At 53.6% G+C, this 142,073-nt stretch overlaps 1 protein-coding gene across 1 annotated transcript; it reads right to left on the reverse strand.

The window, feature by feature from the left end:
* Positions 1–3,106: 3,106 nt before the first annotated feature.
* On the reverse strand, positions 3,107–80,473 carry LOC137467513 (transcription factor 4-like). The gene is made up of 10 exons (XM_068178989.1): positions 79,790–80,473; positions 78,236–78,327; positions 76,553–76,625; positions 42,489–42,550; positions 40,524–40,620; positions 17,956–18,020; positions 13,317–13,364; positions 9,093–9,219; positions 7,769–7,819; positions 3,107–3,117 (listed from the first exon to the last, which is right to left on the reverse strand). Exons 2-10 carry the CDS (start codon positions 78,305–78,307, stop codon positions 3,107–3,109), a joined length of 606 nt encoding a protein of 201 aa, XP_068035090.1. The 5' UTR covers positions 78,308–78,327; positions 79,790–80,473.
* Between the last annotated feature and the right edge of the window lie 61,600 nt (positions 80,474–142,073).

Consider the following 142,073-nt stretch of genomic DNA (forward strand, 5'->3'; position numbering starts at 1 on the left):
CATTTCCCTGGGATATTTTTGGGATCCCATTTTTCCTGGAATATTTTTGGGATCCCATTTCCCTGGAATGTTTTAGGGATCCCATTTTTCCCCTGGGATATTTTTGGGATCCCATTTCCCCTGGAATATTTTAGGGATCCCATTTTTCCCCTGGGATATTTTTGGGATCCCATTTCCCCTGGGAATGTTTTAGGGATCCCATTTCCCCTGGAATATTTTTGGGATCCCATTTTCCCTGGAATATTTTTGGGATCCCATTTTTCCCCTGGGATGTTTTCGGGATCCCGTTTTCCCCCCTGGAATATTTTTGGGATCCCATTTCCCTGGAATATTTTTGGGATCCCATTTCCCCTGGAATATTTTAGGGATCCCATTTCCCTGGAATGTTTTAGGGATCCCATTTTTCCCCTGGGATGTTTTTGGGATCTCATTTCCCTGGGATATTTTTGGGATCCCATTTTTCCTGGAATATTTTTGGGATCCCATTTCCCTGGGATATTTTTGGGATCCCATTTTTCCTGGAATATTTTTGGGATCCCATTTCCCTGGAATGTTTTAGGGATCCCATTTTTCCCCTGGGATATTTTTGGGATCCCATTTCCCCTGGAATATTTTAGGGATCCCATTTTTCCCCTGGGATATTTTTGGGATCCCATTTCCCCTGGGAATGTTTTAGGGATCCCATTTCCCCTGGAATATTTTTGGGATCCCATTTTCCCTGGAATATTTTTGGGATCCCATTTTTCCCCTAGGATGTTTTCGGGATCCCGTTTTCCCCCCTGGAATATTTTTGGGATCCCATTTCCCTGGAATATTTTTGGGATCCCATTTCCCCTGGAATATTTTAGGGATCCCATTTCCCTGGAATGTTTTAGGGATCCCATTTTTCCCCTGGGATGTTTTTGGGATCTCATTTCCCTGGGATATTTTTGGGATCCCATTTTTCCTGGAATATTTTTGGGATCCCATTTCCCTGGAATATTTTTGGGATCCCATTTCCCCTGGAATATTTTAGGGATCCCATTTCCCTGGAATGTTTTAGGGATCCCATTTTTCCTGGAATATTTTAGGGATCCCATTTCCCTGGGATATTTTTGGGATCCCATTTTTCCTGGAATATTTTTGGGATCCCATTTCCCTGGGATATTTTTGGGATCCCATTTTTCCTGGAATATTTTTGGGATCCCATTTCCCTGGAATGTTTTAGGGATCCCATTTTTCCCCTGGGATATTTTTGGGATCCCATTTCCCCTGGAATATTTTAGGGATCCCATTTTTCCCCTGGGATATTTTTGGGATCCCATTTCCCCTGGGAATGTTTTAGGGATCCCATTTCCCCTGGAATATTTTTGGGATCCCATTTTCCCTGGAATATTTTTGGGATCCCATTTTTCCCCTAGGATGTTTTCGGGATCCCGTTTTCCCCCCTGGAATATTTTTGGGATCCCATTTCCCTGGAATATTTTTGGGATCCCATTTCCCCTGGAATATTTTAGGGATCCCATTTCCCTGGAATGTTTTAGGGATCCCATTTTTCCCCTGGGATGTTTTTGGGATCTCATTTCCCTGGGATATTTTTGGGATCCCATTTTTCCTGGAATATTTTTGGGATCCCATTTCCCTGGAATATTTTTGGGATCCCATTTCCCCTGGAATATTTTAGGGATCCCATTTCCCTGGAATGTTTTAGGGATCCCATTTTTCCCCTGGGATATTTTTGGGATCCCATTTCCCCTGGGAATGTTTTAGGGATCCCATTTCCCCTGGAATATTTTTGGGATCCCATTTTCCCTGGAATATTTTTGGGATCCCATTTTTCCCCTAGGATGTTTTCGGGATCCCGTTTTCCCCCCTGGAATATTTTTGGGATCCCATTTCCCTGGAATATTTTTGGGATCCCATTTCCCCTGGAATATTTTAGGGATCCCATTTCCCTGGAATGTTTTAGGGATCCCATTTTTCCCCTGGGATGTTTTTGGGATCTCATTTCCCTGGGATATTTTTGGGATCCCATTTTTCCTGGAATATTTTTGGGATCCCATTTCCCTGGAATATTTTTGGGATCCCATTTCCCCTGGAATATTTTAGGGATCCCATTTCCCTGGAATGTTTTAGGGATCCCATTTTTCCCCTGGGATGTTTTTGGGATCCCATTTCCCCTGGAATATTTTAGGGATCCCATTTTTCCTGGAATATTTTTGGGATCCCATTTCCCTGGAATATTTTAGGGATCCCATTTCCCTGGAATATTTTAGGGATCCCATTTCCCTGGAATATTTTAGGGATCCCATTTTCCCTGGAATATTTTAGGAATCCCATTTCCCCTGGAATGTTTTAGGGATCCCATTTTTCCTGGAATATTTTAGGGATCCCATTTCCCTGGGATATTTTTGGGATCCCATTTTTCCTGGAATATTTTAGGGATCCCATTTCCCTGGAATGTTTTAGGGATCCCATTTTTCCCCTGGGATGTTTTTGGGATCCCATTTTTCCTGGAATATTTTAGGGATCCCATTTTTCCCCTGGGATGTTTTCGGGATCCCGTTTTCCCCCCTGGAACGTTTTTGGGATCGTTTCCGTCAGGGCCCAGAGCCCCGGGTCCCCAGCGGGGGGAGGAGGAGCGCGGGCCGAGCGGGCAGGAAGGGGTTAACAGCCATATGCCGCCTAATTAGCAGCTCCGTTAATGAACCCGGGGAGGGAGAGGGGCAGGAACCCCAGGAAAAAAGGGAATTCGGGGTTTTTTTTGGGGGGGGATTGGGGAGAATTCCCGCTCCGAGGATCCCTGGACCTGGGATTCTTCCTCCTCCATCCATCAAAGGAGGTTCTGACAAACGCCAGGCACGGTGAGGAGGCAATTATGGATGCATGATTTCATCTGCAACTCATTAATATGCAAATGCATTCATATGTTAGTTACTAAATTAAAAATGCAAAGCAGCCCTTCTGGTGAGTCTCCAAATTTCTGGGTTTTTTTTTTGTTTTTTTTCCACGAACGTTTGGGAACGGGGGGGAAAAAAAGGGGGAAGTTTTGGGGGAAAACCTTTTTTGGGGAACCTGTTGCACGGGGAAAACCCCAAAGGAATCCCCTAAAATTCCCCCAGATCCCCTAAAATTCCCCTAAAAACGGGGAAAGGGAGCAGAAGGGGGAGGGAGGGAGGGAGGGAATCTCGGGAATTCTGATTATCCGGCCCAGCCTGGGCGGGGTTTTTATGGGATCGGGATCCTTTTGGGATCGGGCCTTGCCAGGCGTGGGGAGCCCTCGGGGATGAGGGGCTGGGATTCCCACCCCAAACAGTTCCAGGGTTCTGGGATCCCAAAATTCCAGGGTTCTGGGATTCCAAAAATTCCAGGATTCTGGGATTCCCATCCCTATAATTCCAGGGTTCTGGGATCCCAAAATTCCAGGGTTCTGGGATCCCAAAATTCCAGGGTTCTGGGATTCCCATCCCTATAATTCCAGGGTTCTGGGATCCCAAAATTCCAGGGTACTGGGATCCCAAAAATTCCAGGGTTCTGGGATTCCCATCCCTATAATTCCAGGGTTCTGGGATCCCAAAATTCCAGGGTTCTGGGATCCCAAAATTCCAGGGTACTGGGATTCCCATCCCTATAATTCCAGGGTTCTGGGATCCCAAAATTCCAGGGTACTGGGATCCCAAAAATTCCAGGCTTCTGGGATTCCCATCCCTATAATTCCAGGACTCTGTGATCCTAATAATTCAAGGAATTTGGGATTCCAACCCCAGTAATTCCAGGTTCTGGGATTCCAACCCCAAGGATGCCGTACCTCGCCGGTGCCCAGGCGGGGCTGAGAGAAATCCCCTGAAGGGAGGCTGCGGGGTCAGCGAGGGACGGGCGTGCTTCCCAAAAACACGCCTCTGCGGGATCCCAAAGGACGAGCCGGGATCCCAAAGGACGAACCGGGATCCCAAAGGACAAACCAGGATCCCAAATAATGAACCGGGATCCCAAATAACAAACTGGGATCCCAAAGAATGAACCGGGATCCCAAAGGACGAACCAGGATCCCAAATAACAAACCGGGATCCCAAAGGACAAACCAGGATCCCAAATAATGAACCGGGATCCCAAATAACAAACCGGGATCCCAAAGGACAAACCAGGATCCCAAATAAGGAACCGGAATCCCAAATAACGAACCAAGATCCCAAATAAAAAACCGGGATCCCAAATAAGGAACTGGGATCCCAAAGGAACCGGAATCCCATAGGAACCAGGTTCTGATCCTAATCCTGCTCCTATTCCCAGTCCTGATCCTAATCCTGCTCCTAGTCCTGGGTCAAATCCCGGTTTTGCTCCTAATCCTGCTTCAAATCCCACTTCTGCTCCTGCTCCTAATCCTGATTCTGCTCCTGTTCTTTCTCCTGTTCCTAATCCTGGTCCTGTTCCTAATCCTGGTCCTGCTCCTAATCCTGGTCCTGTTCCTAATCCTGGTTCTGTTCCTAATCCTGGTCCTGTTCCTAATCCTGATTCTATTCCTGGTCCTGTTCCTAATCCTGCTCCTGTTCCTAATCCTGCTCCTGCTCCTAATCCTGGTTCTATTCCTGGTCCTGCTCCTAATCCTGGTTCTATTCCTGGTCCTGTTCCTAATCCTGCTCCTGCTCCTAATCCCGGTTCTATTCCTGGTCCTGCTCCTAATCCTGATTCTATTCCTGGTCCTGCTCCTAATCCTGCTCCTGCTCCTGTTCCTGCTCCTGCTCCTAATCCTGATTCTATTCCTGCTCCTGCTCCTGCTCCTAATCCTGCTCCTGTTCCTAATCCTGCTCCTGCTCCTGTTCCTGCTCCTGCTCCTAATCCTGATTCTATTCCTGCTCCTAATCCTGCTCCTGCTCCTGCCCCTGTTCCTGCTCCTGCTCCTAATCCTGATTCAATCCCTGCTCCTGCTCCTGCTCCTGTTCCTGCTCCTAATCCTGATTCAATCCCTGCTCCTGCTCCTGCTCCTGCTCCTGCTCCTGCCCCAGAAGTGGAGGCAAACCCCGCGGGATGAAGGCCGGGCTCCGGCACCGGGCATTCATTGCTGCATTCATTCCCGAAGAATTCCTCGGCGCGGAATTCCCTTCCCGAGGCGGGAGTTCCCCGTCTCGGCGGGCGGGGCCCGTGCACTTCCCGCAGCGCGCTCAAGAGGGAGCCCCGGCCCGGCCCGGCCCGGCCCGGCCCGAGCGCAGAGCCCCGCCGGTCGCGGCAGAGCCCGGCGGCGGGGCGCGGCTCGCCCGGGCAGCCCCGGCACGCCGCGCTCCCGGCGCTGCGGGACTCTGCCAGCCCTGGAGCGCCCCGGGCGCTTCCCGGGGGCCCTTCCGCCCGTCGAGTCCCAGACTGCCTTGGAATGCGGATTTCCCGGCCTTTGGGTCATCACTGGCAGCGGCCTGCCCACAGCTCCCTCCCGACATTTCATTCCGAAACCGCCCCTCCGAAATTCCCATCCCGAAATTCCCATCCCGAAATTCCCATCCCGAATTTCCCCTCTGAAATTCCCATCCCGAATTTCCCATCCCGAATTTCCCCTCTGAAATCTCCCCTCTGAAATTTCCATCCCGAAATTCCCATCCCGAATTTCCCCTCTGAAATTTCCATCCCGAAATTCCCATCCCGAATTTCCCATCCCGAATTTCCCCTCTGAAATTTCCATCCCGAAATTCCCATCCCGAATTTCCCATCCCAAATTTCCCATCCCGAATTTCCCGTCCCGAATTTCCCCTCCAAATTTTCCATCCCAAAATTTCCATCCCGAAATTTCCATCCCAAATTTCCCATCCCGAATTTTCCATCCCAAATTTCCCATCCCGAATTTCCTGTCCCGAATTTCCCGTCCTGAATTTCCCATCCCGAATTTCCCATCCCGAAATTTCCCATCCCGAATTTCCCATCCCGAAATTTCCATCCCGAATTTCCCATCCCGAATTTTCCATCCCGAATTTCCCGTCCCGAATTTCCCGTCCCGAAATTCCCATCCCAAATTTCCCGTCCCAAATTTCCCGTCCCGCCTTGGAATGCAGAATTTCCCAGGGAGCGATGGGATACCCACAGCAGAACCATATGCAAATGAGGCACTATCGATACAATAATGATATGCAGATGAGGCTCTATCAATACCAGAATGATATGCAAATGAGGCGCTGTCGATGTCAGAATGATATGGAAATGAGAACGTATCAATACCACAATGATATTCAAATGAGGCTGAACCAATAGCAGAATGTTATGCAAATGCGGCTGTATCAATACTGGAGTGATATGCAAATGAGGTGCATCGACATCACAATTATATGCAAACAAGGCTGTATCAATACTAGAGTGATATGCAAATGAGGCTCTGTCGATATCAGAATGATATGCAAATTAGGCTGTATCAATACCTGAATTCTATGCAAATGAGGTGCACCAACACCAGAATTATATGCAAATGAGGCTATCTCGATATCAGAGTGATATGCAAATGAGACCATATCAATATCAGAGTGATATGCAAATGAGGATATATCGATATCAGAATGATATGCAAATGAGACTGTATCAATACCTGAATTGTATGCAAACGAGGTGCACCAACATCAGAATTATATGCAAATGAGGCTATCTCGATATCAGAATGATATGCAAATGAGACCATATCAATATCGGAGTTATATGCAAATGAGGTTCTGTCGATATCAGAGTGATATGCAAATGAGACTGTATCAATACCAGAGTGATATGCAAATGAGGCTGTATCGATATCAGAATGATATGCAAATGAGGTGTACCAACATCAGAATTATATTCAAATGAGGCTGTGTCTATATCAGAATGATATGCAAATGAGACCGTATCAATACCAGAGTGATAAGTAAATTAGGCTCTATCAAAATCAGAATGATATGCAAATTAGGCTGTATCAATACCTGAGTGTTATGCAAATGAGGTGTACCAACATCAGAATTATATTCAAATGAGGCTGCGTCAATATCAGAATGATATGCAAATGAGACCGTATCAATACCAGAGTTGTATGCAAATGAGGCTCTATCGATATCAGAATTCTATGCAAAGGAGACTATCGATATTAGAATTATATGCAAATGAGACAGTATCCATACCAGAATGCTATGCAAATGAGGCTGTATCCATACCAGAGTGATAAGCAAATGAAGCACAATCGATAAGTGAATGATATGCAAATGAGACTGTATCAATATCAGAATTATATGCACATGAGGCATTATCGATATCAAGGCGATATGCAAATGAGGCAGTATTGATATCAATGTGATATGCAAATGAGGCTGTATCCATACCAGAGTGATAAGCAAATGAAGCACAATCGATAAGTGAATGATATGCAAACGTGGCATTGTCGATATCAATGCGATATGCACATGAGGCATTATCGATATCAATGCGATATGCACATGAGGCATTATCGATATCAATGCGATATGCAAATGAGGCAGTATCGATATCAATGCGATATGCAAATGAGGCAGTATTGATATCAATGCGATATGCAAATGAGGCAGTATTGATATCAACGTGATATGCAAATGAGGCTGAATCCATTCCCAGTCCCTTTGTGCCCCTGTGGGGTTTATAGGATTTCCCCCAGGCCCCGCTGATCCGCAGTCGGGGAATCCACGGGCTCACGGGAGCGAAGCGAAGCAGCGATTCCTGACGGGACCGAAACCCCACCAAAACCCCAAAAATGTGGGGAAATTCCCCAAATGTGCCGAGCTTTCCCCCAAAAATCCCAAAATCCCGAAGAGCAGAGCGGGACTTACGGAGGACGGCAAACCCGGAGGCACCTTCCGAACTTTCTTTGTCTGAACTTCTGGAAAAAAGGGATGAAAAGGGGGATTAGGAACGGGGTTTTGGGATTTTGGGTTTTTGGGGATTTATGGGGTTTTTGGGATTTGGGGATTTTAGGGATTTTGGGGTTTTCGGGCGCTGCAGAAAAAGAATGGGAGGGAAGGAGGGGGAATTGTGAGGATAAAGGTTTGGGATGGGATTTTTGGGGGGAAAATGTGGGGGATTTTGGGATGGGATTTATGGGATCACTCACTCATGGAGGGGCTCTGGGTTACTGGGATCACTGGGATCAGGGTGTGATTTCTGGGGTCTCTGGGATTTTGGGGTCACTCAGCCATGGAGGAGCCGTGCAGGGGTCTCTGGGTTACTGGGATCACTGGGATCAGTGGGATCAGGGTGTGATTTCTGGGGTCTCTGGGATTTTGGGGTCACTCAGCCATGGAGGAGCCGTGCAGGGGTCTCTGGGATCACTGGGATCAGTGGGATCAGGGTGTGATTTCTGGGGTCTCTGGGATTTTGGGGTCACTCACCCATGGAGGAGCCGTGCAGGGGTCTCTGGGTTACTGGGATCAGTGGGATCACTGGGATCAGGGTGTGATTTCTGGGGTCTCTGGGATTTTGGGGTCACTCACCCATGGAGGAGCCGTGCAGGGGTCTCTGGGTTACTGGGATCAGTGGGATCAGGGTGTGATTTCTGGGGTCTCTGGGATTTTGGGGTCACTCAGCCATGGAGGAGCCGTGCAGGGGTCTCTGGGTTACTGGGATCACTGGGATCAGTGGGATCAGGGTGTGATTTCTGGGGTCTCTGGGATTTTGGGGTCACTCAGCCATGGAGGAGCCGTGCAGGGGTCTCTGGGTTACTGGGATCACTGGGATCAGGGTGTGATTTCTGGGGTCTCTGGGATTTTGGGGTCACTCAGCCATGGAGGAGCTGTGCAGGGGTCTCTGGGTTACTGGGATCACTGGGATCAGGGTGTGATTTCTGGGGTCTCTGGGATTTTGGGGTCACTCAGCCATGGAGGAGCCGTGCAGGGGTCTCTGGGTTACTGGGATCAGTGGGATCAGGGTGTGATTTCTGGGGTCTCTGGGATTTTGGGGTCACTCAGCCATGGAGGAGCCGTGCAGGGGTCTCTGGGTTACTGGGATCACTGGGATCAGGGTGTGATTTCTGGGGTCTCTGGGATTTTGGGGTCACTCACCCATGGAGGAGCCGTGCAGGGGTCTCTGGGTTACTGGGATCAGTGGGATCAGGGTGTGATTTCTGGGGTCTCTGGGATTTTGGGGTCACTCACCCATGGAGGAGCCATGCAGGGGTCTCCGGCGCGCGCTGCCCCCGTACTGGTAGAACTGGGAGCCCGGCTTGCTGGGGGACAGCGCCCCGGGCGTGGCCAGCTCCATGTCCCCTCCGAGCAGGCTCTGCTGCGGGGACACACAGCTCTGGGACCTGACCCCGACCCCGATCCCAATCCCAATCCCGACCCCGATCCCAATCCCAACCCCGATCCCAACCCCAACCCTGATCCCAACCCCAACCTTGATCCCAACCCCGATCCTGACTATGACCCCGATCCCAACCCCGATCCCGACCCCGATGCCGACCCCGATGCCGACCCCGGTGCCGACCCCAATGCCGACCCTTTTGTTGGGATTTGGGGAGGGTAGAATTCGGATTATCCCATTAAACCCTCTCAGGGACGAGGCGGCTCCGTTGTTGGGGGAAAACATTTGGGGTGAAATGTCCTGGGATTTGTATAGGGTAAAACGACTGAAATGTACAGGATAGAACACGTCCTGGGGTCTGTATAGGGTAAAACGACTGAAATGTACAGGATAGAACACGTCCTGGGATTTGTATAGGGTAAAACGACTGAAATGTACAGGATAGAACACGTCCTGGGGTCTGTATAGGGTAAAACGACTGAAATGTACAGGATAGAACACGTCCTGGGGTTTGTATAGGGTAAAACGACTGAAATGTACAGGATAGAACACGTCCTGGGGTTTGTATAGGGTAAAACGACTGAAATGTACAGGATAGAACACGTCCTGGGGTTTGTATAGGGTAAAACGACTGAAATGTACAGGATATAACACATCCTGGGGATTGTATAGGGTAAAACGACTGAAATGTACAGGATAGAACACGTCCTGGGGTTTGTATAGGGTAAAACGACTGAAATGTACAGGATAGAACACGTCCTGGGGTTTGTATAGGGTAAAACGACTGAAATGTACAGGATAGAACACGTCCTGGGGTTTGTATAGGGTAAAACGACTGAAATGTACAGGACAGAACACGTCCTGGGGTTTGTATAGGGTAAAACGACTGAAATGTACAGGATAGAACACGTCCTGGGGTTTGTATAGGGTAAAACGACTGAAATGTACAGGATAGAACACGTCCTGGGGTCTGTATAGGGTAAAACGACTGAAATGTACAGGATAGAACACGTCCTGGGGTTTGTATAGGGTAAAACGACTGAAATGTACAGGATATAACACGTCCTGGGGTTTGTATAGGGTAAAACAACGTGGAACGGTGGGGATCTGTATTTTATATAGCGTGTATCAAATATAGAATGTGTTCATATATGCACTCATACATCACACCTTGTGCAGATAATGTATTTTATAGGTGTGAAATCTATAGGGTTCACTCGGTATCTAAAGTGTGTTCAGTATGATTTATGATATATTCCATGAATTATTACATCACCTATAGGTGAATAAAGGCTCCGAGTGACCCGTTCCATTGATCACCTATAGGTGAATAAAGGCTCCGAGTGACCCGTTCCATACATCACCTATAGGTGAATAAAGGCTCCGAGTGACCCGTTCCATTGATCACCTATAGGTGAATAAAGGCTCCGAGTGACCCGTTCCATTGATCACCTATAGGTGAATAAAGGCTCTGAGTGACCCGTTCCATTGATCACCTATAGGTGAATAAAGGCTCTGAGTGACCCGTTCCATTGATCACCTATAGGTGAATAAAGGCTCCGAGTGACCCGTTCCATTGATCACCTATAGGTGAATAAAGGCTCTGAGTGACCCGTTCCATTGATCACCTATAGGTGAATAAAGGCTCTGAGTGACCCGTTCCATTGATCACCTATAGGTGAATAAAGGCTCCGAGTGACCCGTTCCATTGATCACCTATAGGTGAATAAAGGCTCTGAGTGACCCGTTCCATTGATCACCTATAGGTGAATAAAGGCTCCGAGTGACCCGTTCCATTGATCACCTATAGGTGAATAAAGGCTCTGAGTGACCCGTTCCATACATCACCTATAGGTGAAGCCCAGCAGCCCCGGGGGATATTCCCGACACCCCAGGCAGTCCCGGCCCCGGAGCTCCGCGGGAAGGGCGCCCCGAGTCCCGGCCCCGGAGCTCCGCGGGAAGGGCGCCCCGAGTCCCGGCCCCGGAGCTCCGCGGGAAGGGCGCCCCGAGTCCCGGCCCCGGAGCTCCGCGGGAAGGGCGCCCCGAGTCCCGGCCCCGGAGCTCCGCGGGAAGGGCGCCCCGAGTCCCGGCCCAACTTGGATCCCCCAAACTCCGGTTTCGGGGCGCCGCTAATCAAGCGGCGGCGGGCAATTAGCGCCGCGGCGAAGTGGGGAATGTGTTTGCCCTAATCGAAATTCTAATCACCGTGTCACTCACAACAGACTTAGCGCTGCTTCGCTAGCGCGCCATTCACATGCAAATGAGCCCTAAATAGGCCAATTATGGCTGGGCCCCGCTCGGCTTAACCCGCTGAGCACCGGCCTCAGCACCTGCACAAAGCGCTGCTCGGGCGGCCGCGAGCCGGGAAATGCCCGCTGCGAGCGCGGCAGCGGGCTGGACGCGGCTCGGGGATCCGTCCGTCCGTCCGTCCGTCCGTCCGTCCGTCCGCCCGGCATCCCTTCCCCGCCCGGGCAGCCCCCGCTCGGCACCCGCGCCGGCTCGGCCCCGCTCGCTCGGGCCGCCTCGGTTCGCTCACTCGCGGCTCGGACATCCCCGCTCCAGTGGCTGAATCCCGTCCCGTGGAAGAATTCCCGCTGGCCCGCCCCGACCTCTCCATCCTCCCGAAAATCCTCTCTCCACACCCCCAAAAATCCTCTCTCCGTTCTGACATAAATCCCCTCTCCAGCCTCTCTATCCTCCAAAAATTCCCTCTCTATCATCCCAAAAATCCTCTCGACATTCTGAAAAAAATTCCCTCTCCAACCCCCCAAAAACCCCTTCTCCATCCTCCCGATAAATCCCTCTCTATCCTCCAAAAATTCCCTATCATCCCGAAATTCCTCTCTCCATTCTGACGAAGATTCCTTCTCCATCCTCCCAAAAATCCTCTCTCCATCCTCCCAAAAATCCTCTCTCCACCCTCCCAAAATCCCCTCTCCATCCTCCTAAAACTTCCTTCTTGTCCTCCCAAAAATCCCCTCTCCATCCTCCCAGAAAATTCCTTCTCGTCCTCCCAAAAATCCTCTCTCCATCCTCCCAAAAAATTCCTTCTCATCCTCCCAAAAATCCTCTCTCCATTCTCCCAGAAAATTCCTTCTCGTCCTCCCAAAAATCCTCTCTCCATTCTCCCAAAAAATTCCTTCTCATCCTCCCAAAAATTCCCTTTCCATCCTCCCAAAAATTCCCTTTCCATCCTCTCAAAATTCCTTCTCCATCCTCCCAAAAATCCTCTCTCCATCCTCCCAAAAATTCCCTTTCCATCCTCCCAAAATTCCTTCTCGTCCTCCCAAAAATCCTTCCTCCATCCTCCCAAAATCCCCTCTCCATCCTCCCAAACTCCCAGCCGCCGTTTTCCCGGGATCTGAGGTTCCAGGGATAAAATCCCGTGGAAAATTCCCGCTCCCAAACATCCTCCCAGGAATCCCATCCCGCCCTTCCCCCGTGTCTGACTTTTTTGGGATCATTTCCACCTGGCAAAGCGGGAGAAACCTTGGGAATTCTGGGGGTAATGGAACGAGGGAGGGACGGAGGCCGCAGCTCCAGGGCTGTTGGGGATATCTCGGAGCAAAGCAGAATCTTAGGGAATATCTCCGAGCATTTCCCAGCTAAGAGCGGTGAGAAGCCCTGGGAAACCCGGGGGGTTTCTGCATTTCCCAAGGGAATTTTTGCCAAGGTTTAATATCCTGGGAAAGAAATGGGATTTTAGGGAAGAATACAGGGGGACAGAAAGAAGGGGGATTTAGGCAGCTTGGGAATATTGGTGCCTGGGAATCCCGGGAACACATGGAATTTAGGGAATTCTTTGCATGCTTCCAGAAGGAATGCCCCTCTGTGGTGACCAGGATTTGGGGAATGTCTGCAAGCTTTTCCAGAGGGAACATTCAGGGAACGCCGGAGCTCGGGAATGCTCCGCAGCCACAGCCGTGGGTTTTTCTCCCGTAAAGCCAGACCTAAATCCGGGCCAGGCTTTTCCGTCTCAGGATGAATCCCTAAATCCAGCGCCTGCCTCATCCCCCTCCGAGCACCCAAAACTCCGCATTTTGAGGCTTCCCAGAAAAAGGAAAACATCCACGTACCCTATGGAGCTTTGGCTTCCTCATCCCAACTTTTTCCTCTGGAAAAAGCTACGGGGAAAAAAAAAAACCCCAAATTCCGATTATTACACGAGAAGGGATCGGGGGCGGGGGTTATTTCAGAAATTCCGCACCCGGGGAAGTGGGATAAAAATGCATCCGTGGAAAATTTACCCCAGATTTTCCCAGAGCGGCCTCCCAGCTCAGCGAGGATCGGGAAAAGGAGGAGGATCCCAAATTTTCCGGGCCACGGAGAGGAAAATGGTTTGGAATCGGAGCTAAAACCCAATCCCAAAATGTAACACCCAAGCCCTAAAATGTCGGCGCTTTCACGCCGCTGGAATTTTTGGCGGTGCCAATCTTTTGGGCTTTTTTCCTCCTGTTTTCCTGCAGCCTCCGGAAGGGGAATAACGGGACAAAGAATGAGAGCTGGAGAGGGAGCAGATCCACAGCATCCATCCAGATGGGAACGAAACCATCCCTCCCCGAAAAACCCAAATGTTGTTTCTGCCGCTTTGTGGCTTTTTCCAGGAAGATGACGGGCACCGCACTTCCGGATTTGTCTGGCTGGAAAGGAGCCCTACAAAAAGCGGAATATTTTCCCTTTCTGATGGCAACAGGTGGTGGCAACGTGTTGGATTTTCCTGCTGAAAGCTGGGATGAAAGGGCCCGGGAGCTGAAATCCAGAGGCGCGCATCAGGGGCAATTCCCCGGGGAAATTGGGGTTTTTCTGGGGATGAGCTGGGAAGGGACGGAGCTCTTTCCCGAAGGAGCTTTGGGGTCGGAGCATCCCTGGGATGTGGGACCGGGGATGTCCCAAAGCCCGGGCAAGGAGCACCTGGTTTTCCTTCTCCTGCCCAATCCTGGTTTTCCCTCACCTGCCCAATCCTGGTTTTCCTTCTCCTCAATCCTGGTTTTCCTTCTCCTGCCCAATCCCGGTTTTCCTTCTCCTGCCCAATCCTGGTTTTCCTTCTCCTGCCCAATCCTGGTTTTCCTCCTCCTCAATCCCGGTTTTCCTTCTTCTGCCCAATCCTGGTTTTCCCTCACCTGCCCAATCCTGGTTTTCCTTCTTCTGCCCAATCCTGGTTTTCCTTCTCCTGCCCAATCCTGGTTTTCCTTCTTCTGCCCAATCCTGGTTTTCCCTCACCTGCCCAATCCTGGTTTTCCTTCTCCTGCCCAATCCTGGTTTTCCTTCTCCTGCCCAATCCTGGTTTTCCTTCTCCTGTCCAATCCTGGTTTTCCTTCTCCTGCCCAATCCCGATTTTCCTTCTCCTGCCCAATCCTGGTTTTCCTCCTCACTCAATCCTGGTTTTCCTTCTCCTCAGTCCCACTTTTCCCTTACCTCAATCCCATTTTTCCCCCACCTCAATCCCACTTTTCCCCCACCTCAATCCCATTTTTCCTCCACCTGCTCAACTCCTCCACCTCAATCCCTGGTTTTCCTTTACCTGCTCAATTCCTCCGCTTCAATCCCATTTTTCCTCCACCTCAATCCCAGTTTCCCCCCACCTCAATCCCAATTTTCCTCCACCTGCTCAACTGCCCCGCCTCAACCCCATTTTCCCCGCTTTTGGGGACTCCTCGGGAGCTCACCCCAAAGGAAGCCGTTCCCCCAGGCGTTCCCTTATTTCTCCTGCTCTGGGATCTGCCCCTTTCCCGCTGGTCCCCAATTAAAATTCCTGCCATTCGGCGGGATCAAAGCTCCGGTTGCCGGGATGATTGCCGGTGCTTCCCAGCTTTGTGGCACCCTTGGGATCCCACTGACCCGGCTGCTCCCGCTCTCCCTAATTGGGGCTTTTCCCAGGAAAAAAAAGCCCCTGCAGGTGCCCACCTGAATGAGGGAGCAGCTCCAGCCTCCCATTCCCTGCTCCCAGTGCTCCCGAGCAAATTCCCAAATTACAGTGGAATCGCAGCTAAAAAACCCCAAATAATTAAAAAAAACCCTAATAATTTTAATTAATGTTCTAATAAACCCCACACGAATGAGAGGGACTTCTAACTCCAATTCCCTTTTTTCCTCTGTCCTGTTTCCCGCTCCTTCAGGATCCGGGATTTTCCCTCCTCACCCAAATTCACCTCGATTTGGGAATTTTCCGCACAAAATCCATTCCTTGGATATTTCCCTCTGCTTTAAAATTCTCACCCCAGATTTCCAGCTCTTCCCAACACGTGCATTCCTACGACTCCTTTGCATTTTTGGGAATTCGGCAGTTCCCTCTTCAAACCTCCCGTGTCATTTCCAAGATTTGTCCCTACATTCCAACCCAGGAATTCTTTTCCTATTTTCCATGTGGATTTCCTTTTCCAGCATTCTTAAAATCATTGCAGAAAAACAGGAGCTTTTGAGGAAAAATGGAATTTCCTCCCTGAGATTGAATTTGCCATTGAAATTGCTATTTTTGGGAATGATTCCACGGAGGAAAAGGGACAAATCATGCCCTGGCCCTAGCCCAGATTATTCAGGGATAATTCCCAAATATCCTCCCGAAAACCCCAGCCTGCCGTTTCCCTGATGTCTGAGTTTTTAGGGATCATTTCCACCTGGATTAGGGATAATTTTAGGGATCATTTCCACCTCATTTCCGCTGCAGCACCTGGGAATTGCCGGATTGGGAATTACTGGGTACTGCGGGATAATGGGAATGAGGAGCAGCTCCGGGGCTGTTGGCAATATCTTGGAGAAAAGCAGAATTTTAGGGAATATCTCCCAGCATTTCCCAGCTAAGAGCCGGTTAACCCCCTGGAAAATCCGATTTCAGCATTTCCCAAGGTTTTCTGGGAACATCCTGGGAAATAAATGGCATTTCTGAGGGATGGGGCAGGCCCAGCTCCTCGGTGCCAGGAATTCCTGGAGGGTCCCTGTCCCTGTCCCGTCCCATCGCAGCCTGGGATGTGGGACGTGCCCGTAAAACCCGGCAGGAGGAGAAATCCCATCTGCGCTCCGGGACGCGGCTGCGGCGGCTCCGTCTGCACGCGGCGTTTGTGACAACTTTTCCCCAAAGCTGGGCTGGGAATCAATCATTTCTCAGAGCCCGGCCAAGAGCGGTCGGCGAGGAACCGGCTCCCACCAGTGATTGATTTCCACTGGCCGTGGGCAACGGCTGGGATTCAGGGAAAATTCCCACTTTTCCAGCCCTTCCAAGCTTTTCAAAGCGGCAGCAGGGAGCCAGGATGGGACAGGAGCCGCTTGAGCAGCCCGGGCTGCTCCAGCCCTGCTTGGGAGACACCTAAATCCCCTTCTTTGGTCCCTTCTGGGGGGTTTTCGGGGGGATGGCGGGGAAACGGAGCAGGAACGATGATCCCTACAGGAATTTTGCCAAAAAAGGGGAAGGGAAGGGAAGGGAAGGGAAGGGAAGGGAAGGGAAGGGAAGGGAAGGGAAGGGAAGGGAAGGGAAGGGAAGGGAAGGGAAGGGAAGGGAAGGGAAGGGAAGGGAAGGGAAGGGAAGGGAAGGGAAGGGAAGGGAAGGGAAGGGTTTGTGGGATCACAGGAGGGGTTTGTGGGATCACAGGAGGGGTTTGTGGGATCACGGACAGGGAATGAATAACTCTCTCTGGCCAATCCCAAGGACACGGATCCCTTGTCCTGGTGCTGCTGCCAGCATTCTCTCCATCCCTGAAGTGCTCCAGGCCAGGCTGCACCGGCTGGGATTGTGGGAGGTGGCGCTGCCCATGGGGGACTCTTGCAGAGTTCCAGGGCTGGGAAGAAGATGGCCCAGAAATGGCCTCCCCTTGCCCAGGAGCAGCTTTTCCCCCAGGGAATGCCAGCTGTGGAATCATGGAGTGCTTCCACTTGGAAAAGCTCCCCCGTGTCCCCAGGTGCCACTTGCACAGGTCTGGGGAGCAGTTCTGGGATTCTGCCCAGCCTGCTCCGGAGGGAAGGGTCACACCCACAGCGCCACTGCCACCTGCAACTCCCGACAAACTGCCCTGGTTCTCCACGGGATGGTTCAAATCCCTGCACCACACACGCTCCCAATTCCAGCCTTTCCCTTTCCTGGGGGAATCAGCTGCACTCTGCCTCTGCTTTGGAATTTCTCCTGGACATTTGGAAGAGGAAGGAAGCCATGAGGTTCCTGGGAAAGGCTCGGGAAGAACAGGAGGAATTAAGGGCCGTGATTAACATTGTTCTTGGAATGAGAAAGGAAAAGTGTCTCTCTAAAAACTCAATTGTCTGCGAACAAAGCGTGGAATTTGGCCACGGATGGTGCTTTTAGGCTCCCAATTCCTCCGGAGACTTCCCAAGATGCAAATTCCGAGTGCGAGGCAGAGGCACAAGCGCTCCACCTTTGTATTCCGTTGGCATTTTATTATTTAATTCAAGTCCTCCTCTCCTCCGAGCCGCCGCGCTCCCCTCGGGAAGGCTTTGCCGTTAGCCTGCTGGCCTTGACTTCCAGCCAAAACCAATTCCCAAACAAAAAGGGACAACAAATCATATTTCCACAGACATTCTTATCCCTCAATGCAACCTTCCTTTCACACCACAGCCCGTGAAAAGTCGCGTTTGGGCCGGGAGAGCCCCGTGCTCGGGTCGTCCCCCGGGCCGGGATTGTGGGCCACGACGGGCAGCACCCCCAGCGTGGGATGAGGCACCGGGAGCGTCCAGGAGCAGGACAAGCTCTGAGTTCCGCGGGGTTTCACTCACCTGGTGGCAGCCCTGGAGGTTGGAATCTCGGCCATATGATGAGTACGAGCCTCGTTCTGTTTTACCTGGCAAGAGAGGAAAAATCCCAGTAAACACACGGAAAGCGGGCACGGAGCTGATCCAAGCCTGCTCCACCCCACGTTCCCGGCGGCGACTCCACGCACGAGCCTGGGACACAGAAAGGGGTTAACGGGGGAATAAACCTCCTCATGCTGCCTGTGCCGCTGGAAAAACGGGAATTTCCCCATGGAATTCTGCGGTGGCAGCTCCACGTCCCACCTTCAGCCTCAGCAGGACTGCTGGCAGCGGCCTCCCTGACCGGGGCCGGGAGCCCAGTGCCAGCCTGCAGCCCTGCCCTGCCCCTCTCCCGTTCCCAGCCCAGAGCCGGGCTGGCAGCACGGGCAGCGGGCGGCTTTGGGCACGGAAGGGCCCGGATCCAGGAGGGAAGAGGAGGTTTGAGCCGAGCATGAAGTCATGGCTGAGCAGCACCGCCCCACGTGCTCCCAGACAAAGAGCAGCGCAGAGGGCTGCTCCCAAACCTCTTCCAGGGGCAGAGCATCCTTCTGGAGAGGGCAGAAAACATCCCGGGGCACGGCGGCGGCGCCGAAATTCCCGGCTCTCCGCGGGCTGAGGCGCAGCTGCTGCCCGAGCCGGGCAGTGCCAGGGCGCTCCGCAGCCGCTGCCAGCTCGGTGTGCCCGGTGCCATCCCCATGCCACGGTGAGGCGGCTCCTCAGACAAAGGATGCGGAGCTGCTTTCATCGCCCCCGAGTACCCATCTCCCAGCTTGGAGCTGGCTCATTCCCAGTGGTTCGGAACTGAAAATTCCTTCCCCCCGTCCCGATTTAAGCCCCCTCATTTAAGCTTTTGTGTCTCGATTGTTTTCCACGTGAACCTGCACAATTCGTGGGCTGCTACGATAACGTCGGATCCGCTGATCCAAAACCCATGGACGAGCCTCGGGTTGGGACCGCTGGAAATAATTCCAGCTCGAAACCGCAGTGACGTTTTCATTGGGAACCGACGACTCCCAGGGCCTGGAAGCCCATGTGCTGCTCCCATCACCCCAGGAGGGTTGGGAAGAAGGAGCGGGGAGATGGGGGGAACAAATCCCCCAGGAAAAGCGGGATGAGGGCAGGCACCGGGTGCCCCGAGCAGCCCCGCGTTCCCGCCCGCGCTCCGGAAGCTCCTTTGCCATCGGCTCAGGCTCGGCTTAATTTCAGTTGTGAAAAAATATTTATCCCGATACAAAAATAAACCCCCTGCAAATTACAAGTTGTCAGGGATCAGATCCACTCCTATTTGTGTGGGGGAGGAATCGGGAACAGCGGAGACATGAATCATTCCCAGTAATTTGAGTGTTTCCATGACATCAATGGGCACTCGGCCAGCACTCTGTCGAAGTCTGTGAGGTACCAAAGCGGCTCCGCAGCCAGCGGGAGATTGACTTTTTTTTTTAGGATTATGCTCCTTGGAAAAGATTGCATCTCCAGCATCCACTTTTCCCACCGAGCCCGTGGCTCCGTGGCTCCCGAGCGAGTTTCGCCTCGGCCGCTTCGTGTGCCCCGGAGTCCCTTTGGGGACAAAGCCCCGAATTTGGGGAGAACTCAAGGAAGCGTTCGACCCCAGTCCCGGGGAGAGTGTCGCTGATAAAATCATGACCCTCGTTCCCAGCCGGCCAGGAGGGGGGAACCCTTTCTCCCCAAATGATCTTTCCCTAAATTTGGGATGAGCGGTGGCCAGCCTCCCGTTCCCTGGCACGTGCCGAGCGTCGGATCCGCAGGATCTCTGTGCTGCCAAAGAAAAGCTTCTCCCCCATTGCCCTGGATTCGGCGGCTTAACAATGCCATGCCTGGCATTTTCCAGGGCTAGGGAAAGCTCAAGATTCTCCCTCCTTGAGATTTTGATTTGGAAGGGTTCAAAAAAAAAAAAAAAAAAAACAAAACAAACCCAAGGAGAGAGCGAGCACGGCTCCGGCGCCGTCGCTTCCCGCCGCATCCACTGCGGAATTTTCGAGCCAAGCCTCCGGTCGGAGAATGCGGCAGCCGCTGCGGATATTTTTTGGCACAAAGACAACGGTGCCAGTGCCAAGCCCCATGGCTACAACTCCTCAAAAGAGGCAGGAGGAGAGTGTTGGGCGCTCTTCCCGCGTGGCCGTGGCTTCCAGGAGAAAAGTCCCCGCTGGAATATCGCGCTGGGGGAAGCGGGGAGACGGGAGGGGGAAATAAGGGGACCAGAGGATGAGCTGGAGGGCTGGGGAAAGGTTCTGCTCCCTCCCGGCCCCGGGCAGGTTTCGGGGACAAAGCCGGAGGTGCCCGGCACCGGGGCTCTGCGTAGGGCAGGGAAAGCTCGGCGAGAGCACGCGGGGAAATGTCGGGATGCTCAAGGAGCGGCCACAATGCCAGTCACGGCAGAGACAAAGGAACTCTTGTTTTCCTGGCAAACGTGGGATTCCAGCTCCCTGCTCCCTGCACACCTCCAGGAAAAAATGCCCCTCTCTCCCAAAACATCCCCTCTGTGTTCTGTTGAAGGGGCAGAAATCCTCCCGGAAAGAAGCCATGGAGGAGTTGGGAAAATTAATTAGGAAATCGCGGCGACTTCCGAAGGATAAATGCGACTCGTGCCATCCTCCCCTGCCCTGGAGAAAGGGCACCCTGGTGCTTTTGGGGAGCAGAGGAGAGGAAGTGAAATTATTTCTGCAAATTCTTTGAACTCAGTATTTCCTTGCAGTTCATATTGAAACATTTTTCTGAAGGGATTCATCCGACCGGAATATTTGAATTCCTGATATTTGGGTTTGCTTAGACTGAGGAAAACTTGGCTGGGGAGAGCAGAAATTCTTGGGAATTGGAATTTTAATAGCTCCACATTTCCAGCTGTAATTTTGCTTCCATCTATTATTTTATTCCTGGATTTTTATTTTTTTTTAGGAATTAAGGAGCCCGATGCACTCCCCTTTAAGGACAAATGAAATGGCAAAATAAATGACAAAAAAAAGATAAATTTCATGCCAAATTAAAGGAGAATTCCCAAATCACACCAGGAATGGGGAACACGAAGCCGGAGCATATTTGGGATCAGCTTCTGAGCGAGGGAACGGGCTGAAATTCCCAAATCCCAATTAATGAGCACGCAGGAATTTCTGCTGCTGGGGGATGCACCAGCCACCTGAACTCGGCCCCAGTCCTGAATTTCGGCATCCCAAATTCTCTTCCACTTGGGCTGCAGGAGAAAGGGAGGATGGAAGGGAGTGAACGGCCCCGAACGCGGATCGATTATCCTTTAAAAAATGGGCCTTTTTTCCCCTTAGAGATCCCAAATTGCCTCGTTTCAGCTGAGAAATCCAGCTACAATTTGTGGGGAATTCTCAATTATCTAAGGAAAACCTCATGGACATAAATGAGGATTTTCTCCTGTCTATGCAATGCCTGCGAGCACCTCACCGGTGCAAAAAGAAATCTATAAAAATATAAAATATTTATTTATGTCTGTCCTGTTTTCGCTGTGGACACCTTCCCGAGGTTTTCCTAGAAAAAATGGGATTAAAAATCTCCTGCCCACCTAATTATCAGAGGAGCCAGCAGAGCACTCCTGAATTTTTGCAGAACTTTGGAATAATCTGTTCTTTAGAGGAGGAATTTTTAAAAAGGAGGGGAAATTTACAACAAGAGGGAACAAAAAACGGGGGCTGAAGGGGAATTTTCCTGGTTGCAGGAGCAGATCCCTGGCACCAGGAACAGCTGGCGGGAGCTCATCCCTTTGTGCTGCGCTCGCCGTTGCCGGCGCTCCGGCTGCTCCGGGCGCTCCCGCGGGCACGGAGCTGGCACGGGCACAAGGAGCCGCGGGCATTGTCCCCGCGGAGCCCAGGTGCGCCTGCCGCGCCAGCTCCGCCTGAGCCGGGCTCAGGCAAGCCGGGCTCAAGCCCTGCCGCTCTGGAGGCACCCCGACATCCCAGTTTCTCTCCGTGAGCTTGGGAACATTTGCCAGCACAAAGGAGCTCGTCCCTGGAAATGGAAGGCTGTTTTGTGCTCCGTGGCAAGGCCAGACAACAAAAGCAGGAGAAATCGGGGGTTTTAGGTCGGGGAAAATATCAATCCCAATAATTGGAAGGGAAAGCGAGGCCAACAGGAAATGTTTTAGCCAGGAGTGAGGCAGGCAACGGGGACGGGAACAGAAGGATCGGGAGGGACCGGCTCCCAGCAAATCCAGGAACCATCGGAAACAAAGCTCCGGAGCTCGACCGGCGGAGCCGGGGAAATTTGGGGTGCAAATTCCTGGGGCTTCCAGGGGCTGAAATTCCCAAACGTCCCCAAAAGTCCCTGCTGGTACCCGCGGCAGCCCGCGGCAAGGGGACCCCAGGCGGGGCTGGCCCCACATCCCCGTCGGGTCGGGGGATCCATGGGTGACCCCATCCCGAGCCCGTGCGGGCACATTCCCCGCTCGGCTCCGGGGAAAGGCCCCGGGGATGTCTGACACCCCAAGCGGAGGATCCAAAGGGAAGGATGAAGGGAAGCTGCCCCGTGTGTCACCGCTCCGTAGGCAGCAGCACAATCCCTAACGTCGCAGGGATTAATAAGCTGGATATCGAATCCACGCGCTAATTGCGAGCGGAATAATAAACTTCCCTAATTAAATTAGGGATTTATTGAAACAAAACGCCCGTTTCTTCCCAGGCTGGCGGGAGAATATGGATATTTAACGAGGAGAGGAAGCTGAAAATTCCTTGGAGCCGTGGGATGCTCCCGGGGCCCGAGGCCACACGGAGACGCCGCGATGGGGAGAACAATTCTGGGAGACAATCCCTGGTTTGGGATTTTTCCATCAGCACCTTTTCCTCTGGGATGTTGTGGAATTTCAGGCTCGGGGAGATAATGAGTGAACAAGCTGAACACCTGGAAATATTGGGAGAGCAGCAAAGACTCCAAGGAAAAACGTCGCTCGTGTGTCACCCGTGCTGTCCTTGGAATGTAACAGGGAAAAGGGGCTGGGGAGGGGAAAGGGGCATTGGGAAGCGGAATCCAAGGAAAACCCGAGGCGTTAGTGACAAAACAAAACACGGGAACGGGATTCCCACGAATATCTGAGCTAGGGAGACGCGGCAATCGCGCTCCAGCCCGAAGGAACAGTGAGGGATCGACCGCAGGGATACGGGTTTATCGGAGGGGGATTGGGACGGGATCACCCCACAGCGGTCCCTCCTCGTTCGTGCAGATTTTACCCCGCCAATTCACCGGGATCGCTCCGAAGAGAGGGAGAGGAGGATCCAAAGGCAGGAGGAAGCTCCAGACAGTGCCCAAACCCCATGCTGGACACGCACAAAGAGATTCGGGATCAACGGAGACCCGGAATGCTCTTTCCTGAAGGGACGCCCACGGGGCACTCGGAGGAATTAGGGATGGGAAAAAGGAGCAGAGAGCTCAGGGACCCTTTCTCATGGAAGGTTCCGAGCCCAAGGCAGGAGGGTGGAATGAGGGGTCCTTAGGGTCCCTTCCCACCCGACCATCCCCAGATTCCAGGATTCTGGGGCACCTGGAATGGCCACCGCTCCTTGGAATGCCCAGCACCATCCATATGCTGAATATCTGTTATATCCCTGGTGTTAATTAATGGCCACCGCTCCTTGGAATGCACAGCATCATTCCTATAATATCCCTAAATATATATATAATATCCCTATTATTAATTAATGGCCACCAATCCTTGGAATGCACAGCACCATCCATATCCTGAATATCTATAATATCTCTATTATTTATTAATGCCATCAGTTCCTTGGAATGCGCAGGATAACCCATATTATATCCCTCAATATATTGATGTATAATATCTACATTATTAATTAATGGCCACCACACCTTGGAATGCACAGGATAACCCATATTATATCCCTCAATATACTGATGTATAATATCTACATTATTAATTAATGCCATCAATTCCTTGGAATGCACAGGATAACCCATATTATATCCCTCAATATACTGATGTATAATATCTACATTATTAATTAATGCCATCAATTCCTTGGAATGCACAGGATAACCCATATTATATCCCTCAATATATCGATGTATAATATCTACATTATTAATTAATGCCATCAATTCCTTGGAATGCGCAGGATAACCCATATTATATCCCTCAATATATTGATGTATAATATCTACATTATTAATTAATGCCATCAGTTCCTTGGAATGCACAGGATAACCCATATTATATCCCTCAATATATTTATATATAATATCTACATTATTAATTAATGGCCACCACGCCTTGGAATGCGCAGGATAACCCATATTATATCCCTCAATATATCGATGTATAATATCTACATTATTAATTAATGGCCACCACGCCTTGGAATGCGCAGGATAACCCATATTATATCCCTCAATATATTGATGTATAATATCTACATTATTAATTAATGCCACCAATTCCTTGGAATGCACAGGATAACCCATATTATATCCCTCAATATACTGATGTATAATATCTACATTATTAATTAATGCCATCAGTTCCTTGGAATGCACAGGATAACCCATATTATATCCCTCAATATATCGATGTATAATATCTACATTATTAATTAATGCCATCAATTCCTTGGAATGCGCAGGATAACCCATATTATATCCCTCAATATATTGATGTATAATATCTACATTATTAATTAATGCCACCAATTCCTTGGAATGCGCAGGATAACCCATATTATATCCCTCAATATATTGATGTATAATATCTACATTATTAATTAATGCCATCAGTTCCTTGGAATGCACAGGATAACCCATATTATATCCCTCAATATATTTATATATAATATCTACATTATTAATTAATGGCCACCACGCCTTGGAATGCACAGGATAACCCATATTATATCCCTCAATATATCGATGTATAATATCTACATTATTAATTAATGCCATCAATTCCTTGGAATGCGCAGGATAACCCATATTATATCCCTCAATATATCGATGTATAATATCTACATTATTAATTAATGCCATCAATTCCTTGGAATGCGCAGGATAACCCATATTATATCCCTCAATATATTGATGTATAATATCTACATTATTAATTAATGGCCACCACACCTTGGAATGCACAGGATAACCCATATTATATCCCTCAATATATTGATGTATAATATCTACATTATTAATTAATGCCACCAATTCCTTGGAATGCGCAGGATAACCCATATTATATCCCTCAATATATTGATGTATAATATCTACATTATTAATTAATGCCATCAGTTCCTTGGAATGCACAGGATAACCCATATTATATCCCTCAATATATTTATATATAATATCTACATTATTAATTAATGGCCACCACGCCTTGGAATGCGCAGGATAACCCATATTATATCCCTCAATATATCGATGTATAATATCTACATTATTAATTAATGCCATCAATTCCTTGGAATGCGCAGGATAACCCATATTATATCCCTCAATATATCGATGTATAATATCTACATTATTAATTAATGCCATCAATTCCTTGGAATGCGCAGGATAACCCATATTATATCCCTCAATATATCGATGTATAATATCTACATTATTAATTAATGCCATCAATTCCTTGGAATGCGCAGGATAACCCATATTATATCCCTCAATATATTGATGTATAATATCTACATTATTAATTAATGGCCACCACGCCTTGGAATGCACGGCGCCATCCCTGAGGTATTCCTATAAAACCACAGCCCCTCCTTCCGTGGAGATTCGGGGCTCCGCTCCTAATTCCTACCCAAGTTCTGTCCATCCCACGTATTCCCCTTCCCGACATGGCTTGTGCTTCTCACTTTGTTAAAAACCCCGCTGGGATTTCTGGATCTTCTAAGGGGACACAACAAACCCCGAGGTTCCCAGAGGACGGGCAACCAGCAGCTGCCCCAAAAGAGGGAATTCCCTCTTACCCCATCAGCAATTCCCTAACACGGGGAGAACCGACACGTCCCAGATCGTCGGGGGTTTTCTGGGCTCAGGATCCACACAAACTCCCAGCGGCGGCACACGCGGTCTCCAGTGGAACCAGGAGAGGGACGGGGGACACGGCATGGAGGGACAGCACCCAGGCGTGGGATGGATGGGATACCGGGAATTAGGAATTCCCAGAGAAGCTGTGGCTGCCCCAGATCCCTGGGAGTGTCCAGCGCCAGGCTGGAATAAGCTGGGACAGTGGGAGGTGTCCTGGCCATGGCACGGGGTGGCACTGGGTGATCCTTCCAGCCCAAAGCATTCCACGATCTCCTGAGGGGCAGACACATCCAGTGCCGCTCCCAACAACCCCACAGCGACGGGAGCTCCTCATGCTGCCCCATCCATGGAAACTTCTCCCTGCACAGTGCCAGCTCCAGAACATCCAGACTTTTGGAAGTTCTGCTGTCCCTGAGTTCCCAAAATGCTCCATGCCCAAAGCATTCCATGGTTCCCTGAAGCCCCAAGGAACTGGAGTGTCTCTCCCAACAACCCCACACCGATGGGAGTTCCTCATCCATGGAAACTTCTCCCTCACATCCCATTCCTACTGCACAGCTCCAGAACATCCCCAATTTTGAAGCTCTGTACCCCTGAGTTCCCAAAATGCTGACTGCCCAAAGATCCCGATTTTGAAGCTCTGTACCCCTGAGTTCCCAAAATGCTGACTGCCCAAAGATCCCGATTTTGAAGCTCCCTATCCCTGAGTTCCCAAAATGCTGACTGCCCAAAGATCCCGATTTTGAAGCTCTGTACCCCTGAGTTCCCGCTCCCCATCCCTCAGCCGGAGCGGGAAGGCCGAGCCGCTCTTCTTCCCTGGCACAATCTGTTGGGAGCGGGCCGATTTAAACGGATCTGACGTGCAGCCTGCCGGGGTCAGTGCCAGGGATAATGCCCGGGAAAATTCCGTGCCATATAGGTCACTCTCTCCGGGGGAAGCGCCTGTGCCTCCTCTCGCCGTCTCCGCCGCGATCCCTCATGCCGCAGCCCGCGGCTCGGAGCGCGACGCGAGCGCGGAGCCGAGCGCTCGGAGCACAAATCTGCTTCCAGGCCGATCCATTATATCTGACAAGTTAAATGTTCCATGGGAGACCATATGGCACCGGAGCAGGGCCGGCGCTGCGGCGGCAACTCGGCAAATGCATCACAATTAAGGGCTCTGACTGCACGCCGCACTTCCAGCCGCAGCCCTGCCGCGCCTTCCGCGGCCTCGTCCTGCTCCGCCAGGTGGGCGGCTGGCTCCTGGATGGCTGGCCCCAAAACTGGGGGTCCCGTGGCCAGAAATCCGCCGAAGATGGGGCATCCCTGGTGCTAACGAGCAGAAAAACAAGGAAACGAGGCTAACGGGATCCTGGAGCGACCTGGGATGGTGGAACGTGTGTCCCTTGGCGTGGCGTGGGATCGGAACGGGATGTTCCTCAGGAGACCTTCCGACCCAAACCATTCCGTGGCTCCACTCTTAGAGAGCACAGAGAAAGGCAAGGCGATGGAAAATACGGGAACGGCTCCAAATCCCCATTCCCAAATCCCCATTCCCAAAGCCACCAAGAACGCCCCATTCCCAAATCTGCATTCCCAAAGCCACCAGGAACACACCATTCCCAAAGCCACTAGGAATGTCACCAAATGCCCATTCCCAAAGCCACCAGGAATGTCACCAAATGCCCATTCCCAAAGCCACCAGGAACGTCACCCCATTCCCAAATCCCAAATTCCCAAATTCTGTAGGTTTCACCAGACAATTCCCACACGGAAACAGAGCGGCGCTGCCGATCCCAAAGATCTCCCAAACAATTCCCACATGGAATGAGAGCGGCGCTGCCGATCCCAAAGATCTCCCAAACAATTCCCACATGGAATGAGAGCGGCGCTGCCGATTCCAAAGATCTCCCAAACAATTCCCACATGGAATGAGAGCGGCGCTGCCGATCCCAAAGATCTCCCAAACAATTCCCACACGGAATGAGAGCGGCGCTGCCGATCCCAAAGATCTCCCAAACAATTCCCACATGGAATGAGAGCGGCGCTGCCGATCCCAAAGATCTCCCAAACAATTCCCACATGGAATGAGAACGGCGCTGCCGATTCCAAAGATCTCCCAAACAATTCCCACACGGAAACAGAGCAGCGCTGCCGATCCCAAAGATCTCCCAAACAATTCCCACACGGAAACAGAGCGGCGCTGCCGATCCCAAAGACCTCCCAAACAATTCCTACATGGAAATAGGATTTTTTCCTCGTGGTCATCCGTGGTTCTCCCACGGGAAAACCTCATGGAAAACCTTCCTTGGGATGGTGCAAATGGAAGTCTATTTTCTTTTTTACCCCTCCCTACTCCCAGTTTTGGGGTTTTTTAGAATAAAACCCTCCCGACGTTTCAGTTGACGCTGTTTCCACACTTTTTGCATCCCAGATTTTCAGGCTGAGCCCAAACCCAGGGATTTCGGGGGAAAAGCCCCAGTCCCAGTTGTTGTGTGGAGAAGGGAATCGCAAAGCTCCCAGAAGCGCCGGGATGAGCGGATCCATTCCGATTGCTTACAGGTGCCATTCCACCATCTGCCTGGGCATCCTGCCCACCCCAAAGGAAATGATCCCAAAAACCAAACCCCATCAACGCTTTTCCACCAAAACAGAAATTCCCTTTGGAAGTGCGAGCTACTGAACGCCCCAGCTCCTTGGGAAGAACCGTTCTGCTGGGCAGGGAAAAGAGGGAAAGACTGTGGAATTGTGGAGTCGCCCCGGATCAGCCCCATCCCTCCCCATTCCTGGGGCTCCTCGCATTCAGAACTCAGGAGTCAAGGCTGGGAGAGAGCTCAGCTCGGGATCAAAGGGAATGGAAACAGGAGGAAAAGTTTTCCCCAAATTCCTGCGGCCCTACGGAAATCAGGCTTGTTTTTCTTGCCTGCTTTTTTTTTTTTTTTTTTTTTTTTGGGAGGGGGCCAGGGCTGGAAGGAGTTAACGGCTCCCTCCCCTTCATTTGCATCTGGTGCTTTTAGTGTGTGTGTGTGTTTTTTTCTTCCCTGAAAAAGTTGGCAGAGCCGCCGATTTTCCATAATGCAAGCATTTGGGAATTGTGAGCGGAATGAAACCGATCCAATCTCCTGACTGCGACATGAATTTTCATTAATTACAACCTTGTCAGCAAAAGCATTATCAAAGCTGAATATGAAAATGCTAATGAGTTCTCATTTGCATATTTTTCTTTGTTGGAATGTCATTAATTATTACATTTTATGATGATGAATGCAGCTGTCGAAGCTCTCCGATGCATAATTAGCCATCAGAATGCCAGGAGCCGATCAGCAGTTTTGGGGGAAAAGGAAAAAAAACAGGGAAAAGGGAAATAATCCCCCAAATTTCCCGACGGCTGGCGCCCAATCCCCCTCAACTTTCCGCGGCCGACGCTCCTCCCGTTCCCAGTTCCCAGCCCGCTCCGGGAGCGGGAGCACGGGGATGCATTTCTCCCGGGTTCATCTCCAATTATTTGGGATTTTTTTTTTTTTTTTTTTTTGCCGCTTCCACAATCGGAGCAGCTCTTAATAAAAAAAAAAATCGTTATTCCAGCTTAATTAATGCCACGCTTAATTATAACACCATGATGTCAGCGGTTTTAATTAAGTATTGGCTCGGGTACAAGAAAACTCCTCGCCGCAGTAAGAGTCGCTCCCCGCGGGTTCCGCGGGCGGCGGCGGCACCGGCACCGAACCCGGGCGGGCCCGCGGCTCCGGAGCGGCCGCCGCCCGCTGCCCTCGGCCCGCGCCGCTCTCCGCGGGCTCCGGGCGCGGCCGCGGCCGCGAGCGGGCGGACCCGTGCCGCGGCAGCCGCTGGGAAGGAAGGCAGGCAGGCAGGAAGGAAGGAAGGGCTGCGGCTGGAACAAACAGGAGGAGCGGGAGCAGATGGGCCCATTCCACATGACCAAGCCAATCAATCACAGCTGAAGGGCCCAGGTGCGGCGCAGCCGCGCAGCAACGCCCCATTTCACAGTCTGTCACACACAGCCCTCGGCCGCCAGCGCTGACCCCGCTGCCAGCCCGGCCCGGCCCGGCCCGGCCCGTCCCGCCGGACCCCGCTGCACGCAGCTGCCTTCCCTTCCCTGTCCGTGATCCCACAGACCCTGTCCTCCCTGGGGAGCACGTCCCTTCCCTGTCCGTGATCCCACAGACCCTGTCCGTGAGCCCACAGACCCTGTCCACCCTGGGGAGCACGTCCCTTCCCTGTCCGTGATCCCACAAACCCTGTCCGTGAGCCCACAAACCCTGTCCGTGATCCCACAAACCCTGTCCACCCTGGGGAGCACGTCCCTTCCCTGTCCGTGATCCCACAGACCCTGTCCGTGAGCTCACAGACCCTGTCCACCCTAGGGAGCACGTCCCTTCCCTGTCCGTGATCCCACAAACCCTGTCCACCCTGGGGAGCACGTCCCTTCCCTGTCCGTGATCCCACAGACCCTGTCCACCCTGGGGAGCACGTCCCTTCCCTGTCCGTGATCCCACAGACCCTGTCCGTGAGCCCACAGACCCTGTCCGTGAGCCCACAGACCCTGTCCACCCTGGGGAGCACGTCCCTTCCCTGTCCGTGAGCCCACAGACCCTGTCCACCCTGGGGAGCACGTCCCTTCCCTGTCCGTGAGCCCACAGACCCTGTCCGTGAGCCCACAGACCCTGTCCACCCTGGGGAGCACGTCCCTTCCCTGTCCGTGAGCCCACAAACCCTGTCCGTGAGCCCACAGACCCTGTCCACCCTGGGGAGCACGTCCCTTCCCTGTCCGTGAGCCCACAAACCCTGTCCGTGAGCCCACAAACCCTGTCCGTGAGCTCACAGACCCTGTCCACCCTGGGGAGCACGTCCCTTCCCTGTCCGTGAGCCCACAAACCCTGTCCACCCTTCCCTTCCCTTCCCTTCCCTTCCCTTCCCTTCCCTTCCCTTCCCTTCCCTTCCCTTCCCTTCCCTTCCCTCCCCAGGGCACAGGCACCTTTTCCCTGTGCCAGGCTCCTGCCAGCCTGGCCCTGGGCAGTGCCAGGGGTGTCCCGTGGAATCCCACACAGAGCTTTGGGGTGGCTTTTAGGGATTTCATCTCACTCCAAGCCCTGCCGCGGCAGGGCCGCTTTTCCGTATCCCAGGTTATTCCGACCCAGCCCCAGCTGCTCTGTGCCGCCGGTGCCAGGGCCTGCCCACCCTGCCAGGCAGCAATTCCATCCCCAAGTCCCCTCTGGCAGTGGCAGCCGTTGCCTGTGTGCTGTCCCCAGTCCCTCTGCAGCTCTGCCAGGATATTCCCCAGCACTGCAGAGGGCAGGAGGTCAGGAGGGAGCCCCAGGAGCAGGGACGAGGAGTTTGGATATGATGGATAAACGAGGAATGATGGATAAACCTGCCCGTTCTCACCTGGAGGAACGGCAATGGACCCAGCACGGGCTGAGTGTCACCTGCCACCCGCCCCACTGCCCCCCCTAAAAACCCCGGGAAGAGCCGCAGGAACGCCAGCCACATCATCCAGGTGCCATCCTCCAGGAGAGGGGAGAGCCAGGAGAAAGGCTTTTGGGACTTCAGGAATCCAGAGACGAGGGATCAGATCCCCTACGGAGCCTCGGGAACGCCCCCACATCCCAGAATATTCCGGGGGTACCTGCTCCCCGTGCAGCTGCTGCAGAGAGCAGAACTGAAGCTTCCCAAGTTGAAAGAAGTCCCCGTTTCCCCCCCGAATTTGCCGGTCCTTTGGAAGCTGCCTGAACTGCAACAGCTGCTGCATTAATAATATAAAGAAAAAATGGAATTTCTGAGAGGATGCAAGGAAGACATACAGGCGCTGAGATGAGAATTCCAGCTCTTCCAGGCAGGCTCATTATGAACCACCTGGTTTTCCCGGGAATGGCTGGGAGTTGGTTTTGTCCCCCTCACCTGGCCAGAGGTGTTGCCCCGGATTGATTTTCCACACGTTTGCGTGGATAAACTCCCCCCTTTTTTTTGCCTCCAAAGGAATGGCGGCACAAAAAGCAGATGTGAGCGCCGGGTCCTTTCAAAGGAAATTTCCCAAAGCCCGGCCGATTCCAGCTCCAGATCAAAGGCACTGAAACATCCATCTCCTCCCCCTTCCCGGGCAATTACCGGGATTTCAAGTCCTTTGTACGAGGTTGGAAATGGGATAAATAAGGCTGCTGGGTGCTGTGCTCACCTTCCCAGGGGTGGGAATGATCTCCCTGCCAAAGCTGCCGAGGAGCAGCCGAGGGGTTTGGCCAGGGCTGGAGGAGCCGGGCAGGGAGAAGCCCGGTGAATGCCACGGCCAGAGGAGGGCCGGGGAGGCCACAGGCGGTCCTCAAGTTGGGAAAACTCCACGGGCCTCCAAAAGGAGAAGCTCAAAACCACGTGGGAGAGATCCAAAGGAGCCAGGCTGGGAGTCCAACCCTGGGACAGTGGGAGGTGTCCCTGCCCGTGGCACGGGTGGCACTGGGACGATCCTTAAGGTCCTTCCCAGGCAGAGCGTTCCACGGTGCCGTGGCTCGTCTCTCAGGAGGAAGGAGTTCTCCAAGCCCGTATTGGTGTGTGATCCCACAGGAGCCACGCTCAAAGCTCCCCGAGTTAACGAGCAGTGAATCACCAGAGCAGCCGGGAGCCCAGTTTTGGAGCTGCCATTTCCAGCTCCACCCATCCCACACATCCGTGAGGAGCACCAACGGAGCCCTGGCCAGTTCTGCCCTGGTTCTCCTGCTGACCTTGACGAGTCACAGCTTTACAATCATCCCTCTAGGAAAATGCCACTGCGGGGATCCCATGGAGACAGTGCCGGGATTTCCTTTGAAAAGGACCCAAAGCATGAAAGGAAACGAAAGGAAACGAAAGGATATGTCCTGGAAGGAGGAAGCAGGAGCGGAGGAATGTGCTCCATATTCCTTTGTCTTTTCTGCCTAGCTCCCGCCATCCCGAGTTTTCTCCTTTCCTGACTCCTCTGTCCTTCATTATCCTCTTTCCTGGTGTTGTGCTCCGAACTGGCAAAAATTCCCGACTGCACAGGCGTGAAAACTGGCCCGAATTCCAAATATAAGCCCCGATGTAGGCCAGGGTATATTTGGCAAACACAAATCCTTGCCAGATTTACACAGCTCTAATAATAAGGTGACAAGGACCGCGGCAGGATTACGGATGCGGCCTCCCTCATCCCCACCAAGTGCCAAAAGACTTTGCTTTGACTTTGACTCAACCTTTCCGCACGGATCTCACCTCGTTAACTCCGGGGGGTGGCAAGGGCAGGAACAGGAAAGCCCCAAAAGAGCAAGCAAAGCTGTTCCAGGCTTGGGGCGTGCTGGTTCCCATCAGCCCCCGGATCCGGCCTCTCCCTGCAGCAGGAGCAGAGCTCCGGCGCACGGGAGGCGCTTCCAGGATTCCCTGGGGGTTTGCAGCCCCAGCAGAGTCCGGGTTCCCGTCCTTCCTGCCGCCTTCTTTCCCTCCCTATCCACGGGAGAAGTCCTTTGGACGTGCTGAAAGCTTCCCAAGTGCCACATCCGCCTGACTCCCACCTCGATGCGTGTCTGGCTCTGCTGCTGCAGGCAGGAGCAGAGGGGCATCCTCTGCGCTGCTGCGCCACGGCCGTGGGTGTCCCATCCCTGCCAGTGCTGGAGCAGCCTGGCATAGTGGAAGGTGTCCCTGCTCACTGAATGGCATGATCCTTAAAATCCCTTCCAATCCAGGCCGTTTTAGGATTCTGCAATTCACCTGGCATGATCTCCTGGCCTCTCCCTGAACCAGCAGCTCTCCACTGCAGCAGTTCTTTCACTCTGCACCCGAACACGCAGTGGATGGTTGCGACCTTAAAGCCCTTTGCCAATCTCAACGATTGCACGATTCCATTTTGAAAGCACTACCAACAATCTCGTGGGAGTGAAACTGATGATCTTTAGGATCCCTTCCATCCCACATTCTACAAAAATTAAAATGTAGCAGTAGCAGATTTTTAGAGCTGGACAGAGCCATGGCCAAGGCAAGTCCCGTGTCAAGGGCATCTCTTGCCCAGCTCCACCAAAGCTGGATTTGATATTCCCTCTTTTTTTGTTCCCCTCATTCTGTCTCCTCAGCAAATCCCATGACACGATGGAGGAAGAATGTGGCCCCGAGGAGGGAGGGAGGGAAGGCGGCGTTTCAAAGGCCGCTCCTTGCCGGGCCTCTCCAGGTGCGCGCCACATGAGCCGGCCCCGGCACCGCAAGGGCCGCGGGGCGATGACAGCTCTGCGCGGCCGATCCAAACCATCCCACATGGGGCACGATATCAAAGGCAGCCCAGGCAGCCTCTGCCAGGCGAGGAGGGGGAGCAAACCCAGCCGTCCCAGTGGGAAGGGCGGGATGCTGAAGTGGGAGAGGCAGCTGGGGCCGCCGCGCACCGCTAACGTTGGTGGGGCTGCAGAGCGCGCCCCAAAGCCCGGCTTCCCTCCAGGATGAGGGCACCGAGGAGCTCCCGGCCTGACCCAAACCCAGCCACGCTCGGGGCTGGAAGCCGGGAGCTCGGCACAAAGCACTCCACGCTCAGTTCCAGGGGCATTTGAAAGCCCCCAGATCCAGTCTCCCACCCACGAGACTGAATTCCCTGTTTCTGGAAAACAGATTTGACATGAGTCACCAGCCAAGCCCGTGAAATCCTTCAGGAACAAAAGCTGCCCACGGGGTTATCCCTGTGGAAGCTGAGGGCACTGAGGTGGATGCTTGGATGTTTTTCCCTGTAAACATGACATAGACCTTTCTTTCTTTATTTAACGATTCTGGGATGGCTCCTCTCTGCTTTAATCCATCCACTGATGTTCTCACCCACTGTGTGATCACCCAGTCTGGAATAATCCCTATTTCCTTCAATATTTCTTGCCTCTCTCCTGGGAAATTTAGAGCCGATTCTGGCATCTGTTCCCCGTCCTCTTTTGTGAACACTGAGGCGAAAAATCCATTTATTTTTTAGCAGTGTCTACATCATCTGTCAATAAATTCCCCTTTCCAGCTCTAAGAGGTCCTAAAATTCCCTGTCCTGGCCTCCTCCTCTTTCCGCGTCGCGATAAATCCGTCGTGATTGTTTAGCTTCGCCTCGGGCCCGCTGCAGCTTTTGCCTTTGCTTTCCTTCCCAAATCCAGCGGTTTACATCTTTTATTCCCCATTTCCTTCCTTGCTTTTCATTTTCAACCCAACCCCTTTTTCCCGGGTAATTCCCACAAATACAGTGAGAAATACAAACACGCACAATCGGGATATTCTGTCAGCCTCGTTTCTTTCTCCCCGCATTTAATCACCACGGTTCCTTCCCAGACTGTCCCTCTTTTTCAGGACTAGGGAACGTTCAGCCCGCAGCTGCACAGGAAAAGTTTGCAGGATAAATGGGAATACTCTGATTTCAGTTAGAAAGGAATATAATCTAATTAAAGTCCCGCTGGTTCCTGTTAACTCCGTGCTCCGGAGCTTTTTATTTCACATGGTCCCGGGATCAAAGCCCGGCCCCAGTCCCGGCTGCCTCGTCTGGTGTGAGAACTGGTGCTGCCCTTAATTCCGACCATATGGCCGGAGGGATCTGTTGGCACGAGGCTGGGGAGAATTCCCGTGCCCTCACCCTCCGAGCCGGAGGATCCCAGCTCCTCGGAGCCGACGCGCCGCAGCCGCTTCCCGAGAAACTCAAACCTGGCCTCCAAAAGCCAAAGGATTTTCTGCGTCTTCCTAGGGAAGGGAAGGCTCACCTTTTGTCCTGGCTGGAGAGGGAAAAGCCTGGAGGGAATGCAGCGAGTTTGAAGCAGGCCTAAAGCGTGAGGCTCAGCCCCCACCCGGCCTGACACCGGCAGCTCCGGCTCTTTTTGCAGCACAATCCAGCCAAAGCTCCCCCAAAAAGTTGATTTTATTTATCTAACTCCTCCTTTAATTCCCCATCTCTCCACGCTGGGAAGTTCAGACTTCAGGGCCGGGCTGCGAATGCTTATTAATTAAACTCGGCTTTGTTGGACACTCTGGGCTTTAACTAAGAGCATAACAAACCCTTTGTTTTTCCCTGCTTAACGGAGCGTGACTGCCTATGGAAATGACCCACTAATTCACCAAATTTGTTTTGTTTCCCAGATTTTCCCACATGTCCATTTTCCAGCTGTAATGCAAATCTCCGCCCGCAGCCGGTCGTGTCCCCCCGAAGAGCGTCGGGACCTTGGGGTGATGCAGTCGTTAAGGGGCTGCAGCCACTTCAGCCAGACAACTTCAGCCAGAAAGCCCCAAAAAGCAGCAATTCATTCTTAAACCCTTTTTTTGGGAGTGGTTTCAATTTGATTTGCATTTCTTTGTGTTGTTGGGGGTTTTTTAACAATTATTTTGAAGCATGGAATGGCTTTCTGTTGGAAGGGGTTTTAAAATTCATCTTATTCCAATTCCTCATTCCACCTCCCACTTCCCAAATCCAATATATCTACAAACTGAGCTCTCCCCTCTCCATGAATATTTTCAGCAAGTCACTTCCAGGTTTCTCTAAACACCCAAACAGCTGGGAGCTCAAAATTCCCTCTGCCCCCAACCTGAGCTCAGCTGGAGAACAGCAACAAAAGCTGCTTGGAATGCCAGGCTCCAAGAGTCCGTGGAAGGGGCAGGAGTTTTCAGCCACTGGATTTTACTGGCAAAGCTGCTTCTCTGTGCAGGAGGTAGAAACTGGAGACTGGAGAGAGCACTGGAGCCTGGAAATGGGAGCCTGGATTGCTGAGAAGGGACTGCAGGCAGGAGCGTGGGACTGCAGGCAGGAGCCTGGGACTGCAGGCAGGAGCCTGGGATTACGGGCAGGAGCCTGGGATTACGGGCAAGAATCTGGGATTAAAGACAGGAGCCCAGAATTATGGACAGGAGCCCAGAATTGCGGACAGGAGTCTGGAATTACAGGCAGGAGGCTGACATTATGGGCAAGAATCTGGGATTGAAGACAGGAGCCCAGAATTATGGACAGGAGCCCAGAATTGCGGACAGGAGTCTGGGATTAGGGACAGGAGGTGCTCCTCTGCCTCCAGAGATGACGACTCCAGGTTGTCACACAAAATAACTCCTTCAAAATGCTCGGGGCTGTTTAAGTACAAATGGCAAGGAATGTAAACTTCCCTGCAAAGTCTGTAGGACAAACTCATATTTCAAGGCTCCGCTCCTGCACATGAATTGCCACAGTCGACAGTTTCTATTTATACATCTGCTGCTGCTTCCCAAAGAAATGGAGATGTCCTTGTCATTTCTTTTCTCCGGGACTGCAGTTGAATGCTGAGCTCGGAATCCTGACTGGCAGCACTTACAAATCCATTAACTCTTGATTGGGAACGGGAATTTTTACATCTCTGCCTTTGTGGCTGTTTTCAAGCACCTTTCAAGGCTCTGCTTGACAGGAAGCCATGCGGGCTTTGGGTTTGGGATATCTCCGAGGATGGAGAGTCCCTGCAAGGGTCCACAGCCAGCTTGGGTGGGGCTCGGAGCAGCCTGGGATAGAGGGAGGTGTCCCTGCCTGTGGCAGGAATGGGATGATCCTTAAAATCCCCCCCATCCCAAACCATTCCCTGACTCCATGACTCGGAAGGCAGCACAAGGTTGCTCCAAGCCCCATCCCTGAAATTCCTGGACAGTTTTGGCCGTTTCCCTCCCGGTTCCCCGTGTTGTCCCTTTCGCAGCTGCCATAACAGAGGTGGTGTGAAAAGGAATTAATGTTCCCACCGTGCCAGACACTGAGGGAGAAAATCCCAAATCTGCCAGGCTGAAATGTAATCCCATTTGAGGAAATGTTGAAATCATTCCTGCAGAAGGTTAAAAAAATACGGAGCGGGCTGAGTCAGATGCACAGCATGGAAAATTTCATCCCAAATGTTTACAGTTTAGCAATTGAAAGCGAGGCCTTTTAATGCTGTGTTGGGTAAACTTCACTAATCTGCAAAAAATTCCAGTTCTCCTCATAATAACAGGAACGGAATCAAAGCTGCCGGGATGAAAAGCATCGGCCCTGGCGATGTTCCGCCCGAGACGGGGAAAATCCCATTAAAAACGGGCACGGGCACCCAGCAGCCAAGGAACACCGGGTGAAACTCGGGGTCTTTGGAGCACCGGGAAGCACGAACCGAAATATTCCTGCTTGGCAAAGCGAGGGAGGGATGGAATTGTGAAGAACTGGCACAAGAGGATATTCCCAGAGGAGCTCCAGAGGTCAGCACATGGATCAGTGGCACCCAGAAGCGGCATGGCATCACAGATCCATGGAATCTGCGGCCTTGGAAGGGATCCACAGGGGTGGATCATCCAGGGCAACCCCTGGTCCTGCACAGGCCGATCCCCACAATCCCAGCCCGTTGTCCCAAAGCTCCTGGAGCTCTTCCTGGCAGGAAAAGGCTCCACCAAGTTCCACAGGGTTATAAAGCGAGTTTCTCCGTGTTGGAAGGGGATTAACCGGGATAAAATCGTTCCCCGAGAGGACACCTGGGAGCGGGAGTGGCAGGGACAAGCACCGCATGCTGGACCTGGGGACAGCATTAGTGGTGGCCTTGGCTGGAGTCAGCGTTCTCTTTTCCAGCCTTAACAGTCCCATGACCCTGAATCCATCCCGTTGTCACTGCCACTGCCACTGCCACTGCCATTAACATTCCATTGCCATTGCCATTCCATTGCCACTGCCATTCCATTGCCATTGTCACTGCCATTGCCATTAACATTCCATTGTCATTGTCACTGCCCTTGTCACTGCCATTGTCACTGCCATTGCCATTCCATTGGCATTGTCACTGCCATTGCCATTCCCATTGCCATTGCCATGCCCATTCCCATTGCCATTGTCACTGCCATTGCCATTCCCATTGCCACTGCCATTCCATTACCATTGCCATTAACATTCCATTCCCACTGTTATTGCCATCGCCATTGCCATTGTCATTGCCATTGCCATTGCCATTCCATTGCCATTGCCATTCCATTGCCATTGCCATTCCATTGCCATTGCCATTCCCATTGCCATTGCCATTGCCATTGCCATTCCCATTGCCATTGCCACTGTTATTGCCATTGTCACTGCCATTGCCATTGCCATGGCCATTCCCATGGCAATTGCCATTGCCATTCCCATTGCCATTCCCATTGCCATTGCTATTGCCACTGCCATTCCCACTGTTATTTCCATCCCCATCCCCATCCCCATTGCCATCGCCATTGCCATTGCCATTGCCATTGCCATTGCCATTGCCATTTCCATGCCCATTGCCGTTGTCACTGCCATTGCCATTGCCACCGCCATTCCCATTGCCGTTCCCATTGCCATTCCCACACGGCCCCACGTGTCATCTCCCAGCCCAGGCCCTGGGTGGTGTTGCACCCATTCCGCTTCCACAGGGAGCCACAGCTGGGACGAGCCCTCCGAGGGCATGCAGTGGGACCTTGGAGAAACATCAGGGGCTTCCCAAATTCCTTCTCAGGAACTTTGGAATCCTGGTTTCTTACTGCCTTGCCCAGGTGCCTCCAGCTGTGTTTTTACAAAGCAATTATTTCTCAAAGCTAGGGAGAAGAGTGTTTTCCTCCAAAGAGATTTTCCTGGAGCGCAGCGGCAGGCAGAGATGCCGGCAGGGCCCCCAGGCTGACCCGGGGAGCAGCCGTGGTGTTCCCTGGCTCCCCGTGCGCCCGCTCAGCCCCGTGGCGTGAGTGCAGGAGGGAGTGTTGAAATTCCCCTGCTTTCCTTGGCTTCTCCCGAGCTTTCCCAAACTGTGGTAACCACGCTTTGGCCAGGAACCCGGACGGACGGCTACAAGCTCCAACAGTGTCCAACAGCTCCCAGCTATTTCCCAACACCCAGGGATGAGGGATGTACATGAGAGCTGTGGAATGATATATGGCAGCCACAGCTCCGTGTTTTGCTTGGAGCGGGCTCAAGGCTTTAAAGGGAGGCGTTTGCTCCGCTCGTGGATGGAGCACGGGCGGGATCCTGGCCCAGCCCGAGCCAGACCAATATTCTGACATCATTTATTTGCTTTAATCAAACTCATTAATCAGCCTTAATTAAAGAACAGAGCAATGGCTCCCTCATAAACCTCTAGCACAGAATCCCAGGATCATTCCAGTTGGAAAAGATCTCCAGGACCATCGATGTGGCCGCCGGCTGACCGCCAGCGTGTCACCCAGCCCTGAGTTCCTGGGACACCTCCCTCCCACTCCAAACAACGTTCCCAGTGTCCCCCACCTTCTATTTCTCCGCTCCCTTCGGAATTTATTTATTAGGATTTCAAAAAGCTTGTCCTGCTTTAAAAATCCCATTCCAAGTGTGTCCAAGGAAAGAGCCAAACCGAATTTTGCATCACAAATCCAGCGTGAAAACACAGTTATAGATACAAAACATAGGTAAAATATGGGTAAAATGGATGTAAAATGCTAAATATCATCACAGCGCATTTTTCACACCGTAAAAAAAATGGAGAATTTAAACAAATCCCTGTTCCCACCCTCATGCCAAGCCCAGAAAATGAGGATGAGGGCTTGAAGGCCCCTGGATTTTATTTCTAGTCCACTGATCCCACTTCCCCACCCCAATCAGGGAGGAAATTCCATGTTCTTACTTTGTATTCTGGAATTGACAAAGGGAGGAGAGAGATTGTCATGTGAGCCGAGGTCTCTGCTCGCCATGTGGTCATAGTGAGTCCCATCTCCATAGTTCTGGCAAGAAATCGGGAAAAAACACAATTTTACACCTCGGAACAGCCTGGTCCCATCCAAAAGTCCAGAATTCCCTACTCAGTTTGAAGGCTGCCCTAAGCAACATCGTTCCCTTGTTTTTTTTCCCCTGCTGACTGGCTGGAACGACACATTCCAGAGTCTTTAGTGCCGTTTCCAACGCTCAGTTCATTAGAAAGAGAATCCTGACTGGAGGCCTGGGATGATGTTCCTGAAATTCTGTGTGGGGCACAGCAGCACAAAACCCTCTCCGAAGAGTCCTCCTGCTTAAAGCATGGCAGAAAGGCTCTGGAGGAACCAGGTCTCCCGCTGTGGAAATTCCATTCCAGCAGGGAAAAGCGAGGTCAGGCTGTTTGCGGAATAATTCCGCGACTTAATGCCCAGCCTCGATTCAAATTCCCGAATCCTTCCCAGGCTCGTGCTCCTTTTCTTTCTATCTCCCCACTTCATTCAGGGGTTTGGAGGCAGAAATAATCGGTGTGTGCCAATTCCCAATTTCCTTTTCAAAACATTTTTCCCTCGGAAGCAATACAAGTGTCAAGGGGAAAAAAAAGGGCAGGAAAATCAAACTGACAGATGGAAGCGGGAATGACGTCAGGGATGCAAAGCAGGACGCAAGAAGAAAAGGTGCTGGGATTCCTTCCTCGCAGGCAGGCATGGGGAAATGAGGGCTCCCCTTGGGCTGCCCCGAGGGAAAGGACATGGATTGAGGGTGAGGAGGGGATGAAGAGCCTGCTCTTCCTCGCTGTTCCAGGGCCTGGAGCTGCCAGAGTCCCGATCCTTCAAGTTAATTGGGAAACAATTAAGAAGCAATTGAAACAAATTTAAATAAGGGCACGAGGAAGGCACTTCTTGCTCCGTGTGTTTGTAGGGAATAAAAACCGGGGAATAACCAGTGGTGCTGCTGCACGAGCCATGCCCAGCCTGGAGGGAGGGCAGAGCTGGGATGCTCCAGTTGGGAACGGGGCTGCTCCAGGCTGCCAGCGGCTCGGGAGGATCCAGCTGTGCTGCTGGAAAAGCTGCTCTTCCCACCAAGGCATCCCCATCCCGAGGTGTCAGAAAAATGTGGATAACTGTCCACAGGCACAATTGAACTGACTGGGCCCAGCTGTCTCCCAAATCCCAGCGAACGCCGAGCCAGAGAGCGGCTCCGGAGCCGCATTCCCCCAGGGAATTCTGCTCCTGTGCGGGAGGAGCGTGGGACACGGCCCTGCCCCATTCCAGCCTGGAGCAGAGGTGGGCTGGCCTGGATGCTCCAGCGCTCGGGACATGTGCCAAAATTCCCCAGGTTCCAGCCACGGGCAAGGAGAAGGGCTTGAACCCCACGCTGCAGTGGATGAGGTGGGAAGGGCAGGGTGGCTGCTCCGGTGACAATCTTGGTGTCCCCTCTCCAGCTTGGTCATGGAATGGCATGGGGTGGGCAGGGAATGCAAGCCCCAGCACAGGGATGGGTGCCGGCCCTCACCTCCAATCCCCAAAAATCCCTGAAAATCCAACGGCAGAGAGTGAAACACTGGGAAGCAGCCTCTGCTCCACCTGTGCTTTGGGCTGGGGGGCTGACAGACCCCATCAGTAACTGGTTAATTAATATTCACAGAAATCATGGAATGCTTTGGGTTGGAAGGGACCTCATGGATCATGTCATTCCACCCCCCTCGCTCAGCTTCTCACGGAGCCAAACCGTCGCAGGCCCAGGTTTGAAAATGAAAACATTCAAAGGAGCCATTTTAATGAGAATCCGAGTTCCCAGGCCGGCTTTTCCGCACGCTCCGAGGCCGCCTCAGCCCGAGGATTGCACATCTCCATCTGCAGGAAGCGTGGCTGGGGGATAAAGATTAGATTCTACTTACCCGGGATGGACTCGGATGTCCTGCATTCCCCCAGGACCCTGAGCTAGTTCTGTCTTCTACATCTGGGGACAAAAAAGTTCTTTAGGCTTCGTGGAAATCATTCCCGCCTTTTGTGAGGGCACTGGGAAATTAACGCTTCAAATTAATCTCCCGGTGCCTTTAATTAAGCAGCAGGCACGAGGAGCCGAGGCCAGGAAGTGGCTCCTGACCCCCGGCTCAAAGGGACTCATTGAAATTCACGGCGGGAAGGAGCCGGACCCTCAGCAAGGCTGAGCTCTGAGCAGCAGAATTCCTGCCTGCCTGCCTCCAGAGTGACTGGGGTGCAGCAGCTCCCATCCTTCCCCGGTGCCCGGCAGGGAGCAGGGACCCACAGACACTGAGGCAGGACAGAGCTGCCGGTGAAGTACACCATGCGGTTGTTACCCGAGGAATGCAGCTGGGCTGGGCCACTCCCAGAACGTCTCCTCCAGTTTTCACTGGCTGCTTTGGGATGGAAGGGATTTTAAGGGTCAAGCCATGGCCAGGGACACCGTCAACTGTCCCAGGTCACTTCAAGCCCTGTCCCACCTGACCCTGCTTAAATCCATTCGCTATTTAGGTTAAGCCCATCCAGGTTCTAGGATCAGAGGGAATCTCAGCTGGAGGAACGGAGAAGGTCGTGAGCAGGTGCTGAGACTGAATCCGGGGCATTCCCAGGATTCCAAACCTGACACATTCACGGAGTTTAATTCTTTCCCCCAGTCAGGATTTCTATTCTCTCCATAACAGATGAACACGTTAATAGCACGAGACACTCGGAGGTAAATATTTAATTAAGCTCCAGGAAAAAAAAAAGGGAAAGAAACTGTGGATCATTTACCTGACAGATCCGATCAACCATTCCATTAGGTTAATTAGGCAGATTTTTAAAAACCAGTTGTGTTATGTAACAGGCAGTTAACTCTGGGGAGCCCCGATCCGTCTCCTGCTCAAAACCACGGGATCTCATCCCGTGGGTTCTGATGGGCAGTGCCCTGCCCCGGAGCAGAGCTCCCAAACCCCAGCAGGGAGCAGAAGGTTGCAGCCCCTAGTGTCCACTTGGAGTGATCCTGGAAGGAAACACATCGCAGACGGCGGGCTGGAAGGGATTTTAGGGGTTATCCAGCGCAGTCTGCGCAGGCGCGGGCACCTTCGCGGAGCCCGGAGCGGGGTGCTCCGAGCGGGAGCACAGCCAGGGATGGGGCAGCTTCCCTGGGGAGCTGTGCCAGTGCCACCCCCTCAGAGGGAGGGATTCCCTCCCCGTGCCCCACAGATCCCTGGCCTCCTTTGGAAAGGCTCAGGCCAGGACTTGAGCTGCATCTCCAGCAGTTTTCCTCCCAGGTTTCCTGGGATTTCACCCAAATAGTACCAACCGCTGCCAACATTCTGCGAAGCATCAGTGAGGAGCCCTAATGAAGTAACCCTGACGGATAAATCCATTTCTTTCTCCCTAATCAAATCCAAGCAGGTTGACATAACCCAGGAACTTAATCCAGTTATTGCCTGGTAATTGGAAAAAGGCCCTTTAGTTCTCATTAAAACAATCTTTGGGGATCGGCAGGGAAGGCGGCTCCGGCTGTAACGCTGCCCGAGAAAAGCCCCGAGATCCACCCCTTAAGGAGCCCGGCCGGACTCTCCAGTTCCTGCATCGCAGCCCAGCGTGGAGCTCCTGCTTCCAAGCGCTCCAGCTTGAGCTGAGCTCCAGAGGGAAAGGAGGAGAAAACACGGATCCAGAACAAAGCAGGCTCCAGCTGGAGGAAAAAGCGGGATTTTTGCAACACCCTCAGTTTTCAGCTGGGATATGGAGAGCTTCACAAGGTCATGGAATCGCTGTCAAGGTTGGGAGAGACCTGGTCATGGGCAGATTTGGGACTTCTCTTCAGGAAATCTGGGATAAAGAAGGTGGGACTTACAGGATCACCAGTGATGGGTTAGGAGGGACTTAAGGATCCTCTCACTGCACACCTCCCACTGCCCCAGGCTGCTCCAAGCCCCATCCAGCCCGCACCACTTCCAGTGGCCAGTGGCCAGTGGCCAGTGGCCAGTGACAGGGCAGCCGCAGCTTCTCGGGGCAGCCTGGAGCGAGACAATCCCGGAGTCACCACGGGATTTGCAGGAATTGTGTCAAAACCGAGGAGGGTGGGGCAGATCCGAGACTGCTGATCATTATCCTATTGCAGCAGGATAAACAGGCACTTTGGGATTGCTGCTTCCCAAAACACCTTAAACTGGGCCTGCTAATCCCAATTAATTTCAACACGCCTGGTTGGTGGATTGAGACCTTTCCTGCTGTTTTGCTCTTCAAAAGAACTTGGATTTATCCGAGTATTAGGTTGAAAAACTACATGAAAAAACCAAGCTCAACAAAATACAGAAGAAGGATTAAAGAGGAAGATCAAGGGAAGAAGAAACCTGGATATTTGATAAGCTAAAGGACTGGAAAATTTAAAATGCACATCCATTGATCCAACCTTTTTTTGAAGGTTTTGCTCTAAATATCATCAGGACATGAGAAGAAAAGCCCAAAACAACAGGCAGGGAGGTGATGTGGAAGAAGGACGGGATGAAGGCCTCAAATACTTGGAAAATTCACTTCTGCAATTAAACAGGCATTTCATTTTCTGCCTGAATTTCCAAAGCTTCCACAAATACCCATGGAGAGCTGGAGACACCGCTCTGAAGCAGCAGCAGTGTAAACAAACCTGAACTGTTCCCAACAAAGAATTCCACTGTGCTGCTGGGGCTGAGCTCACAATTCCCCACATTGTCCCGGGAGCAAACACTGCTATTTCCAGGCCACGGACTTTGTGTGGCACGGACCCAGCTCTCCCAGTGCTGCTGCACCCCGGAATTCCAGCCTCGATCCCGCTTTTCCCGAGGTCCTTCTCGCTCCCTGCTGTGGCTGAGGCTGCTCCTGGCAGGGCCGAGGCCACGCTGGATGGGCTTGGAGCAGTAGAGGGAGGTGTCCCTGCTCCTTCAGACCCTTCCAGCCCAAAGCATGCTGTGATTGCTGCTGTGCGACACTGGGTGGCTGAGAGGGCTCCTGACCCCAGGAGTCAAAGGGGTCGTTCTTATTTTAGCCTTTGCTTTGTTCCCTTGCTGGGAGAAATGTGCACTGAGCTGGAGAGTAAATAAATTCCCAAATTTCTGCTGTCTGGGGAGCCTGTGAAAACGGGAGCTGTACAGGAACATCAGGATGTTCTGGGAGATAAAACACTGGGGTGATGCTACAAGCAAAACACTCCTGGATGTGAAACAGAAAATCATTTCACTGCAGAATTCCAGCTTGGAATAATGTCACCTGTCTCTCTCCCAGTTATTCCCTTGCTCCCTGACGGGAGGAACCAGGGGGGGACTGGGCTCTGCTCCCAGGGAGCAGGGACAGGAGCAGAGGGAACAGCCCCAGGCTGGACGTTAGGGAACATTTCCTCATGGAAAGGGCTGTCCAGCCCTGGCCCAGCTGCCCAGGGCAGTGCTGCACGCCCCATTCCTGGAGGGATTTAAAGCCCTGTGCATGTGGCACCTGGGGACACGGGGCAGGGCTGGCCTTGGCAGGGCTGGTGCCACTCCACGGCCTCGAGGGCTTTTCCCTTTGGCCACCGGTACAGCTGGGGCTGTACCAAGTGGAAAGCGCCTGCTGCCCCCCAGGCCTGCCCAGAGCGGGAACACAAGAGTGGAATGGGAACATCCAGCCACAGGAGCGGGTGACATCCGACTGCCACGTGGAACGCTCCAAGTGTCTCCCAACTAATTGTGCTTTGTAACAGAAAGGCTGAAATGAGGATAAAAAAAGCCTGACGTGCCCGTGAATGCCAAATGAATTCATCCCGCTCGCACGGATTAATTCATCACCGTGGGACACACAAAGCGCTCCCAGCCTCCAGCCGGGACACGAGGCTTCCTCTCCTGGGCACACGGAGCTCAGGGCTGGCCAGAGCCCTGCTCCCTGGGCACCCAGCCTCCAACAGCCTAAAGGAATCACCCAGGGAAGCTCCCAGGCCGCGGAGCTCGTTAGGATTTCATTCCTCTCCTCTTCTCACAGACAGTGCTGAACACCGAACGGAATCACCAGTCCCACAAGGGTTTGGGTTGGCAGGGATCTTAGGGTGATCCCATTGCACACCTTGGCCAGAGCAGGTGACTCCAAGCCCTGCCCAGCCCGGCCTCGGACACTGCCAGGGGTGGAAGGACATCCAGAGCCTGTCCCAAGGTTACATCCAAAGGAACCTGCAAAAGCTCTTCCAGCCTCCGCACCTGCACAGCTGCTCCTTGCCCTTCCCTGGGCCCAGACTCTTGGGCCCTTTTCCCCAGTCTCCTTTAGGCACCTCAGCTCCCCTGCACTGCCTCGAACGGAAGCATGAGGAGTGCTCTGGCACTTTGGAAAAGTTCCCCTCTCCCGAGAACAGCTGAGCCACGAGTGCAGCCCTTGAAGCCTCTGCCAGGGATGGCTTCCGGAGCGCCGGCGTTTGATTTGGTGCGGAAAACTCACGGAGCGAGGGGCCCTTGAAGGCTTCTTCATCTCCTACCTCGGAGCTCTGCCCTTTGCTTCGGCAGCATCTGCTCCCTTTCAACCTGCCCATATGCTCCGCAGAAACTTCCAGAGCTCCAGCCTGTTCTCAGAAGGCAACAGCTCCTTGCTGAGGGGACTCATTAAAACTGGAGATCCTAAGAAACCACCTGGAAGGGGAAGATGGAAATGCTTCTGTGGCTCACCCCCCTGGCTGGACACAGGACAGGCTTGGGCGCTTCACTGCCTTTAGATCATCCCTCAGGTCATCTCCTAATCAGAGAGCACCTCTGCAATTCCAGCTGGGAAAGAGGCCCCGGCTTTCTCCAAGGTGTTTGGAGCACACTTTGTACTTTCTCAGCCGACGGGTCATTAAGAACTAAATTATCCTTACAAGTGTCTTCTGAAAGGAATAAATGACATCCCTGCACCACGGAAGGATAAATTCAGCCACATCTCCCTGGAATGTGTTGTAGGACCCTGCTGGAGTACTCATCCCTGTCACTCACCTCGGCAGCCCAAGCCCGGGAGGTGGAAACAGAGGTGGAAACTCTCCACCCACCCTGTCTGCAGGCAGCTCCTCCGCAGCCCGCGGGGGCCAGCTCTGAGTCAGAGGGGCTTTCCTGCACAGCCTGGGGAAAGTCTCAGCCCTCCTCCCCTCGCAGCACGCCCCCAGCCCCGAGCTCTAAGGGCAGCTCGGCTCAGGGCTGCCCAGGACCCGGGCATTTGTCCCGGCACTGCCCTGAGGGAGCTGCCGAGCTCCACCCAGAGCGGAGCTGCGAGGGCAGCTCGGCTCGGCTCGGCTCGGCTCGGCTCGGCTCGGCTCGGCTCAGGGCTGCCCAGGACCCGGGCATTTGTCCCGGCACCGCCCTGAGGGAGCTGCCGAGCTCCACCCAGAGCGGAGCTGCGAGGGCAGCTCGGCTCGGCTCGGCTCGGCTCGGCTCGGCTCGGCTCGGCTCGGCTCGGCTCAGGGCTGCCCAGGACCCGGGCATTTGTCCCGGCACTGCCCTGAGGGAGCTGCCGAGCTCCCTGCGTGCCTGGGGCCCGGCACATCCTGTTTACAGCCCGAGCTGCTTCCCAAGGCATCCAAGCGTGGCAATTGTTGTCCTTCGGAATATGGTAATTGGGATATTTTTACCCAGCTCCAGAACATATTTACAGCCCACAGCAGACTTTCAACAACAATGCAACTTGGAAAGCTGTAAATATGGGACAATCATCCCCAAACACCCAGCTATCCTTCAACACGTCTTGGCATTTGGGACAGCAGCTCCGCTCCAAACATATGGCAGGCAAAGCCGTGCCATTGCAAGGAGTGAGGGCTTGGCTCCCTCCTGCCTGCGCTTTCGGGGTGCTCGAAGGGCTCTGTCCCCCATCTCCACTGCTCCCTGGCCGGCTGGGACAGGAGAGGGCAGCTTTCCATGAGGAAAAGCGTCGGGATGGCCAGGAGTGTGGACACCACGCCTCTCCCAAGCTGGGCAGGAGCTTACAGCCGTCACTCCATTTCCCTGCGGAGAATCCTAAAATCCTGCAGCAGTTTCGATTGGAAGGGATTTTAAGGACTGCATCACTCCACCCCCACTGGCCCAGGCTGCTCCGAGCACTGGCCTGGGCACTGCCAGGGATGCAGGGGCAGCCACAGCTGTGCCAGGGCCTGCCCACCCTCTGCCCTGTATCCCACCTGGCCCTGCCCCGTGCCAGTGGAAACCATTCCCCGCTGCTGTGCCTCCAGGCCCCCGTGGGAAGGGCAGGTCCCTCTCCCACCAAGGCGTTGGCAGCGTTGGAGGGGATTTCCACAAATCCAGGATGGAGCTGGAGCCTCGGCGAGGCCCAATTGATTTAATTATCCGTGTTTAGAAGTGAGTAAACAAAGAGAGATGGCTTTAATGAAAAGGGACAAACAGCTTGGAAGCAGCTGGAAGGGGTTTTTTCTATCCCAACTGCTATTTTATTCCAGTCTCGAGTCACTTCTATTCCCAAATAAAGCAATTTTAATTTAGGCCAGAAATCTAAGACCAGTTTTTATTCACATGGGCAGCTAAAGCTGTGGACTGTCCATCCCTGGAAGTGTTTGGAAAAGCTTGGAGCAACCTGGGCTTGTGGAAGGTGTCCGTGTCCTTGGCAGGGGTGGAATGGGATTTTCCTTAGGGTCCTTCCGACCAAACCATCCCAGAGCCCTACAGTGCAGCTGCAGGAATGTCAGTATTAATTGGGAGCTATTTCAAATCACATCATTTACTCAAGGTTTGTCTTTAAAAATCAAACCCCACCATAAAATTGTGGCTCTTGTGGCTTCTTTATGCTTCATGAACGGCTTTTTATATCACCCTGCGCTTGTTCCTCCGAGAAACAAAGGGCAGGATGGGTTTGGAGTGACCTGAAGGAACAAATCCCAGCAGAGCCAAAGAAACCCAGGAAAGGCAGGGTTTTCCTTGGAGGAGAACCCAGGAAAGGCAGGGTTTTCCTTGGAGGAGAACCCAGGAAAGGCAGGGTTTTCCTTGGAGGAGAACCCAGGAAAGGCAGGGTTTTCCTTGGAGGAGAACCCAGGAAAGGCAGGGTTTTCCTTGGAAGAGAACCCAGGAAAGGCAGGGTTTTCCTTGGAGGAGAACCCAGGAAAGGCAGGGTTTTCCTTGGAGGAGAACCCAGGAAAGGCAGGGTTTTCCTTGGAAGAGAACCCAGGAAAGGCAGGGTTTTCCTTGGAGGAGAACCCAGGAAAGGCAGGGTTTTCCTTGGAGGAGAACCCAGGAAAGGCAGGGTTTCCTTGGAGGAGAACCCAGGAAAGGCAGGGTTTCCTTGGAGGAGAACCCAGGAAAGGCAGGGTTTTCCTTGGAGAAGAACCCAGGAAAGGCAGGGTTTTCCTTGGAAGAGAACCCAGGAAAGGCAGGGTTTTCCTTGGAAGAGAACCCAGGAAAGGCAGGGTTTTCCTTGGAGGAGAACCCAGGAAAGGCAGGATTTCCTTGGAGTGCTTGCTACCTTTCCCATGGGAGTCTGGTGGAGCACACTCCGCACCTCACAACTCCTGGGGCACTCCCAGGGATCCAGGGGCAGCCACAGCTGCTCTGGGCACCCTGTGCCAGGGCCTGACCGCTCCCAGCCAGCAATTCCTGGTTCCCAGTATCCCATCCGGCAGTGGAAGCCATTCCCTGTGTGCTGTGCCTCCATCCTGTGTCCCAAGTCCTCTCCAGCTCTCCTGGAGCCCCTTCAAGCACTCCCTGTGACCCTAAACATGATGAAATAAGCCAGGATCCTGGAAATGTATATGCAGATCTTCAAAACTGTGCACACAAAGCTTCCAATAAATCCAGCAGACACCAAACCCGGCTTTGCGCACGCTGCGTGAGGAGGCTCCTTTATGAGCCCGGAGTTTTCCTGCTCTCCCGGAAGAAGCAGCAATTAGGGAGGTGAGGAAAGGTAATGGCTTTCAAACACCCTGCTAATCCCAATATTAGTGCCTTGCAAAGGGAGGACTGCCAGGAATTTGGAGGAGTGCCCAGCGATCTGTCTTACCTTCAGTAATAAAACTGTGCTATAAACATGAGCGAGAGACTTTGGATACACTTTAACCTTCCCTTTTTTTTTTCCCAGGCTATTCTTTAGCACCAGTGCTAATCCAGTGGCTTTAAAACCTGCTGGAGAGATCCATCAACGTGCCAACGGGAAGCCTTTTATTTAGGATACAGATCTTTAAAGTCGACTTTAGTTCAGCGCCATGAAGGACTGTTTAATCCTGGATCCCTTCGGCTACTGGAAGAAAAAAGCACGGCAGAGAACACAAAGCAGCGCTGGGGATGGGAAGAGCTGAGTCACTGCTCCCTGGCTCTGGGATGTGTCTGGGGCGACCTTAGGCTCAGTTTCTGCAGCCACAGACCCCCCTGGCGTGGCTAACGCGGTGCAGGGTGTGGCTGCCCCCTTCCCTCGGCTGTCTGGAAGGAGACCCTGCTGTCCCAGGAGCTGGATATACCCCCCGGCAAGGTGCTTCAACTCCAGATCCCTGGCCGGGCTGCACGGGACTTGGAGCAGCCTGGCATGGTGGGACGTGCCCCTGCCACGGCTCTTGAGGCTGAGCTTGAAGATCCTCCCATGCCAAAGCATCCCATGATCCCACCCAACTGCACGGAGCAGAATTCCCTGGTACAGCCACGTTTTCCTGTTGGTGCCGGTGCCTCAGCCTTGGCTGTTCTGTTCCTACATCCCATGATCCCACCCAACTGCACGGAGCAGAATTCCCTGGTACAGCCACGTTTTCCTGCTGGTGCCGGTGCCTCAGCCTTGGCTGTTCTGTTCCCACATTCTGGGCTGCTTTAGGGGCTGGCTCTGGGCTCCACATCAGGGGATGCTGGGCTCTGCACAGAGCAGGGAAATGATCCTGCTCCAGCTGGGCACCGAGGACAAATGATCCAAACCTCAGGCCCAGGAGCACAAACCACGTGGGCTGGAGAGAGAAACAAGCAGGATGGGGCTGCATGGGCTAAAGCTGGAATGGGACAATGAACTCCAGTGTGCCAATGGAGCAGAGCTGATCACAGTGAGAGCCCCCGGGAGCGCTCGTGCATTTTGGGACCATTTGGGTTCACCTGGGGTGCAGCCCTGGCTGGGCTCTGGTGCTGCCCAAGGTGGATCCATGAGGAGACCCTTTTGATGAATCCCTGCTCTGTTCCTTGGCTCTGTCTGGTCTCTGTCCTAGGGCAGCCTGCACAGGGCAGCAGTGCTGCGGAGGGAATGCCAGCAGTGTTTACAAGCCGACTGGGACACCCCCAAGGCCAGCCTAAAGAAAAGCTGGGTCCAGCCCTGCTGTGGCAGGCCCGGGCCCCAGGACGGGCTGGCTGTGTCCCCCGGGATCAGGCTCTGAGCACAACAGCAGCAGGACGTGCCTCATTTCCGAGGCTTTGGGGACTTCCTTCCTCTGAGCACTCGTGGTATCCTGTTATGTGTGCACAGAGCCCTCTGTGCACACGGGCACCAGCTGGGAAGGACAGTGCAGCAGCAGAGCTCCCTGGGGCAGCGGGGTCTCACAGAATCAGGGAATGCTTTGGGTTGGAAGGGCCTTCAGCTCGCCCGTGCCACCCTGCCATGGCAGGGACACCTCCCCCTGCGCCAGGAATTTCCTGCGGGGGAAATCGCACCCATCCACGCTCGGTGCTCAGTGCCGCTGCTTCACCTCCAGGGTGCTCAGGAAGGAGCTGGTTCCTCCCTCAGCAGCTTCAGAAGCTCGGGATTTGCAGTGCCAGAGGAACTCCTCTGGCATGGGTAAACAAACCCCGAGTCCCCGAGGGCGCTGCGAGGTTTTACAGCTCCGGCTGAATCCAAGCTGGGAACGGGAGCTTGGAAGGAAGTTCACACGCAGCACAACTGGGAGCCAAACAAAAGCCATTGTGTGGAGAGGAGAATTAACAAGAATTAATATGTTTTAGATTAATTGTTAAAACATACCGGGACAAAACTTGAGGGATTTGGATAAAACCCCCCCAAATTTACTGGAAAATGAAATTGATAGGACCAGCTGTCCCCTCAGTTTCAGGAACTTACGACCTCCTCGCTCCAAGCCCCATCCCAAATGTAAGGGATAATCTTTGTGAATCTGCTCTTGATTAATTCCGGTGTGAATAAAATCCAAATCAGCCCCAATTTCCCCAAGAGAAGGGAATCAAAACAATGTGGACCCGCTTGCTCAATCACTCCCCAAAGTCTGTGTTCCAGCTTTTCCCCATGGAATTAGCATCCCCAGAAATGTCAACATCCTCACGCTACATGGCTCCACGGCTGCTCTACAGGCACGCCATAAATCCCTGGCCGTGCTGGGGTCCGACCTGAGGCGTTGCAGGCTCCCCTGGCCCGTGTCAGCAGGGCCTTTCAGCCCCTCAGTCATGCTCGTTTGGAGCAGAGGGATGATGCTGGAGCTGGCTGAAACTCGGGGACACCAGAGCCCAAACGCTCTGCCCCAAAGTGGGCAGTGCCTCCTCACAGACTCTCTCCTAGATGCCGTCAATTCACAGTTCCTGTGGGGCTTCCCTATTTCACATTCTATAAAAACCAGGAGCTAGGCAAAGTAAATCAGCGACTCAGCCCAAACTGAAGCCCAGCCCAATCCAGGAAGACGGGGTTTTGCTGCAGAAGCAGCAAAGGCAGCCCCGAGATGGCTGCGTATTTATTTTTTATAGGAAATCTGGGTAATGGAAACCACATACAACCTCTTGGATTTTTCCTATAAATATCTCAGCAGTCCCAAATCTCTGAGCACAATGCAAATCCACTCGGCTTTGACTCCTTTCAGGAAATTCTCAATGACTTCCTGTCACAAAGTCCAATAATCACTGTCTCTTCTCCAACCACTCCTAATGGCTCTGCTTCCAAAGCGAATCCCAACTTTATCTCCAGGATTAAGCCCAAAGTCTCATCTTTGCATCCCCGTCTCCTCCTCGGGAGCCAGGCTCGCATTTGCCGTGCTCCCGAGGGATTTGCTGCTCTCTCACTTTACCGTCAGGAAAGTAAACTGCAGTTTAGGTTCCCGCAAGGAGCTCTAGCCAGGTACCCTGTTGCCATTTTTCCTGGAAGCAAATCCAGGGCTGTGGGTGTGAAAAGCTCAGGAGTTACTCCTGAGAGCAAAGCATCCTCCTTCCTCACCTCATTCTGTGCCTGTGCCGTGGGCAGGGACATCTTCCACTATCCCAGATTGCTCCAGCCCCACCCAGCCTGGCCTGGGACACTTCCAGGGGTGGGCTATCCACAGCTTCTCTGGGCAATCTCCCCTTCATCCCAGACTGCCCTCCCTCTAGGTCCGTGTTGGTGACAGCTCCAGTTCTCAGAAATTCTGCCCCAAAAGTAAAAAAAACCCAACTGAAATACTTGTGGCCACCCTTGCAAACAAGTCCAGGGACATCCACATTGTTTGGGCCATGGGAAAATCAAGGGCTCCAGTGTGGGAAGTTGACCCGTTGGGTTCTGGAGCCAGGGGTTTGCTCCAAGGATCCCACTCAGGGTTTACTACACGTGGCTAGAAATAAACAGATTCATTCCCACTTCCACGGAGATAAAATGACATCAGATCCAGAGTACGGCGGCGCAGGGATCCACCACAGCTTCCAGGGAGCTCCAATTCCCTGTTAATTACCCCTGGAAAATAATTGGGTGCCAAATCTGGGCACACTCCTCACTTTGGCAGCTCATGACAGATTTGCCTATAAAGTGCTGGGAAAATAAAGACAATTTTGGAGCAAATTGATCAGAGTGCAAATATTGATCCTTTTGGCCTTCTTGGCGTTCCATAGGTTTCCTTGGAGTTCATTAATTAGGGAGCCTCCCCCTTGTAGAAAGGCAAACTCTTCCCAGGCTCCGTGTGAAGCGGCATTAAACCCCTGCTTGCGCTAATGACTCCTCTAATCCGGAATTAGCGCAGCCCTGCGCTGACGGGAGCCTCTCCTTGCTGGGGACGGCATGCGCAGCGATGGCTCGGGAACTGGGCTGCCCGCAAAGCCTGAGCTCAGCTCTGAGCTCAGCTTTGAGCTCAGCCCAGCTCAGCTGGCTTGTCTGGAGAAGCTCAGGCTGCCCCATCCCTGGCAGTGCCCAAGGTCGGGTTGGACGGGGCTTGGAGCAGCCTGGGATAGTGGAAGGTGTCCTTGTCCGTGGAACCGATGATCCTTCAAACCCCAAACTATTCTGCAATTCCACAAAGCCGGGGAATCGGACTGCAAATCCAGCAAATAACCTGGAATGTCGGAAATAACCCCGCCTGATAGCTCCAGCTCCTTTTCCTGTGACCTTTGTCCAGGAGGATTTGATAGCAAACTCCTAATAAAGGAGTTGGCAAACACGTCGGGAGGCAGCCGCAGCTTTCCTGCTCTCAGTGGGAAGTTTATAGCCTGGATTCTGTTCCAATGGCTGTGCATACCATTAGCATATTTAAATAGGCTGCTTCCCAAATTAAAGTGGAAGCAGCTATAAAATGCTGTTGGCTGTGCTCAGTGTCTCCTTCTGAATCAAAATTCAGCCTTCCCAAAGATGTTTTTTTCCTTGACTTTCGACAAAGAGGGAAGACTTTGCAGGGAAAATAAGCGAGGAAAAAAGGCAGTTGAAGTACTCAGTGTTTACTACTGAGATACTCCTGACTGCATTTACCAGGAGCACCGGGGAGAAAAGGAATTTGAATTCTGGTCCGAATTTAGATATAGCAGACAAAACTATGCATCAGGCCAGTTTTCAGTACTACTTCTCCCTGCTGCTGCATTCCCTGCCTTTCCTTGGTATGGACCCCCCAGGTCTCCCAGAGCAGAGGGGCTCCAGCCCTCGCAGCACCTCTGTGGTCACACTGGATGGGCTTGGAACAACCCGGGCTAGTGGAAGGTGTCCCTTGCCATGAGAAGACCCTTCAAATCCCTTCAGACCAAACCGTTCCGTGATTGCCTAAGAGTGCCGGGAAAGCTGGGACCTCGTTCTGTCCTACGTACAAGGTGCTGGTGCTTATTGCACCCTTGGCTCTCCCTCCCCGTGGAGACCACAGCCTGGAGCTCCATCCCCACCGGGAGCCCATGCCAGCACTCCCAGGCAGCACATGATGCAAACCAGGAGGGAACCGCTCCTCTTTTCCTGCTGAATCGTGGCACGAAAGCAAAAGGAAACACATTCTCCTAGTCCAGCAGAAATATTCAAGGGGGTGAGTCAGGAGTTCCAAAAATACATTTCCTGAGCTGCAAAACAGAGCTGGATGTTGCCATGGCACTTTGGGAAAATTCACAAGTCTCCAGCTTGTTTCAGAGATGAATCAAATGCGAGCGAGCCGAGTTTTCGGCTCCCCTCGCCTGCGTTCGGTCACTTTTGCCACTGATTTCATTTGTTGTTTTTCCCCTGGTTTCAGGTTTAAAGCCAAACCTCTAAGAGGGATTTAAAGGGGCAGGTCAGTGTCTAGCAGGATTTCCACAAGTGGATTCCCAGTGATGGCAGAATCCTGGGATGCTTTGGGTTGGAAGGGGCCTTAAAGCCCATCCAGTGCTTCCCCTGCCACGGGCAGGGACACCTCCCACTGTTCCAGGATGTTCCAGACACCACCCAACACATCCACAACAGACGAGCTCTGTGCTTCCCAAAATCCTATTAGATCCCCGTCTGCGAAGCCAGGCCCCAGTGCCTGCGGAAATCCGGCTGTTAGAGCTGGATCCTGCGCCGTGAGCTGGAGCAGGATGGAGCCAGCCCAGCACGAAAGCCTTGATTAAATCAGCTCTTGCACACAGACAGCAAGGTGCACTTAGGTGGCTGTTCCCAAAAAGGAAAAAGAGGGAAAAACCAAAACCACATTCCTAGTCCAGGCTCTTATTCACATCTGTTTAAGTTTGGAACATCTCCAACCAGTCTGACGTTCCCGCAGGAGGAAAAGCAGGATTGGAATGGAAAGGGAGCCGGGTCCAAGACAAGCCTGCCTGTGCCAAGGACTGTGGATCCTCTCTGTCGCCACGAGGCTCCAGAGCGAGTCCTGTGAGGAGGGAATTCAGGGTGACCTCCCTGACCCAGCAGCGTGGGGACAGCGATGTCACCTCGCCCGACCTCATCCTGTGGCTGCTGCCAGCGCAGCCGGAGGCATTCACAGGAAGGATTGAGGGAATGTCACCTTTGCATTCCAGGGGCAGCCCCAGCTGCTCTGGGCACCCTGTGCCAGGGCCTGCCCACCCTCCCAGCCAGCAATTCCTGGTTCCCAATATCCCACCTGTGCCTGCCCTCTGGCAGTGGCAGCCACTGCCTGTGTGCTGTCCCTGCATGCCTTGTCCCCAGTCCCTCTGCAGCTCTCCTGGAGCCCCTCGAGGCCCTGGCAGGGGCTCTGAGCTCTCCCTGGATCCCTCCCTTGTGCAGGTGAACACCCCCAGCATGTCCAGCCTGCCTCCAGAGTGCCCAGGAGCAGGTGTGGCACACTCCTGCTCCCCAGTGCTGGTGCCTGGGAGCAATTCCAAAGGAATCAGGTGGACAGGATCCATCCCCACCCCATTCCCTTAGAGTAAAACCTGCTGAGATCCTGGCTCGTGCTCTTCCCAAAGTAGGGCTGCAAGTTGAACCCTTGAGAAGCCCCTTCTCAATTCCAAAGGAAAGCAGGGAACAGGAGGGATGGATTGGATTTTGTTGGCAAATTCTAAATGCAAAGTCCCCAGTTCCTGTGAGATGCAAATCAGCTCTCAGCCATTTGCTGGCTTTGGAGCCGGGTGGCACCAGAAATCAAAATTAGGTGAGAAAATCAATACATTAGCAATTTCCCGGGATTTAACAATCCTGCCCTGATTGTTCCCTCCAGCCGATCCCCCCGGTTTACATTTCCAGCCTTCCTGTCAAAAATAGACTTAACGCTATTCTAACATTTCGTGCTTCCAGGGTTTTTTCAAGGATAACAAGAAACAACTCATCAGTCAGAGTGGAGAAGGAGGAGGGAAAAAGTCAAGGAAAAGGAATAGCAAAGTCCTGTCCTGCAAGTGTCCGAGGCCAGCTTGGATGGGGCTTGGAGCAACCTGGAAGGTGTCCCTGTTCTTGGCAGGGATTGCAGTGGGATGATCAGAAAATCCCTTCCATCCCAAACCATTCCACGGCTCCTGGCACAACCAGGGCACTGCCCAAAGCAGGAAAGTGTCTGTTAGGGCACTCCTGAGCTGCACAACTCGTGCCTTCCTTTGGCCACCGCAGCCCCTGGGAGCACACCGGGAGCACATTCCCGGGGAAGCCAGGCCTGTTCCGCAGGGTCCCGAGGCATAAAGCCTTCCTTGTTGGGTTCGGTGTGCTCCAGCCCCAGCAGCACAGCTGCTGCTCCCAGTGACCAAAGCATTTCTTGTTTAAATCCTCTCCTCCAGCCCCACTCCAGCGCCCGGGCGGAAAATCGTGTGGAAAAGCAAAAGTGCTGGAGCACTTGGAGTGGTTTCATCCGGAGTTTACCGGTGAGCGCTGTGAATCCCAGGCTATTCAGCATTCCACCAGCGGCATCAGCAGCTGCAGCAGCCCGAGCCTCAAACACCGCCCTCCCATTCCAGCTCATTTTATCCATTGTCCCTGCCGAGAGGAGCCAGAGGAACATTTGCAGGGTTCCATAGGAAGTGGCAATGCAGGCTGATGAGAGCCATTGGGGATTTCAATGGGAATGGGGACTGGGAGGAGAGCGGCAATCACAGCCCACCTAACACAGCTCCACTCCAGGAACCTCAGCAGGGCCGGGGGGAGGATTCACAATGCCACCAAAATTCCCGAGGGACGGAACCCGCATTGACGGGAGAAAAACTCGCGTATAGGACCTGAGCATGAAATGAGAACCCCCGGAGCAGCACTTCCCATTCCTGCGGGAACCCCAGAGTCACGCCTTGGCTTGGCGTCCCAGCAATGCCATCCACTCTCCTCGTGTCCCACGTGCCACCCCTGCCCCAAAGCTCCGTGGTCTCTCCAGCCTCTCCCAGCTCCAAAGCCAGCGGGAACGCTGGTGCCCGCGCTCCCTCTCTGCATGCCGGTGTTCCAGAGCCGGGATCAGTGCTTTTCCCCATTCAGGTGAGCCGTGCCCGTGTTCCAGAGCCGGGATCAGTGCTTTTCCCCATTCAGGTGAGCCGTGCCCGTGTTCCAGAGCCGGGATCAGTGCTTTTCCCCATTCAGGTGAGCCGTGCCCGTGTTCCAGAGCCGGGATCAGTGCTTTTCCCCATTCAGGTGAGCCGTGCCCGTGTTCCAGAGCCGGGATCAGTGCTTTTCCCCATTCAGGTGAGCCGTGCCCGTGTTCCAGAGCCGGGATCAGTGCTTTTCCCCATTCAGGTGAGCCGTGCCCGTGTTCCAGAGCCGGGATCAGTGCTTTTCCCCATTCAGGTGAGCCGTGCCCGTGTTCCAGAGCCGGGATCAGTGCTTTTCCCCATTCAGGTGAGCCGTGCCCGTGTTCCAGAGCCGGGATCAGTGCTTTTCCCCATTCAGGTGAGCCGTGCCCGTGTTCCAGAGCCGGGATCAGTGCTTTTCCCCATTCAGGTGAGCCGTGCCCGTGTTCCAGAGCCGGGATCAGTGCTTTTCCCCATTCAGGTGAGCCGTGCCCGTGTTCCAGAGCCGGGATCAGTGCTTTTCCCCATTCAGGTGAGCCGTGCCCGTGTTCCAGAGCCGGGATCAGTGCTTTTCCCCATTCAGGTGAGCCGTGCCCGTGTTCCAGAGCCGGGATCAGTGCTTTTCCCCATTCAGGTGAGCCGTGCCCGTGTTCCAGAGCCGGGATCAGTGCTTTTCCCCATTCAGGTGAGCCGTGCCCGTGTTCCAGAGCCGGGGTACTGCCAGCCCCGGTTTGGGTGAGCTGCCGGGATGAGCCGAGCGCAGCGATTCCTGACCAACAATACCGGCTCTTTGTTTTCCCGGGCTCCCCAATCTGTCCATCCATCTGTTCTCCCTTGCTTTAGATTCCCGTTTTAAGCTCCTGGGGAAGGATTCTCCTCTTTGTTTCGGCTCTGCTCCCTCACAAGGAGGTTGGAGTTCAGACCCAGCCTACCCTGGCACCGATTTTCCAAATAAATAAATCAAGGCCCCTGTTTTACTGGGATCCAACTTGTTTTCTCCGGAATATGTGCCTCAACCTATGGTAAAAAAGAGCCACCATGGATTCCCGGGAAATGGTTAAAAAAGGGAAGCAAACAAGATGACTTTTCTTGGGCAACGATGGAAAAACAAGATTTTGCTTCCTGCTTTCAGTTCTTGGACTCCCAAACTTTGGAAGCAAATGGCACAAAGACAAAGCACCGGTTTCCAGCATTGTTTTGAGAAACAAGGATTTCCTTTTTGCTCCTTGCCCCACTCCTCCGTGTGACTGGAGCGGAGTTTGGAGCCAGCCAGGCAGCCATGGAAAGCACAGGTTTCCTTTGCCCTGCTGCACACTGGGAATATCCCCAAATCCACCCGGATCATCCACAAAGGAAACAGCGCTCCAGGGAAAGGAGACCTGACCCCTGAGGTAAAAGCCCTCACAAACACACCCGTTCCTTGATTTCCTCTTGGAATGACAGAGGGGAAAAAAAAATCCCTCTTCAGAGGTCTATTCGTTTTGCAGGTTTTGTTGGATTTCTTTTCCCCAGTTTGTTTTCCTTCTTTGCCTCATCAAGCCAATCATAAACCACAAAAACAGCATTCCATGGATACGGTAAAGCCATCAAATACGGCAAGAATGGGGAAGGATTAATTAATAGTTAATTAATTTCCCGAATGTGTCTCTTGCACTCTGAATCAACAAGAGCTTTCCATGGAAGAGGAAATCTTCGGCATCTTCCTGGCTGGAGCCTGAGGGGAAGCCAGGGGTCTCTCAGTGTGGCCAGAAAGGTTTGATGGCTCCACGTGGATCTGTGTTATCCCACACACACCAAAGGGGTTTTCCCTGTAAGCTAAAAGCTCCTCCTGCACGAGGAACTTTCCCACTGCAAACACATTTATTATCCCAGTGTTTTGTGCAGGAAGCATGGAATAAGGAGGCCCTGCTCATACAGCACAGCCTTGTCGCACTAATCCCTAAGAGACAAAACCTACCAAACCCAGGATTTTATCCTTAAAACCATCAGATTCCAGCAAGTGAGTTGAAATCCACCCGAAGGTTTGGAATTGACGCATCAGGAATTGAAACACAGGGAGTGGCTGTCCAGTGGGTCACCTCTGCTCCTTGGAGCGATGGACCGTCCTTGTCACATCCCTTCCACTGTTCTTTGGGGAAAACCAAGAAGGTAAAGGCCAAATCTTTCTGAAATACAGCTTCAAAATTAATTCCGAATCCCTGCTTCTTGTTTGCTCTCAGGAGACTCGGAGCAGGGAAAAGGAAGCAAAATTCTGCCTGATTCATTATTGCCATGACATGAATTGCGTGGAAAAGGCAAAATCCAAGCAGGACCGTGTCCCAGAGATGTTTTAATTGCTGATATAAAACTGTGACAGGGAGAGCAGCATTTTCCTTTCTTTTAAGGAAGTCTTTTCCTTGATAGGATCTCATTAAACATTGCTGGAAAAGAAAAACATCCCATTTACAGGATAACATCTCCTCATGATTAAGGTCCTTCCAGGCTTGAAACATGAGCCACTATCCAAGAAAATATGGATATTTATCTCCTTCCTGCCATAAAAGAGTCCTGCAAGATTGCTGTAAACAGCAGGAAACGTCCATGGAATGGGATCTGCAGCCCAGGATGGAGAAATTCCTCCTGATATCCGACCTGACCCTCCCCTGGCACGGCTGGAGGCTGTTCCCTCTTGTCCTGTAGCTTCCACCTGAGTGAAGATTCCCAGCCCTCACTGGCTCCACCCTCCTGCCCAGGAGCTGTGGGGTGGAGGAAGGTCTGAACCAGCTGGGATCATCCTCCCAGTTTGTTCCAGCCACTCTGGAATCTCTTCCTCGTTGGCCACAGGTTGGACTCGGTGACCTCGGAGGTCTCTTCCAAGCTCAGCGATTCTGGGATTCTGTGATTCTCCAGACCAGGTCCCACCGCATTAAACGAAAATGGAATTTAATCTCCTACATGGATATGAAAAAAGACCAGTGGAAAAAACCCTCCTGGTGCTTTTAGTCCCTTTTCAAGAAGTTCTATCAAATAAATGTCTTTGGCCAACTCCATTAGGGAGCAATTAGACCTTAATGGCCGTCTAAATCCATTATCAGTGGACATTTAACCTTGCAATATTTAAAGATAATATTTAATTTGAGCAAATTAATGGGCTGCCTGTGAGACCAAAGAGATCTACTTAGGCTCTCTGGTTTTCCGTCGGGGATATTTCCCTCTGGATAGTGTGACAAGAAACTGGGAAAGTTGGTCCTCACCTTTGGAGCTCAAATAAACAGTAGGAGCTATCACCAGAGCACAATCTCAAATAAGCACCTGCTTTATCCTTCTTACTGCTCCTGTTATTTCCATATCCATCCACAGCTGGTTTTGATCCAGTCCAGGGACACCTTCCACCGTCCCAGGCTGCTCCAAGCCCCAGTGTCCAGCCTGGCCTTGGGCGCTGCCAGGGATCCAGGGGCAGCCCCAGCTGCTCTGAGCACTCTGTGCCAGGCCTGCCCACCCTGCCAGCCAGCAATTCCTGGTTCCCAATGTCCCATCTGTGCCTGCCCTCCGATAGAAGGAAGCCATTCCCCCTTGTCCTGGCACTCCAAACCCTTGTCCAAAGCTCCTCTCCAGCTCCCTCCAAGCTCCCCAGCCCTGGAACTGTATCCCAAGGAAAGTGTGACTTGAACACAGATCTAGAAATTCCAGCTTAAGGAGGACATTTCCCTCTTCACTCCAAGGATCTTGGCACTTAATTCCCAGAAGGAGAGGAATAGGAGCAGGGAGCACCTTAAATCCATGCCTCTCGTGTAACTGCGTGTGATGCTCTAAGATGTCATCGCCGGCGTCTCTTTGAAGCAAAGTGACAACATCCAACGTCTGCACTATTTCAGTCCCCGGAGAACTTCCCTGATGGAAGCAAAGCCGTGCTCATGGAAAAACCTGGGGAAGCTCCAGAAGTAGGTTGCCATCTCATTCCCACATTGGAAGGTTAGAGGTGTTTCCTCTGCGAACCGAGTGCTTTAAATAGCGCTGACTTTGCACATCGGGCGCGCTCGGTGCCGCGACAACGGCACACAGGAGCTGGAGCTGCACGAGCGCGAGCCTGGCGCGGATCCACGGAATCTCGGGAAGTCACAGCCAATTCCTAGCGCTGTACACGCGTGGAATTCAGCGTGTCAGGGACGCATGGCATCCTTCCTCTGGCACAGCCGGTGGAACTCGTCTTTAGTGGGAGTCATGCAGTCATGGAATGGTTTGGGTTGGAAGGACCTTAAAGCCCATCCAGTGCCACCCGTGCCACGGGCAGGGACACCTCCCATTATCCCAGGGCGCTTCCAAGCCCCATCCAGCCTGGGCACTGCCAGGGACCCAGGGGCAGCCACAGCTTCTCTGGGCACCCTGTGCCAGGGCCTGCCCACCCTCGCAGGGAAGAATCCAACATCACTGAGGAGGTGCTCTGATGGTGGAAGGGAGCAATGGATTGGCACCAAACTTTTGGAAGATCAGTTTCCATCAAGAAACCACCAAAATGCAGGAGCAAAACTGAAACGAGTATAGCTGTGCCTTCACAAACCTTATTAATTTCAGGAATTCCAACCCTGGAAACTAACACCAGCAATTAGGGAATGGCGCTTGGCCTTTGGTTCACCTCAGAAAGGCTCCTGAGGACCCTCCCTCTCTCCATACTGGGAGAAGGTAACTGGGAGCCGTTCCCCAGATTTGCCTTACAGCCCCTCACGTTTTCCACCCTGGCCTGGGTCAGGACGATCCTGCCCCACGGCGGCCCTCCCGGAGCAGGGGGAACCGGGGTGTAATTACACGCCGCTCCTGTCAGAGTGGAATCTGTAGTACATCGCTAATGTGTAAATGACTAAATAACTTAATTAGGTGAAATGAAGTGCACTTACAACCACAGATGCTTACGCCGGATCGGGATAATGTGGTGTGTGGGAATATATCCCTGGTTTTTTAAAGATGTTTATATTTAACAGTAGGCCAAGGAAATGAGGAACATGCACTGGTGAGAAGGATGGCAGGGAATTTTTTTTAAAAGGGAAGAATGTTTACCACATCCTTACAGACTGATGGAGAAAACCATTTTTAAATCGCTTCAAAATGCTGGAAGGAACCAACTTTTCAATCCCTGCAAATATCAGATCCCAGTGAAATCCTAAGGGGCGTAGGAGAAAAAGTGGTTCTTCTGGGCAAGCTTAAATAAATGAACGAGCAGAGCCCTTCTTTTCCAGGCTCACCTATTCCTGAGTGGATCACTGAGGTTGGAAAAGCCCCCCAGGATCATGGAGTCCAACCGTGGAGAGCAGAGTGCCACATCCAGGCATTCCTTGGACACCTCCAGGAATGGGGACTCCAAACCTCCCTGGGCAGCCCCTGCCAATGCCTGAGCCTTCCCAGGAAAAGCTGCTCTTAGGGAAGTCAGCAGGAAAATTCCCTGTGTGGGGAAGAGCACCTCAAGTGCACTCGGTGATTCAAACCACGGGACCGAGCTCGCCAGCTTTCCATGGGAGCCTGACAAACGGAGCGGGAGAAGCGCTGAAATCGCTCCCAGCCCTTCTACTCATCCATTCATCCATATTCATCCTTCCCCTCTCCCCGAATCCGTGCTGGAGGTGAATGGAACACAACCACCAGCACGAGGAGGAGCTGAATAAGCCAAATTATGGCATGTGTGCTTCAAGGAGGCTTCAGCCAACGAAGCAACCAGGAAATGGGAGCTTTAATTTTCCATTGAGGGATAAAAGGGAAGGATTCGAGGAAGTGCCTGCACAAGTACCTATGGCGCTGGAGCACATCTTACTCCCAAAAAACAGCCTGGAGTAGTGGAAGGTTCCCTGCAGGGTTGGAGCAAGGTGAGTGGTCAAGTCCCTCCCAACCCAAACCATTCCAGGGCTCAAGGAAAAGAAAGTCAAGGTTCCCAAGCTGCAGTGCCCAGATAGCATCTTCCATGTTATCTTTCCCTTATTTATTAATTACCTCTCTCTAATGAAAAAGAGAAGTAGTTGTTTGTCAGAATTCCAAGTGAGACGGACACCAAAAAATTCCTAAATCCAGGATTAGGCAGAGAGCTGCCCAAATTTTTGATGATTCCGTGTGGAACCACCACGAAATGAGAAGTTTTTCCTGAAAGTCCTCTCAGGAAACTCTAAAGATCCCTTTTCAAGCTGGAAAAAGAAGTTGTCACAATGATTTTGGGAGAGCGTGGATGGAAGGCAAATTTGGGACTGAGTCAAAAGTGTCGGAATAACGAGTTGGAATCTGTTGCCATTAGTCACTGCCTTGGAAGCAAATCCAAAGCTGCTAATGCTGGGGATGTTGAGCAGTGCAGAGACTCCCTGCCTCCTGGAAGGAATCTTCTGGGATGAGATGAAACGGTGAGGCGGCAAATGCTGCCTCTCTTTAGGTGCAAAGGAGAATTGTACCTCGCAGGAAGGGGAGAGGAGGTGTTTGCCTCTCCCGGGAAGTGTCACCCTCAGAAGAGCCTCCATTTCACATCTCCTCCTTGGGAGCCAAGCGAAATCAATTAACTCTGCAACTGGAACCAATTAACCCTCGCAAAAGCACAACACCAAGCACAGTGGCAGTCTTTAATAAATGGGATAAATGTAATAAATCCATAAATAAGGACGGAAAACGCCACAGGCTGGGGCTGCCAGGCTACGTCAGGTGGGCTCCCGATTCTTCAGAGACAGCACAAGTGTTTGAGGGTCTAAAACAAACGCGGACTTCCACAAAATGGGGATTTCAGCAGCCCCGGGGGACAGCTGGGGTGGGATTGATCCCGTTTAGCTCCAGCCACCTCAAAGCAGGGCTGCACTCCCCGAGCCGGCTGTACAAGCGGGATGAAGAGAGATCCCTTGAAAGAGGCACCTTAAACCCTTATCTTAAAGGGAGATAAAGCTGCCTTATCTCCAGGGAGGCACCTCGATGCTTCCGCTCGATTCAGATGCCGCCGTTTGATCCAAGTCGCAGTGGGGAGATGGGTGCCATCTGTGACACGAGCCAGCAGCCCGGCCTCCCTTCCCTTCCCTTCCTTTCCCTTCCCTGGCTCCCGGCACGGCGGCCAGGAGCGGGAACAATGCTCTGCCTCCAGTCCCTGCCTTGCCTGGCAGCTCGCAGCTTTGAATCCACTCCTGGCCTCATTCAGCTTCTTTTTGCCCTTTTCCCATCGAATTCTGAGCAAATGGGAGTCTGCTCGGCAGATTATCCCGGTTTGCTCACAATTCCCTCCTGAGCCACGTCCGACAGCAACGGGCAAGGCAAGGGGCTTAAACCAGCAAAACATCTTTGTAAATATGATTAATAAAATTCCACAGTGATTCCAGAGAACGCACAGCACTGGTGACCCTTCAGCATTCCCCGTGAGGGCTCCATCCCACCCCTCTGGACACCATCACGGCTTGATTTTTCCAGAGCTGAGCTCAATAAGAGGAAACAACTTTCTCTTCTAAAAAATAAAAAGGAATAAAGCTGCTTCTTTTATAATCCTGCACTTTCTATTTAAGCTCCTGCTCTTTTGGATTAAGGAAAGAACAACTCGCCATTAGGGCCTGCCCTGTTTATCAACATCACAATTGTGCCCAAGAGCCACGGGAATTATTTTACACTTCAAAAGATGCTAGAAACCAGTTTTATCTCTAGTTAAAGTTTCAATATAATATTTAAGAGAACTCATCCTCCCCTTCCAGTCAGATACTGTGGTTTGATGTCTACAAGCACTTGCAGGGAGGGGGATTCCAGGAGCGGAAAAATGCAAATAAAAATGACTTTATCTGCTCATTTTTGGCTTACAGGAGTTTCACTTCCTTCCTCCGCTCCTAACTGTTAAAAAAAGAACTTTTTCTGCACCTTAGACAAGACAAAAGAAGGTTGAAATTAAAGGGGCTGGAGCTGCTGCCTAAGTCACATCCAGGCAAGCCCACGGGCTGGACACAGGAGTATCCTTGGTTTTGGAATGTGTTTCACCAGTGCCCTATGCCACACTCATAAAGAAATGGCAGAGCTTTCAACTCTGGCTTTATGCTGCAAAAAAACCTCTATTTTGTCCCCAGTTTTGCCCCCAAAAGCCTGAATCTTGCCTCGCAGTGCTCAGATAATGAAGGGCTTTTCCCGTCCTAAGTGAGTCACTTCGTATACATTATCTATAAATTTATTTTCAGTTTGACAATATTCTGGCGCTTCAGCTAAATTGGGTGCGTGGCTAAAAGGAAAAGGACAGTTTAATGCCAATAATTCTCTGGTTAACGCTTCCTGCCAGGGAAGCAGCACCTGTGCAAGGAGCGGCGTGCGACAGAGCCGGCAAGCGGATAAAAGCCAAGCTCTGGCTTTCTGCTCTGATCCTGGGGACCCTTCCAGGTGAACTTCCTAATTGGACAGCAGCACATTCCCAGGGTTTGCTGCGCACTCCAGCCACGGGCAGCATCGCTGCTCCACGCTGACCAAAGCTCTCAATCAAAGCTCCACGCGAGCGCGGAGCGAACGCTCGGCGCCGCGCCGCTGCTAATTACCATCGCTTCCATAAGGCAGACTTTCCAGGATGGAAAAATGAATCTATGGAGTAAAAATGGGGAAAGTCTATGGAATAGAAACAAAAAACATGTGGCATATAAATAAGACAAAAAAATGTATGGAATAGAAATGAGGACCTTAGGAGCGGGAAAAGCCCGATGTCCATTCGGTAATGTGCTGGTTCAGAAATTAATGCTCTAATTTGTGGTGTTTACAAAAGAGCTAATTTTAGGAATGGGAATTTTCCTCTGTTTATCCAACAAGACCCAGGATTTCCTAAGTAAGTGGATGTTTCCAAAGAGTATAAAATCAACAAAGGGATTAGGGACAGAAAACCCCAGTGAAGCGACGCTTGCTGACAACTCCGACCCCGCTGAATAAAGAATGGTCCGGGCTCTGCTCGGGCCCCAACACATCACTTTGTGCACAATCCAAGGAAACAGCTAATCCGGGAAAAGCAGGAGGCAAGGAACTCGGATACTCCAGTGGATGAGCCCAGGACATGCTGCTGTAGTCTCAGGCTCTAGGCCACTTCCATCTCTGATGCTGGAACTGCCTTATCAGGAAGGCAGTAGCCTCGTCCCTGCTCCTCTCCCAGAATACCTGCTGTCACTTCTCCCTCAAAAACATGAGGAAAACTAGGCCATGCCCTATGGAAGTCTCAGCAGAGACGGACTGTGCTCACAGGCATTCCCAGAGTCCACCCAAACAGCCCCGTGCCACTGGAGTTACAGCGCCTGACGCTGCCCCAGCCTCTTCCCTGCCTGTCTTTGTTCCTGAAATCCCAAAGAAACGAGTCTGTTCTGTGTAATTTCATTAGATCCCAATATTTCAGCTTCTCCTCCGTCAGAGCCCGTGGTCACCTCAAGCAGGGACGCACCCAAGGAGCAGCGTGGGAGCCCCACTGAGGGAAGAGGAGAGTAGAGGGAATTGATTTGGCTTTGCCAGCTTTGCTCCCTGGCTGGAAGTTTGTATTCCAGCCACAAACTTCCCGCCGAGGTTTGTCCTGGAAACGCTGCCGGACTCTTCAGCGCAGTGGCCCTGGCAGGTGCTCCCGCAGTCCAAGGCCATAATTCAATCAAGCCTTGGGCTGACGTCAGGAACAAAAACAACTCAAAGGCTGTTTGTGAACGGGCCCAGAACCCCTGAGATTCAATTAGAGCCTTGATATTCCATGGGGAATCTTATTTAGCTGGATTTAATATTGCCAAAGCTTGGGAGCAGTTATTTATCAAATAGGTTGAACGCATTTAAATGTACAGGCAATGGAACAGCACGCTAACCCCACAATCCCAAATTTTCAGGAGCAGCACAGGCAGGAAAGCAGCACCAGGAGCCAGTCTGATTTTTAGATTCTCCAGCACAAAAAGAACCGAATCCCTGTTTTCTTAGGGACTACATCCATGCCTAAGGTGAACCCAGGGATTTCTGTGTTTTGCCATTTGTGGATCCCTACGATTCCCCTGGGGGAAATGCTGATCTCTACATCCGTGATGTCCCAGAGGGTTTTGGTTTGGGTTTTTAACATACACTTTGCTGGGATCACAGGGTCACACACACACACACACATACAGGGTGGAGGATACACACACGTAGGATGGAGGATACACACACGTAGGATGGAGGATACACACACACACACACACATAGGATGGAGGATACACATACACACACACGTAGGATGGAGGATGCACACACACACACACACATAGGATGGAGGATACACACACACACACACACGTAGGATGGAGGATGCACACACACACACGCACATAGGATGGAGGATACACACACACACACACACGTAGGATGGAGGATACACACACACACACACACGTAGGATGGAGGATACACACACACACACACGTAGGATGGAGGATGCACACACACACACACACGTAGGATGGAGGATGCACACACACACACGCACATAGGATGGAGGATACACACACACACACATAGGATGGAGGATGCACACACACATAGGATGGAGGATGCACACACACACACACACACGTAGGATGGAGGATACACACACACACACATAGGATGGAGGATACACACACACACACACGTAGGATGGAGGATGCACACACACACACACACATATAGGATGGAGGATACACACACACACACACACGCACGTAGGATGGAGGATACACACACACACACACACACAGGATGGAGCACATACACATACACATAGGGTGGAGCACACACACACACACGTAGGATGGAGGATACACACACACACACACGTAGGATGGAGCACATACACACACACATAGGATGGAGGATACACACATGTAGGATGGAGGATACACACACACACACACACAGGATGGAGCACATACACACACACACATATAGGATGGAGGATACACACACGTAGGATGGAGGATACACACACACACACACATAGGATGGAGCACACACACACACATGGGGTGGAGCGGGTAACACATGGGATGAAGAGGGAACCATGCACACACATGACAAAGGGACATATGTGTGTGACAAAGCAGGGTGTCTATACGGACACATCCATGCGACTAGGGGGACCATACACACGCACACACATGACAAAGCAGAAGCCATACACACACGCACACACACACAGGATAAAGCAGAAGCCACACACACGTGTGACACAGCAGACTGCCACACGCATACACACGACGAAGCGGGCTGTCACACACATACGTGACAAAGAAGGAGCCTGTCCCTTCCCACCCGTTCACCGGCCCAGGGTGCCGCACGCACGCAGCGCTGCCCTGCCATTGGGAAGCTGGGCACAGGGCAGGAAGGCCGGAGCTGCCGGGAATCCTGCCAGGAATGCCGCCTGCATCCTGCATGGCACCTGCCGTCGCTGCGAGCCCGGAGCCGGAGCCGCTTCCCCTCTCCCGGGAGCCTGGCTCCTCTGCTCCTGCTGCGGCCCCGTGCCAGGGTCACCGCCGTGCCACAGAGCCGGCACAGCCGGAGCAAACCCCGAGTAAAGGCCACGGCGCCCACGGAGAGGAGCCGGCCGTGCCCGGGCCTGAGAGCCAAGGCTGAGAGCATCGGCCCGATCCCACGGTCCGGCAGCGCTGGTTCCAAACTGGATGCGCACCAGCACAGACAACAATGGGACGCAGCTACTACTGTCATTACTACCAGGAGTAGTCTTGAAAGGTGCGGTGACTGCCACAAAGCTCTCACACCAACAGTGCACCCAAAATCCACCCAAATGAACCCATTTTCCCTTCCCCATGGCTGATTGAAGCTCCACTGCCTAGCATTTACCTTGGAGGAAGGAATAAACACTCCAGCCTCTCTCCAGGCTTTTCCTAATAGACTTTGCTAGGAAAATAAATTCTACGACAGGCTTTAAAACAAGATTTAAAAATTAATTAAGAATTTGGGCATTCCAACCCTCTGCTTTGCCAGGAAGTTTTTCCTGCAAACAGCTCTGAGATGAAAATTTAGCAGGTGAGTGTTACCAGCCCAGGAATTTGTGCCCAAATTTCCAGGCTGGAAACCTCCAAAAGACACAGAGGTGAATTTTGGGCACAGGACACCTCCCAGACAACCAAAAATCAGTGGAGGCCCCTCCACATCTCATTGCCACCAACCGAGGGGCGGCATCAGCTGCGGGAGGAAATTTGGCGACGACTTTTCCCAACAAATAACGGCAAATTCAATTATTCCAGGGAGCGGGATGAAGCGCTGTCATCCCTCCTGGCTGCCGAGGTGCAGCAGGAGCTCCACGGAGTAGCCACTGGCAGATGGCACATCCTATTACATGTATATTCATTTTCTGTGCTGCATCATACTAAACATTCCCAGGTTATTCCAGCTTTTCTCCCTGACATCCACCACCCTGGTATCTGGGAACATTTTGGGAAAAGACCTTTAAGCCATAACTGCTCCTTATAAGACTGCAGAGCTCTTGGTGGCTGATTTAAATCTCAGCAGGATCAGCCCCTGAAAACCACAGGTCACCGGGGCCCTCCCTTTTTCCTGGGCTTTGCAGAGCCCCACATTTCCAGCTACAAGAAGTTTACCATGAGGAGTAAATGTTTGAGCTGTAAAGCTTCCAAAATGACTCTGTTTATCAGAGCAGATGAAGGAAAAAAAAAGCTAAAGGAATCATTTGAAGCTCAAAGCAAAACTGTTTATAGGACAGCTTTTAGTGCTCCAAGATTCCAGAGAGATTTCAGCAATTAACAGCATAAACTTCCATAACTTAATTCCATTCGATATGTTTAGTTGTTCCTGTGCTATTTCAGTTATTCCCTGTTACAATACTACAAGAGATTTGCTGATCTCTTTGCTGATTTAAAAAAAAAAAAAAAAATTCAAGCAGCTTCTTCACAATATCCCTGGGATCCGAAAGAAGGAGCTTAAATCCTTTGACTTCCTACATAAGGAAAATATCCAAATAATGCCCAAAATCTCTTTAAATAATGGAGGGGAGATTAAAAAAAAATTAAATCACTTTATTTCTGCATTAGCAAAAAAATAAGCGGTGAAAGATGAAAATTTGGTGTTCCCAGGATTATTTGTGCCTATTTCATGTTCCTTGGGAATTCAGGCCACAGAAGCCACTTTTGCCTGTGACAACAATCCATATGAATTTGGGAGTGGCACAAGTACAAATGCAATGGGAAGAAGCCAAATTGTACCTCACATGTTTTTTTTTCCCTGAGCAAGCCTTGTACTCCCACTGAACTCCGAGCCAGGCCTAAGTTCCCTGGTTTAACAGAGGCACTTTGTTCCCAGATCCCTCAGATCCAGGCAATAATGTGAACCATCATTCCTGTTCCTGCTAAACTTGGCAAGGGCAGGCACAGTGTCCCCACACCAAGTGACATTTGGCTGCACGTGGGCCCGGAAGGCTTCAGTCGCTCCGACAGGGAATTCTGCATTATTAAATATGTTCCGGAGCCCTGACAAGGTAGCACGGAAAGAGGACGGCAAAAAGCACCTAAAAATGCCCATCTCCATTATCCAGGGGAATGACCGAGCTGGGTTTATCCGTTCCGCTACCACGACAGGCCCACAGCTCCCAGACTGACATATCTGAGGGACTGAAGGCGGCTGCGGAGCGTCCTTTGCAGGCCACGCACTGTTTGCTCCTGCGGGTAAGAGCCAGGATTTCTGCTCTGGAACTCAGTATCCCGCTCCTCCTGCAAGTGTGCTCCGGGCTGGCTCGGGCCACTTCTAAATCCCAGAGCGTGGCTCTTTCGCTGCCCCCACGGAAGCGCCTGGGATCGGGCTGGCAGGGGAGGAGGATCCCGAGTAAACATAGCTGCGAGGATGGGAGGTAACAGCATTCCTCTTCTCCTTAATCATAATTACGAAACATTAGCCACGGAAAATAGGGAAGGAGCCGCTTTTGCGGAGCTGCAGAGATTTCAGCAGCGAAAAGCCAGGAGGAATATGACCCAGGCAGGCTCCAGAGCCCTGGAATGCTGCCTGGCGAAGGTGGCAACGCGGGGCCACGCAGGCCCAGCCAACACCCAAACTCCAGCATCGTTCTCCCTCTTTTCTGGCATATCCCTTGAAAAATGGGGACTGCCCTTCGGAGCCACCCATGGGAGCGCAGCAGCTCCGGACCTGCTGCGCCGCTTCCTTTTTAAAAGCAGGTTTTTACTCCAAAATCTCCCTTACAGGTTTTGTTCCCTCTCTTTTTTATTCCTTTGAGTGGCGTTTCTGCACGATAAGCCCCAAACACATCCCTGGCTTCCCAAATCCTCCCTGGCACACACGCTGTTCCTACTGAGAGCAGCGGGATCCGTGCAGGCATCCCAGGTGTGCCTCACCTGAGCAGCTCCAAAACATCTTCCCGAGAAAGCCTCGATTTAATTCCATTTTTTTGATGATCAAATAACAATAACAAAATCCTGCAGCTTTCCCACCAGGCCACACTCCAAAACCAGACTGTACTTAAAAAAACCCCACAATATTCGATATAATTTCCTCACTGAACATCCCGAATAAAAAAACAAGGAATTTAAACTGTGCTGGCTTTGTGATTCCCTCGTTAGAGATGTATTAATTTGTTGCTCTAATGCAGGCCAAGCCCTAATCAAACTAATGGCAAAATGAAAAGCGAGGATTTAAATCCTTTAAAGGGACTTTGCTTGATTTGGTCAGGCAAAGATTGGAGATTTTTCCCTTTTTTCTGGGCCACGGGAATGGCCAATGATAAAAATTCCACTTTTCTCTGATTCTGCTCCCACCCACACGCTATTCAAACAGCTACAGAGTGGGCAATCCAGAACAGATGCTCCCAAATGGAGGTAAAATTCCAGCCTTTAAATAGAAGGAGCAGAAATTGAACAGAACCAGGAAGATGTGGGCTTTGATTAACAGATAAAAAACTGAAATATGTCAAATGTGACAGACCCAGGGAATTCTTGGGGGAAAAGCTGCTTCAAAATCCGATCCTCAGCCATCATCTCTTCATTTTATAGTGCCTCACCCTTAAATGAGGATAAATTTCAGATAAATTTACTATGGAAGCGATTGCAAACTCCTCCCAAAATTTTAGTAGATGTGAGAAAATGAATTTTTTTTTTGGCAACTGTCCTAAAAAAGGGCAAACAAAGCAGGAAAAATAAAAAGCAACCCCCCACTTCAGCCCGATGAATGTGCATTGTTCAATTGAAGTAACAGCTATTAAATCACTTTCCAAATACGATCTAAATTGGAGGGAACTCCAGGGGAGTTTGCTTCCCAATCCCTCCAGTCTCCCCCAGTTCTCCCAGTGCAGGTCAGAGGCTCCAGCCTTGGTTCAGTGCCCTGTGCCGAACACCTGCAAACATCAAACAGAAACTCCTGGTCCTTTCCTGGGCTGACAAAAGCCTTTCATGTGAAAAATGCTCCCTGGGAATGTCACGGCTGGAGCTCAGGTTACATTCCTTTCTCCCTCGCAGCCCTCCCCGCTTTGGAACATGGGGAGAAGCCATGTTTGTGGAATTCAAGATTCAAAGGGAACGGGGCTTTACTTTCTTTTCCCTCGCACGTCGCAAATCACAACACGGCATCATGGATTAGCTGAGGAAAAAGCCACGGGGATGACTTTAAGCGGGAATTATTCCCACACTTCCTAAAGTCCACTTAGTTTCACTTCCCTGCTTGGGATTACTTTGAGGTGCCTGGTTTTTATTTTAATCTCTGTTTTCTCCGCTCTGTAAGGGAAGTTTGGGGTTAATGCAGAGAATCTCAATAAATCCGTTTTTAAAGAGGAATATTTAAAGGTCAGCTCAAACTTCAGAGGGAGAACTTCCAGGAGGAAAACCAGGACCCAGCCCGCTCCCTGCAATTCCCTGTTGGCAATCTGCACAATTAGAATAACAGACTATGTCCACTGTTATTCATGGAGCTGCCTTTAATCCTGCCACAGAAAGCATCTCTTGGAGCAGCATCCAGGTATTCTCAGATCCAATCCCAGTTTCCCAAGCTCCTCACATGCCTGCCCGGGCAAACAATAGCCACCAACTCCGTCCTCAGGCCACACATCCACCCTCTCTCTGCCCGGGGGCAGCGGGGGGAATTAGCCCCCAACTTTTTGGGAAGCACCATGCACTCGCTGCAGAATTCCCTGTCTGATAAGCAAGCCATAGATATTGCAAGTGGAAAATCGCCTTGATTTTCCCTTCCAGAGACCCCCTTTGCTGCCATTGTGCACACAACCGCCAATGCACGGTGCCCACCGCTCCACCAAGCTTTTCCTTCCTCCTCAGCACCAGACACCCGTGCGCCAGGGAACTCTCTTGGAATTCTGTCCATGCAGACTTCAGGTGTTGTTTTAAGTGGTCTTTAGCTCCTTATTCCTAACTTCCTGCAGCTCATTAAATCATCCTCCTGGCTACGCGAGGATGCGTCAAAATTCCTCCGATTCCTTCAGCTTGCAGGACAACAAAACGCAATTTAATCACCCCCTGCTCCGATTTGTCCTGCTGATCCAAATGACTCTGGAGATGAGGTTGAGGAGGAATTATTAAATATAACTCTGGAGTTATTTGCTGTCAGCCCAAGTGGTGGTTGCTGCATGGACTGGGCTCTGAGCATGACAAATTGATTTGTCTGGCACAACCACTCCGCGCTCCTCTCCAGTGAAAACAAATAGAGTGGAGATTCTAGATCCGGCCCCATCACTTCAAAAATTGTGTCAGAAAAGGACAAAAACTGGGATTCAAACCTATAGCTCATATTTGGAAAGTTATCCCAGCCCTACAGCAAATTTCTCCAAGTTGCTATCTCACAATATAAGCAAGTTTGTGAAGATAAAGCAAACCCAGGCTGTTATTTTGAAAGTCTAAATAGAATAAAAGGCACAAAATTAATGTTTAGGTGGAGACTGATCTGAAAAAAAACCAGACCAAACTTCCAAGCCGAAATCCCGCTCTGGAAATTAAAAGCTAAATGATGTCCCAGTGCATTTAATAAAATACTGAATAAAGAAGAGAGAAACTGAACTGAGAAAACCTGCAAATATCAGGTAGGAAACTCTCTGCAAGGAGGGGCGTCTCCGTGGGCTGCCAGGGAAGCCTTGCCCAAATTGCCCATACAGAGCAGGAGCCGGGTAGACTACGCTGGCCCGTGGTGTGCCGGCATGTGGAATTGCCTGGGAACTGAAAACACCGCAACTGCCTACCTGTACATCGAGGCGCTGAAAAGCAACTGCATCCCAGAGCAAGGAAATGTGCAGTAGGGATCTTTGGGAGCCCTCATCTGTCAGGCACATAAAAGCCTCTCTATAAACTTGAGTTGCCAGACAATTATTGTCCACACATGGTCTACTGCAGAGAGCTCCGAGACTGCTTTTGTCATCCCACTCCTGTTTTTAGGGAGCGCGGGAGATGCCCATCAGCCCTACCACAGCCAAAGGAACAAACCATCCACCTAAATTTCAGGAAAGTCTTCCAGAACACTCTCATGTTTGAAAACAAAATGCCCTGGCTGAAGCAGCAAGAGAAAGTCACTTGAATATTTTAATTCCCAAAAAATATGCCATCAGCAAACAGCCCTCTCTAATCCTAAAGACTTTTTTTCCTGGCGTTTATTCTCGGATACTTGTTTTATTTATTTAACTGCAACAGCCTCGATTCTGCTTCAATTCTAATGCACAAAATTAATTTGCACACAAGAGGTTTTGACTATCGTCCCCGACAGACAAAGAGAGGCTTTGGAATTGGAAATAAAAAATTCTCCAGGGCTCAAATCACTAAAAGGAAAAGATAAATCTACTGTAAAACTAGAACAATTTTAAGCAATGATTAAACAGAGGAGAAGTCCAGGGGTTTTTAAAAAATCAGAAATGTGTGGCAATGCTCTAAAAACCTCCCAGGCTTGTGGAAATAACAATAATAATAATAACAAAAATCAGAATAAGAATAACCAGTGCTTAGGAATAATTCCGCTGCAATCCGAACGAATCTGCTCCCCACAAGAGATTAAAGCACCACAACAAAGGTAATGCCTATGGATAAATAAATCCCAACGTTTTCACTACGGATGGAACAAAAAACGGTACATACTTGAGCCAGTAAAATGTCCACTTGCCAAGGAAGTTGGTCCATTTTTCCCGCTGCTCACAGGAGGTGAAAACATCTAAAAAAAACAAAGAGGCATTACTAGTGCAAAACAAGCAATTCCCGAGTCCACTGGCAGTCCAAAGTTCCTTGCACATTCCTTAGGAGTTTCTCTCCCCCGAACCGTCAGCCCCCACAGCCCTGCAAAGGCGTCCAGATTCCTTCCAGCCCCCAGCGCCCCTCGCCACCAGCATCCCGCTTTTATCAGGCTCATTAGCTTCCCAAACAATCTGCCCTCGCCGAAGCCTTTGAGCCACGCCGGTGCCCAGCAGCGTTCTCCAGGCTGGGAAGCGGGGCTCGCTCCCCTCTCCCCGCCGACAAAGGCGGAAAAAGTTGGGATGGGTCGCAACCTTGGTCATCAACGTAGCAACGTCCATTTCCATCCCGCTCCAGGATTTGCCTGGCATGTGGGAACCCAAATAATAATAATGCAAAGTGCCACCTGCCCTAAATTCTCATTCCGTCTCTCCCACCGAGCAATTGGAAGCCAGGCTCGCTCCTCGCCCCCTCTCCCTCCCTCTCGCACTCCTCTCTCTCTTCCCAGCATTTATTTCGACCCTAATTGGTTTCTCCCTTCTCCGACGTGTCTAGTGGATAATACGCACCTTCCCTGAGTCAGAGCCTGCAAAAAGCCAAGGAACAAATGGGAAAAGTGCACCAACAAGCAGAGAGGGGGCTGCGAAGCTGCCGCAGGCTACGATTCCTGGCCAAACTTCCCCAAGCCATCCCTCAGAAGCCGAGGCTGGAGCAGCAGCACCAGCCTGGAGCACACAGGGGAAAGGGGGGGGCTTGCTGGGCTTTAGGAGCAGACCTGCCTCTCCCAGCAAAAGCTCTTCCCCAAAATAAATAACTAAGTGGATAGAGAGATATTCCTGACATATTGGGGGGAAGGGAGGGGATGGGGAGAGGAAGGAAGGGGCTGGAGGGGGAGGGGGAGCCTGACAAAACTAGACAAGTGCACGCGTCCGGCGCAACGTTCGGCCTCCAAACCAGCCCAGGGGGACAAAAATCCCTCTTTCCTTCGAAAATCACTCCCAGATCCTGGCTAGGGCGGGTAGGAGAAGGTTGGTGCAGTTTTAATGCCAGCAGAAGCCGTAGGAGATTTCAGGGAAAACTTTAAACTGAGACAGTCGTGGATTTCTTTGCACTTTCCATGTGCCAAAATCGAAACAAGGGAAGAACCGAAAGGAGAATATCAGCGAGTCATTAGCAATTAATTAGTTCGTGTGCCAACAACGCTTGAAAATCGAAAGCACAATAAAAGTGCAATATTTGTATGATGGAATGATGAGAAATGGTCAGTTTTTGGGCCGTTTCTTTTGGCAGGAATTATTTGAGCCGTCCGAGACATGAAACCAAGCTGCGAACGCGCCTGCATCTCCCATCACACACAATCAGAAAGACTAAAAATACTCAGTTTGGATTTTTTTTTTTTTAAGCGAAAAAAATATTTACCATGCTTCTAGCTGCTGATTAAAAATTGCCCAATGTACTTAGAGCACAGTTTGGGGTTGGTTTTGTTGCTTTAGGGTTTTTTTTTGGCTGGATTTTTTTTTTTTTTTTTTTGTTAACAGAGCAGCTAGAATTTTTTTTTTACAGCTGTTGCTAATTTCCACCGTTGTTTCTTACCGCACTGAAATCCAGTAAATCACTCAGTTCTTTGTCCGTCCCTAAGGCAGCCATTCGCTGTTGGTGATGCATTTTAGCAAAATCACACAAACCTAGAAACATGGAAATAACCGCAATCAGAAATCCCGAGCCTTGCAGGAAACACAGTCGGATTTTGCTTTTTCAAGGGGGGTCGGGGAGTGGGTGGTTGAGAAGAAGAAGGGAGGGAAAAAAAGATGGAGGGGCAGCAAAAAAAAAAAAAAAAAAAAAAAACCAAAAACACAACAACAAGAGAAAAAAAAAAAAAAAAAAAAGAGCGATATTGTATTTCCAAAGAGGCGAGCCAAACCCGGGAACATCCACTCTTAAACCCAAATCCGGAGGAGAAAAAAAAAGGCAAAGCCTCGCTCCCGGAGCATCATTTATGCAACAGGAGGTTCAGCGAGGAATGAATGAGGATCCCAGAGAAGAAACTACAGCCATCCGCTCCCAACTTTTTCCCTTCTCCTTCTTCCACGCAAAGTAGCGTTTGGAGGCAGAAACGGCAAAGAGCGAGGAGGAAAAAAAGCCACGGCGAGACGCGAAGTGCAGGTTCCGGGGGCGGGGGGGCAGCGGGGGACAATTAGCCCCGATTCCTAATTTGCGGAGAGGAGGGGGGGATGAGGCCGACAACAACCCGGGAGCGGCTCGGGCCTGTGCGGCGGCAGCGCCCGGGGGGAGGGGAGCCGAGGAAGGGAAGGGAAGAGGGAAGGGGCGCGGAGCCCAGCCCAGCGCAGCGGCCCCGACCCCGCCGAGCCCCGGCGCCGCCTCCGTACCCGCCGCCGCCGCTCATGGAGCTCCGCGCTCGGCTCCCGCCCGCTCCCGCCGCACTTTTCCAAGGATTCCACGTTGGATTCGCCCAGCTCGCGCACACACATGGCGAAGCGCGTTTATACGGGGCCGCGGACGCACGTGACGCGGGCACTTGGCCGAAAGGAACAATATTTTTTTCCCCCTTGGATTACCCGTTCCCTTCGTCTTTTTATTTTTTATATTTTTTATCTGTAATCCTGCTTTGTTTTGGTTGCTTCGCTCCCGCCTCCCGGCTCAATCCCAACGCCCAGCTTGCCCATTTTCCCAGAGCATCGGTGCAAACTTTGCAAAGCAGCCCCTTGGATTTACGCGCAAGTTTTCGGGGATGCTGCCAGCCCCCCGCTTCCCCTCCCCTCGCCCTTCCTTCTTCCCTCATCCCCTCTGCCACTTTTATTCCGTATTTTCCTCTCGCAGGCCGGACACCACTAAAAAGAACTCCTTGGAGCTCATTTTCCGGTAGGAAATAAAGCAGCGAGTCCCCGCGTCTGCACCTTGGTGTATCTCCCACACGTGTAGCTATATCGTATCTATGCAATGTATATACAATGTATAGATTTACACAGCCCGGAACTTGCACTTTCTTTTCTTTCCTTTTTTTTTTTTTTTTTTTCTTTAAATAACACATCGGGATCGACAATTTCAATCAAAAAATAAAAATGAAAGGAAAAAAAAAAAAAAGAAAAAACACAGACAAGTTAGTCTAACAGCAAATTGGAACTTTACCTTAAATGGCCACAAATATGTTCACAATATTCCAAAGGGGGGGAAAAAAAGGAAAAAAAGAAGGAATAAAAATAATCAAAATAAAAAGAGAGGAATCTTCTGCCAAAGTGCTTTATTGTCTCACACGTGTGTGACCCTCCAAAACCACCAAAAAGTAGGGAAAGTGTCAGTCCTGCTCCGGGTTATTCCACAGCTTTACAGGCACACTACACCTGGCTTTGTTGGGATTTGGGGGGCCCGGCCACCGGCCACAAAAATAATATAAATTAGATTTTTAAAAAATTAAAAAATTAAAAACCAAGGAAAAAAAAAAAAAAAAAGGAAAAAAAGAAGGTCCGACAACTTTTGCCCTATTGTTTTTACAGACACATGGTGACGGGCTCGCAGCGCCGCGGCTCTCGGGGACTTGCCCCCTCCTTGTCCTTCCTTAAAAAAAACCAAAAACCAAAAAACCCAAATCCCGAAAAAAACAGGCGACTCCCCCCTCGGGGGAGCGCGGGGCCGCCCGTTCCCCAACTTGGTCCAAGTTTAGAGCAGCGCCCGCCGCCTCCTCCGGCTCAGCAGCGCGGCCTCCCCCGCCGAGCCGCGGCCGATCGCATCCCGCCCGGGCAGCCGCATCGCCCGCCGCTCACATCCGGGCAATGCCCGCCGCCTTATAAGCGCCGCCGCCGCCGCTCGCAGACAATGACGAGGAGGAGGAGGAGGAGGAGGAGGAGGAGGAGGAGGAGGAGGAGGAGGGCGGGAGGAAGCGGGCGGGACGGCGCGGCGGGGCTCACAAGATGGAGGGACCCGCCGCGCCTGGCGCCGCGCTGCGCCCCTCGCGCGTTCCGCGCAGGCCCGGGCCACCGGTGCCCGCCGCGCGGCCGGCGCTCGGCCCTGAGCGGCACCGGAGCGGCTCCGTGCCGCCGGCCCTAGCACACCCGGCAGGGGCTCCAGCACCGTCAGCACACCCGGGAGAGGCTCCAGCACCGTCAGAACACCCGGGAGAGGCTCCAGCACCGTCAGCACACCCGGGAGGGGCTCCAGCATCCACAGCACACCCGGGAGAGGCTCCAGCATCCTCAGCACACCCGGGAGGGGCTCCAGCACCCTCAGCACACCCATGAGGGTTCTCAGCACACCCGGGAGAGGCTCCAGCACCGTCAGCACACCCGGGTGGGCTCTCAGCACACCCGGGAGAGGCTCCAGCACCCTCAGCACACCCATGAGGGTTCTCAGCACACCCGGGAGAGGCTCCAGCATCCTCAGCACACCCGGGAGGGGCTCCAGCACCGTCAGCACACCCGGGAGGGGCTCCAGCACCGTCAGCACACCCGGGAGGGGCTCCAGCATCCTCAGCACACCCATGAGGGGCTCCAGCATCCTCAGCACACCCATGAGGGGCTCCAGCACCGTCAGCACACCCATGAGGGGCTCCAGCACCCTCAGCACACCCATGAGGGGCTCCAGCACCCTCAGCACACCCATGAGGGGCTCCAGCACCCTCAGCACACCCGGGAGAGGCTCTCAGCACACCCGGGAGAGGCTCCAGCATCCTCAGCACACCCGGGAGGGTTCTCAGCACGCCCATGAGGGTTCTCAGCATGCCCATGAGGTGTTCCAGCACCCTCAGCACACCATGAGGGGCTCCAGCACCCTCAGCACACCATGTGGGGTTCCAGCACCCTCAGCACACCCATGAGGGATTTCAGCACCTTCAGCACACCCATGAGGGTTCTCAGCACACCCATGAGGGTTCTCAGCACCCTCAGCACACCATGAGGTGTTCCAGCACCTTCAGCACACCCATGAGGGTTCTCAGCACACCCATGAGGGTTCTCAGCACACCCATGAGGGTTCTCAGCACCCTCAGCACACCATGAGGTGTTCCAGCACCTTCAGCACACCCATGAGGGTTCTCAGCACACCCATGAGGGTTCTCAGCACACCCATGAGGGTTCTCAGCACCCTCAGCACACCATGAGGTGTTCCAGCACCTTCAGCACACCCATGAGGGTTCTCAGCACGCCCATGAGGGTTCTCAGCACCCTCAGCACACCATGAGGTGTTCCAGCACCTTCAGCACACCCATGAGGGTTCTCAGCACGCCCATGAGGGTTCTCAACACCCTCAGCACACCCGGGAGAGGCTCCAGCACCCTCAGCACACCCATGAGGGTTCTCAGCACACCCATGAGGGTTCTCAGCACCCTCAGCACACCCGGGAGAGGCTCCAGCACCTTCAGCACACCCATGAGGGTTCTCCGCACACCCATGAGGTGTTCCAGCACCCTCAGCACACCCATGAGCGTTCTCAGCACACCCATGAGGGTTCTCAGCACACCCATGAGGGTTCTCAGCACCCTCAGCACACCCGGGAGAGGCTCCAGCACCCTCAGCACACCCATGAGGGTTCTCAGCACGCCCATGAGGGTTCTCAGCACGCCCATGAGGGTTCTCAGCACCCTCAGCACACCCGGGAGAGGCTCCAGCACCCTCAGCACACCCATGAGGGTTCTCAGCACACCCATGAGGGTTCTCAGCACACCCATGAGGGTTCTCAGCACCCTCAGCACACCATGAGGTGTTCCAGCACCCTCAGCAAGCCCTAGGAGGGCTGCCAGCTCTTCAGCAGACCTGTGAAGTGCTTTAGAGCCCTCTGCAAACCCCGTGAGAGGTTTGAGCCCCCTCAGCAGAACCGTGGGGGCGTTCAGGCCCCTCATCCCACCCAGCACTCAGCAAACCCTGCGAGGGGTTTCACTTGCCCTCAAGCCATCATCAGCCACCGCAACTTGTTCCAGCCGCCTCAGCAGTTACCTGGAGGGCTTCAGGTCCTGCAGACTCTCTATGGGCTTTGCGACCCTCCACCGCGAGTAGACTCCCTGAGGGGGTTTCGGCTTCCCGGGATCCTCCAGGGGCTTCTCACACTCCCGGCCCTCAGCCGATCCCGGGCGGGGTCTGAGGGGGCCCGCGCCTCGTCCCCATGAGGGGGCCCGCGCCTCTTTCCCGTGAGGGGGCCCGCGCCTCGTCCCCATGAGGGGGCCCGCGCCTCTTTCCCGTGAGGGAGCACGCGTCTCTTTCCCGTGAGGGAGCACGCGCCGCTCCATCCTGAGGGGGCACGCGCCTCTTTCCCGTGAGGGAGCACGCGCCGCTCCATCCTGAGGGGGCTCGCGCCACTCCGGCCTGAGGGGGCTCGCGCCGCTCCGCCCTGAGGGAGCACGCGCCGCTCCATCCTGAGGGGGCACGCGCCTCTTTCCCGTGAGGGAGCACGCGCCACTCCGGCCTGAGGGAGCACGCGCCACTCCGGCCTGAGGGAGCACGCGCCGCTCCATCCTGAGGGGGCACGCGCCGCTCCATCCTGAGGGAGCACGCGCCGCTCCGCCCTGAGGGAGCACGCGCCGCTCCGCCCTGAGGGGATTCCCGCCACTCCATCATGAGGGGATTCCCGCCACTCCATACTGAGGGGGCTCGCGCCACTCCGGCCTGAGGAGATTCCCGCCACTCCATACTGAGGGGGCTCGCGCCGCTCCGCCGTGAGGGAGCTCACACCGCCCCGGCCCGAGGGAGATCACACCGCTCCGGCCCGAGGGAGATCACACCGCTCCGGCCCGAGGGAGCTCACACCGCTCCGGCCCGAGGGAGCTCACACCGCTCCGGCCCGAGGGAGATCACACCGCTCCGGCCCGAGGGAGCTCACACCGCCCCGGCCCGAGGGAGATCACACCGCTCCGGCCCGAGGGAGATCACACCGCTCCGGCCCGAGGGAGATCACACCGCTCCGGCCCGAGGGAGCTCACACCGCCCCGGCCCGAGGGAGATCACACCGCTCCGGCCCGAGGGAGCTCACACCGCTCCTGCCCGAGGGAGATCACACCGCTCCGCCGTGAGGGAGCTCACACCGCTCCGGCCCGAGGGAGCTCACACCGCTCCGCCGTGAGGGGCTGGCTCCTCGGGCAGGCCGCCCTGGCGCTCCGGCCCAGCCCTGGCCCCTCAGAGGCCCGGCCAAGTTTCCCGTCTTGGCGCCTCTGCTGAGGCGCCGTGAGGGGCTCCAGCCCCCTCAGCATCAGCGAACCCTGCGAGGGGTTTCAGCGCCTCAGCCGTGACCCGACCCTGGAAGACTTTCAGCCTGCTCAGCCCTCGGCATCCCGCGAAAAGAGGTAGGTTGGAATTATTCCTTTTTCAATGGTTTTTTTGGGTTTTTTTTGGGTGCTGAGCCCGCAATGGGGCTGGTGCACGAGCAAGTGGTGGAAATGAAAATAAAGACGGGAATGAGGAAGGGCGGGGCGGGGGCGGGGACGGAAATGATATAAAACTATGGAATGGTTCGGCTTGGAAGGGTCTGTCACTGGACCGGAATGCTCCGAGCCCCATCCAGCCTAGCTTTGAACACTTCCAGGGATTCTGCCTTCAAAGTAATGATGGATTTGGTTAATAACGGGCTGTGAGGTTTTATTTGGAAATTAAGTAGGAAAAGGGCTAACCCAACAGCCACCCTGGCCCCGGTATTATTCGTTTCCCAGTTTTAATCCTCTGGATTTTCTACTGTCCCCATATGTCCTGTTTTCAGCATGCCCCAGGAATTCCATGTGGACAATCAGCTGAGCAGGGGTGCCTTTGGCCACCTCAGAATTCACGGGAAGCAGACTCGGGACATTTTATCAGACTCCCCTTCCCTGGAAGTGTCCAAGGCTGGTTAGGACAGGGCATGGAAGAGTGGTCAAGGGGGATGGAACTGGGCAATCCTTAAAACCCCAAACCATTCCCTGAGTCTGTGGTGACTGTGAAAATAAGTTGATTAATGTTATGGGCCTGCAGTAGCTGATGCCATGAATGAACCCATGCGATCCAGAGCTGCCGCACTGGGTCTTGTGATAAAACAGGAGTGGAACATAGCTGGACTTATTAAATTTTATGGGATAAGTCCCCCAGTCACCAAAGCGTTTGTTTCTCCACTTCCCGAAAATAAACAAGTGGGAAAATGGAGCAAGAAAAACCTTGTAATTTCCATGCAGTTTCTCCCTTTGTGCTTCCTTGTTGCGGTGTCAACATGAGGCTAGTTTGGCTTAGAGGGGAATGTAAACTTGCTAATTTCAGTACAGCTTTGCAAAGAATATGTTTCATTCATTGCCTCAGAAATACTGCAGATTTCCATGGAAAGGTACTTCTGGAGGTGGGAAAATATTCCTCTGTATTTGCCTGAATTCCGATTAAAATTTGGTTTGTTTTCTAATTCCCTAATGAAATAGGATGTTTGATTTCAATTAAAGTGAAATGTCATCATTTTCGGTTGTACTAATGGATATGGAATACTGGAGTGCATTAGGGAGAAAACAGTGGATTTGGGAAAAGGCCAAGAGGTGCAGGGGATGTAAAGAGATTTTCCATGTATTTTCAATTTTTGTAATGGGCATATGTAGGTCATTATGGAAATCCACGGGTGGTGATGACAGGAATACAGAAAATACAATAAGGCATTCTCTTACCAAGATTTCAGCAGGAATTGTTCATGTTTTGTAAATCTGGAAAAATGCTTGGACGGGGCTTGGAGTAACCTGGGCTAGTGGAAGGTCCCAGGTGGCCAAGGCAGGGGGATGATCCTTCAAATCCCTTGCTCCAAGCTTCTTCCAGCCCAGCCTTCAACAATTCCAGGGCTGGGGCATCCACAGCTTCTCTGGGAATATCATTTGGAGTGACCCTCCGGGACAGCTGATGAGATTTAACAGTTTATTCCCCCGTATGGTATTCTTTACATTTTTGAGTGTTCTTTGAAGTCTCTCCACTGTTGGCAAAAATGTGTTGTTGTTGTTGTTGTTGTTGTTGTTGTTGTTGTTGTTATAAATCCTTTTATATCTGATCTCCTATCTCATTTCTATTATTGCTGTTTGCTGTTGAGCCTGGACCCTTTGGTGGCGGGCGACCCTCGGGCTGAGTCCCGTCCTTATAATTCATTTAAAAGCTGCTGTAAAAAATACATGGGAATAAGAATAGGAGAGGGATGAAGAAGGAAATAATTGGGGGAATACGTGGCTGGATTAGTTATTGTCCCAATTAGCTGCCTGAATTAGCTCCTTGACAAGGAACTCGGAGGGAAGAATAAAGGGCTATCGGTGACAAGGCCGGTTTTAGGGAAGCTGCTCCTCTAAGTGTATTATGATTGCAATATAAAAAGCTGCAGGTTTCAGTTAAATGGATTTTGATTCTGCTTGTTTTTCTAACAGTAGATTGGTTTCACTTCCATATTAATCTCGTTCTATTAAACCATAGAAATGCCAACCTTTGTTTTCCTGGGAGCAGCCTAGGACATAATCTAACTTTACAAAAAATTACAAGTATTTGTGTTTAGTGAAGAGATTGAGGTTGGATTTAAATCCTGTGAACTGGGCACACAATTCCATCATTTCCAGGTCTAGGAGAAGTTGATTATTTGGAACGAACATGAGGACTTGAGCTATTTTTCATGGAAACTGGTTTTAATGTTTTGGAGGGAAACAAATTCCTTTTCAAAGTAATGGCTTTAAAGCTGTGCCGGGGGAGGCTCAGGCTGGACACCAGGAGGAATTTCTGCATGGAAGGGAGTGCTGGAGTCCCCATGCCTGGGGGTGTCCAAGGGACAGGGAACACCCCCAGGATGTGGCACAGAGCGCTCTGGCTGGTGACAAGGGGGGCTCGGCACAGCCTGGGCCCCGTGATCCTGGAGCTCTTTTCCAGCCTGACTGACTCCGGTTTGATACATTTGGAGTCAGATGTTGCTCTGCCCACTCAGGGAGAGGACAGGTGACATTAAGTGCCACGAGTGTCCGCCGTGCCTCGGGGGTGGGTGTGAAGCGAGTGACCCGGAGCAGCCGGGGCTGCCCCGCCCTCGGAGCGCTCGGGGCCGGGCTGGGCCGGGGCGGAGCAGCCGGGGCCGGTGGCGCTCCCCAGCAGAGGCCTGGCTGGAGCTTCCAGACATTCCAGGTGGAGCAGGGGAGACACAGACGCGTTTCTGCAGTGTCTCTGGGCCGCCTCCCACGCAGGCAGGGACACAGCATCCCCTCCCTTAGGAAGAGCGGCAAACGCAGCCTCAGAACCTCCGGCTGCAATGCTCTCCCGCTCCTTATCGGGCACTAAATGCAATAAGCAAATATGCAGTTATGGTTTACAAGCAGCCGTGGAAATGTGTGGAGTTCTCCCCAAAAGCTCCTGTTCCCAGCAGGAGCTCCAGGGCCTTGCTCAGCTCCACTGATTATGTTGTCTGGGGAGAGGGAGCTGAAAAGGTTGCAAAGAAATGAGGGATTAGGGAAAAAGAAGTCAGGGATTTGCACCAGCTGAGTATCCAATAAATGAGATCATTTATGAGAACACTCAGCTGTCACGGAGCTGCCCTCCTGTCCTGTCCCCACCTGGGAGGGACACGGCCCCACGCCCGTCACTGGGTGCTGCGTGGCCATTGGGAAAGGTGCAGCAGCCAGGAGATCCGTAGGATGGGCCTTTCCAGGTCTGGTCTGAGGCTCCAGGGGAAACATCTGATATTCCCGAGCTTAACCCGAGTCCATCCACAGCTAAGCTGCCTCCAGCTGGCATCTCCGGGCACTCAGGCTGGTTCCTGCTTGCAGTCACCGCCTGAGGAGGCCTCTCCCTGCTGGGTACTCCACGATCCGGCAGATCGGCAGGAGTGCCTGCCGTCGGCTCAGGTCTCTCCTTGTGCCGCGGCTCCGGCATCCACAAAGCAGACAGGCCGCAGTGTCCCATGCCTCGAGCTGGCGGTGGCTGGGCGACCTCTGGCTGGCTCGTGGCACCCGGAGCCGCTCTGGCCGTCCCTGCAGCCCTGGCAGTGTCCCAGGCCGGGCTGGACAGGGCTCGGAGCAGTCTGGTGCAGTGGAAGGTGTCCCTGCCCACGGCACGGGCGCAACGAGAGGAGCTTTAAGGTCCTTCCAACCCAAACCGTTCTGGGATTCTGAGACTACTTCCATCAGCAGGAAGCACGAGGAAGCTGAGAGGTGGGGGGGAAGAGGAGTGAGGCAGAAGGGGGGAAGTAAAGGCGTGTTTCCCGCATGGATAACTCCCCAACAATCCGCTGGAGGAGGGATTTGGTCCCCTCCTGAAACCCCAAACCAGCCTCATTTGGATCTGCCAAGCACCTGTGAAAGAATGCAGCTGCAAGGCCCTGGGAAAACAATGGGAACTGTGACAGTTCATTAATATAAGGCAGCCTCGAGATTTATTTGGGAAAGCCATTGATACAGGATTCCACTGGAGGACTCAGTGGCATTCCCGAGGTATGCCAGGGAGCAGCTAGCTAGGGCTGTGGATGTGTGTATGTCATGTAAACCCCAGTTTGGGAACTGGGACAACTTACTGGGTCTGTCAGCAAGACAAATGGAGGAGCACTGATTGCTTCAGCACTTCCTTCCCTTATTTTTTATTCCATATTCATTTCATAGGTTGGGATTTTTCCTTGTTTCTATTTTTTTATAGTTTGCTCTGGCTATTTTTTTCTGGTGAAGCAAGGGTTTGGAAAGTGCAGGCAGCATTTCAAACTGTGATCTGCACAGATGGGAATGAAGGAACATTCTCCAGGCGAAAATTGTTCTCAGAGACATTTGGATTGAGCAGGATTTGTCTGTGTGCGGGGTGGAACATCCTGATTTCCAACAGGAGGGGGCTTGGGCAGCCCAGGGGCGCTGGGCACAGAGCGGGGGACACCTCCCACCAGGCAGTGGGTCCAGCCCAATGGGTCCAACCCGTTCTCCCATGGCAGAGGCATGGTGCGAGGCACAGTAACCCATGGGAAGGGCTGTCCCGTGGAAAACACTCGGGATCAGGCCGCTGAGGCGGTTTGGTGGTGCTGTGTCCTCACAAACCTTGCTGCTTTTAATGAGTTTGAGGTGTGCGTGTAGCCCGGCGCTTGATGAAGAGTTTCTGTCACCACAGGCAGCAGTTACAAATGACAGGGTGGGCAGGGATGGGCTGGGCAAATCCAAAACAATTTGCTTTGCATAGATTAGCAGCTCCTAAAGAGATCCCACATTCATCTGGGAGAGGTTTTCAGGGTGCAGTGTCAGAGAGAGGCTTTGCTGCCCACGTCTTGTGTTTTTCCCCACTTCCCTCCTCTCTTCCCTCCTCCCCCTTTTCGTTTCCAAACTGAATTTCCCGATTTCCAGATGCAACTGCAATATAACGTGGAAATAAAAGCAGGCAGTTAAATTATCAGAGCCCATAATCTCTCCCAAAGAAAAAGGGGGGATGATCCAACTCCATTTTCCTGCTTATGGGTCCCTGTTGCTGTACTAGTGGTAAATACACGAGGAGCTCGGCTCATCAAATTTTTAAGCACAGGATGCACAAAGGAAGCTCCAGAGTGTCTGGAAAAGCTCGTGGCATCGGTCAAAGGCAGCTCTTGGGGCTGAGGCGTTGCCAGCTCCCCATTCATCATCACTTCCCTTCCATGCCTGCGTTCCTTTTGTTCTCTAAACCCTAAATTTCCACGGTTTAATTTTCCTCCTCTCCTGGAATGGCTTTGCAAATGCTTAGCCTTAAGTAATAGTCAGTAAAGGCGAATTACCTTAAATCAAGCAAGGGTTATCTAATTTAGAAAATAGGAAATAGAGAGAAAATCAAACTAAATGAAATGTAAACAGGATAATTCATATCTAATCCATGGGCTTGCTCAACAGGAGGGGTATTTTAGTTGTGCTCCTGTTCTTAGCACCACTCACAGGTCTTTGAGCCCAAACCAGCAGTCTCTTTAGGCCCTGCACTCCCAAAATCCTAAGGGAATGGGATTTCTCATGTCCGTTTTTGCTTTCATCGTAGCACCTCCAGCTGAGCTGCTCCTTCCTCAGTTTCCCTCAGTGCTTTCATTGGCACACACTCACTTACCTGTACTTTTTGTAAGCACATGGGGGTGGGACAGCACCAGGGCAGAGTTTCCCATGACAGCTAGGCAAGACACTCCATAGAATCCCACACTGGCTTGGGTTGGGGAGGACTTAAAGATCACCTCCTTCCACCCAGGGCCACCTCCCACCACCCCAGGTTGCTCCAAGCCCTGTCCAAGCTGGCCTTGGACACTGCCAGGGATGCCACAGCTTCTGTGGGCACCCTGTGCCGGGGCCTCCCCACCCTCCCAGGGAGGACTTCCTTCCCAGTATCCCACCCAAAGCTCCCCAGTTTCCCCAGCCCCTGGTTCTCTCCCCAGCCTTTTTATTAATATGCAGCGCACCGCCGTCCCCCGGACTAATGAAGCTTATTACAGGATCCTGCCAGAAAGCTTTCCAACTTCCTTCCAATTAGCACTCGGTGCTTCAGAGGAATCCTCGCAGTACGGGGAGCTGTTTGGCAATTGCACAGCACCTTTTTTTCAGCAACTTCACTTAAGATGTCCTTGTTAGATTAAAGACTCCTCAGATGCTGATTACCCCCTCCGGGTGGGTTCTTCATTGTTCTCCACACTCAGGAGTTGCTTTATGTGTTTTATTTAAGTTACAGCTTACAGGGATCATCTTGGTTTATCATGGAGTCGTGGAATGGTTTGGCTTGGAAGGGATTTTAAGGATCATCCCATTCCACCCCCTGCCATGGGCAGGGACACCTTCCACTAGCCCAGGTTGCTCCAAGCCCAGTCCAAGCTGGCCTGGGACACTTCCAGGGAAGGGGAGTCCACTCAGAGAAGGGAATTTTAGATTGGCACTTGAGAAAATGCTCTGGGAGCTCGCCCTGCCACCCTGCAGGATGGATCCTGGCAGGGCCTGGTTCCCAAACAAAGGAGAGCATTCCCAGCCATGCAGCAGCACCATCTCACCTGCTGCTGAGCTGCTCCTGTGTGTGCTCCAGGGAGCTTTCCCTGAGACTTCCAGTGGGAAATGCAGGAAAGGCAACCCTGGGATCCGCTCCGGTGACGGCGTTTCCTGCGCCTCATTCCTGCTTAGTGATCCAAGGGCAGCTTGGAGCAACCTGGCATAGTGAAAGGCGTCCCTGCCCATGGCAGAGGGTGCAATGGGATGATCCTTAAAATCCCTTCCAAGCCAAACCATTCCAGAATTCATTCTAGGATTCCAGAACCTTCTCTGCCCCAAAGCCTGTAGCCAGGATTTTTGGTCCTGTTTCCATGCAAGTGATTCCCAAGTGGCACTTTGTCCTTGGTGGTAAAATGAGGACAGTGCTGGGGTATGCTTTCCATGCCTGAGCTTCCCAGTGCAAGGTGGGAGCACAGCCCTGCTCCCAGGAGGCGCAGGGAAACCTGGTCCCGCCCAGGGTCCGTTCCCCTTCTCCCGGTTTTCCCTCAGATTCTGAAGAATTCCCAGTGATTGCTTTTCCAGCGAAACCCTAACAATGAGGATCTTTCAAGGTTAGCAGCACAATTTGGGCAAACGAGCAAACTATTGGGGAGGCTTCATTCCACGGTGGCAATTAAGGACAAGGAATATCAGCAGGTCACATCTTGCTTCCGGTGCATCGGGAATTGTTTTGCCGTGGAGTTTGGAGGAAGCAGGACTGGGGCTGTACTTGGTATTTAAAGCAAACAAACCTATCTATTAAATGAGACTGTGGAATGGGGCTCGGAAGTAAAACCGAGACCGTTAAATTACAGATAACGGGGGAAGAGTCCAAATTTTCCCAAATGTTCTCGGTTTTCGTTTTTTCCTAACGACCGTCGTTATATTTTGATGTGGTTAATAATACAGCAGAGGTTAAATGAAACATGAAAAAGGGCTGTACATTAAAATTGAGATAACTCTTCCTTCAGTGAAGTGGAACCCAGCAGATGTAGCTGCACACTGTAATTGCTGCCTGTTTCCTGTCACTCTGATTAAGTTGCATTGTCCCTGCTCCAAGTGTAGGAATCAGTGGCTTCCCATAGGGCACAGCATGGGACAACTGGCTTCGGCAGGCAAATGACTCTGCGCACCTCCTGCTTGTCCTGGTAATGGTATAGACACACAATATCCATTGATGACTCCTAAAATCAATTGGCTGTGCAGTGGGAGAGGCTCCAGGGCTTCCATGGGAGAGGCACTCCAGTCGAGGGCTGGGATTTTGGAAACGGTTCCATTCCCCAGTTCAGGAGGCCAAATAAGCCCAGGGCCTGGCTGCTGTGCTAATTCTGCTTCTCAGGAGTCCCTCTGCGCCTCCCAGTGTTGCTGTTCTCCTCGTTCCAAAGCCACGGGGTCCCAGCATCATGGGATGGGGCAGCCTGGAAGGGAACATGCGCCTCTGCGGGGCCACCTTCCGCTAGACCAGGCTGCTTCCAGCCCTGTCCAGCCTGGCACCCCTTGGGCACCCCTTTCCCTTTGCAAGCCTGAACCCTAGTGTAGAGGAGTATTTGGAGTTTCCGGGCAGTGTGGGCTGATGCCAGAGGGATCTGGAGCGCCCTGGTGTCATTCCAAACCCAGGGAATACTTCCCTTCCTGACAGTTTTTAGGTGGCTGAGGAACTGGAATGTCTTGCATCCTGAGTCATCAAACGAGCATCTGCTGGGCAGGTGGGCTGTGGATTTGGGATTTAGGCATGTCTCCTCTCCAAGGCTGTGGCTATCCCTGGCAGTGTCCAAGGCCTGGCTGGTGCTTGGAGCACCCTGGGATAGTGGGAGGTGTCCCTGCCCAGGGCAGGTAGTGGGATGAGATGGCTTTGAGGTCCCTCCCAGCCCAAGCCATTCTGGGATACCAGGATTCTATAAAATCCCGTTTTGGCTGCTTAATCCCCAGCTGGATCTGGGGCCTAGCTTTCTGAAAAAGGAAATTAATATTAAAAGTCATTCCTTAACACATGTTTATTTTCTAATTTATAGAATGTACCTATTACACTCTCCAGACACATGTGCTTGATTATAATGATTATCATATGTATTTTCCAAGGCACTCATCACCATAATATCAAATGTCATTAGAGAAATTAGGGAAGAGCAGCAGCATTTCTTCCAAGGAAAAGCCAGTTTCCTCCTTTCCCACCACAGCAGTGAGAGCGCAGAAGCTCAGCTGATTTTCTGCCACTTTTGTTTCAGCTCGACACAAAACAACCAAATCCCCAGGGAAATGTGCAGCGTGCACCTGAAGCCAAAAGCTCTGTGAAATCCCATGTAAAAATGTCCTGGAACAGCGTAGGGAAGCACTCTCCAGAATGGGGGCTGCTTTTCCTCCCTGTGCCCGGCCAGCACAGGCACTCCCAGCACACCCTGGGTATGGGCAGGAGCCGAGCGAGGAGGAAAACACAAGGACCAGCAGATCCTGAGCTCAGGCTTGGGGTCGCAAACCCTGACTTGAATCCTGCTTGCTGCTCCCAGGGGCGCCTTTTTCCTAATTTAAAGACTTCCTGATGAAAATTCCGATTTCTAGAGCAAAACCCGATTTCAAGCCTTCGGAGGAGATAAGCGAGGTGCCAGGGGATTTACATGATGCTCCATGTGTCTTCCCAGAGGTGGGAGAAACGGATCTGGATTGGTTTAGGAGAGCCCAGGGGTTTTTATTTCAATATTTACTTCTTTAAGCTCCAGCAGAGGAGGGAAACAGCTGGAGATGACACAGACATCCCACTATTCCAGACCTAGCTGGTTTGTCTGGAAGACACGTGTTGGGTTTCAAGGCTGTGTGTGTCCAAGAGCAGGAAGGGGGGCTGCTCCGGGGGGAGGCTCCCAGCTCCTCCAGAAGGGGCCAGGAAGAGCAGGGCATGGAGTGATCCGTGGAGTCGGAGCACAGGAAGGTGCAGCTGGAGGTGTCATTCCCTCCCTTTATTCTAATTAATTAAAAATAAGCATTGCTCTCCCGCAACGGCGTCATCTTAGCGCATCCCAAGGTTTTCAACCCGGCTTCCTGCAGTTCCCAGGGATTTCAGGTCTTGGCTTTGGCCGCTGCTCAGCAGAAGAGTCCCTTAAATCCAGTCTGTGTCGTGGGGGTGAGGCAGCAGCAGCAGGGAGCTGCCTTTGGATTGCTGACTCCGACTAAATCCTTGGGTTTTTTCTTCCTTTGCGTCATTTCTGTGATTATTTTTGTGCTTCATATGCTCAAAAATCCCTGGGGAATAGGAAAAAAAAATCTCTCCTTTTTTAAATATTTTTGCTTTGCAAGTCACTTTGTAAAGAAGCACTTTGGTGTCTTCAGAAGGTTTGAAACCCACCTGTTTCCTGGGAGGAGAGGCAGAGCCCGGTGGATCCCGGTGGGAACTTTAGGGGAAATGAAATATATTGGCCCCACACCTGGGAAGAGGGATTTAGAGCAGCATTTTCAGTCTCAAAGCAAAGATTTATTTTGCTTGTAGAAAGAGAGCTGGGAGAACAGAGTGTTCCTCCTGCTCTGGCAGGGATTCCGCTCTGCCTCCGTGCATCCCGGGCATGCCAGCAGCGCTCCCGGGAAGGACTTACCTTGGAAAAGAAGGACCAGAGCAGGGGCAAAGGGACTGGTGGGGCTTGGGAGGACACTTGAACACTTCTAAGGTCACTTGGATAATCTAATCCTACTCAGGATGATATCTAGCTCCGGCAGGAACTCTTGGAAGGCTTTAAACAACATCCATCTTCATTATTTCCCACCCTCGTGTCTGTATGATTGATTCCTGCTAAATTTGGTTTAATTGCTCAGAAGGTCTTAAGGAATGACATTTGGAGAGAGCCAAATGGGATGTCTGAGCTCCCCCTGCTGCTCTGCCGCACGCAGCCACCCAGCACCCAGCACCCGCCGGTGCCGCGGGCCGGAAGCTCCGCAAGGAGCACCGGCAGCTCTTCCCTGCCCGGGGAGCGGCGGGGCTGAGCTCAGCTGGGGCTGTCCGGGCGCTGCTGCGTGTGTGGACGCTGGGGAGCGTCCCAGATCCCAGCTCTTCTGGGGCCAGCCTTTCCGTCCATGTGCGCGCACGGGGCTGGTCGGAGAGGCCTGAGGCTGCAGCTGCTTCCCAGCGGATCCATCGCCCGGCCCCGTGCGGCTGAGCTCCCTGGGGGCAGCCGGGGCAGGAGGGCTCAGGGGGCGCGGCCCCGCTGTGGTGGCTTCCCCTCCTCAGGGCTCTGACCAGCTCTCCCTGCTGACTGAATTAGCAAAGCAGGGCTCGTCCTTAGGGCAGGAATCGTGCAGTCCCACACCGGTTTGGCTTGGAACGGACCTTAGAGCTCGTCTCATTCCACTCCCTGCCACCTTCCGCTATCCCAGGGCGCTCCAAACCAAGTGTCCAAGCTGGCCTTGGACACTGCCAGGGATCCACAGCTTCTCTGGGCACCCTGTGCCAGGGCCTCCCCACCCTCACAGGGAGGAATCTCCTCCCAAAATCCCGTGTAACCCCGCTGTCCTGGACGGAGGTGAGGGGAGAGGGAAGGGAAAGCTGGAAGTAAAGCCATTTTTGTGCCCTAAAGATCAATAACCAGGGAGAAAGCCCCGGCAGCCAGAGGATGGTGGAGCAAATCCGACATTAACTACTCGTTATTTACACTCTGCCATCGCCACGAGCCGGTGCGTGGCCACAAAAGCTGCGGCAAGATCCCCATTTCCAAGCAGAGTTTTAATTATTTGTAAAAGCCTTCAATTGTTCACCAGATAATGTCATGGATTGGTCCTCCCAGTGTGAAGTGCAACCGTCCAGAACCCCCACAGTATTATAAATAGGCTTCGGAGCCGGGATTGATTGATGTTTGGCATAAAATCTATTCCTCGGAGCATGTGTATTCCTTCTGTTCACCAGTTTCATACAAATATACTTGGGCTGATTTTTTATTCAAATCTCCAATTTATGTCGGGTTTCAACTGTTAAATATTTAAAGGCTTTTTCATCTTTTTTTCCGTATCCCTCTTTTCCGCGCGAGGTAGGGAAATCTTGTGCTGAACGCAAACAAGACTCGGAGATTTAGCGCGTTCCTGGGGGGGAGAGAAAAGCTTTATTAATTATATTGAGACTCAAATAATAGTCTTCCCTGACACTAATGTTCCATCAGTTCCAACCACAAGGATCCTGTGGGATAGCTTTAGAGCCCTTTTCAGGATCGAGATTACGGCATTTACGGCTCCATAGAAGGAGCAATTTAATGAACGGCGCTCGGAGTTTGCAGAGAGGGTCGGAGCGGGGGCGACGGCGAGGGAGGAGAGCTGCAGCCACGAGGAGTTATTCCATGGGAGTCCCTGGCACTCCGGCAGGAAGCATCAAATCCCACTGAGTCTGGAGCGCTTTTTCAAGAATCCCCACACGCATTCCAGTTCCTGGCTGAAGGATTCGTCCTTGCTCCACCTGGGCTGCCTCTGACAGCCGCACTCTCCGAGGAGCCGTGTCTTTGGCGCGTCTCTCTTCCCAAGTCTTATTTAAGTTTTCACTTATCAAATCAATACTCGGAAATAACTTTGTTGTGGAATTTTTCTGACATCGGGACTTTTATTCCATCCGCCCTTTTTTCCCCTTGGAATTCACTCTCCTCACCCTGGTGGCTGAGATTAATTCATTTATTCATGCCTTTGCAAGAGTGGGAGTCAGGAGGCCAGACCCAATTATGTCTTATTTATTATTTTGTGTATTAGAGTAAAATCTGGAGACATGGATGAAACAATGGATGTGTATTCCTCCTCCCACTGGAAATTCTAATTCCGGGTAAAAAACCCACGGCTTACCTGTTGCTCGAGCACCCAAATGGCCCTAAATTGATGTGGGGGTGCCTGAGGGGTTGGTGAGGGAAGGGAATAAAGAGATCACAGGGCAGGAATGAGCAGGAATATTAGGGAGGAAATCAGGCTGCAGGATCTCAAAGTCTCACCTAAAACCTACTTTACATTCAGAAAATTCACCTGTATTTTAGAAGTGCTGTGAATTCCACCAGAGCTGGGCAAGGTTCCCTTTTGATGGATACCAGATTGGCAATAGGTTTCTGGCTCCCAGTTTGTTACCCTGGCTAAACTGGTGCCCCATTTCCGACTTGGTGCCCCAATCACCGATACAATTTAATTGTACCTGTCGTGATTTCCCAGGATCTGTTTGTCTCTGGGTGTGAAACCTGCACAAGGTCAGGCACCAAAACCAGGGGAAAGGGATGTTCCAGTGCTCAGTGGAAGCTTAAACTAGGAATTAATTTATCTCTGGTAGCACTTGACAAAGCTCAGCTCCTGATGCCTCAGCCTTTATAGTCACATCTGTTAGTTTAGAGCATTTATTGGAGGAGCCTTGACAAAGACAAAAACAGATGATGGAAATCTCATCTGTCAAAACTGTTATTAAAGCTGGGAACAGTGTGAGGTTTGGTTTAAATTGAAAGCATCATTTATATTTTATCCAACGTTTTGCAAACAATAACACTGGGGAAGGATTTGGGGGGCCCTCAGCGAAGCACAGCTCCTTAGGGTGCCCTGCTGAATGTGCTGAGCAGGGGACGCTGCCCGGCACCTCCGTGGGGCCGGGAGCTGGGAAATCACCTCTGCACAGAGGCACGGACATCTGTCACCAGGGAGCGGGGAATGGGAAACGGGAAATGGGAAATGGGAATGGGAAACGGGGAATGGGAAAGGCAGGCTCTCAGCTGCCCCTGTGGGAGCTTCTTGCAAGGAATCCCAAATGTTGTGGGATGGAGGAAGCCCTAAAGCCCATCTCATTCCAAGCAGGAACTTCCCGCTAGAGCAGGTTGCTCCAGGCCCCATCCAAGCTGGCCCTGGCACAGGGGGCACAGAGCAGCTGTGGCTGCCCCTGGATCCCTGGAAGTGTCCAAGGCCAGGCTGGACAGGGCTCGGAGCAGCCTGGGACAGTGGGAGAGATGCCGCTGGCACCCCAAATCCCACCTTCCCTGCAGGACTGCCAAGTGGGGTTTCAGTGAGTCAGAACAAGGTTCACAGAACAAGGTTTACACGGCAGAGAACGAAGCAGAGCCCATTTCCAAAGCCAGCAATTGACTCCGTGGAGCATCCGAATCCCTGGGCTGCCATTGCAAGCACTGATGGCTGAATTAAACTAATGATGGGGAGATCTCTGAGGAGTCAGCCTGGCAAGTGGGAATGGTGTTTTCCAAACATTCAGCGTTAACCTAACTCTGCTCCATTGAAGTAAAACCCTGGCTGAGTTCAGTGGGAGCAGAGTGCTTCCGTCCCTGCAGGAAGAGCTCAGATTCCCTGTGAGCCTTTCCCGAGTGTTGTGCTCTGTGCCCCAAGAGCCACCAGCAGCCCTCGGATATTCCAAAAACCTGACATCCAGCTGTTCCTGGGGGGTTTCCTTGCTTTGTTTTCCATTAACTAGGCAAGGGCTTCCACTGGAATATTTTATCTAACCTTATTCCAAGCTTGGGAATTTATATTCAAAATACTTCCAGGTCCAAGATGCTCTGTTTGCAATTGGAAATTTGATTTTTTCCACAATTTAGGTCTTACAATTGTCTTTATTCCTCCCTGATCCAGTTATTTGGGGTTGTTACAGTAGCTCTTAATGGATTTGTAGGATCTGTGGGATTTGGGATAGCTGACATTTCCTGAGGATCCAGGTACATATGTATCCCATCCCTCTCCATCCCTGGAAGTGTTCTAGGCCAGGCTGGGCGGGGCCTGGGGCAGCCTGGGATTGTGGAAGGTGTCCCTGCCCATGGAATGAAAGGCTCCCGAAGTTCCCTTCCCACCCAAACCGTTCTGGGATCCTGTGATTTTGCAAAGGCGCGGTGGCCCCGGAAGCAGCTTGGAGGAGTCGCAGGGCCGCATTTCGCCTGGATTTGGGGTCCCAGGCAGGAAGAGGCAGCAGCATTTGCTCAGCTGCCTCCCTGAGCCGCTCCCGTGCCTGCAGGCAGATCCTGTGCCGCAGTCCCCCGGCTCGGAGCGCTGCAGCAGGCCCGGGAATGCCGGATCAGCTGGCTGCCTGCCGGCTCGGGGAGACAGGACTTTCCCTGGGGGCACGGCGAGGAACGCATCTCTGCTGCTCTGGCACTTCCCGTGGGGTGAGCGCGTCCTGCGGCAGGGTGAGCTCCAATCGCTATTCCGGGAAGCAGGCTATCAGATCCCAGCCGCACATCCCTGCCTGCCAGGCACTACCTTGCCTGTCCATACCTCCCATCCAACTTCAGCGCTCAACTTCGGATTTCTTGGGATGGGCTCTGGCTGCCTCCTACTCGTGCCTTTCTATCCTTAGCAGGATTCACAGGCTTTCAGCTCCCTCACACTTCTCGCTCTCTAATCTTAGCGCCGCTGCCAGCTTTAGAGAGGCTTCGAGCTCCAGGGTCTCTCACTTGTGTGCAGGCTCTTTCTGGGACACAGCCAAGTAGGTGAAAAACTCGGGAAGGGGGAAGGGGAGAGCTGGGACTGCTCTCAGATGTTGCAGGCTGGAGCTAAACCTGCCTCAGGATCTGTTGTCATTTTCTGTGGTGCTTTCCTGAGGTGTTCAAAAGGGTTTGGTCAGGGGGAGATGGCAGCTCCTGCCTCGGTGGCCGCGGAACACCTGGACATTGTGCCCCTTGTTCTGGGGGGATTTTCAGCACACACTGGATAAAGATCCACTTGAGCACATTCCCTGTGTTTGGAGCTGGCTCCGTGCTGCTGGCTTGGCTGATTCCATAAGCCACAAGCTGCTCCTCTGTCAAGTGTCTCCTGCTTAGTCTCTATTTGCTCCCAAGGGCGTCTGTGGAGGTTGGATCAACTTTCCAGAGTGAAACAGCTCTTCCCCAAATAAAGCCTTCCAAGGTGGCTGCTGTGCCACATGTTCCCCACAGACCCACTGAGGGGGAAGCCATTCCTGCATCTATCCTGTTGCCCAGAGCAACTGTGGCTGCCCGGTTCCTGGAATGGTTCAAGGCCGGGTTGGGATAGTGGAAAGGTGTTCCTCTGATGGCAGGGGATGGAGCGAGAAGTTCCGTAAGGAACTGCCTGCCCGAGCCATTGGGAGCGGCCTAGCCCAGCTGCCCTCTGACTGCAGTTGGGAATCCCACCTGGAGACGGGCGCAGGAAGGGTGGCACCGTCACTGCCACCCGCACCAAAGGCCAGGGCAAGCTTCCCGGGATTTGGCAGAGCCGCTGCTCCTCTCTGAGCTCTGTGATGCAGTTGTTTGCTGTATTCTGAATTCCCACATATCCTTGTTCCCATGGCTGGGATGACGTTTGCCCAGCATGATTCATGCTGTCAATTCCTGCCCGGAGCTGCATCCAGGAGTTTATTTTGGGATGCGTACCTACCCGGAGGATGGAGATGCAGGGAAAACACTCCTGTGCCAACTGCAAAGGCAGGAGCGGTTTGGCTGTCCCAGAGTCAGGAGCCAAAGGAGTGGTCAGCCCTGGGGCAGGTGGAATTTCTGCTCAGGCTGAGCAGCCCACAGATACAGCCATGTTTTTACACCCACAGCAGGCTGGAAGTTGCAAAGTTGCAACTCTGACCAGATAAATGCTGTAAGAGCTCTGTCTCTCCAAAATAATCCCATGGTTTCCTTGGTGGATAGTCAGAGTCAACCCTCAGGAGCTTCCTGTGGTGCAGGCAAATATTATCCTGCTTTTCCGGAGAAGAAAATCAGGAGGTGGTCCCAGTTCTGAAATCCATGTCCTGCCTTTCAGTCTTTAACTGAAATGCTTAAAGATGGGATGATCCATTGGGATGGAAGCTCTGCTCCCTACTCAAACTCAGGATACATACAGGGTGGCGTGGCTGGAGACACCAGACACTCACGGGGAGCAGTGGACAGTATTTTATAATCATATTCCAAAGGATAAATCCCAGCAAACAGAAATAAAATATTTCATTGTTCATTTCCCCATCTTGTGTTTATGCAGGAGCTCAGCTGCTCCTAAACTCCATGGCCTGGGAGGAAATGCCTTGTTCAGCCTCATTTTCGGTGTATTTGACTCATGAAAACTCCATCTAACCTTGGTTTTGGAATAATAAAATCCCCCTGGAATATTTATTGATGTGAAATGTGCAGCTCCGTGCTTGCTGAAAGAGCCATTGTGAACTGGCGTTTGCAGAACAGTCTGAGCTCTGCAAGCAGAGCCGGAGCAAGTGGAATATTTGCCTGGATTTGGCAAGGAGGAATATTGTAAAGAATTCGGGGAGTGGAATTTGACTCCCGATTTTCCTGGGCTCGGTGGCACATGGCCCTTGTGGGGCTGTTTTCTTTGGGCTGGCTGCCTCTGTTATGTAATGGTTCTTTTTGCTAATTAAGCACCAAGGCCAGCCTGGAATTAGCAGGGAGGAAGTCGGGGTAATGGAAAAGAGGGAGCGCAGACCCTGCTGGGTTACGTCATCCCATTCCTGCCAAGAAACTGGGCTCTGCTGAGGGAGGAGAGCGAGGCAGGGGGAAGCCAGAGGGTCTCTTACTGCTGACCCTTTTTGGGGACCCCTTCCTTGGGATGACGTGCATGCATGGAATCACAGAATCGTGGAATGCCTTGGCTTGGAGGGGACCCCAGAGCTCACCCAGTTCCATCCAGGCTCCAAGCCCTGGCCAGCCTGGCCTTGGACACTGCTTGGGAGCCAGGGGCAGCCACAGCTTCCCTGGGAACCTTTTCCACCCTCTCCATTAGAGCCCTCTTCCTTAAATCCAATGAAATCCGCCTTCCTGACGGTTCAAAGCCCTGTCCTGTCCTATCCCAACACCCTGCTGCCAGACCTGAGGCCCAGGGGAGGATGAATGCAGTGCTTGGGAGGGAAGGGCCAGCTCCCTTCCCCTGTACCTGTGTTTTTCCACAGGGAGCCCCTCAGGTGAGCTGGGGAGCCGAGTGTTACTGTTTATTAGGCACATACATTCCATAATTACTTGGCAAATAGGATCATTATATCTGGAGTTACGGAGCACTTCAAACATTAATTGCCACCTAACTTGCAGATTTCAGCTCTGATACACAAACCTAATCATCACTCATTAAGTATTAAAGAAGAGAGCACTGCAAATATATTAAATTACTGCAGATCACTGATTAAACCAAATCCTTGGGAATTCCTAAAAGCCTCCTGAGGCACTGGGATTCGCTTCCCAAGTGACCATTGGGAATTTAGGCTCCAAACACAACTGAATGGCTTAATGGAACTGCGGAATCCCTGAATGATTTGGGTTTAAGGGACCCTAAATGCCATCCCGCTCCACTCTGTGCCGTGAGCAGGGCCATCTTCCACCAGCCCGGGTTGCTCCAAGCCCTGGCCCAGCCCTGGCCCAGCCAGGCCACTGGAGCCACCCCAGCTCCTGTGTGCTGCTGCCAGTTTGGGTGAGTCCTGGCTCAGAGACAGCCTGGAATCTTCCTGCTTCCCTCCAAACTTCACAAGAGCTTTCCCTCCCGCCCCTCTCCCTGCTGTGCTCTGGTGGTAACTCTGCCATCCAGTGACACCGAGCAGCTTGCCCTGCCGGAGGAAATGCCAGAGAGGGAGAGGAGCTGACACCCACAGGCCACTGCCAGGAGAACTTGGCACCGGGGGCCTGCAGCTGCCAAAGCCTCCCTCCGAGTGGCCACAATCAGCTCCCGCTCGGCAGCGAGCGCCGAGGAGGCGGCGGCGCGGGGCATGTGGTGCACAATCAGCGCTGCAATCAGAGGCGCGGGGCCGTGCCAGCTGCTCGCTCCGCTCCGTCCCGCTGCCAAGGGCACAAAGGCGAGGAGAGGGAAGGGAAGGGAAGGGAAGCAGCCACAAAGGCCGCAGCTTGCGGGGCCCGGCACGGCCGAGCGCGGTGCGGGGCCAGGGGGCTCCGGGGCCCCTTCCCGCCCCCTGCCAGCTCCCGTCAGCCTCGGAGAGCTGCCCTGCTGCTTTCCAAAGCCCGCCCGGTGCCAGGAGAAAGCGGGGCCGTGAGTGCCCGGCTGGCTGGGAGTGCCAGCGGGCTCTGCGGCAGCGGTTGCGGTGCGGAGCCGCTGCGCAGCAGAAGGAGGGTTATGGAGTGCAGATGTCAAGAGGCGCTGCCTGCTTTTAACGGGCTGGGAAGGGCATAATGACCACTGGAATGTGTCAGAGCGGGGAAAACCTCCCAGCAGCTACAGCTCGCTCGGTTTCCTGGGTGGACGGTGCTCGGCAGCTTTTTGGGAATGGATTTCGGGATGGGCAAACGCAGAAGGGAAATAGGGAGAGGGAAAGGACATGTCCGACCACCTCCCCTGATGCTCTGTAATCACATTCCCAAAGTTTCTGCCCAAAAGATAGCCTGGAAGGACTTGGAGAGGTCCCCCAGCCCAGCCTCATTCCCAGCTCCACATTGGTTCGTGTCCAAGCCCTATTGCAACACATGGACAATGACCATCATTTCATGGAGAGCTTCATTATGGGGAGCAGAGCTGATTGTTTCCTGGTTTCATCTTGAATATTTAGAGGAAATTCCAGGGGTCAACTTGATTTTCTGCTCTTTTCCATCCTTTTTTAGCCTGGCTTTGAACAGCTTCTCTGGGAAACCTGGGCCAGTGCCTCAGGAATCTTTGTGTTCGAGTTTTCTGTTGATACTTCACTGTTTCCTTCCCAAAAATGCCCCCATCAGACCCTGCTAGCAGCTGATTCCTTTGCAATGAGTAACTCCAGGTGCTCCAGCGGATGCTTTGGAAGAAGCTGCATTGTTGGGGCTCTGTTCAGACATTTCCAGCTTTGACAAATGGCCCAAACTCCGCAGATTTTACATTCTCCCCCTTTTCCGTTTCCAGAGTCACTTTTAGCAGGCGAACATTCCATGAAAAACAACCTCCAGCCACGTGCCGGCCGTAAGGCAGCCCCTCCACATCCATCCCACCCTTCTCTTTTATGGCATTGACTCCATTTGCTGCCGTGCCCGGCCGGGGACGTGCAGCCAGAGCGAGGAGGGAGCGATCCCACCTGTCCAAGTGCTTCTGTCGCTTTTCCAGGGAGTTTACGGCAGCCTGGCTGCCTGCGAGCCGCCGTGCAGATGGCTGCATCCTGCACGTGCCTCTTCCAGAGGGGGGGCAGCAGCCGCCATCTTCCCCAGCAGCCGCTCCGTGCCACGGGAAGTGCCCGCTCTGGTGGCGGCCTTGGCCGGGGAAAACAGCAGCACAAGGACCTGATCCTTCTGGGAGCCATGGAGGGACCCACAGGGATCATCCCCTCCTGGTCTTGCACAGGGACAGAATCTCGGAGAGGCTTTTCCTGCTCGGAAATATCCTTGTTGAAGTCCGGGGCCAGAGGAAGCAGCCTCAAGCTGCAGCAGGGGAGTTTAGGTTGGAAATTCGGGAAAATGTCTTCATGGAAAACAGCAATTTTGGTATACCCCCCCAAAGACTGCCATGTGAAGTTACACTGGATCTGGGAGTCAGGAGTGCTGGCTGGGGTCTGTGGGATGGGGTTGGGATCTGTGGGATGGGGTTTTGGGGAGTCAGGAGTGCTGGCTGGGGTCTGTGGGATGGGGTTGGGATCTGTGGGATGGGGTTTTGGGGAGAAGGCTGCAGTGCTGTGCTGCAGAGCCCCTTCTCTCCCCGCTGCAGCGGGCTCCTGCCGCAGCCACCTGTTAGTGCTGTGCTGCAGAGCACAGGAAAGTTTGGGAGCTGAGGAGCCTCCCATCATCCCAAACTCCGGCACCACAGGCGGCTCTGGCTGCAAACGCAGGCGATGTTCTGCCAGCCCCAGCCCATTCCATAAACCACACCAGCTCCTGAATATTTCATGGAGCAGCACAAGCCGCAGTGCTCCGTCCTCCATAGCTCCTATCCGGAGCCTCTGCTCTCCTCCCGGTGCTGCTTTCCATTGGCCAGGAATGATTATCCCTGCTTTTGGTGAGAGCGGAGCTGCCAGCCCCAGCCCAGTGCTTGGCTTTGTGAGCAGCCTCGGCGCTGGCGTCGGAGCTGTCGGCTCCGAGGATCCCAGTTAATCTGCGGTCCCTCTTCCGGCTGTTTCTGCAGGAGCAGAGCAGAAGTCATTCCGGGTTATGGAGCAAGAGTGCCCGGGGGGGTTGTACTGGCTTTCGCTGTGTCTGGGATCATTTCGATGGGAGGATTCGATGGCGGGTCAGGGCCGGGCTCTGGCGTTGGGATGTGGGGTTTGGGTGCCCAGAGCCCAAAGGAAGGAGCTGCCAGGGCTGTCCCGCCCCACGGCACCTCCTGGGTGTTCCCAGGTGAGCCACATGGATGGGCTGTGTGTGCATCCCAGAGCATCCCAGGCTCTCCACCTCCTCTCCTCAGCTGCCATGCTGCTTCATTTTCCTTCTGGCTGCTCGGTCTGGGCTGCCTTGGGGAGCCTTTCCATGGGATTAGCACTTTGTTCCCCATCCCATTTGGCAGCTGGCTCCCAAATAGCCACAAGGAAGTTTCTCCCCACTGGGATTACAGAGATCCAGTTTGGATCTGCACACTGGATACCCTGAGGCTCCCACCGGGCCCTCTCCCAGCCCGGGACTGGGATTAGTTGATCTTTACCAATATTTGCAGTAGGAACAGCATTTCACTGAGATTAACAAACTTATTGGCAGCTTTGGAGTTTGTAAATGAAGGGAAAGGCTTGGGAAAAGGGGACTGGGGATGATACACAGGCAAATGTAGTTGGGAGAATTTATCCTCTTCATTAAAAGCCACTAAGACCTTCATCTCTGGTATTTAATGTGCCAAATTCAATATTCTCAACAGAGTTTGCATATAAAAAATAGCAATATCATCTTTTGAAAGAAGGGAGGGAAGGAGGGAGGGAGGAGGGAAAGTTTCAGCTAAACCACACACATTAATAGCTTCTCCCCCTTCCCAAATCCAACCTTTGGGAAATGTTTGCCGGGGAAGAACAAACTCCTTGCAAGAGCTGAAAGCTTTTCTCCCCATGTAAGTTGTGTTTTCTTTCCACACAGAACCACAGAATTATTTGGGTTGGAAGGGGCCGTAAAGATCATCTCATTCCAACACCTGAATCAGGATTTCTGGGAAGGAGAAATTAAGAATCCTTTGGAAAAGCTCTGTTGCCCTTAGCTGAGAGTTTTGAAAACCCTGGGCTGTAAATGAGGGAAAATCTTGAATAATAAAACCCACACCACCTAAAATCAAATTAACTTGAGCGGGTCAATACGTTTCTGCTGCTGGATGCTGGAAACCAGGGAGGCAGGGGAAAAGAGAGATGTGGCATCGCTATGTCCTTCTCATTCAGCTGCTTCAAAAGCCTGGAAAAAATCCCGACACAGTGCCCCTAAATAGAAACACGGCCTTTATTTCTTGGGAGTTCCCTCCAAACCGCTCCTGCTCCCAATTTCCGTGTGTGCATCCACGGATCTGCCCACCAGGAAATGATGTCAGGAGTGCAGGGGCTGTGGGCCCAGGGGCAACCTCCTGGCCGGGCTCCGGGCTGTGCCACCCTCCAGCCCTGCAAGTGCCCGAGGGGCTGGACAGGGCTCGGAGCAACCTGGGCTAGTGCCAGGTGCCCCTGACGAGGCTGCTGTCCCCGAGGAGGGTGCCATCCCGAGGAGGGTGCCATCAAGAGGAGGGTGCTATCCAGAGGAGGGTGCCATCCCGAGGAGGGTGCCATCAAGAGGAGGGTGCTATCCAGAGGAGGGTGCCCCTGAGGAGGGTGTCCCCAAGGAGGGTGCCATCCAGAGGAGGGTGCCATCAAGAGGAGGGTGCTATCCAGAGGAGGGTGCCCCTGAGGAGGGTGTCCCCAAGGAGGGTGCCATCCAGAGGAGGGTGCCATCAAGAGGAGGGTGCTATCCAGAGGAGGGTGCCATCCCGAGGAGGGTGCCATCAAGAGGAGGGTGCTATCCAGAGGAGGGTGCCCCTGAGGAGGGTGTCCCCAAGGAGGGTGCCATCCAGAGGAGGGTGCCATCAAGAGGAGGGTGCTATCCAGAGGAGGGTGCCCCTGAGGAGGGTGTCCCCAAGGAGGGTGCCATCCAGAGGAGGGTGCCATCAAGAGGAGGGTGCTATCCAGAGGAGGGTGCCATCCAGAGGAGGGTGCCATCCAGAGGAGGGTGTCCCCAAGGAGGGTGCCATCCAGAGGAGGGTGCCATCCCGAGGAGGGTGCCATCCAGAGGAGGGTGCCATCCCGAGGAGGGTGCCATCCAGAGGAGGGTGCCATCCAGAGGAGGGTGTCCCCAAGGAGGGTGCCATCCAGAGGAGGGTGCCATCAAGAGGAGGGTGCTATCCAGAGGAGGGTGCCATCCAGAGGAGGGTGTCCCCAAGGAGGGTGCCATCCAGAGGAGGGTGCCCCTGAGGAGGCTGCCCCTGAGGAGGGTGCCATCCAGAGGAGGGTACCATTCCGAGGAGGGTGCCCCCGAGGAGGCTGCCCCCGAGGAGGTGCCACGGTGCCCCCCGCCCCAGAGGCGGCTGGCAGCGCGGTCGGTGCCAGCGGCGCCGGCTCGGGAGCGGGATGCTAAACAAGATATACACGGGATGTCAAAGCTTGGCTGCACGCATCTCAGCCAATCACTCCCAAATAAATTAACCATGGCACTGCCTAATAGGATCCACCTGCTTTCTTCCCGCGCCGTTCCAGCCCCTACCTGAACCCCCCTTTGATTAAATGTCAAAAGCCTGCCTTGTGCCTGCAGATTGCACTGAAGGCGGATAACAGAAAGGTTCCTCCTGTGACTCCATAAAACTGAAATAAATTCCACTGGCATCTTGTAAATTTTTATTTTCTACAATGACTGCAGGCCCCATCTGCGACCCAGCTGTTATTAGAAGGGAAAGCGTTGGCCCTTCTGCATTACAAAACAGCATAGAACAGTAATTGCCAGTGGAAGAGATTAAGTGTAGACACTAAAAATGTTTACTCGCAATGAATATGCATAACGATGGGTAGGAAACAGCCCTGGAAGATTAAAAAGAGAGAAGGGTTTGTTTACAAGGCTGGGAAAAAAAAAAGAGGGGAATGTCAGTTGGCCCCAAGCCTGAAATAGGAACGAAAAACCTTTGGGCAAGGCATTAGGGAGAAAAACAGATGGTTTGTGAACCTTTTATTAGATAGAAAAATCATTAATCAAGCCCAGGCTGGAAATGGCAGGGTTTTGGGTAGTTCAGAGCCGAGTTTATTTTTTCTTAAAGCGACAGCGCGGCGCTCCCGGCGCTCCCAGCCTGCTCCGGCAGCCCTGGGAGCACATCCCGCTCCAGGTCCGCGCTCCCACCGCGCTGCCTGCCGAGGAAATCCCTCAGTAGGGTTTCACATTTCAGCACCTGTTTCGCCCTGCTCGAAAAAAACACGCGAAAGGAGGAGGAGGAGAAGGGGGGGAAGCGCAGCCTGGGTTATTTTTTCATGGTTGTTCCGACTCGCGGCTGAGAGGGGGGAGAAATTTAGGGAATACAACACTCCGCAGGCAGCTTCAGGAATAAATAGGCGCTCAGCAGCCTCGGGGGGCTAGCCCCGGCCTCCAACAGCTCCTGCCCCCCCTGAGTCTGGGGCTAAAACACTACAGAGAATTCATTTTGCTGCCTAGAAATAACGTCGAGGCGCCCGGAAAGAGGGGACGGGGTCTGGTGACCCCCTCTCCTGGCTGGGGGCTCTGTGCCATAGGAGCCCCCACTCCTCCGGCCCCAGGAAGCCGGGGCTTTGTTCCCTTGGCTCTGCTCTCCCGGAGCAGGGAGTTCCTCGGGCGCGCCGGCTGTGTCCCGCCGTGCGGAGCCACCTCGGGGGGCACCTCGGGGTCCCGCCGTGCTGGGGGGACAGCGGGAGGAGGGGAGCAGGATAACGGGAGCGCAGCTCCGCTGCCCCGGTGGCACCGAGCGACGCGGGGACACCTGGTCCCCGAGGTGGAGCAGGCTGGCAGCGTCGGATCGGCAGAGGGACACCTGGAGCTGTCCCTCCCGTGTCCTCGTGCCCTCGAGCAAGGGCGGCCAGTGTCCGCAGCGCATGCCGTGTCCTTGGGATGCTGCCATCTTCAGCATGGCGTTCCAGGGAAAGAATTCCTCGTCTGGGGGCTTTTATACACCAGTCCCTAGGAGTGACAGGAGGTAAATGAAAACCGAGTAAAACCGTCCAGTTTTCAACTGGCTTTCAGTAGCTTGGACTGGGAGCAGCGTCACAGTCCTAGCTTGCACCTTCTCATGGTGCCGGTGGTGTTGCAAATGGGGCACAGATGCACAGATTGCCATGGAATTACCTGGAATTTGTGTTTATAGCACTGAGATCTCCGTTTGGGCTGGGAGTGGTTGAGAAATAAAAAATGCAAAGCTGGAAAGCTCTCTCAAAGCATGGAAGTCAATAAGACAACATCAGGAAGGAGCCACAACATTTTTAACGGCAAACTCAGACCCCGAAATAAAGCCAAAATCCTTCTTTGGGGAATAAAAGGGAACAGCTTCTTCCTCCAATGTCTTTTGTACCACAGAGGAGCTGCCCACACATTTCCTAATTCTCCGACTAATAGCTGGGAGATGAACTTCCTAAAACATATGAGCTCCATCAGAGCCGAGGGAGGGAGGGAAAAGGGAGGGAAAGGGAGGGGAAGGGGGAGAAGGGAGCGGGGGGAAGTACAAACTGATCTTTGTAAGAAAGAGTAGCTGGGATTGCAAGCCTTGCATATGTTACAGCACATCATTAATAACAGTGATCAAAAGCACGGGAACATCTCGGCAGCTGCAGCGAATTATTGGAGAAATTGGAAATTTCAAATGAGCTCACACTTAAGGGAAAAAAGGGGGGGAAAGAAACCCCGAGGGCACTGGGGTCAGGTCACTCTGCAGAGCCTCGGGATAATCCCAAGAGGGCTGCAGGGAAAACAAATTCTGTGCAGTATTTAGGAAAAAAGCGGGGTGAAAGCCCCAGACGTGCTTAGAGCAGCGGGGGGATCGTGACGGAGCGGGGCATGGGCAGCTCTGGCAGGAGCCTTCCCTGCCCGAGACCCCGTGGGGTGCGGCTGGGGGCCCGGGGGGCCGGCCCGGCCCCGCTGGCATCAGCCTCGCGGGCGTCCCAGCCCTGGAGCAGCGAGCTCTGGGCGAAGGTGGCCCGGCCAGGGACGGGGGACCCTTCCCATGCCAGAGGTGCCGCCTGCAGCCCGCCCCGCCTCGCTCCCTGCCCTGCAGCTCCCGGGAGCGCTGGCAGGACGTGGGAGGGCAAGGGCCGCTCGTCTCCCCGGGGATAAGCGGCTTTTCCTCTGACAGCAATTCAGAACTGCGGTGCGCATTCGGGTTTTGCATCCCCGGCGAACGGGGAGCATCCCGCAATGGATCTTTGACAAGGGCGTTGCGCAAAGGCCGCAGCGGGCCCAGCTCGGCCCTCGTGCCGGAAGAATTCCATCCAGGACGAGATCAAGCTTTCCCGGGAAGCTGTGCATCCTGGGAGCGGCCTGGCCCGCCGGGACCCCTGCGTCCAGCCCTTCCCCAGCAGCTGTGGCAGGGTGGGACAGCCCTTTCCGCGGAGAAATCGTCCCCACAGCCAAGCTGGCCGCGGGGCCCGATCCCGCCGGCTCGCAGCAGCCTTTGGAATTAATTGGCTGCTTTGCCCACGGCTGGGACTGGCTGTGGAGAGAGCAGCGCTCAGCAGGAGCTGAAGGTGACGCGAGGAAACTCTTTAAAGATCGAGGTTTGATCTCGAAATAAAAGCCTCGCTCCCAAACGCCTCGCCGAGCCCCCTCCCTTCCTTTGCCAGGCATGTTTTTCTAATTCCGAGCAGCTCCGGCGGCTCGGGTTACACATCTGCCTCCCGCGTGCGCCGCTGCGGCAGTAAAAGTACAGGTGTTGGGGCTTTAAAGGAGCCCTTTCCGAAAGCAGCTCCGCGGGGCCTCCCGCTCGCCCTGCTCGCAGCCGGCCCGCTCCCGGCGCTCCCGGCGCGGCGGCGCGAGGGTTAAACGGCAGAGAAGGGCCGCTCGTGACTTCCGTGCTCTCCCATCTGCTGGGAACCCTGGAACCCATTTGGAAATGAATTTTTTACTCGGAATGCGCGCTGCCGCGTGCAGCCGGCCCCGCACCCCGCACAGACAGCTTGCGCTGCGCTCCCACATGTCTCCAGCGACGGGCTGCGCTCCGGCTGATTGCAAAGGCAGGAGAGCGCCGTCATTAAGTATGTATGGCCATCCTGCCCGCGTGCGCTCTTCCCGCACTTTATTCCATAATTATCATCACATTAGGTTGGTAAATAATGTTGACACATGGTTCCCGAACAGCTGGAGAGTGTCCGTCTGACACCCGCGCCATCCGAGCTCAGCTCCTCGGAAAAGCAGGACGGCTCCCGGCTCCGCTCCCTCGCCAGGCGCGGAGGGGAAGTCTCTCCTTGCCCCAAAATCCCTCCAAGAACCCGCGGCTCCGATCTGGGAGCGGGGCAAGGCGCTCGTTAATCTTCCAAGGTTTGCAGATTAATCTAATTAGACCTCATCGGTCTCAGGCGAAAGCCGCGCTCTTCCCGCCGCTGTCCCGGTCACTGCCCGGCCCAGCACACGCGGCTCCGTGTCGGAGTCAGGATCAATTACGGGGCTGACTTTGCAGCTCCCATCCAGGCCCTGTCAGCGTTCCCATGACAAATTCCAGCGCTGCTTTCAGGGATGTCTTGCTCAGCCACAACATCGGGATGACTCCTGGCATCCCCGAGCCGAGGCCGGCATCGCCGGGTGTTCGGGACAACCTTGGGGATCCCTCGGGGAGAGGGCAGGGAAAGGGCAAACTGGTGCACCGGAGCTCTGAAGAAAGGCTTTGTTTTAGGAATTTTGGTGAACTCAATTCTGTAATGAAAGTTTGCAGTGGGTGGAAAAGGCAAAATGACCAACTCCTGCCACGGGGCCCTGGAGCTGCTCCTTGCTCCTCAGTGTCCCGGCAGGACAGCGGGAGCGGCTCCATGCTCCCCAAGGTGGGCATTTGCCTCCTGCCAAAGGGCAGCTGCCCCTTCCCACCACAGGGACACCCTGCCTGTCCCCAGGAGCACGGCTCCAGGGCTGGAACATCCCTGGGATTGCAGCGCTAAACTCCATTACTGAGACTTTGGTTATTCATTCCGGGGGGGAAAGGAGACGATGCTTCCCAGTGAATAACTTCTATTTTTAGCCAGAAATTGCCCTTTTGGTCCAACAGCTGGATCCTTTGGAGTACTCACTGGATTAAAGGACAAACCTGGCTATTTAACTGACAAGGCAAAAAATGTTAATCCTGCTTGTGGGATAGGGAGAGAAAAAAACCTGCTGGGAAAAAACCCGCCTTCCGTTTGCTCTTGCTCGGCGTGGAGGTAAATCCGAGGGAATGGGAATATTGCGAGGCCCATAATCTTATTTACATTCGGAGCATGACTCCAGCTCCCAGAACATTGCAGACATCTGTCAGACAAACAGACACGACTCGGCAAAGATATTTCAAATGCTCTTCCCTTAAAAGCTAGGAAGCTGTTTGGGGATTTTGGCAGGATAGCTGGGATCTGACATGTCTTTTTTTCCGGCTTTTTTTCCCATTTGTTCTTTTTTTTTCCCCCGAAGCAGATGATTTCTTTGGCTTCCTATGAGCAAGCTTAAGGAATTGGGTTTGCTGAAGTGTTTGTTATGAAAATTGAAGTGCTAACTCCTGGCCTGAGCTAATTTGTCGGGAATTTTCACTTGGAAGGCTCTCCTCTGCCCGTGCCTTGTGCCTTCAGGTGTGTTCTAAGGAACTTTCTCGCTCAGAAATGAAAATAACCTGACTCGGGTCACTCACGTGGCAGAACACACACCCACCGTAGGTGTTCCAGTTTCATCTGAGGGGCACATGCAGCATTTCAGGGAGAAAGCCCCGGGTCAGCAAGCTGAGGGTAATCAGCATTCCCTAAAGACAATCGGCATTTCCTAAAGATAATCAGCATTTCCTAAAGATAACCAGGAGCGCCGCGTTGCCGAGCTCCGCTCCCAGCCTGTTTTCAGCTGCTCGACACAATATTGCTGCATAATTTGGAGTGTCTTTGGAGTGTCTCCTCTCCGGTTTTTTGGATGCGAGACTTAGCAACAGGGAAAGGTGCTAAAGAGAGACAAAACTTGTGTGGGTGGCTGGAGATTAGCCATTTGGAATTCTCTCCTTTGCTTTGTGCCACAAGCTGTTTGCCTGTTCCCATTCCGAGCCCGTCCTCGGGTGCGGTGCCGCGCCGTGCCCGAGATCCCATTGTCCCTGCCGCCACCTCTGCTCCCGCCCGCTGTGCCCACCCCGGCCTTCTCCAGCTGTGCCGTGGCCGTGGCACGTCCCGACGTGGGATCTGCCCCGGAGCCTCTCCCCTGGGACAGAGTCATGGGATTGCTAAGGCTGGGAAGGAGCTTTAAGAGCATCACTCGCCCGTGTCCTCACGTGCCACAGCCCTGCGTTTTCTGAGCACTTCCAGGGATGGGAACTCCACCATCCAGGGCTACAAGCCCTTTCCACGGCGGACTTTTCCCTAAAATCCAGCCTAAAGCTCCGCTGGCACAGCCTGACGCCTTTGTGTCCGTTCCTGTTCCTTGGGGACGAGGCTGATCCCACCTGTTCTCTCCTCCAGGGGAGCAGCACCCACGTCCGCAGGGCCCAAAGCTCTGAAATCCCTTCCTTCCATCGCTGTGAAACCCGGAGCTGCTCGTAGCGAGCTCCACTCAATATTCCCTTCGTTCCCAAAGCCAAAGATGGAGGGAGACACAACCAACTGGGGAGTGGATGGAAATCATTGATTCACAATATTGAAATTCCAGCTTACCTCCAATTAGCCGGCTTCCCAATATTTGAACAGAAGACCATTTTAATGCAATTACAAACACATTTTCGGCATTGGAATTCTGTGCATAATTAGCTCCCTATTAGAGTATTTATGGAGCCCTTTTTCCATCCGAAACAGCGAAAGCCGGAGCATTTTATTCCTTACTGTTACAATAATTAACTATGCAAGGAGAACAGCATATTAATAGAGCATAATTTGTTTACATTGAAAAGAAAATTGTGCTAGATTAGCATAGCAAAAGACTATTTCCATATCCAGGCAGGAATGTTCAGGCCTAATAGCAATTTTCAGTGTCGTTAAGGAATATTATTAATAAAGTAATACAGTGTAATTCCCTTTGCCCCTGCCATATTTCACAATGTCCTTAATTATGGCTAATTCCGGCGGGACTCATTTGGGGGTTATTAAGCTGGAGACACGGGAATCTTAAATACAACCTTTGGTAATGAGGAGGCTGCAAAGTTCCTGGGAATCGGGAACGCCGAGGAGAGCGGAGGGATGGAGGGCAGGGACGGGCAGCCGAGCTCCTGGGAGAATCCTGGCAACACCAGGATTGCTCGGACACACTGGCTCTGGGGACGGGCCTTCCTGCACCCACTTCCAGGGCTCTGGGCATGGCATTGCCACACAGCGAACAGAACTGCAGACAGAAACGTTCCCTCTGCGCACCAGAGAGGTTCTTCTTCCTTCCATGAACTGCCCACGCCTGGGCGCTTTTCTGTCCGAGTTAATTCTTTTCGGGAAGCTAAAAATTTGCCAGCGAGGGGGAGAAGTGTCCGGAGAGCCCCTGGAAAGCGCGGGCGTGCCCGGCTTTGCTCCATCCAAGCAGTAAAAGCAGGGAAGAGAAGGAGCTGGGAGCTGCAGCTCCCACCCGCAGATGGTTAATATTCACATGGAACTGGCAGCCAGGCTCCGGAGCATCCGCTGCGAGCAGCTGAGCCCCGAACCCGCCGGGCCCCCGCACAAGGATCGCAGGCTGCACCCGGAGCTGGCAGCCTCGGGCTCAGCCCCTTCCAACTGCGCAGAGCCCTGGCGAGGCGGGCAGGGCTCCGGGGCCGGGGCTGTGCTCGGCAGCGCCTGCCGCGGCAGCTGGGGAAGGGGACGCTGGCACGGCCTCGCTCCTCCGAACACACCTTTTGGAGCCGGCCCTAGGACACGGGGAATGGCCCGAAGCTGAGGAAGCCGAGAACTCCTCCCCAGGATCCCAGGCACGCTGCCCTCTGGCAGTTTAAAGCCACTGCCCCGGTGCTATCCCTCCATCCTGCAGCCCTTTCCCAAATCAACAACTTTTCCCCCTGCGGGATTCCGAGGCCAATTCCTTTCCTTCCTCTCTTTTGCCGTGTGCCCCGTCTCTGGGAACGAGCAAGGTGTTCCTTCGGTGCAGTTTTTTTTGGGCAGAGCTTGGCGCCCGTTTCTGTCTGGCACGACTCAGCACAGGCTGTTGGGAGCTCGGGAGAGGGAGGCTGGATGTGGGATGCAAGCGTTTCTGGCCTGGAAGAACACGCATGCAAACGACTCCTGCGGTTTAGGGTTCCTCCGGATGGGGAGACAAATAGCGCAAGGTCTGGGAAATGCTGGCTTTTTCTTGGGATTATCCCTGCCCAGCATCCCATCAAACACCCCCAGGAACCCTCCTGGTATCTCCTGGGCGTCCAGTGTGCCTCACACAGCTGCCCACACTTCCACCATCCCCCATAACCCGGCGGGACGAGGGGCTGGGAAGACACTTCCACATTCCCAGTAGCATTTTCCAGGCCTTTCCCTGCTCCTGCGAGGATTTGTGGGTGCAACATTCCAAGCTGGGGCTCCCCATCATTTTTCCATGAGATGCTTTGAGCTGTGCCCCTCCCTCCTGTGAAAAGGTGCCCCTGGCCGTGGCTCTGTCATTCCCAAATGACATTTTCCAAAGGCTCGGGAGCAGCAGCGCTGTCACGTGGCAGCAAGTGGCCGGCAGCAGCTCTCCGTCCTTCCAGATGGAGATTTTTTAATTCCCAAAACCAGGCAGGGTTATCAATCCACAATTAAATGCAGGTTGGAATCACTTTTCCCAAATCCCAGCCCCACCTCGGACGTGCCGATCCCCCCAGACAGCAACAATAAAGCCTCTGTCTTCTTGCAGGATGTTTGTCATCTTTTGGTCCCGTGCCAGCAAACCACGGAATTCTGGGAGAGCAAACCTCCCAAACTGATCCCTGCTCTCCACAGCAAGTGCATTCCGGAAAGATCCGTGCTCCAAAAGGGACAGGGCAGGAAGTTCAGCTCGCTGGGGAAAAACAGGTAAATAAACTTCAAACAGCAGCAGCTGCAGCAGCCCAGGAATTCCCTCCTTACAGGAACCTTGAATAAAATGAAAGCTGTAAAAGTGGGCTAAAATGGAAAATGCTAACATTTAAAATACTGGATCCATATTGAGAAACTCCATCGTGTTGCACCCCCGCCCCAGGGCATGACAGCCCCACTGTCCCAGCAGAATTCCCCATTTTTCTCAGCAGAATTCCCCACTGCTGGCCAGGATGGAAATCATTCTTTTCAAACCTGCCCCCTGCCCTCCCTATAGGGCAGATCCCTACGTGAAATCCCTGCCATTGCATCCCAAGGAAAGGTAAGGTTCCCTGGCACCCGCTCCATGCCACATGTCCTTGGACAGGCTGCCAGAATTCCCCGGGGGGCGACAGCCGCTCCTGGCACAGCCCTTAATCCTGGAAAAGTCCCCTTCCCAGTGCCTGGGAATGCGTCCCTCAGCTGGGAATCACGGGGGGACTCGCCCTCTGCGCCTCTCCTGCCCCCCGATATCCCAGGAGACTGAGATGACGAGCCAGAGGACCCAAGGGCTCTTGGAAAGCTGCTGCTCCGGGGAAGGAGGAGCAAAACGAAGTCAGCGGCCCTGTAAATCCTCAGGAAGCCATAAATTAGAGTTAAGGAGTTCCAATATGATCTGCAATCATTTAATGCGGGTGATGGATGGCCCTTCTCCGAGCCCTTATTTACGGACGCGCCGTTTATTGCTCCTCGGACTTTTTAATTACTGGGCTCCCCCAATTCAATTACCCACCCCAGCAGATATTCTGGCCGATGGAACTGTAAATAAAAGGGACCCAATTAATAATGTGCTTAGTCCAGCAGAGCTAAATCAAACCTGGGAACTGCTCGGGAAGATCCCGGGGGACAGAGGGGCGGGGAGAGCCCAGGTGGTGCTGGGGTGGTTGGACACTCCCCACTTCCAACCACAGCCCTTTCTGGGGCTGCTGGCTGTGGGTTTCTGCTAGCAAAAACTATTAGGGAGAACGGGGACTATGGGAAGCAGGCTTCCACTTGAAGCCAGGCACGTTTCATCCCAAATATTTGGGGTTCTCACCTCGCTCTGTCAACAAACTTTGCCTTAATGGAAAAGTCAGGAGTTGTTCCACAAATATTTCTGTTAGTACATTTCTTATCCTCTCTGGAAATACACAGCCAGAGGCTGTAGATGAATAAATCCCATGGGATAGGATGTGATTCCAAAAGGAAACCTGGATATAATGTTTTAAAATGGCAGTAATACATTTTTTTTCAGCGTTGTATTCAGACAAAGGTCAGAATTTCCTATCACAGGTGGAAATACAATCCCAAATTCCTGGACACTGCCACACAGCAGGGACTTGGGCAAAATTGGGAGCATGAAAGATGGGAATGTTTGCAGGACAAACCAGAGCAGGGAAGGGCTGAGGTTTGCCAGGACGGGATGGGACAGGACAAACCAGAGCAGGGAAGGGCTGAGGTTTGCCAGGACGGGATGGGACAGGACAAACCAGAGCAGGGAAGGGCTGAGGTTTGCCAGGACGGGATGGGACAGGACAAACCAGAGCAGGGAAGGGCTGAGGTTTGCCAGGACGGGATGGGACAGGACAAACCAGAGCAGGGAAGGGCTGAGGTTTGCCAGGATGGGATGGGACAGGACAAACCAGAGCAGGGAAGGGCTGAGGTTTGCCAGGGTGAGAGCACAGCATTTCTCAGCCCTCATTCCCTCTGCTGCTCATCCAGGTGCCCAAATCCCTGAACTCCCTGTGCAGCAGGATCCGAGGGAGCGGGGCTGGGCAGCCTGGGTGCCTTTCCATACTTCCCTTTATTAATGGCCGTCACCTGGCTGAATCCCAGCCAGGGACTCCCATCCCTTGCTCCGCCACCGCGGAGCAGCTTCATTAGGAGAGGAACTTCATTAACAGCTCCTAACTAATGGCTGTCATTAAGCCAACCCCCCCAAAAGGGGGTGACCCCAGGACTGTGGCAGGGAAAACAGATGGAGCCCAAGGGGCACAGTCAGCAAAGGCACGGGACACCGAGATGGATGGAGGGCACATTCCAGAGGGCTCGGTGCAGGTGTTCCAGCTGGGCACTCAGGAAGGACAAGGGAAGGGCTGCAGGGAGGGTGGGGGTCCAGCCCCCCCTCAGGGAAACCTTACCTTGGAAGGCTCTTAAGGATCATCTCACCCAGCCCCTGCCAGGGCAGGGACACCTCCCACTGCCCCAGGCTGCTCCAAGTGTCCAGCCTGGCCTGGGCACTGCCAGGGATCCAGGGGCAGCCCCAGCTGCTCTGGGCACCCTGTGCCAGGGCCTGCCCACCCTCCCAGCCAGCAATTCCTGGTTCCCAATATCCCATCTGTGCCTGCCCTCTGGCAGTGGCAGCCACTGCCTGTGTGCTGTCCCTGCATGCCTTGTCCCCAGTCCCTCTGCAGCTCTCCTGGAGCCCCTTGAGGCCCTGGCAGGGGCTCTGAGCTCTCCCTCCTCTTCTCCAGGTGAACGTTCCCAGTTTTCCCAGCCTGGCTCCATAGCAGAGGGGCTGCAGCCCTGGCAGCAGCTCCGTGGCCCCCTTCAGACTCACTCCAGCTGGACCTCCTGCCCTGGATCCCCACCTTAAATCCCAACATTTAAAGCAAAATCTCTTCCCTTGCATGTTGCATCCCATAAACCCAGGTGCTGCCAAGGAAAAAAGCCCTGCAAAAGTGACTTTGGAAAAGAGTTTGAGGATGTCTGAGGGCAGCCAGGGGGGTTATGGCAGAATTTTCTTTGTGTTTCCATAAAAACCATTCCAGATGGTGCTGGAGAGGAATTCCCACCCGGACCAGGTGCAGGATAGTCTGGATTTGTTTTGCAGGATAGAGGGAAAAACTTGTTGCAGGAAAAAAAAACAACTCCAAAGGAAGGATTTCTTGACAAAAAGTGAAATTATGAAGGTGTTGCCTGGCTGGAAAAGGAAATTAAAGCTTATTTACACTGGAAAAAGGAGGAATTAGTGCAGTTCAATCCCTGTGCCAGGCCAGGAGTGAGGGATGAGGGGAAATAGAGACAAGAGGGATTTATTATTAAATTAAAATCACTTAATTAGTGCAAATGTTAAATATGCACTTTTCTGGCATTTCAAGGATGTTTTTCCCTCAAATTGCAATGAATTGTCCACTTGGAATTCCCCCTCCTCCAGCAGCAGGTAAATGTCAGCCCTAAATTAAAGTTAACTGGGATCTGCTCCACCTCGGAAAAAAAAGATTTAATTAGAATCAATAAAGCACCTTTTATTGGAGTTTTCCAAACACACGGAACCTGAAACCTTGGGAGCTTTTCACAGCCTGGGGTCAAAGGGGAGCACCTGGCTGAGGAAGCCCGGGAACGGCGGCGGCAGCGCCGCGGCCGGCAGCGGGCTCAAATCCAGCCGTGCCCGATGCAGCCCCGACGAGCCACGCATCCCCGCTCCTTTGCTCTTGCTGGGCGTCTCTGGATGGGCTCCACGCGAGCTGGGAGGCAACAACGCCGCCTTCCGCTGCCAATTCCACCCCTATTTGCAACTCCAATGGGAAGGGATGGGCAGCCCTGGCATTCCCAAATCCATCGGCGCTGGAAGTGCTCAGGGCCGGCCTCGGAGCAGCCTGGGGCAGAGGTTGCTGCAAACCCCTCCCAGGCCAGCCAGGCCAGGCCAGGCCGATGCAGGATTCCATGGTTCCATGACCCTTGTTCCCTTGGCAGTCCCATTTCCCTGAGTCCCGTGCCCCCGTCAGCATGGCGGGCGAGCCCTGCCTGCAGAGGAGATGGAAGATGCATTTGCGATCCCCCGACTCCCCGAAACAGAGAGCAAAGCCTCGCGGTGTCGGATTGCTGGGAATTAGTTGTAATTTGATTAGGAACCTCCCAGCAGGCTGCCCGAGCACACAGAGATCAGGGGGAATTAATGCCGTGATCAATTAGATCGGGATTGTTCGGCCGGCACCGAGCAATACCACGGGCTGGGATTTTCTGGGAGCTCTTCCCTTAATCCTCTTGTTCTGCACTTCCTTGGGAGGAGGCACAAAAGCTCCCAAATTAGGACAAGGCGATATTGCACGTCGGGAAAAATCCCGCTGCGGATTATGGAGACACCGGGGGGGGGATTCTCCTCCAGCTCAGCCCAGGGGAGGGAGCAGATCCCAAATTCCTCCCACCGGAGCTGCGCTCCCTCACAGCCCCACTGAAACAGCTCCTCTGCTCCAGACTAATTGTGTGGCCTCGTCCCTCTGGGATTCCGGATTATTTCAGTCAAATTCAATTAATTGTCTGTCTTTGAGTCAGAGTTCTTTACATTTTCAACCAAATTCCCCTTGCCAGGTAGAAATCCATAAACTCACAACATTTCCCAGCGGCTGGGGCTGCAGTCCAGGAGGCCTTTCCCTGGTGCCACACCTCCTGATCCCACTGACGGCCGGGCTGGATCCGCACCGGGACCATCTCGAATCCCAGCAGCAGCCCCCCTCTAAATCCCACCCGGGGATTATAAATCACCCGGGAGCTGCTGTATAACTGGGAAAAGGGGATCAGCTTGAACCCCCCCTTTCCACGAGTAGCTCCATCAGCTGCTCTTGCAGGAAGTGGTGGGATTTTCCCCGGGATTAATCCTGCCACGTTCCCGTTGGCAGGAGCGGGTCGGGAGCAGCACGGCAGGTCGGGAGCTCATCCTGGCTTCACAGATGGAGGCAGCCCCCCCGGATCCCTGGGATCGGCTCCACAACCCCCGAAGGCAGGCGGCAGGAGCCCAGGGCAGCAGCCAAGGTAAGAAGGCAGCGCAAGGTGGGAATTGTCTGCGTGTCGTACACGAGAAAGCCGTAAATAATTCATGGCCATTTATTATTCCGTGAGTAATTCCGACCCGGGCCAAGAGCAGGCGGCTGGAGCCCGGAGGAATTTCCCTCCCAGCCACTACACGTGTCAGGCTGGGAGCCGAGGGATGAATATTTTAAAGGACAACGACTTCTTTTCCCCATTTTTCCCTGCATGTGCCGCCAGGACTAACCCAAACTGCTGATTTGCACTTTGGGCGGCACTGTGACACTTGCTCCCAGCTGGAAAAAGCAGCCCCAATGTGTTTAAAATTCCACAGGAAATGGGATTTCCCTAGCTCTTCCTATTTTTGGATGCTCTGCTCTGGTTTTCAAGATTCCCTCTCTGATGTTTTCTACTTCCTGAGCTGCTATCCCGGATTATCAATCCCAGGATGGAATTTGACACCTCATGCCTGGTCCAAAGCCCCTCTCCAGCTCTCTGGAATTGTGACAGGACAAGCAGTGAAGAGAGGTGCAATTATGACAGGACACAAGGAAACAGCCTCAGGCTGTGCCAGGGGAGCTCAGGCTGCACATCAGGAGGAATTTCCCCAGGGAAGGGACTCTTGGTGTGGGGTGCACATCAGGAGGAATTTCCCCAGGGAAGGACTCTTGGTGTGGGGTGTCCCGGGAGGTCTGGAGGTGTCCAAGGTGTCCTGGACAGGCACTCAGGGGCACAGGCTGGACTCTGTGGCCCGGGAGGTGTTTCCAAGCTCACTGATCCCGCCAGGAGGAGGAGGAGGAGGAGGTTCCCCTGAGGAAGGGCCGAGGTGTGGCCCAAACCTTTCCCCGGTGATTCCCGGCGGGGATTCGGGCAGACAGCCCCGCAGGCACCCCTCCTTCCTTTGTGTCCCTCAGTTGTTGCTGTGCATATTGAGCCATTCCAGCAGGAAATTGCATTTGCATCTTGTGTGGCACAAGCATGTTGTGAATATCATAAAAACACATATGGTCATAAAGGCTGGGAGAGAAGGCGATAAAAGTGACATTTAGGGAACAGCTTTGGGAAAGGCAAAACATGTTCAGGGAGCTGCTTTTGTGCAGCTCCTCCCTGCGAAAGATTCTGGGCTCTCACTTGAGAAGCTTTTGCAGCAAACTTCTTAATTTTGTGACAAACTTCTTAATTTTTTGCGCAGACTTCTTTTTGTACAAACTTCTCCTTTTCCAATCTTCCTTACTTCCTTGGTGCAAACTTCCTAAATTTCATTCTACAAACTTATTTTTTGTTCTTACTTTTTTCTCCCAAACTTCCTCGGTTTTTTTTCCCTAATTATTTTTGTACAATGTATTAAGATGCTCATTTCAAACTTGAGAAATCTTCCTTTGCCTTTTGAGCTTGAACCTCCTGGGATATCCTGGAAGAAACTCAGGAGCCCACCAGCCTTTTCCAACAGTTGCCTTTCCCAGGTGTGGGACAGATTCCGTGGCAGTTATATCCCTGAATTCAGCCTTTTCCTGCCTGAGCTGGGCCTACACTGGAATTCTGGGTAGCAGAAGTCTGTGGGCATCGTGAAATATTAGCTTTAAACAAGGAAAAATAAATAACTGGGGAAAGATTTTCATGGCAGATCAGAGGTCCTGGATGGAAAAGCAGGAAGTCTTTCCCAGAAATAAAGCTGGCATAAAACTGTTGCCAGTTTTCCCCCTGCCTTGATGCTCCCTGGGTCAGGGTTAAGAGCTCGCTGTCAGGGACAGCCATGGCTCATCCCAGAGCTGCCAGCGGGGTGGCTCAGCACAGGCGGCTACATCCCCATCCCCATCCCCATCCCCATCCCCATCCCCATCCCCATCCCCATCCCCTCGGAGCTGCTTTTGCAGCCCTCCTGGTCCACGGGCAGCATCCCTGCGAGTCCTTGCCGTGTGCTCCCAGCAGGGAATTCATTCCAATTTTCCAGGGCTGTAAACTGCAACCCTTTTATCTGGAGCCTTTAGCAGGCTCTGTGACAGCAGATCCGATGGGAGCGTGCTATGCCATAAATCCTCCCAAAATGTTCCTTTCCTCAGAAATGATGGGGCTGATTCATGCTCCAAAGGCGGATCTTCAGCTCCTGCCAAGTCACCATGGCTCCCTTCTGCTTGGAATGATCGGGAGAAGTGTCTACCAAGGGAAGGAGCTCTGCCTCACACGGGGAGGGGGAGGAGGAGGAGGAAGCCTTACAGGCGGCTCCAGATCTGGTTTTCCAGAGGATTTCACTTCCATGCAGCTGTGCACTGTGCTTGCAGCCGCTCCATGGGGACACTTCCCGGGGTGCCTGGATTTCGTTCTGCTTCCTTTCCCTCTTTTCAAAAGGGTTGTGCAAACTGGGAACAGGCGCCCCTGGCTGTGTCCCTGGCCCCGCTCAGGGACTCCTGCTGCGCTCCCAGGGGGTGTCCAGCCTGGAGAAGGGAAGGATCCGGGGAGACGGAGCCCTTCGCAGGGCCTCCAGGAGCGCTGGAGAGGCGTTTGGCCTCCTTCCGTGTCACCGGAGTCATTGCAAGGTCACGGCACTGCCCCGTCCCTCCTGTCCTGCAGGGCCAGGGCGAATCCTCGCGTTGTTCCCGCTGCTGGCCTCCTTCCCCGGGCTGCAGCGAGGATGCCGTTCCCCCCGCGCTTCCCTGGCCCCCCGCCGAGCAGCCGGCGCTGCGGAGAGACTTGGGAAAGAGAGGGAGCCCGCAGGCTTTGGGAATTCACAGCCTGACAAAGTTGTGACTTGCAGAAGCACGAGGTAAGAGGGGGAAGCAGCTCCCTCCCCGCGCCAGCCGCCTTTTCCCGGCAGCTCCCATCCCGGTGAAATTCTTCCCCCTAGTTTCCAGTCATGGAATAGTTGCCGTCGAAGCCAGAGCTGCTGCACTGCGCCGGAGGAGCCGGGCTGGCTTCAGGGTGGCAAGGAGCTGGGAAAGGACCCGGAGGAGAGGAGGAAGGCTGGAGGGTGGGGCAGGGCAGAGATGCCACAGATGTCCCGGGAGCGACGTGCATCCCTCCACCGCCCCGGGATCCACTTCCCAGCTGCTCAATGGAAGCAATTGTTGCTTCTCCCGAAAGAGAAGCAGCTCGGCGAGCCCCCACCGAGCGGCCTCTCCCAGCTCCGCTCCCTCCATCCCTGCGGGAGCAGGAGGAAGAGGGGCAGGAGCAGTCCGGAGCCGGGCAGACAGAAGGGTTTGCCGAGTGGGAAGTGCCCGGGGGCAGAGCTGAAGCCCTTCCAGCCTCCGGGCTGGACAGAGGCAGCAGCAGCAGCAGCAGCGAGTCCCCGGTGCCCAGAGCCCCTCGGATGCACTCTCCCGAGAGCCTCCTGCACCCCACGTTCCCCTGCTCAGCCTGCCTTGTGCTTCCACGCTCTCTTCACATGGATGGGAGAAGCTGCTCCTCCCTGGCTTCACGCAGGTGGCACATTTGTTGCCGAGCAGCCGTAATTTTGGGAAGAGTGTTTGTACTGCAAATGGAAACCTGTCATTCGCAGCACCTCCCTTCCCACTTAATTACAGCAGCCATTGGAGCTGCAGCTCTCGCGTCTCGCTGCTGCTCCCATTAAAACCCAGCACTCCAGAAGCACAATTTCCCCCTTTGTCTCCCAAATTCCAGCAGGCTCCAAGCTCCTTCCTTCCATAGTCAGAAACCATCCAAAGGAGGGGACGGTACAGGAAGTGGAATATTAAATCCCTGTTTTAGCAAATCCTTCTCCCGAGGAGTTGGGGAGCGGGATAGGTGTTGTTTGAAAACTAGCACGGATTAAGGGGCAGGGAGGAAGAGCCACAGCTGGAGAGAGGCTGGGGGTGAGGCTCCCCTGGGATGAGATGCTCCGTTGGAAAGAGATACCATCCCCCTATCCACACACCCCAGCTGTGCTACAGACCGGGAGCTTTGGTTCCTGTTCCTCTTCCCACCGAGGCAGGAATCACACGGAATGTGCTCCAATAAACCCTCGGAGGGCAGTGAATCCACAGCTCCTGGGTGTGGTTTATGTTCCACAGGGATTTCTGGGGTGTGAGCTCCAGGCAGGATCCGGGTGACTGAGGCTCCTCCGAGCCCTGTCCCTGTGCCCACGTCCAGGGCACTGCAGACAATCTGGGCCCACCCCTGTGGCACAGCCACATCCACTTTTCAAACGGGCCTTCTGTGCTCTCCCTTTTCCAGCTCCGTGGCTCCAAACGGAGTGAAAGATGTTCCCAGCTTAGTGGGATTAAAAAGCAAAATCCAGCCCAAATAGCCTGGCAGGCACGGCAGCACTGCCCTAAGACTGCCTGCCACGGGCAGTGCTGGAATGGGGAGCTGAAACACCCGGCAACCCCGAGCCATCACTTCAGGAGTGCCACAAATGGACAGAGAGGGAAGCTCCCCACGGCACACGGAGAGGCAGATGTGGATGGGGATGGAAGGGGCGGGATGGCCACGGGCAGGAAGATGGAGACTGGGACTCCAGAGCTGCTGCTGGGCCCTTTCCATGCTCAGCAGGTTCCCAGTGCCTTTTGCTGCTGCTCAGAAGCAAAAGTCTCCCGGTTGCTGTTCCAGGATTGCAAATTGGAATCAGAGAAAGAGGAACAGGATGAAAATGAGATGAGGAAAAAAGAGAGAAATGGTGCTTTGGAAGCCTGTGCAAGTGTCTGATCTCCTGTGCTGTTTGTGCTGAGAGAATAAATCCATGCTGCATTCCAGGCCAGTGGGGAGGGGAATATCCCCCTTCCCTGGACAGGGAATCATTAAGGATGGAAACGATTTCCCCCTGGAAAGGGTGCTCAGGCACTGGCAGGGGCTGCCCAGGGAGGTTTGGAGTGCCCAGGGAAGGACTGGAGGTGGCACTCAGTGCTCTGGGCTGGGGACAAGGTAGGGACCAGGCGCAGCTTGGACAAGATGGTCTTGGAGCTCCTTTCCAACTGAAATGACTCCGGGATTCTGGGATCCTCGTGTCCCACCCTCATCCAAAAAACAGGCACTGTGTTCAGGCCGTTCATGTGGTCCTTGGGGAAGATTCCAATGTTTCCTTTGAGGGACTGTGAATTCCTGTTGTGTTTTGTTTGTTTTGCTCTTTCCCAGAGCAATCCTGTTTTTCCCTGGTGCCTCAGGAACTTCTCCTGGCCACCTGCACCATTCCCATTGCCGCTTTTCTGCCCAAGCCCTTTGGGTTTTCTCAGCCCAGCTCCCCCGGCAGGCACGCCCTGCCAGCAGACTCGCCTCTGCTCCTCGGGAGAAGGCGGCGGAGGCAGCGCCCCCGGATGGGGACGGAAGCGCGAGGAGCGAGGCTCCGTCCCAGCCCCACGGCCACAAAGCTCCTTCAGAGGCTCATAATGGAGCCATTGAGAACACGGAGTTATTTGGAAAACTCCCGAGCTGGGAGGAATCTGCGCCTGTTGGGGTTGAGTCACGCCTTGGCAGCGGCCAGCCCTGCACAAATTTCCTTTTTTTTAAGTGCACTTTTCTTTTCCAGATCCAGAGACAAGGGACCTTTATCAGCTTGAACTTCATCTCCGCCCCAGAAAAGCTGCACTGGCCCAGTCCTGCCAGAGGAAACTTCCAGAAGGTCTTCATCTGGGGACTTGGAGCTTCCAGTGGCTGCACTCTCATCCCAGTTGGAACTTTGTCCCCAAGCCTGCTTATCTCCAGCCTGAAATTATTTGGCTGCAGCTTCCCCTGTGGATGTCAGTGCCTTCCTGCCTGCAGGATTAAGGGATCCGCTCCAGTCTCTCCACTGGCAGGTGTGTGAAAGCCTCTGGTTTCTCCTACCTTTTCCTGTGCTTTCTGTTAAAAGAACAGGTTTTCCTTAGGGAATTTTGGTGCTCTGGTGCTGCCCGGTGGAGAACACACCACACATTCCTTGACCCCTCCCTTGGCTCCACCATGTCCACACTCAGCTCGTGCCCGGCCTGGATGGAGCAGAGGGGAAAAGGCTCCATCCAAAGCACCCTCAGGCACTGGGTGCTCCAGGGACCCTGCAGCCCGCAGTTCCCGGCTGTTCCACGGGTCCTGCATCCCTGGGCCATCTCCCAGCCCTGCTCCCCAGCCATCCGCACCGAGGTCAGGCTGCTCCCTCCATCCTGCCGTACCCCGCTGGAAAAGCTGCTCTTTCCAGCTCCCCTTCTTCGCTGGGAATCGGGGGGTCGGGCCCTGCCAGGGCCCCTGCCGGCCCGGCCGGAGCCCCGCGCTTCCTGCCGGTGGCAATTGCGGCCGCGGAGCAGCTCCGGGCGGGGCGTGGGGAGCGCGGGAGCTGCCGGGCCATTGTCGGGGAGGCGCTGATGGGATCAGGCACAGATGGGAGACACGGAGCTGTCAGAACGAGCCGGGATTGGAAAATGTTATAATTGGGATGGTAAACAAGTTCACAAGGACCCTATTGAGGCAAGGCATTGCCATGGTAACCGCCCAGAAAAGTCTGGGAATGAGGAAGGGATCGATCCGTGGGGGCAGCGGAGGGAAGGGGCCGGGGGCGCTCCGGGGGATGAGGCTCTGGGATGTGCTCCAAGCCTGCCCCGCTCTCCAGGGAAGCCCTGCTGCTGCAGGCTCCGAGCTTGCTGGGACGAACGCCCCGGGACGGGATCGCGTGCTTGCAGAGCCTGTGGCGCGGGGCTGGAAAAGGCCACAGCCTTTGGGGCTGGAGCCCAGCCCGCAGCCGGGAGCTGCAGGACCGTTCCCATCAGGCCGAGCAGCACCGGAGCTCCGTGGGCCGGGCAGGACGGAGCCTCAGCCCTCCCCAGGTCGGGCTCGCCTCCCGGGGCTGCGCCCGGACAGCAGGCGCAGCAGCCATTTGGGGTGCCCCGTGCAGGGCCAGGAGCTGCACTCCTCACCCGGGGGGCCCTTCACCCCGGGAACTCCTGCGATCCTGCCAGCTGGGGACAGCACGGAGAGCAATCCCCCCTCCCTCTGCAGCCCACATCTCCCTGCCCCGGCCTCTCCCAGGTTTAGGGCCGGAGGTGGGACGTGAGCAGACAAGTAAGTAAAGGGTCCTGCAATGCAAGCAAACTTAGCAGCTTTATACTCCACAACAGTGTTCTCAAAGCCTGATTTTATTAATCAGCTACCTGTCTTTAATGGGAGAATGCTCCACATTCCAAGATGGATGCAGCAATTTTCCTGACTCCAATAAAACTATAAAATTTGTTTATAGGCTAAAAGAAATGTTAAGGGCCCAGGGCCACTGAAAGCCCCAGAACAAATCTTTTTTAAGTGGCAGGGCTGCAGCCCAGGGCAAGGGACACCAGAAGGAGTTGTCTCCCAGGACTGGCGCGGCTCATTTTGGGAAGAGGCCCTTGAAATCCAGCTGCTTTCTTCCTGGAAATGAGTGGCTTTGAAGCGGGGAGGTTGGACTTTTCCAGAAGTGGAGGGAACACACGTGGGCACGGTGCTGTTCAGCCAAGCACCGCGAGCCCAGATTTTCCATCCCTCTCCGAGCTGCACAGCAGCGCTATCCATCATTTTTCCAGAGGCTGCAGTCCCTTCCAATCCCAGTGAATTGCTGGGACAGATCTTTAATAATAACCAGCCACCAAGGCATGGGAGATTTCATTTATTCTGGCACAATCCACACATTACCCGACTCGTGCGGGACCATATGGAGCGCTCTCCGCTGAATTTGGTGGAGTTACTGGGGTGAAACAAGGAGGAATTTTGTTCCTCATGCTCTTCAATTATGCCGTGGATTGGATTGTGCAGCAAACTCGGAGAGCTCATCTGGGCACAGCAATCAGCCCCGAGGAGCCATCGCCGAGCTGGGCTGTGCCAGGAAACACTCGGAGCGAGAACACCGCCGGGAGCCCCTCCCTGGAGAGAGTCACTGGGGCTGAACACTCCCCTAAAGCTGGGCATGGCAGCACAGCCCTCAGGCTGTCACCTCTGGGCAGCAGGAGGCTGTGGGGAGGTGCTGTTTGTGGGGTGGGACAGAGGGAAAAATGACACCAGACCAATCCCTGCTGGATTCTACACTTCCATCGTTTCCTGGGAAATGGAGGAACCTGCCTTTGCTCATTTACAGAGAATCAGGGAGTGGTTTGGGATGGGAGGGACCTTAAAGCTCATGCAGCTCCCACGGGCAGGGACACCTTCCCCTGTGCCAGGCTGTACAAACCCTGGCCTGGGACTCTTCCAGGGATGGGGAGTTCCCAGCCTCTCCGGCCAGCCCACACCCAAACTTCCGTGCCTGTACGAACCCTTCCCCAAAATCTCCCCGATACATAGGCTGCAAGCGACCAAACCCGCCCTTCTCGGAGCCTGAGGCCTAGTGGAACAGGACACTGCTTATCCCGGAGGGGTGCCAGAGGAGTCAAGACGTTGATTCCGTGTGAACAGGCAGAGTGGGATCCCTGCTCCTGCCTCTCGGAGCCATCAATAACAGAACGGCTCCCGTTCCCATTCCATTATGGCTAATAATGACTTATGGATAAAGCCACCACGTCCTGTGCAAAAAGCAGGATCTGGGTTGATTATTAGAGGCTCAAATCAAGAGATTGATGCCCAAAGCCAGCCTAATTAGCAGGAGTCTATTGGAGAGGAAGCTGAGCATGCTGCTCCAGCGCTGCCAAATGAAATTAAGGCCCAATTATTGATAAATGAAGAGTGGTTTGTGCTGGAGCCTGGCCTGGAGTCGAGGAAATGCATCTGTCACTTGGGCTGCCCGGGAGTCACTCATGTGTGACACGGCATCCTGTGCGTTCCCCGTGCTGCAGCTGGAGGCTCCGTCTGACTGGAGCTGCTGCCATGGCAAATGTCCCCACACGGGACAGCAGGGAGAGCTCCTGCCTGCTCCTGCCCGCTCCTGCCTGCTCCTGCCGGCTCCTGCCTGCTCCTCCCTGCTCCTGCCTGCTCCTGCCTGCTCCTCCCTGCTCCTCCCTGCTCCTGCCTGCTCCTGCCTGCTCCTCCTTGCTCCTGCCTGCTCCTGCCTGCTCCTGCCTGCTCCTCCCTGCTCCTGCCTGCTCCTCCCTGCTCCTCCTTGCTCCTGCCTGCTCCTGCCTGCTCCTCCCTGCTCCTGCCTGCTCCTGCCTGCTCCTCCCTGCTCCTCCTTGCTCCTGCCTGCTCCTGCCTGCTCCTCCCTGCTCCTGCCTGCTCCTCCCTGCTCCTGCCTGCTCCTGCCTGCTCCTGCCTGCTCCTGCCCTGGGCTTCCACTTAGCAGGGAGCTGTGGAGACACACGCCCCATCGCTGTGACTTCACTATCACCATGAAAATGGACAGGGGGAGTTTGAAATCCTTCCTTGCCCCGGCCTCTCAAGCCACAGATTCCATAAACGAGATCAGTGGGGTTGGGAAGTGACCACTTTTCAGAAACCTTCAGCTGGGGCAAGAGTTTATTCAGTCCATTGCCAAAGGCAAATGGAAAACTCTGAGTGCCGAGAGTTCTTGAGGAGTTCTGGGGCAAAGGGAGGCCAGGTTCAATCCTTTGAACCCACGGCAGAGGAGACCTGCTGCAGTGACAAGGGGAGGTTTAGATGGGATATCGGGAAGGAATTCCTGGCTGGGAGGGTGGGCAGGCCATGGCACAGCTGTGGCTGCCCCTGGCTCCCTGTGAGTGACCAAGGCCAGGTTGGACACTGGGGCTTGGAGCAGCCTGGTCATGGGGTGGAATGAGCTGATCCTTAAAACCCCTTCCAGCCTAAAGCATTCCGTAATTCCACGGCGATTCAAACAGCCCTGGCCAAGCTCTTGGCTTCAGAGGTCCCAAAATACCGCCGAGGATGTGGGATCACGCCTTGGGAAGTGCCTTTTCTCAGCAGGCACCTGAGAACACGCTCGGAAGCAGGCTGCTCGTCGTCACAGGTGTCACCGCTTCCCTGCTAGGACCCGTGTCTTTTCACCCAAACGTTTTTGGAAATCTGCCCCGATTTTAAGTAGGGCAGGGAATGTCAGTTCATCTGAAGGAGCTGCAGATCCTTTCTGCAGACGAGGAGCCGGGTTTGCCAAGGCACCGGGTGATGGTGGCTCCTCGAGGCTGTGCCTGCAGCCCGGCTTTGCTCGGGGCGTTCCTGGGGCTGTGTGCACCACTGACAGCAGAAACCCTGGGGGTGGCCAGGTGCCAGGGCACAGCTTGTCCGGAGAGGAGGTGGAAGTGTCGGAGGCCAGGCTGGATGGGGCTCGCAGCCGCCTGGGCTGCTGGAATAGCATGGGGTTTAGCGTCTGTTCCAGTTAACGTCGTTCTGGGACAAATCCCCTCACTGCCCGAGGAGGCTGGGACTCCAGTGGGTTTCTGCACCCGGACACTTGGATTTCCCTTGGATTTGACACAGGAACCTTTCCCTCCCCTTCCAAAGAATCCTCACTCTCCAAATGAGGTACTGATAGAATTTGCTACCCTGGATTTAAAGCATTCCCATCTAAGACCAAATCCTTTCTGGAACATGTTTTTCCTCCTGACATTTCTCCTGGTCCCTCCAAACCAGAGAAATTATCCCAGGCTTCTGTTCCATGGATACTTGTCCCCCCGGAGCAGCACCAGGCCTGCAATCGAAGCTATATTTCAAATATTAAAAATAACAATGAAATGTAATTCCAGCTACTCATCCTAACTCGATTTGGGGCTGCCAGGAGAAGCCGGCTGCCATATGGAGATGTGCTGGCCATTCCTGTACCAGTCCCAGTCCCCCTTTCCCATGGGTTGCTGCTCTGCGGCCTCCAGGGCAATTCCCAGGGATTTCATCCATTTGCATCACCTCTGTCTCCCCTGGGAGGTGCGGGGTCCTGGAGGATTCCGGGCTGAGCTCCTGGAGGGGAGCAGAATCCACTGGGTTGCAGCTGCTCCCAGCTCACCTTGGTTGTCCCCTGGCTGTTCCAGCTGTGCCGTGAGCCCGGAATGCGCAGGGAAAAGCAGGGTTTGCTGCCAAGGCCGGCTGTGTGTGTGCAGGAGAATGTGCAGAACAGGGCTGGGGGACAGGGACATCTTCCCATCCCCAAGAGCCACACTGCCTGCTTCACCTGAGTGCACAGCTCCAGGACGGGCTTTGGAGAAACCTGGGACAGTGCAGGGTCCCTGCCAATGGCAAGGGAAGGAGCAGATGAGCCTCAGCTTCCTCCCCACCCGAACCATTGCTGCAGCTCTGGGTGCTGAGGCAGGGTGGAATAAAAAGAGGAAAATGTCTCTTTCTTTTTTAAAAAAGCACATCAATAAAACTCTTCAAGTAAAAAATGAACAGGAGGAAAACAAGCTGAGCTGCAGAGACACAACAATCACCGAGGGCTGAGACCTTGGGAGGAGCTGGAGCCCAGAGTGGGGTTTTGCAGTGAGGTTTAAACCGCTCTCAAATGTCAGGCTGGGCTTTCTGATGCTCTCACATTCCCACCATAAAAATGAAGCGATCTGAGGAGCCTCTGGGGCCCTGGAGCAGCTCCTGCTCTTGCTGTAGAGCCTGAGCTGCACACTCAGTGGGTTTAGCTGCTGCTTGCCCTTTATGGCCCTCTGGTTACTGGGTTACATGAGCAGCACTTCCACAGAACCCTCCATGGATCATAGGGAATCCATGGCTGGGCGGGGGCTTGCATGTGAGGGAATAAATGAGCTCTGTGTTCCCCCAGTAAGCTCCAGGCTTATCAGGGCACTGGGAGCTGCCCTAAACACAGCCAGGATGTTCCAGGAGCACGGGAAGTGCAGTTCCCAGCAATCCCATCTTTACTAGGGAGCTGCAGCGTGGGGCATTTGCACCTTGGCATCGAAACCGCTCCGAGCTCTGCCTTTCCTTTGTGTCCCTGCCACGGCAGCTTCCCCCAGCGAGGGCACGAGGGTTTGGAGCTGGGCTGCTGAAGCTGTCCCTGCCTGGGAAGGAGGTTTGGAGCTGGGCTGCTGAAGCTGTCCCTGCCTGGGAAGGAGGTTTGCAGCTGGGCTGCTGAAGCTGTCCCTGCCTGGGAAGGAGGTTTGCAGCTGGGCTGCTGAAGCTGTCCCTGCCCATGGCAGCTCCCGTGCAGCAGCCCAGGGCTCAGGAGCTCTCCGTGCCCTCCGCAGGGCCGGGGAGGCCGGAGCTCGGTGCCGAGGATGCTCCGCAGCAGGAGCTGAAGCACGGATCGCTGTAATGTGTTATGACACAGATCAGCTGTTGTTTTCCAGTCTCAAAGGAAACCTTGTGGAATCTCATGCCTTTGACTGGATTAAATTAGCTGCAAATGTTGTCCTTTAAACACAAACTCAAGGCCTTTTGCTGGAAAACAAGGATGGCGGAGCGGGCGAAATCTCTTTCAAGCCATTGTTTCTTTGGAGCTGTGGTTTACCTTTGGTTCCCTAACAAAGTAAATTAATAAATGAAGGGGTAGCAGAGTTGTTTCTATAGCAATCCCCATGGAAACATCAAAAATGCCACAAACACTCATCCTCAGCCTCCAGCTCCCAGGAGAGCACAGCTCAGGGTAAAACACAGCCATGGCTCCTGGATTGAGCCCAATTCCTGGTGCCCTTTCTCTTCAGCAGCTTGGATAGCCATAGACCCCAAAAAATTATAGTTTTCATACCAAACCTAGTGACATTCCTCTGGGAAGTGTCCCTGGGAGGAGCTGGAGCTGCTCATGCCTTCAGTCAGCCACAGCAGGGCCACGACGTGGCCACAGGACAGAATAAAGAGGCACCTGCTGGGACCCTCGTGCTGGGTTAAATCCGGGGGGTTCCCTGAAATGGGTCTTGCTTTAGAACTCTAGTGAGTTGAGTGAGGTGGTCCCACGCCTCTGATCCTGGCAGGGTGGGCAGGCCCTGGCACAGGGTGCCCAGAGCAGCTGCGGCTGCCCTGGATCCCTGGCAGCGCCCAGGCCGGGCTGGACAGGGCTTGGAGCAGCCTGGGGCAGCGGAAGGGGTCCCTGCCCTGGCAGGGGTGACCCTCAAGGTCCCTTGCAGCGCTGCAATGGAAGCGCTGAAGGAGCAGAGCACGGAGCAGGGGTGGGCTCTGGAGAACAGCCACATTCCAGGGCCCAGCATCCGGCCGGGATGGATTTGGCTCCCGGTCAGGGCTGACAATTAGGCCGTACAGTTAATATTTTTACAGCTGTTTTATTAATAACGCATCCAGAGCATGCAGCCAGGATTTGTTGGAGACACCTCAGGAAAACGAATGATGTAAATAACAGATGGATGCGGAATAGTTTCACAAACAGGCACCGAGATATTCCCGTCTTGTTTAGGGAGAATCTAAATAGACAGATTGGAGATAAGCACGCAAGTGAGGAGAGGAGAGCCTGGGACTGGGGATGCATAAACTCAGAGGTGCCCGGGGAGCCCCCCGACCCTCGGGAGGGTGGCACCCCTCCGGGTGTGGATGTGGAGCAGCGCCTGAGCAGCCTGTCCTGCACACCTCCAGCCCAGGCGGCCTGCCTGAACCCCGGCAGGGTCTCAGTCCCGGCTCCCGGCCTGGGAAGGGTTATTCGGGATCGTTCCAACAACCCTGCAATGGCTCTGCCTTTAACTCTTAACTCCTCTGTTCCACGGCTTTGCTGCCCTGACTGTGGGGGATTTGGGGGCAGAGAATGAGAAGAGGGGAGGGAGTGGGGACCTGCCCAGGCAAGGACGGATTTGGTGCGGTTTGGGGGCAAACAGCTGCCAAATGTGTGCTCAGCGCGGGCCGGGAATGGTCCCAGTGGCTGATGCGCAGAGCTCTGTGTAGGAAGGGCAAACCAAAGCCGTCCAGCGCTCGGAGCCAGGGAGTCCAAGGATTTGCAGTGGGATTTGACCCTCGGGGCTTTTCTGGAGCTGGCAGAGCCGGTGGTTAACAGCCGGAACTGAGATCCAGCTTTCCTGTGTGTGACGGGAGCAGGGCGCTCCGCAGAGGGGAAGGCTCCCGGGAGAGCCCCTTCCAGAGCCCGAGGGGGCTGCAGGAGAGCTGCGGAGGGACTTTGGGACAGCACGCAGCGAGCGGCTTCCCGTGCCAGAGGGCAGGGACAGAGGGCTGCAGGGCAGCAATTCCCGGCTGGGAGGGGCGCGCAGGGTTCCCAGAGCAGCCGTGGCTCCCCCTGGGTCCCCGGGAGTGTTGCAGGCAGCCCCATGGCGCTCCTGCCGGGATTCTGCGGGCTCGGAGGCGCAGCGGTCCCACGCACACACCTCCAGCATCCCGAATCCACAGGTAGGTGCCGCTCCGCCGTGACCCGAGCGCGCTCCGCGGGGAAGCGGCGCTCGGAATAGCAGCAGGGGCTGGGAAAGCAGGGGGAGCGGAGCGAGGCAGGACTTCCAAAAAGCAAACTGTGATAAATCTCAGCCTCACACGCCTCGGCTGGGAACACACCGTTCTCCCGGAGGAGATGACTGCCTATCAGTGCCTTTGGAAAGGCGCTTTCTCCAGGGCTCGCTGCGGAGCGCAGGAACACAAACACGAGGGCCTTTTGCAGCCCTGGCATCCAAACGGGAGGTTCTGTCGGCAGGGATGGAAGTTCATCCCGGCGGGTTCGGGAGAGGGAGAAACAGCCAGCAATTAGCGCCTGATTAGCGCCTCTGACATTTCCTGCACCCCTGCGTACAGAGCTGCTCCCGTGACTCGCCGCGTCTCAGCGCGGCTCCAGGTGGGATTTCAGGGCAAACTCCTCCGTGGCAAAGGTGGTCAGGCACTGGCACAGCTGGAATCCCCATTCCTAGCGGGATTTAACCGCCCTGTGCTCGCGGCAGTGGTGGCCTGCGCGGTGTGAGACGCGGTGGTGTTGGAGGCCTGTTCCAGCCTCAGTTCCTGTGATTCCAGAGGATTCTAGGAGTATATTCTGGTAATGAAATCACACTCTGTGCACTTCCAGCTGCAGGCGTGGAAACTTCCCAAACCTCCGGCTAGCGACGGAGCTGGCCCGGCCGGCGCTCCGCTGGATCCCGGGACAGTCAGGAGTTCCGATGGAGGCACTTCAGGGAGACAAAGTGGGGGCAGGAAGTCTGAGGAGCTCCGTTTGCCGAGCTCTACAGTACAGACGTGTTAACACATAAATTTAACAATTATTATTGTGTTGCCCTTTTCCAGGAAAGGGTAAAGGAGATTTGTAGGAGCACTTAACACATGCAAATCCCCACCTCTTCAAGGCAAAGCAACGCGCTAAATGGGGCCATAAATATCCCCAGATTTCTGTCCTTTTGGAAATCATACCTTTTCCCCCTCCTCTCTCTGCAATTAAAGCCGGGCCTTGTTCTAACTGCTCCGGGGAAGCAGGCGTTTCAAAGCCTCCAAACAGGTGTTTGTCCAGGGACACGGGAGCTCCCGGGCCTCAGTGGCAGCGGGAGTCAAAGGCACGGGATGGTCTGGTGAGCCTGCAGCCCAGTGTGCTGCTGCTTTCCCAAAAACCGGGATCAGCTCCCAAGCAGGCACACTTTATCCTCGTGCGAGAGCTGAAATTCACCTGCGGCTCCTGTCCCTCCTTCCCAGGGCCTTGGGCAGTGAGGGTGGCAGTCCCTGGACACCAGCACACCTCCCTGAGCAGCGCCTGCCCATTCCCAGGGTTTGCCTTCCAGCCTGTCCTCCACAGCTGCTGCTCCCTGAGAATCCCAGCCCCTTTCCAGGCTGCAGATCCTGAGAATCCCAGCCTCTTTCCAGGCTGGAGATCCTGAGAATCCCAGCCCCTTTCCAGGCTGCAGATCCTGAGAATCCCAGCCCCTTTCCAGGCTGGAGATCCTGAGGAACCCAGTGCCCTTTCCCCTGGCCATCCCGAGACTCCCACGGGTTTCTAGCCCCTTTGCCTCCCGTGTCGTCGACGTGTTATGGCTGGTGTACAAGGCCCCTGCTGTCAGTGACCCGGCTGGCCAGTCCTAAATCCTCAGTCCCAGCTCCAAGTGCCTGCCTGGCCTGCTCCTTTTAGGATTCCTGTCAGAGCTCGGCGGCGCTGCATCGCTGCCAATTGAACTCCACTTGTACCGGGACGACGAGGACGGAAAAATGAAAATCACATTTGGCACATTTAATCAGATAATTATTTTTAAGGAACGAGCAGGAATGTTAAATACATTTCCCCGTTTTTTTCCATCTGTTGAGGCTGACGTGCAAGACTGGGGCTCTACTAGCGAGGCACAGCTCCTGATGAATATTTCAGGATTAGCGGAGCGCCGAGGTGCAGGACATCTGGCTGCCACATGTGCCTCGCTGCTTACACCTGGAAAGGCAGGGTCAGCAGGAACCCGCCAGGAAGGGGTTCTTGATGGATGGGCCGGGTGCTGCTCCAGCTCGGCAATGCTCCTGCCCGGTGTAGGGTGTCGGGAAGCGGGGCTGCAGCCACTCACCACCGCAGCCAGCGTGGTTTGTGGGCAGCCTGGGTCGGCCTCATGCAGGCGCCTCCTGGGTGCAGCAGCGAGCTTGGGGGCGTCCCATCATATTTACCCGTGTGAGGCTCAGAGCCAGGCCTTGGATTCTGGCTGAAATGCCAGGGCTGTGTCCCTGAGCAAGCCCATAGCTCTGCAATGCAGCAAAGAGCGCTCGCCAGGAGGGGAGCCTGCCCCTTTGCAGAGACTTTCCGCGGGTTTGCCAGCCCCAGGGGTCACCGGGCAGGGTGGCACGATGCCGGGAAAGGTCACGGAGCAGGGCGTGGAGCCAGCCGGCCAGGACAGAGCCGGAGAGGGAAGCAGAATCCCTGGGAACAGGAGAAGCAGTTCTGGCGGTCGCCTAAAGTGGGGTTTCAGGGATATAGGGATGTGTGTTCTGGACTCCACAGCTCCCTCTCCAGCTGGGAATGGCAGCCCAGAGGTTTGCTGTGGCTCTGAATTGGTTGCTTTGCTTAGGGAAAGCATTCCTGGAAAACCAGTTCCCTTGTTCTCTGCTCCTTTCTCCTGTGTCCATGTGAATAGCTCATAAGAGCTTTTCTCCCTTCCAGAGGAGGATCCCTCATTCCCAGGACACTCCCGAGACAGGAGGTCTGAGATGGCCACCTCGTGGGAAGTTGTGGCTTCCTGAGGATCTGTTCCACTGGACAGCGCAGCAGGCCTGGAATCCCCCATGGATTTCGGAAGCGCCAGGGTAAGCTGCTGAAAAAGCTGGTTTTCTCAAAGTTTTGAAGTTTGCTTTTCCCCCAGCCAGAGGAACGAGTCCAACCCCCTGGACGTGGAAGAGGGAACATCTCCTGTTGAATTTTGCCGTTGCTATAGCGATTGATTAAATAAAATAAACCCCCCCTCCACTTGTAAATTCCAAATCCTAATTGTACTGACAACAATCTAAATGTGGTTGGAACAGTGAGTCACACTCCAGATTCCGCGTCTCGAGCAGGGCTTCATTTCCATCTAACAAGGCAATTACTGTACCGCTGTTAATTCCGTAGCGTTTGATTAACACCAACGTGCTGGGGAGCTGTAGCACCTCTGCTATTCGGCAGAGCCCTGTCTCGGCCACGGCCGCACCCTGCCCGCCGCGGCGCCGTCCATTAGCACACCGTCTGCGCACGCGGCCGTCCCAAAACGGGGCGCGGGGCAGGAGCCGGCTCTGGTGCCCTCCGGAGCTGCCCCAGCCGGGCCGCAGCGCCCGCAGGGGCTCCCGGCGGGAATCTCCAGCCCACCCAGGGCACGGGCATGGCACGGCCCGGCCCCGGAGCCAGCAGGAGCCCCAGGCGGGCCGATGTCACCGGGCCCCGCTCTCCTGCCGGGACAAACCCAGCTCCGTGGGGAATCACGAGGAAAAGGTTGCCTTTAAAGCTGCGGTCCGTTCTGCAGAGAGGCCTCCGTGGCCTTGTTCTGTTCATTTTCACCTCTAATCCCATAAAAGCTTCTGTTTCTCACTCCTGCAAGCTGCCAAGGAATTCGGGGCCACTTCCAGCAATTAGGTCAATACCCAGAGTCCCCAGAATGAGCTGTCGGTGACTCAGCCCCGGCCTTGGCCAGGGCAGGAGGAGCTTTTCCCACCTGGCTCTGCTCCTTCCTCCCGGAGAGATCCCAGAGGATCCCAAGGAGCAGCTGCAGCCACCCAGACCCTGGCTCAGCCCTGAGCCTCTTCCCCAAAAACAATTTATCGAACAGCCAGGGAGAAGCCAGGAGATGGGGGGCGGGCAGAGCCGGCGTCCCCGAGGCCATTCCAGAATCCCAGGTGGGAAATGAGGCCCTTCCCTCCCCAGAGCTCCCAGACAGGGAGGATGCCATGGCAAACGGAACGTTGGGATGGCTGAGGCAGCACCGGGACGTGACGCTGGGTCCCATTTCCCCCTTTAGTTTAGGCACGACTCCCCAGTTACCCCTGGCACTGATCTGCAGTCATCCTGGATGGATATTCAGCTGCAGACAAATGGCATTTCCTTTTCAATCCCTATTCCCAAGCCCGTGGACAAACACAGTTGAGCACCAAATCCCTTGGAGGGGTGGACTTTGGGATTTGCCACTGGGAAGAGGGAAAAGCAGCTGGAGCTGGGCGTGCTCTGCAGCCCCAGTGCCACGTGCTGAAGCTGTTTGCCTATGAATATAGATTACATTTTTTCCGTGGCAAATAAACAAATGCATAAAGATGCATTATTTCATAAGCATAAAAAACCCTGCTGCAACTATAGTGCTTTTCATTTGTTTTTATGATTACTTGTAATTAATTAGCATCAAAAGAAGATTATCAACATCGCTAAACCCCGAGATTGTACCGGCAAGCGCAGCAATGATGGCGCTGCTTTATCTTTCTATTAAGGTGGGAAAAAAGGAAATTATCCTTTTTTTATTTCATTTTTTAACTCTGCCGAGATTGAAGTGGCAGAACCCGGTGGCAGCACAGCCTCAAATTGCACCAAAATGCACAAAAAGAGAAATAATCTTCTCTAATTACAAGCTGTGCTGAGACCAGGCACATAAATATTTAAGGCGGTTTAAATTGTTATTAAAGTTAGGTTTCCAAAAGCCTTTTTCCAGCCCATGTTTACATTCTATCCAGCAATTGACGAGGTTTGCTGCTCGTGCACCTCATCAAAGCCTTGCCCCGTGCACCGAGAGCCATAAAGCAGAGGCTTTTTGAGGGGATTGGAGACTTTTACCAGGTCCTCACTGCCTGGCCCCGAGCCCCTCCCCTTCTCTGGCTGTGCTCTGGGCACCCAAATGCCACAAAAAGGGATCTTCCTCACCCTCCGCCACTTCTCCTGGCACGCCTGCTGCCGGATCTCTACACAGCCTTTGGGAGAAGGGATTTCAGGAGAGGAGCGGCTGCTTGTATCCCAGGGAATGCGTCAGATCCCATCCTCACATCCAAACCTCCCAGCCGGGAGGGCAAAAACACACAGGCCCAAAGCACAGGTATGTTCCCATTCCTGGTGGGAGTCCAGCAGGTCATGGAGCAGCACAAAGCTCCGCTGCCCTCCCAGCTGGGAGTCTCCCAGCAATCCCCAGGACTGCAGGAGTTTCCAGGAGAAACCCCTGGTCCTCCAGACGCAGCAGATCCTTGGGAGCAAGGCAGTGTGTCCACCCAGAACCCTGTGATCCCAGAGGCTGCCAAGCCTCTTCCCAAGCGCCCCTTTCCTGGGAAGTGCCAGCTCCGAATGCCGCCTTAATTTAACGAATGATTAATTAATGAAGGGCCGTGTTTGGCCCACATTGGTGGGCACGGGTCTGCCCCCACCCTCGTATGAAATATTAACGCAGCACTCGGGCTCAGCACCAGCCTGCAGCCCATTAGCCGTCGTTTGCATATTCATGAGGGCTCATAAATGTTGAAGGAGCCAGAGAGGAGCCCGCAGCAGCAGGCGGGCGGGGCCAAGGCGTATTTACAGCCCTAATAAGGGCTGGCTTTGTGGGACAAAAGGGCCGGAAACAGATCCCGGGAATTCCAGAGTGCCAGGCTGCTCCGAGCCCGCTCCAGCCCTGGAACGCTGCCCCAGCTGCGCCGGGCTGCTGCCCTGGGAAATGAGTGGAAGCCTTGGAAACTGAGGCAGCCACTTCCCTGACCTGATTACAGTCCCTCCTGGCAGGAGGAATGCTCATTTTTTACCTCGGTCCTGTCGATAATAAACTGCTAAATGAATGTTATTAAATAACATTTTCCTGTCTGTTAAGTGTAGCTAAAGCAGGACAGCGATTCATTGGCAAGACAATAAAAGTTCCTTTTCTGCTTACTGGATGTTTTCCCCTCTGCAGAGCATAAATCACATTTTGTGTGAAGTGTGCATCCTTGCTCTGCCAGTTATTTGAATCTCTGGTACTTTATAATAAATGCTTTTTATTGATTTTTATTGTGCAGCGCCAGGAATTGAATAAACTGCGGGAGCGGGCAGCCGAGAGGAGCGGGCTGAAGGAGAAAATGGGATCAGCATCTTTCAGAGGTAAAGGTGCCAGCACACGGGGGGACTCGCCTTGCTCAGCAGCTCCGGGAGCACAAACCTGATGGCCCGGTGGCTCTGTCTTCTTAAAGTGCCGCAGCTGGGCTGGCTCTGGGCAAGGCAGAGAGGGGCTGGAGAGCCGGAGTCCCAGGGCGAGCTGCCTTGGAGGGGTCCTGGAAGCTCAGATGGGGACCTTCACTCGGCAGGTCCCCATTTCCCTTGAAATCCAAAGGGAGTGGAGCAGGCTCAGCTTGGGGCTGTGCTGTCAGGTAACAGCCTGGATCGGGAGCAGCACTGGGCTCTCCCACAGCTCAGCCAAGATGGGATTTCTGGCACAGCAGAGCTTCACACCCGAAAATCACCCGGCAAAGGCCACATCGTTTCCCTGCTGGGCTCGCTGGGAATGTGTTCCTACTCCAGGTAATGCGGGGCTCATTACACAATTACCTCAAGTGCTTCACAATGCATTAATTGCTGCTTGATTTAAACATTCCCCATCCAGGAGCCCACCTCTGTCATTGTGACAAATTGCGAGTCGGTGATCGGGTTCCTCAAGGAGGGAATGGAGAAGCTGCAGGTTCCTGGGTGGAGGGAAGGAACCCTTAGTGAAACCCCTGGCATCAGCTGTGGGATGCAGTGCCCGGATCCCGGGGGCAGCACGGGGTACAAAGATCCTTTCGGCACTCGAATACCAGTCACAGGCTCCCAGAGTCACTTAGGCTGGAAAGGACCTCCAAGGTCCCTGTCCAGCTCAGGCCATTCTGTCACTCCATGACTTCGTGGTATTACTTCAGCGTTATTTACAGAGCATTCCTCCAGCACCGGGCCTTGTCCAGAACTCTGTCCCGGCCACCACCTCCATGCCTCTGTTCCCAAATTCTCCAAAGGGACGGGGGCACCCAAAGCACATCCAGGTAGGCACCTGCTGCCCACACTCGCCCTGTGGAACGACACGTGGAGCTGCAGCCCAGGGCAGGCTGGCAGCAGCTGGGGGAGGCCAGCCCCAGTGGCTGTGCCACCGCCTCCTGCGGATTCTGGATCAGCGCCGCGGTGCTGCTTTGTGCCACAGACCGAGCCTGGCCCAGGACCTGGGGCACAGCCACGAAGGCTGTCCCTTGTGAAACCCAGCTGGATTCAAAAGAGAATCCCCGGAGACACATTCCCCATCAAACAGCAGAGAGGGCAGACTGCACACTGGCAGCCCTTCTCTTCCAGCATTCCATCCCCCTCCCCTCCCAGCCCTGGCATCGGGGTGGTCCCCGCCACGTCCCCGTGCCACAGCCCGGCAGCTCCCGGACGGAACCGGGGCCATTTCGAGGTCACGGCGAGTTTCCCATTCAGTGGGGAGAGGATTTTGCCCGCGGTGCCTGCAGATGTTCCGAGATGCCCCAAGGCCCTGCGGATCACCAGGAGGGGCTCCGCTCACTTCCTGCAGCGCTTCCTTCTGCCTCGCTGCCCATCGGAGCATCCCAAGGAATCCTGCCTGGCTGGCCGAGCCTCGGCAACGCCTGGAGCCTCCCTCTCCACCTGCTGCCGTCCTCCCTCCCTCCCTCCCTCCTCCCTGCCACAGGCCCTCGGCCCTGGCAGGCCTGCAGGATGCTTCCCAGCTCCCAGAGAGAATTCCAGCTGGGGTGGTGAGCTGCCAGCCCGGGTCACGGAGATTTCCCCAAAGGTTTTCTTGCAATAGGGAACTGCGGGCAGAAGAAGGTTCCAGGGGTGCTCCTGGCGGGGCACC

Source organism: Anomalospiza imberbis, unplaced genomic scaffold (assembly GCF_031753505.1).
Source record: "Anomalospiza imberbis isolate Cuckoo-Finch-1a 21T00152 unplaced genomic scaffold, ASM3175350v1 scaffold_66, whole genome shotgun sequence".
Classification (NCBI taxonomy): domain Eukaryota; kingdom Metazoa; phylum Chordata; class Aves; order Passeriformes; family Viduidae; genus Anomalospiza; species Anomalospiza imberbis.

Excerpts from the sequence above, each read along its gene's own strand:
- LOC137467513 (XM_068178989.1), bottom strand. The coding sequence starts at position 78,307 with ATGCATCACCAACAGCGAATGGCTGCCTTAGGGACGGACAAAGAACTG. Across the intron at positions 18,021-40,523 it reads TGTCAATTCCAGAATACAAA|GTAAAACAGAACGAGGCTCG; the intron begins GTAAGAACATGG and ends CTCTCTTGCCAG. Across the intron at positions 9,220-13,316 it reads GGAAGCCAAAGCTCCATAGG|CAGAGCCTGCTCGGAGGGGA; the intron begins GTACGTGGATGT and ends GTGTCCCCGCAG.